General features: G+C 36.0%; 1 protein-coding gene across 1 annotated transcript; it reads right to left on the minus strand.

Moving 5' to 3' along the window:
* Positions 1-40,096: 40,096 nt before the first annotated feature.
* Positions 40,097-117,597, minus strand: LOC124353633 (noggin-2-like). Its single transcript, XM_046803564.1, has 2 exons — positions 117,466-117,597; positions 40,097-44,597 (listed from the first exon to the last, which is right to left on the minus strand). The coding sequence occupies exon 2, from the start codon at positions 44,595-44,597 to the stop codon at positions 43,836-43,838; it is 762 nt and encodes a 253-aa protein (XP_046659520.1). The 5' UTR covers positions 117,466-117,597; the 3' UTR covers positions 40,097-43,835.
* Positions 117,598-144,179: the final 26,582 nt, after the last annotated feature.

Genomic DNA, 144,179 nt, shown 5'->3' on the forward strand with positions numbered 1-144,179 from the left:
TTACCTGAAGAAGGGACCAGATTGCAGGTCTTGGAGCGTAGTGTTACTGATTTTTTTAGTATATCTGAACGATGGCAAATGTCCGGAAAAATTCTGTTTCCTTCAGGAATTAATTTTACTTCAGTTATAAGTATGTAAGATGGGGAGACATCGTAAACTAAATATTTCAGAACAATTCTGCAATATGAAAATAACGTGGGTGAATAGGGCGCCTATTAGTAGTTTGGTGAAATATGTATATGTTTGCTTGTATTCAATACCGCTTGTTATTCGCGTTAAGGACATAATAATTATAATTTGGAAATGAAGAGTTGCGGGTGAATAGATGATGAAGGGACGAATACGAACTCGTTAAAGATAGGACATTTCGCTAAATGGAGAAGGAAATGTGGCCGATTAAATCGTAATTTGCCACCCGGACAGTACTGTACGTTCCGCCACGTACAGCGGCCAGGGGACACGTACACGTGACGTCTGGGGTCTCGGTCGCGCGAGGTGTCGGGATAATTCGGGCCGTGCGGTTGGCAATGGAGGTGTGAGCTGCGGAATGAGAGGGCACGGCGCCGGCGCTTGGGGTCAGAGGTTAACCACGGATTATTCCACATGTAATATGATCGCCGGGAAAAAGAAAAAGGCACCTCGGAAGGCTTGGAATTCCGTTTTGGGCTGTGCGGCGCGCATCGTCGGGCACGACCGGCCCTCCTCGCAGAGCGCAGGAGCGGATGTGATTTCTCGCCCTGGACAATTCATTCATTACGTAATCGTACGCCATTACACACCACATTACTTGTTTCAGTGCAACAGACACAACGATATAGTGTTCCATAATATAATATAAGAGCGGTAGTAGAGGAAAGAGGATCTGCAAAATAAAAGTAATAAAAGTCGCTTAGTTTCCAAGATTTCAGCACTTTGAAAATTCTCAAAACAAATGTTCTTACTAAATATTTAATAAAAACAAAAACATAATTTGTTCAATTTTTTAATACTTTCAAAATACATTTAATTAAAAATATACAAGTACGTAATTACGTTACAGTATAAATATACGTTCACATTGTAAGGGTCCAACTCGTACAATGATTAGAACCTTTGCATAATAACAAATTCAAAACTGCATCAGCACTTTATATGTATTAAAGTTGTTAGGAGTAGAAAAGTGTTAACTAAGTAAAGGAATTGGCTTAAAGCTCAATTTTTTTAGCTTCAGTGACTCAAATTACCATCCCCTCATACTATCGGTGACCCGATACCTTATGTATCACGAGCTAATAAACAATAATTCTCCTCTCCCTGCTGATTTATTAATGATGGCAGGTAAAATGTTATAATGATTTATTAACTTTAATCCTGGAATCTGGAGTCATCTTCGTTTGAGCTGAACTCAAATTCACATTAAAAAATCTGAAAAAAATACCTATATCATAAATTATTATTATTTTCCAATAATTTGTGTTAAACTTGTTCTGTATTCCATGATCAATTTGAAACTATTGAAGGGGCTTGGTATAATTCTTGGCGACTGGTTCATCTCAATATTCACTCTCAGTAAACAATAAAAGTTACTTTTCTACAACTTTTCCTCCCCGTAGAGCCTAGCCACCCTAGCATTTACAGAAGAACGTTTTCGGGCAACCAATGTTTAACCAAAACTGGCAGAGCCATAATCTTCCGCACATAAATCTGAGCGGAAGGGGCAGCGATGTATGTCCAAGCAATATGGCGTCTTTATCACAGTATACCAGTGTATCAACTTAGATATCAATTTATCAGCCACCTTATCAGATCACCAAAATACTGCCAGCTTATGAAGAAGAAATCATTATTATCACTGATTGGTTGAGTTTCAGCCAACCAGTTCCGCTCCCTTCATTGGTTAGTCTATTTATAAGCGGATGTGCACTATTGGTTCTGCCAGTTTTGGCTTAACACTATTGACCGAAGTGTTGACGCTATTAATCTCTCCACCATAAGCTCGAAATAAAAAAAAATTAAAATGTGTTGACTTATGACTTATTAGAAGCATTAATATAATTAATACGGGTTCACACAGTCAAGAATTATTATTTATTGTATTTTGTAATTTATTGTAGCTGTTAATTTATTTCTGTTAGTTCCTTGCACCAAATTTTTTTACTAATCTTGTAGCTGTATGAGAATATTTATAACTGTCTTAACATTGTTGTAACATTTTTTGTTATAAAATAAGTTGAAATGGCACTGGCCGTTGGAATAAATAAATAAGAATTACAAAATGTTCTAATCATGGCGGTAGCTTTTCAGTAATGGCTATACCATGTTGTATTTTCATTCTAGGATAGTAGATTTCTGTGGTTTTCTTCCTAACATATAACGAATAGTAATAATTCTCATGATTAATAAGAATCTGTTGTCCTTCAATACTCATGTTTGACGATTTTTTTAAAAATGTGAACCGAAAAAGGTAAGTACCGAAGAAGTATCTAACATATAATCCTGTTCCAGGAAGTGAAGTCCTTCCGTGCAATTAAGGAAGTGACTTTAGAACTATATATGATTTCAAACCGTCCTTTGAACTTTGAAATGCTCTTTCTTAAATTTCTTCCGCAAGTACTTTATAAATATGTGTTCTCCTCGACGACGAGAAGGTCATTCTGAGCTCATGGTAATCGGTTATTGCCCACTCACAGCGGAAAAAAAAAATCCGATTGAATATGAATATTTGAAACTTTTCAATCTGCAAGCTTCAAATATGGATAAAAAGAAAAATAGAGAACCTCGCGCATGGTAATTTACTATAACGCTCAACTACCATATTTGGAGCGATGCAGCGACCTTCCACCTTTACCAAACTCATTACTATGGAGAGTGTGAAATGGGTCCAGAACCATTAAAACTGCAGGAGTGGTAAAGGTCTTCATTGACGATGATGATGCAAGCGAATGCTGCGATTTGAAGAATCTTATTAGGTCTCTACTATTCTACAAACCCAAGGCAAGGAATCACCTTTTTCCAGAAATAGACATCTGAGGAATTAATGCATCTTCTTCTAAGGTCAAATCAGAAACAACCTTTGACTTCTTAACATTGAAGTCCCTTCTTAACAGGGAACAATACACTGTAAATTGCTGGATAGAAGATAAGTCCATGAGCTGAGATACAAACTACATACTTTGTAGAGTGACAGATCTTAGTTCACGACTTTGCTTAAAATCCACCCAGAGAAAACACCACCTAATTTCAGCTATGGTGATTGGAGATAGGCCAATCATATTCATGTTTCCTTCCTTTCTTTGTCTTTCTCATTACACCAGGACCTCTTGGGTCAGGGGCGCACCGACGGGGGTGGACGAACGGGACTTCCCCCCCCCCAAAGAGCATTTTTTTTTTTCAAAATAATCGATTGCCTAATTGTTTATTTTTCATAAAAATAACATACATGTTGGAACTCAAAATCAATCAATCAAAAATATGAATTTGTAGCTGTTTTCATTTACGAAATACATGGCACAGCACATATACAGTAGTTCAATTTTGTTCAAAACTCTAAATATTTGAATTTAACCGTCACGCAGCAACTACGAAAGTGGCGTCAGTTATAACTATTACCTGTACCCCGTACTTTCAGTAACCGAGTAAAAAATTTACTCTTGCCGATTTATAATCATACGCTACAGATTACTTTTAAAATGGTACAGATGCATGTTCCAGTACTGTTACTGCTAAATGAGTTCGAGTACTTTGTTCCTGGAACGATAGTAAACGTGTAAAATTGATTAAAGTTTCATATTGGTTTGAGAATGCCAAAAACCTGTATTTATTTTACTTGTTATCATTATAAAACTGGAATGTATTGTTAGTAAATAGTTTTGTATGTCGAAACGCCGATATAAGCTAGCTAAACTTTTATAGCATTCCAGTTATTGTAGTCTTATTTGTGGCAAACTTTCAGACTCGTGTATCCATTCTTTTGATCCGAGAGTAACATCAAGATGTAACTTTGGTCTTGACTTGTGATTTAAACTTAACTATTTTATTTAATATCTCGTAAATGTTTTGATTAAATTCTGTTTTAGTTAAATACACAAAATGTAAACTGTATTTCTTGCATAAGATTTTACGTATCCCTATAATTATGCCTTGGAATTAGTGGTAGAGTGGTTTTACTGTAAGCTTAATACATTTTACCACCTAATTTTTCTAATATTCTCCTTTGAAGGCCCACGGGCAACCCTACTGATCTGGAGGGGTTTTCCATACCACCGACTCCCTGGTGTTCTGGACACCTCCTGGAAAAGATTTCTGGAATACCTACTCGCAAGGCAAACTATCCACAGTCATCCCTAACAGCAGCTATAGAAACTGAGAGAAATCACCCCCTCCGTACTTTCCCCAGTCCCGCTATACTGTCTAGGGACCTTGTGATTTGTAAGAGGTTTGTCTTGGGGAATCCTCACTTTACTGTCTAATATTTCCGATCAGCTCTGAACTAAGAAAGTTTCTTTAGGTGAATCTCCTTTCCAAATTTCGTGAAAGCCTTTCGTGAAATATAACTTGCCATTTGCGTATGGTTGGTTGATAAAGTTTAAACCGGGCATAGTATTTTTGGGATTCAATGCATTGCTTATGCCTAATAAATGAAGCTCATACTCAACGTAACCCTATTTACTCCATAAGTATGAGCACTGCTGGAGAAGGCCATGTTGTATTTATTATCTACCTTCAGAAGATTTATTATACAGGGTGTCCCGTAAATATCTGGACAAAGGTATACCACGATATTCATACCACGTTATTGCTCGGCTCAAAACAAACCTATTTCACCAGATGAACTAGTCTCTGATGAACAAGTTCAGAACTAGATGAACAAGTCTCTGATGCTTACTTTCCCATCTGTCTGTCTGTATGTGATTAAAAAAATTAATATCTTAAAAAATAATGAATTATGTTGTACCAAATTTTACTCAAATGTTTATGATAACAAGGCCAGTTACTGAAAAGAATATCAAGAAATTATCTATAGTATTTTCAAAATGGCGGTCATTAAAACTTTTAAACTTCGAATATCTTAAAAACTAGAATTTTTTCAAGAATTACAGTTTTAGAGGGTTATTTTACAAATCTAATGAAACTAAAATTATTTAAAACGAATAATAAATAACTGTTTTAGAGCAAATTTACTGTGACAAGACGTGGCCTACATTGAGGACTGCCGTTTATTCAGTTTTTGTATTGTTGACTATTCGCTGAGAACCTAAATGTGTGCCATGTCTTGTCACAGTAAATCTGCTCTACATCAGTTATTTATTATTCGATTTAAATAATTTTGGTGTCATTAGATTTTTGATGAAGTTCTATAAAAACTGCAATTCTTGAGACAATTCGCTGACTTTAAAGATATTAAAAGTTTTAATGACCGCCATTTTGAAAACACTAAAGATAATTTCATTATACATTTTTAAGTAACTGCCTTGTTATTGTAACAATTTGAGATAAATTTGGCGTAATATAATTTGTTGGTTTTTGAGATATTCATTTTGTAATAAAAAAAAACACATACAGACAGACAGATGGGAAAATAAGCATTGGAGGCCCAAGTTCATCTGGTGAAATTTGTTTTGTCTTAACCTGAGCTATAACGTGGTATACCTTTTTCCAGAGAGTTACGGGACACTCTGTATATACAATCAAATACCTTATAGCTTTGTAGGAGGAAATATTCGGGGGGAATCACCTGGCAGAAAAATTATCCATGGATTCCAAAATCCGATATATGGCCGGATAAATTCATGAGCCACCCAGGCACATGACTCACACAGACCTAGCACAGAAAGTGAAATGTAATTTTGAAGTAATAAACTAATCTTTAATATTAATTTGTGTTTAAGTTTTTTAAGAGTGGCGACCTTATAAAATTATGAACAGTGATAACTATATCTTAGCTACCAAACGCGAGTAAACGCAAAAGTATAATAAATAGCTGTTTTAATTTCAGGAGCAATTTAAAAACATGCTTGTATTTATACGTTTTTTGATATATCACATGGGTTCTTTGTGATAGGCACTCAGTAGTTCATATTATTTAACACCTTCACTGAGACTCAAGTCATTTACCGACTTATACAATAAATGTGTTTGTTTGTCCGTCTGGCAAAAAGTTGTTTAATTTTAAGCATTTGTTTGTCATTGAGCAATAGCGTTTTGTTTGTTTTTGTTTGTTATTTTTATTATGGCTTTGAGTTTATTTGTTTTACGAAATAAAAAACTTCTCTGCCATATGTGTGTATCACATAAACTGTTTTGATACAAAGTGAACTTGTGAGAACAGTTATTCCATAATTCTTTTGGGATGCTTCAAACTTGACATGCTGATTATAATTGTACATGTTTTGGAAAGTTCATAATTCAATCATAACTTTAATACGATGGCTGTGTAGATTTGTAAAATCCAAATTTTCTCGAAATGAGTTTGGCATTACTTTAGTAGAATGACTTATAGAAAAGTTGATACAGCATAATTTAGTAAACATGCAAATCAAACACGAGCGCCTTCAATTGTTTTGACGCAACTGTTGCAAAACTTAACTGTTCTGCACATTGCATAAACACTTATATAACGGCGTTTTGAAAGTATGTTCACTCAAACGAGTATCGTACATTCATGTGAATGTTGAGTTTAACTCTAGTTCACCTTCATCTTAGTGCTGTGTCTGGAATCTGACGCCGTCGCAGACTCGACTCCTGGAATCTGGAGTCATCTTCGTCTGAAGGGATCCAAAATCGTCGGTGAAGAATAAGCTCAAAACGAACCTATTCTTGAATAATCCAACCATTTTAATCGACCGTATTAAATTGAAAGTAAATTTAGATTACCGATCCTGAGCTACCATATTAACTCGAGACTATCGCAATTTTATTCCGCACCTTTTAACAAAGAAGACACTTCTATTACCTAGTGCTCTGGAGCACATTTTCTAACTAGTATAGCGTTAGATACAAATATAAATTTTCGTTATCAACGTACTTAATTCCCAAGATTTCATTAGCCTTAGCTCTAAGGTAATAAAATAAAATTACGAAAGATAAATATATCAATGCATAGAATACGCTCTCAGAGAAAAAGGGCAGTGCAGTACTAGCACAGCTGTATTGGCGGGAGAGTTGACTACAAGCTGGTGGTAAACCAGTGCTACCAACTCGAGGATGTTTTTCATCCTAATACTCAATACTTTCCAGATTGTTTCTAGTATGGAGATAGATATTTGAATATTTATTGGTATAACTCCTTGCAATACGATACTTTTTCTAGTTCAGACCACTAAGATATATTCATATAGCTGTGATTAGTAGTAAGCTAAGTTAGGGCCGTTACTGTGGAACGTTATAATATTAATTTATTTTTTCAACTTATTATTCTAATTGAGTTTAGTTTAATACAGTCTAGTAGGGAGCCTAGCTATCGAACAATTCGGTTAACGCCAACCGCGGCTTTTAGGCTGCCTTCCTTTCTGTGTTTTTATGATAATGAAAAAAACTAATATATGAAAAAAACAGTTGCAGCCTAAATATTGCTTTTAGGAAAACATGAACGATACTGAATTGAAATAAAAGTATAGGTACCTAATTTTCAGATGCTATCGTTCATTTTGGGAAATCTGCTGTAAAAACTATCCAGACCGGGAACGGAATACTCAGCGTCCCTTATCAGGTTAATGACAGAGGCCAAACACTCTGCGCTCGGTGGCCGCCAACCCCCCCTTTTAAACTCCCCCCCCTTGTATTTGCCTTAAAATCAAGCGAACTATTGCTCAAATTCAAACCTTTTATTGCCAGAGCATTACAAAAAATGTATAGCTACAGTCATATTTATCTCTAAAGGTGTGAGCAAGCACTCCATAGAACATAGTATTTTCAGTCACACCACATTCATTCATACCAATTTCCACATTTTCCAACGCCGGTTGTCAGTCTTCCAAGTGTGCGGTCACCCAGTCGAATGACATAAACTCGTCAGTACTATAAAATGCTTGAGATGCTAGAACGCGCTTTCAAAGGGATTTTGAAACTTTAGAGGTTGGAGTATTTTTTATTTAATTTGGCAATTTGTTGAGGAAACGAACTCCTACTTGCAGGGGCAAGTGTTTGTAAACCCCCGTCCTGTAACTTCCACTTCGGTAGATATCTCTGTATCTTGCCTCATACGAATGTATGTTTCGGCCACGTGTCATGACACATTAAGACATAGAAAATAAAACCCCAAAATATCTTGGCAAAGTCAACACTTACAGTTTTTTTTTTAAAGGTTCTTTGCGTGTTTCTCCGAACCTCAACGGTAAGAGACGTGAATCGCTTGCTTCTGCAATTTCTATACTCTTAAGTAGTTTGGACTGGCTTCCCAAAGTATCAAACTGTAGGTGAGGTAGAGCCATTGCTAATAAGAGATTAAAAATTGGCACAGACCACATTTCAATAAAAATTAAGGATTTAAACATTCTATTTTTTTGTTGTGGATAAATTCAATGAAAGTTGATTAGTTGGATACTCTAACGAAATCCTTGCCTAGACACTCTAACACTTTAAAAGGCTTACGCCATATTTTGGTACTAATTTTACATGTTACTTTTGGTCAGTGTAGAAATCTATAAGTATTTTAAATTTGTCTATGCTGCTTTCAAGCCAATTTGAAATAACCTCAAAAATGTTTAACATTTTGTAGATAAAATACAACCAAAAGTGTACTAGTTTTATTTGGTTAGGTTTAATTCAGATTCTGCTAACTCGTCTTTCTCTTCAGATTCTTCTCCAAGTGAACTATGCCATGAGTAAGTCAACTGCTTATCAATCCATTAACAGCTGTTTAGAAATAAGCATCGTCATCGTTGGCAAAGCGTCTCGTTCATAGCCTCTTGGCAAGGAACCTGTGGGCGGCCCAATGTTCGCTTCGTCAATAGGAAGGACGGAGAAATTTGAAGCAAATATTGAGTACCATTGAAAACTTGGACACACTTTTGAATCCATTTGGACTCATGAATTATGACAAGACCGTAGCCAGAAACAAAATTGTGGGGGATGTTAATTCCTTAACACAAACATTATTACTATCATGCACTTCAACACCTTAACCCCCCTTTCTTGTTACGGCCTTGAATAGTGAATTCCTCTTGTGGATCATCCAACGAATCTAAGGAGGCTGCTAAGCATAGCATGTGTTCCGATAATCATACTACTCCCCCTTAAATTTTGAACGGATGAGAATTCTCAGATCGAGTTTCTTAGCCCTAATTTCACCTTGTGAAATAAAGACGCTCTTTGCTTCAAATTTTTTACTTATCTTTAGAAATGGCTTTTAGGGAGAGTGAAAATAAAACATTCTATCAGTAACCCCGTCTTGTAAAATGACGTTTTAAAGATATTCATAAAAGAAGAATTGTAAAAAATGGAGGAAACTAAGCTGATTCCATCCAAAATAGCTTCAAAATAAGTATTTACAATATGTTCAAGCTGTATTTAATCTGGATAGAAATTGGGTATCATAGCGTCGACAATTTTGTCTGATCAGGACCTATATTTTAACTAATTACTCAAATTTCGTACGATAAGAAAATTATTTATTTACCCCCTGTCCATGATTTTTGGTAAATATAGAGATATCAATATATAACTTAATAGAGATATCTTGCGGACAGTCATAAAGCTAGACAGGCGGACAGAAATGAAATTTATCCAGCCTCTTGAGTCCACAGCCCGAAGGAGTGGTGGATTGTGTGAATGCCAGGTCTCACCCTTCCACCTTTATCCTTGCTTGCATCGGCTCGTACACCCCATCAAGTCTTTGAGAGATTTTTTAGTATTGACAAGTAAATCTCACCTTTTGTAGGCGAATGGTCAAAGTTACAATTGTTTCTTAACGCAAAGATTGGACAGAACCTACGTTACTTTCAGTAGGAGGCCAGCCTACTGACTACAAGGAAGGAATGTTGCGCAAGGAACTTACTGATTAACACTTTGGCTCCCGATAGAGTCTAATCTTAATCTGTGGGAGAGTCTTAATTATCAGCTTGTGGGGGCGAATGTGTTAAGCTCTTAGATTCAGTTTTGTAGGTCTTTAAAACATCATGGCGTACTACTAGATTTAACATAAGTTTGTCCAGTGCAAACAGGTTAATATTTAAATCTAAAGTTTCCAAAACAGAGATTACAGCCTTTTCATTTATTTTTAGTTTCTAACTTCAATTTCAAAAACATTCATTTAGTAATCACCAGGAGCTAGATATAAATAAAAATGCTACTTGATTCCAACTTCCAGTTGGTCAATGGCGCAGTGTAGTTGGTACAACAGTTATCGTAAGATAACCGGATAAAGCAACGTCGAGCGTGGCTGCTGCTTGGATAGCTGGTTGATAAAAGATCCTGTCCTTGCAAGCAGCCCGCCTGCCCGGACATTGGTTTCATGCTCTTAGTGTCAGGGAGGGCTTCTTAGCCCTAACTTCACCTGGTAAAAACTACATTCTTTGCCTTTTTTTTATTTACACAGGATGCACTAGGAATAGAGTTGGCCCTAATAGAAAAGTATTTACTGTCTTAATATCAGCCACAGTTTTTGCTTTTCTATGATGAATTGTAAAACTAGCTGTTCAACCGTAAAAATAAAGGCAACTCCCTTATCCTTTGTTCCTAAAACTAGTGGCATTGTCATATAAAAGCGAATCAAACGTACAAAATTGGTGTATATGAAAACTTTCTAATTGTTGGTTCTCCAGGAAAAGAAATTCATTGAAATTATTATTATTTTACTTGTTTATGGCGACTTTAATTACAGTTATCCTCCGACACAATTTCTTTTGAAACTGTTCTATTAATTTGGAGTCAACTCTCTGTGAAAAATTCATACCTTTGCAGCCATTCTTTACATTCAAGGTTATTGTCATGTCATGAATAACACGAACATTTTTCCTATCATTAAACCCACCAATACCAAGGATACTTTTGCAGCTTAAGTACCTCCCATGAAGTTCACAACCATCACAACCTGATGGTTTGGAATAAATTTGGTGACTCCTCTTAACATCCTCCAATTTCCAAATTTGTTGAAAAGGTGTGATTCATTCAGATAATGCTTCTGATCACAGTACTACGTCACTGATTTTGAAAAGTTCTAGTCATCAATTTGGATGATAACAAGCAACGCAATATATTTACGCAGTTCCTCATGAACAATCCATGAATCAGGATCATCCAAATGTTTGGACTCTGATAACTCAGAGGAACTTTCCGTTTGATGTTCCCAGAACGTATCAGGAAAGTTGCTGAAGTTTGCAGTAAGTCTGATGAGTGTAGGTGAAGGCACAGGTGCGGGTCCGATGCTGCAAATATTGAGTTTGCATCATCAGTAAGCCCACAATTAATGTTAGTAGGGGATCAACGAGCTTTTCAGTTGGATATGGCAATGTATCAGAAGAAGTTGACTTAGGTAGGCTATCAAACCAAAATAAAATCGTCTACTTTTCCTAAAAAAACTAGATCCATGATTCCTTGTCTAGTTTTCCATGATTCCTATAATTTTAAACTGTACTTTCCTGATCACTACGCTCCCGAGCCCTTTTCAGATACTGTGAACTTCTTCGCGTTATTTCTTGTCACGCATATTTTAATGGATACATAAAATTAATTAAACAGCAAAATTTTTCACACCCATTGTAGTCTGAGAAACAGTTTGCACTGTATAATCACAACCTGGTTTATTCTATAGAGGATTTCTACAAACGAAGCCAGTTTAAGCCAAATTGCCTATCTGTATGTGATTAGTGGACGTTCATTTAACATTTATTTACACGTCTGGCGGTTAAATTTTAAGTGTGTAAAAGCTAAAAAAAGTAATTTTGGGGGAAATTATAATTTAACATTTTTAACCCTTCCATTTTTGACCTCCACCAAAACAAGTAACTGACGACCAGTTCCTTCTTTAGAGGAAATTCCTCCATCTATTTCATGAAAAACCAGGTTGTGCGTTTATACATTGCAAGTTAACTCACAGATACTAGACTGTTAATACACAGAGATAACACTCAACTGATGTTCTTAACCTCGGTATACAAGGAACGAAGAAAATAAAAAAGCAGGTGTTGCAACAATAATGGCACGCAGGACAAAATTCCCACTCGCCTTTCTTTTCACCGCTTAAAATACTGGAGCCAAAATCACGAAAAAGTCGTTTTTGTGGTCAAGTAGGTTCTTGAAAAAATATCGTACGGTATTTGAAAAGAAAAATAGTTCATTAAAACTGCAAGAACTGCAAGATCTAAAAAATTTCTTTGCAAAAACAAAAAACTTCGTTCTGAATGTCTTTTTACTTCCTTCAGCACCCCTATTGTTACAGTAGCACCTTAGACTTCTTACAACCTAATGATTAATAAGATTCTGAGTACATTACTCAGCTGATTCAAACGCGTTAAATTGACCAAGTACATCCCTTTAATCATTCAAAAAATCTAAGGCTTAAGGGCAACGTTTAGCTATAGTTTATGTTTTGGATGTACGCTTAAGCAGTATTTCTTCATGCACTTAATGCATATAGGTGAAGGTGTACGATACGTTTACTATACGTCAATGTGTTTGCAGCTGACGTCAAGAGCAGGTTTAGGCGCTCTTATATTTCCCGCCATTTCTTAACATAACCTGATAGGCAATTTCTGCAAGTGACACTACAGTTTTTCTAATAAAAATATTATAATAGTACAAACACGATTTTTCAATATTTTTTTTATTTTCCATTGCACGATGAAAATTATCACAATTTTGCAGATCTTTGAGACGTCTTTGGTATTTGGGAGATTTTTCGTTGTGTTCTGTTCGATAAGGTCTGGTAGGTGTTCTTCCTCAACAGAAGTGTCGATGGTAACCACCATACTGTGACAAGTCTCCAGGCTTTGCTGAGAACAGTTATAGTCTTTGGAAGAAATCACTCCATTGTGTTCTTCTGAATTAGATCTGGAACGTGTTGTTCCTCAACAGGATTGCCAATGGTAACTAGTATAATAGGTGCGAAGTATCTAGATTTGTTTGACAACAGTTGTGATCTTTGGAAGAAATCACTCCATTGTGTTCTTCTGAATTAGATCTGGAACGTGTTGTTCCTCAACAGGATTGTCAATGGTAACTAGTATAATAGGTGCGAAGTATCTAGATTTGTTTGACAACAGTTGTGATCTTTGGAAGAAATCACTCCATTGTGTTCTTCTGAATTAGATCTGGAACGTGTTGTTCCTCAACAGGATTGCCAATGGTAACTAGTATAATAGGTGCGAAGTATCTAGATTTGTTTGACAACAGTTGTGATCTTTGGAAGAAATCACTCCATTGTGTTCTTCTGAATTAGATCTGGAACGTGTTGTTCCTCAACAGGATTGTCAATGGTAACTAGTATAATAGGTGCGAAGTATCTAGATTTGTTTGACAACAGTTGTGATCTTTGGAAGAAATCACTCCATTGTGTTCTTCTGAATTAGATCTGGAACGTGTTGTTCCTCAACAGGATTGTCAATGGTAACTAGTATAATAGGTGCGAAGTATCTAGATTTGTTTGACAACAGTTGTGATCTTTGGAAGAAATCACTCCATTGTGTTCTTCTGAATTAGATCTGGAACGTGTTGTTCCTCAACAGGATTGCCAATGGTAACTAGTATAATAGGTGCGAAGTATCTAGATTTGTTTGACAACAGTTGTGATCTTTGGAAGAAATCACTCCATTATGTTCTTCTGAATTAGATCTGGAACGTGTTGTTCCTCAACAGGATTGTCAATGGTAACTAGTATAATAGGTGCGAAGTATCTAGATTTGTTTGACAACAGTTGTGATCTTTGGAAGAAATCACTCCATTATGTTCTTCTGAATTAGATCTGGAACGTGTTGTTCCTCAACAGGATTGTCAATGGTAACTAGTATAATAGGTGCGAAGTATCTAGATTTGTTTGACAACAGTTGTGATCTTTGGAAGAAATCACTCCATTATGTTCTTCTGAATTAGATCTGGAACGTGTTGTTCCTCAACAGGATTGCCAATGGTAACTAGTGTAATAGGTGCGAAGTATCTAGATTTGTTTGACAACAGTTGTGATCTTTGGAAGAAATCACTCCATTGTGTTCTTCTGAATTAGATCTGGAACGTGTTGTTCCTCAACAGGATTGTCAATGGTAACTAGTATAATAGGTGCGAAGTATCTAGATTTGTTCTGACAACAGTTGTGATCTTTGGAAGAAATCACTCCATTCTGTTATATTAGATTAAGTCTGGAAGGTCTTGGCTTTCCAACAGACATTAATGTCTATTTAATGTCCGCTATAATGCATCCTTGTGTTGAAGATACTTAAGTGATGGCATCTGGAAAAAATCACTCCATTTGGTTGGATCAGTCCTGGTAGGTGTAGGAGTTCTTCAACAGAAATGTTGATGTTAACCATTATTCGCCGAGAAGTATCCAAGTTTTGCTGAGGACAATGGTGCTGTTTAGAAGAAATTAATCCTTTTTGTCCTTTTGGATTAGCTCCAGAAGGTCTTGGCTTCCAACAGAGTGTCTATGTTACGCCTTTCAAACTAAAAACCATCCTGGCGTTGCAGAGGGTAGCTATTATGGTGTTCAGAAGGGATCACCGACCACTTCCGCCTTCAGCTACAAGAGAGGCCTTTAAAATTTTAAAGACTCGCTTTTAGGAAAGTATTTAGTAGGACAGTAATAGGAAATTTTATTGGTGACAATCTTTTCGTCGAAAATTTCGGATAGTTTTTTTGGTCTGCAGTACTTAATTGGCTAATAGAGTTTTCTATTTAAGAGCTTTCATTAGTAAGCTTAATGGTAGTTCCAATTTAAAAACGTAAAGTCATGATCGTTACAGCAGACAGTTCCGATGATTTGGCACAACACGTTAGATAAATTCCTTCCAAGAACAGCGGCCTGTTACGATGATGGCACGTCGCGATATATATCACATACATAGCGCCACCGCGGCAGGCGCCACGAGAGGCTAGAGGTCATACGTCCGCCTCCGGGCGGAAAGGAAGGCGGGCGGCGCTGTGGCGGGCGCGGCTACTCAGTAGACACGAGTCCTTGTACGCCTGTAGACAGGAAGAATAAAAAAAACTGCATCCATTGCTCTATCAAGATGCCAGTATTTCGTCTTAGAGTGGACAACTTCTAAACCTTAATTGTTCTTTCGTGAAGATCTCCACAACTTTTCTGCAGTGTGGGCGAAAATCTCAAATTTCTTTTTGAGTATTAGTTATCCAATGATTTAATTGAAACAGTGTTTGTCCCTTTTCATGGTATGCCTCAGTACCGAAGGTACAATTTACTTCCCGCGATCGGATAAAATAGAAATTAAAAGCGTATCGGCTGATTAAAGAAATGATAAATGATATGTTTAGTTGGCGGTAGTTTAGTACAGGCTTTCAAATTGCTCAGTGTGAATTTTGATGTGACATGATTTCTATCGTTTCAGATCGAGGTTAGTGTTCTTGCGGTCTGTAAGAAACCAGGCTAAGATGAATCTGCTCCTGAAATTGAAGGATATTTCACTTGGAAAGACATCAGGTTATCCGATGATATAATTGAAACAGTACTTATTCCTTGAATATATACGACAGAACCAAATTTAAACTTACTTTCCGAGATCGGTTAAAATAGAAATTAAAAACGTGTCAGCTGATTAAAGGAATTGATATCATGTTTAGATGGCGGTAGTTCAGAAAAGCCTTTTTCGTTGCTCAAGGTAAATTTTGACGTGATATGGTTTCCATCGTTTCGGTTAGAACGTTGAATCGTTACAATATGTAATTAACCAGACTAGGATGAATTTGCTCCTGAAAATGAAGAATATCTTTCTTGGACATTTATCAATTGTTTGGAACTCTATCAGGTTTACTGTGAAACTTGTTTCATGGGTGCTTTGCATCTGAAGTTGAAAGGGCCAAAAGAACATCGACTTAGAAACCTGACATAACGTAACCTAAAATAGACTTAACAGCGGGAGCATAGTGATCAGGAAAGTACAGTTTAAAATAAGATTCCTAAACTAGACGATTTTATTTTGGTTTCATTACCTAAGTCTTCTTCTGAAACATTGTCATATCCAACTGAAAAGCTCGTTGATCCTTTACTAACATTAATTGTGGGCTTATTGAGGACGCAAACTCAATATTTGCAGCACAGGTGCGGGCTGTGCCTCCACCTACACTCACCAGACTTACTGCAAACTTCAGTAACTTTCCTGATACGTTCTTGGAACATGAGACGGAAAGTTCCTTGTGGCCATGCTTCGACGTAGTTGATGGAAAGTCAGAGTCAAATCATTTAGATGATCCTGATTCGTGGATTGTTCATGAGGAACTGCATGAATATGTTGCGTTGATCACAATGGGTCTGAACAAGATAAAATGTAGCCTATGTGAGCTTCTGGTATCTTCTCGTTTCTGGTATCTTCTCGTTTCTGGGAGTCTTCTTCACTGGGAGTTGTGTCTCTTGTTTAATACAGTGAGAACACATCACAATGAGAATTATTGCTAGAGGCTGTCTCTTCGATTGGTCCTGAAGTAGCAGAACTGATACTGGAGACGATGGCGGCGCTAAAATTGAGTCATAGAGCAGAATTTTACAAAGTGTGCGCGTGGTGCCCAGGAAAAAGCCCATGAAATTCCTCAATGGCAATGGCCTTCTGCTGTTGCAACTGTTCAAAATCAAAGTACACTACGATTACTTTAACTATAGTAAAATAGTTAATCCAAAATAAAAACAAATTTAGATTTATTTCAATGTTGAAGCTGGATTTGTTGCTGATCGTTAAAGAGGGTACAAGGCCGCTGACAGAGCGAAGAGAACAACAGATTTAGCGGCGAAGCCAACAAAAATAGGACCGAACCCTGCAAGATCCTGCTTCTCCTGAGAACAAGCAGTTTGATAAAGGTGACAAAATTTCTTTCTTTCACTAATTTCTACATAACGTTGGACTGATTGTAGTGGAAGATTAACTAGCGAGTTTGTTAACTTCTCAACCAACTTGCAGTTCACCTCTACAGTACAGTACAGTGGGTAAAAGAAAGTTCAACAAATGCGATAGCAGAGTAGCTTATTGAAACTTCCAAAGAGTCTTAAAGAATCTGAGTCAGGTTCAGATCCGTATTTGCTTAATTAAATTAGATGCAGCGTTTTATGCGATGTTTAAGACACTTTGAACGTTGATAATGTTTGCCGATTCTTAATGTGGTATGGCAACCTCATTATTTACATAGAAAGTAAAGAGCCCCTTGAAATGGGGTGAAACCCCTAGAAAACTATATTTTTGTTTTTCAACTTATTTGTTCTAGGAAGGTGAACTTTTACACAAGTTCCCAATCACATAAACAGAATCACAAGCATTTTCATGAAGATCAACCTAAGGGGTTGAAATGAGGTTGAAACCAATAGAAAACAATATTTCTGTTTTTAAACTTCCGGTGTCCTAAATACATGAAATTTGAGACACATGTGTATGGACTAAATATTAGATTATAATGGCCGGAAGCGTTAGCTTTTTAACAGAAGTGTATCGATTTTTCAGACCAATCTACGTATATACCTTTTTGATCTGGAAAACGTGGCAAAAGGTACTAGGGCACCGGAACTACCATAGACCGGAAGTAGATTACTATGAATGGGAGTAGTCGCTTTTTGACTGTAGAATTTTCATACCTACGTATGCACGCACATACTTTCTTGGTCGAGACAATGAAGCAAACGCTACTATTTCCTCTGAATACCTCATTCCAGAGGTAGATTACTATGAATAAAACAGGGGTGGCTCCAGGATCTTTTTAAGTAGGCACAGTTTATTTATTTATTTATTTTCAATTTTATATGACAGCTACAGGACATGATATAGCACAAACAAAGTACAAAACCTTCAATTATTCCCAAAACAGCTATCCTAACTAAAATTAATGTACTCTTAATATGAACTTTACATAACAATCTAAACTAAACTGCTGGCAGTTACACAAATTAATATTAAAATTTCTTTACACAACATAAATAAATGAACTCTATACAATTTAAAAAAATAACAACTTGCTTCATTGTACACATACACTTCTACAATGAACAATAAATTAAATCAAAATAAAAGGTTGCTGCATATCTTTAAAATATTTTCCAAATTATCATTAAAAATATCTATGTTTGATTGGTTTAAATTAAGAAACCGTAGAGTCTTGTACAAAGGAAAGTTATAATGAGAAACTGTTCTACATGTAGGTAAAGCAAATAAATTAAATTCTCTAAATATATGATGTGGTACATGCAAACCTATGTGACTTAACAAATACGAACTATCAACTGAATTATTAAGTAACTTACATAAAAAACTTATTGAGGCTAGTTCCCTTCTTATGGACAATTTTTTAATCTCAAACATTTCCCTTAAATTAGAAGTGGGCATGTCGTAAGGACATACATAATTATGTTGTTTGTAAAAAATAAAAATTTAAGAAATTTGTTTTGTATTATCTCTAAATTGCTACACTCTAACACATTAATTGAATTCCAGATAACAGAACAATACTCTAATTTACTTCTTATCATAGTTTTATACAAAGTCATAATTGTCTCAGTATTGTGAAAATATCTTGAATTTCTCTTGACAAAGCCCAGAAGTTTGTATGCAATCGACACCAGCATGTGGACATGATTCATTAAAACAGAATGAAGAACTAAAAATTACACCTAAATCTTTAATTTTAGAAACATTTTTTAAAGCTTTATTATTTATGAAGTAAATGTTAAAATCAGGAATCCTCCTCCGTGAGTATGACATGGCAAAACACTTATTTACATTCAATTCCAACTTATTAGTCGAACACCAAATATACAACTGGTCTAAAGAATTTTGTAATAAATTAACATCAAAATCATCTTTTATAGGTGTCATTGCGAGGGGAATTGGAGGGAATATCCCCCCCCCCAGTAAAAGGGGGAATGTTTTAAATTTAAATGCAAAATTGTGAGTTCTAAGGCTTTTTTACTCTCAAGGTAACTAGAAGTAATAAATTAAATTAAATAGTGACTGTTCTCTAATTATCCACAATATTGTCAGCATAAGAGTATTTATTTTTTTTCTTCGGCTGTTTGATTTTAAAATTTGATAGATTTATGTTGATTTATTTTTGTAAATATATTTAATTTTCAAATTCATAAAAACGACATGTAGATATAACATAAAAATTCTATAACTTTTTATTTTTAAATAGTTTCCAGCAACTGCCAAAATTGTTTAGCTGATAGGACTAACATAACATTTCAGTTTTAATATGATTAGAAAAGCCACCTTAGTTTCAAGTAATCACTCAAAACTCGAACGTGAAAATATTGCACTCTTTTAGCAAGGAGTTAACACATAAATTGGGTAAAAATTTAAAAAAAATTGGGTAAGCCCGGGCTGCTTTGACCGAAGAATCCTTTTTTCTATCTTTCTTTAATCAGGGCAACAACACAAACGCTACTACGGCACCAAAAATGCCTTGCACCGGAAGTGAACTACAATTACCGGAAGAAGTCACTTTTTGACCAAATTATACTTTTTAGTTAGACCTACGTATGTATATATTTTATCAATCATGGCAACAAAGCAAACTCTACTAGGGCACCGGGAATAACTTAAGTAGATCGGAAGAAGATGCGTGAATCATGCTTCTCAGACCGAGTATTTACATATTTTATCAATCATGGCAACAAAGCAAACTCTACTATCTCCAGTGAAACATAATTTAATCTATGCTTCTTTACACGCTTAACTTCAAATAAGGTGCAGTGGACAGGTTTTGTAGCTTTTGTTCCACATTGGATACTGAAATAATACAGTTTTATCGTGTATATTAAATTACTAGGTTCAGGTGTGGCTTGGTAATCAACTAGACCCAGAAAATGGGGTTGGAAGGATGTCAATAATGCATTGAAACCAACCCACACGCTTCTTCCACATGCACCAGAAAACCTCCTTAATTCTGTTTTTTTCAACTGCAAAAAGGGGTGTAAACTTAAGATACGGCTGCAAAAAAGTAGGCTTATTATGTTCACTAGCGTGCACCACTTGTCAAGGCCAATCGTGTTCAAAGGTTTCAAAGGTTGAATCTTCAACAGAAGAAGGTTTTTACATGAACCTTCGCTGTTGTACAATTTACGTCTACTCAAGAAGATGAGGAAGAAGAAGAACGTGGAAACGTGTTCATATTATAGACAATACAGCGTAAGAAAATTTTGTAATTGTTTTTTCTCAAAAATGGTTAAGTGTTATGAAAAAAAGCATAAGGAAGCATTTTTGTAGATAATTGCATGATCTACAATTTTTGTCTGACATATTTTTTCATAAAACTAACCGTTTCACTAAAAAATTCAAAAAACCTATTTTTGTGAAATTTGACCTTGAATAACAAATTTTGCAGACATGGGATCGATGGGAAATTTTCACAATTTCATAAAAATTGAGTCCCTAACATCTATGCGAATTTTCAGCTTTCTGGGAATTAATGCAAAGTTACCCCTATTTTTTGACCAAATTGACCGGACTAATAGGGGGGGCCTATCATTTTCATCATAAGTTCTTTCACTAATATTTCTACGACGGACTTAGTACATGCATTATGTCCTTAAATATTTCAAAGTAGTACTGAACTTTAGGGGGTATTGAAATGAAATGTTGCGAAAACATTGTATTTCATTGGTCTCATAAAAACCGATTCATTCCTGAGACTGAAATCCTGAAGGACTACATTATTGCTCTTTGAACTTACTCACCAACTATCCTGAAGTGGATCAGGAGCATTAGAAATATCATCAATTATGTTCAGCCTTGGTCTGTATTACGTCATTTACAACGGACGTGCCTATGACGTACCTTTATTTATTAGGAAATGGCATGCAAAGCCGAGGACGTTTTTATGCTAGTTTTCGTTGAAATCAAAATATGTTTGTTTTAAAAGTTTCTTCTAGTAAGAAAGGTTTGTAAATTTTTTGTGGTTCTTAAAAACTACACTTAGTTGCAACACAAAACAATGAAACATTCTATGATATTTTGATCTAAGAGTTTTCAGCATTTAGAATCATATAAAACATATTCTTCCTCCAAAAATGGTTTTTGTCCATTCATGATTATCAATATACTCGTAATATGCCTGATACAGAATTCATTTGTGATAGCAGCATGAGAACGATTCATCTCTTCGGCCCACATTATGTATAATACACTTTTGTGTGGGATTAATATATTCTAGCGTACATTGAAATCGTAGAATAGTCTCCACATATTCTTGGCTAATCTGATACGTGCAAAAAAACTACCAACGCACGAAAACGTTTTTCTACCTTCTAAAAGGACATTGACATAATCAAATAATTGGTTTTAAAGATTAATCGACCTAGTAAGGAATTTTCGATACTCTCATGCCGCATAATGTTACTCTCCACGTCTTCTGATTATGCTTTACGAGAAGTCGATTGAAACATCTGTAATGAAGTAATCTAAAGTTGCAGTTGTATACAATCAATAAGACGAGTGTATACACTGATACGATTTTTATAATACACCTGAGAGAAAATAAAGTTTAATACAGTTTTATTGTGTTTTACATATTAGCAAAAATTGATAAGTTAAACTTTTTAAACCATTCAACTGGGAGTGTCATGTAATAGGATGGTCTACAAAATCGATGAAAAATTCTTTAATACAATACTAGTTAGGTTTCTAAAAAAGCAATTATAAGTCAGGTGATCAACAATATCTCTTTCCTAAAAAAACATGCAAAATAAAAACTTATTGTATATTCCTTTTAGGGATAACATTATTTTTTAAATACTTTTCTTATATATTCTTTATTTGGTTGGGTTATTTAAAAAATGACAGTCATAGTGATATCAACAAAATTGCCTGTTTCTTATCAAATGCAAAATACTTCTTTAAATTTAGTTTTTTACAATGGAAGAATGTTAAGTAAAACTTTTCTTACATATTTTTATTTTGGGCATTTGCAATACAAAAATCAATAATTGCCTAGGTTTTTTCAAGATCTGCATCTGATCACACTTTTTTAGCATGGATAACTAACTTAACACATAACTACAATACAAAAATCATAAAAACAAATCAAAACCGGAGCGTCGTGACATGCTTTTGTCAGTTATCACAACAACCATGTTGTGTGCCAACCTTAAGCCCACTTAATAAACACAAAACACTAATCATAAAAAACAGACTTTAAGAATACAGGTCACAGTAGGTTTGCACTGAACGACCAATCACTGAGAACTAACCGGCAAAATCCTGTTATCAAACATTCTACAACATTAAACAAATTATATTTTTTTCAGATCTGTATGAATTTAACTTTAGTGTAATTTTTTATTTGAAGCATTAAAATTATACACAATTTGTGTTTCCGTTAAAAAATATCCAGCTACTCTTCATGGTGTGTCCCTTATTAATGGGTGAAAGGTCACCGAATGGTAAGATTTTACTATCTATTCTGATGCACATAGTTTTAATTTTAAGGTGGATCTAGCTTGTGATAAATCAACAACTATTTATGTATTCTGAAGTTTTTGACGATCCTTTTCCTTCCAACGATCTCCAACCAAGGGAATCCAGTTGAATCTGTAACGTCGGCGTATCGCATCCATCTTCTTCTGCCTTGAACTATACACACGATGTTCACTATCCACATAATATTGTTTTTCCGACTGATTCAATTGATCTATTCCTACCTTTGAGATGCGATAAATTTAAAAAATTCAGTCCACCATTTTGTTTCCACAATCTCCTTGCTTTGTTGCGCATACTCAGTGTAATTACGAAAAAGTACCTTTACTTTATTATTTTAAGATAAGTTAGCAAATAAAATGTTTTTCTGTATTGTTTTAAGGAGAAGCCGATCCCCTTTTAAGCCTTATTCTGCCCGTCCTCATGGGCCACTGGCCTGTGCGAGGATCTTATCAAACAGAATAAGGGGAGAGTCGATACAGTGCAAGGTCGATTGTACTGATAAAAACTGTAACGGACACTGACACGAATTGTACCTGTGCTATCTCTTACTCAGACCCCAAGTCCAACGACTTGGACCGCTCGGCCATCGGCACTCCTAAACGGAATCAAATTTTCATAAAAGTAGAGTTGTGTAAGTTCTATAATCGAAGTAAGAGAAGAAAATATAATTTCAACTTTCAAACTGTTCTGTATTTGAACTTTTTATCTTTCTCGTTGACTGCCAGTGAACGTTCCCTGAACAGTTTTACGCGAAGATTGACAATTACACCATTGTTAGTTTAGTGTTACACAACTTTACATATTTGCTTTTAATATTTTTGACATATCTATTGAATTAAAGACACCGAAAACAAATTACGAGTCTGCCCATGATTAAATATTATGTTGAAATTCTAAATTTTCTGTTCATTGTTATATTTGTTTTGTTATGGAAATACTTGTTAGAACTGGGAATCCGGTAAACTCTCCTTTATTAGATGAGTCATCGGTGAAGAGTTTGGATATGGAACGAAAGTGCGGCAAAGGCGGGCGGATGGAGGGTCCTTATAAGGCGAATACACTTGTGCCCATAGCTAAATTAGCTAGAGGAAGAGGAGTGGTCTTGTAGGCCGAGAATCTCCATCTCACTCGCTCCTACGAAGTTGTTTTCCTCCTCTCCCCCCTCTATCTTACTCTCTATCTCTCTCTCGCTCCCCTGTGCTCTCTGTTTACCATTCAAGTAAATATTGACTTCGGTTCCATTCATGAATCAGTCACCAACCGATGTTTCACGCTGGTGTCCCGCAGGGGTCCTTAATTGTTACTCTGTTATTTCTCGCCTCTTCGCTTGTGTTTCCTGCAAATTGTCTTTCGGCTAGTTCGTATTCGTTTTTTACTTTCGGCTGTCTTATTTGTACATGTACCTGTTTGAACTGTTATCAAGAAATAATATATAACCTTTTTAGCAATCATATTCAAGAAAACCATTCACGAGATAGTAAATCGTACTAGCTAACAAGATTAATATTTTTTAACTTCTCCCGCGCATTTGTTCAAAAATTTTTAGCATTATATGTCAAGATAATCAAAGGAACGGATAGTAAAATTTGTTTAAAATGTTACATTTGCATTTTTTGGCATGTTCAGACTGTAATCCAGCTTTTTGGATGTTGGTGATTGAGGGATTGTTTGTGAAGTTAGTCTTTTGTAAATATTTCACTATGCCACTCCGATGGCGTTACTCCTTTTATGGCGAGATCAAAATGTGTTGGTGAAGTGCCAGTGTAAGCATCAGCATCCAACCAACATATCGGAAGGTCGGAATTTCTATGGTTCTGAATCCACATGGAAATGTAGAACTCTCTTGGTCGCATTAACCTTCACCATGGTGCTCCTCCAGAACGCACCTGGGTCTCTTACTCTTCCAGTTATCACGTTTTGTCCATTTCCTCCTAGCATATAACCCAGAAAACTCCATTTTCTCAAGCTGACTAAAAGGAGTCTTCACTGGACCAAAAATCACTTAATTCCTACCACATATCCTTGATTTCATTACAACTCTCAACATTGATACTACATTGAATCCATGAATTCTTCATCATGGAAGCGTTTTTGATCCCTCCTGCAGAAATTACGACAAACTGACACCCAATCATCTGCTAGCCTTTCGGCCGTGAAACTCTTCATCTCTCTTGGTAGTTTCTTCCAGATCGAAAATTAACTACTATGTAACCGCACCATCGAAGTATATATGTGTCCGAGACTTTGAGGAGCTTTCCATGCGCCAAATGCTCCTCCAGTTGCCTTCCGTCCAGAGCCACCCAACCTACAGGCTCCTGTCAGCAGAACTCCTATAGCCTTGTGCCGCATGCTACCCCAAACACGCCAATTGCTACACCTACAAGTACTCGCCTTCTCCAATCTCAAACCTCCACCTGCTACAAGAAGTTACACATCCTCAGTAGTGCCCTTGGATGAAGAGGACTATTGGCACTACACCAGCTGCACAGAGCATTACCCAACCCAAACCCTTGCCCTTCGACTATTAATTAAGGCTAAGAACTTACGTGCTCTTCTGGTTGAATTTAGCCGGATGAATATGTTAAATAAATATCTCAGATATAAACACACAATTGACGCCGCATACCTTTTATTTACAAAACATCTTGAGAATGGTGCTCAATCTTTTGGTTGTTCATCGAATGTATAGTAATGTCCGGGCCTACTCTTACAAGACGTAACTCGTACATGAGAACAAAAGAAACAAAAGGGTAATAGATGAAACAGAAACGTATAGTTTATAGAGAACAAAAGAAACAAAAGGAGCAATAGATTAAACACAAACGTATAGTTGGTTAAATATTCCTTTATTGAAACTTTTTAATTCGTTTAGTTCAGTGCAGGTTGATTTCATTCCCTGTTTAGTGCGCAGCTAATTTAAAATTCCCAAAAATCTCGTAATTAATAAGTCTAACATCTCTCTCTCTATTAATTGGAGTACGTTTTAAAAGTGTGACCTTCACTAACGTGATTTTTTTAATTACAGCAGAGTGAATTGGGTCACATTTCCAATGCTGTGATCGGTTAACTCTTACATCATGCATCCTTTACGTTTGACATGTATAGCTGTAAATATTCTGTAAATAAATTTGTCAAAACACGTTTATTGTGAGCTGAAAGGAATTTCATCAATAGTATATTTTTTTTAAGTGTGAAAGCCTATGTCATGTTTACCTAACATTCTGAGTTCAACAATTAATGCTTTCGAAGGAAATGAAAGGAAAGGAAGGAATTCATATTTTACTACTATTACTGCCAAGGTGGGGAGGGGTAAAAGGGTTACAAAACCTTTGCTTCGCCTATATTCTTGTGGTAGAATTGTTCTTTGTCCGAAAATTGACCTTTGAGCACAGGCAAGTTGCACATGTTCCTTTCCTACTGCCGATGTTGGCTGATTGACCGAAACTGTTAATGGGTGACGAAGAAATCAAGGACAAAGAATGTGAGGCGTCCTGGAGATGAGGTGAAGCAGGATCAAGGACTAAGCAGCGAAGCGACAGGAAGCGGCCCGATGTAGGAAGAGGTGTTGGCGGCCTAGAACCGGATGTAGCTCCACACCGCCAACGCGACGATTTTCCTTCTTGCTTTCGTTTCAGCAGACGTTTTGGTCCTGTACATACCCGGGATGTCCCGAGTTCGGATACTTTCTTATCCTGAGTATCCGGAAGTCCGCAAAGTACAATATGTGGGTTCTAGTACAATCAGTACAGGTATGTTTGTATAATACATTTCCAAGTTGTGTAAAACGGTCCCGTTATACAATCCTTACCTTATAAATAATTAACAATTAACTGAAATCGGTGAGCTGTGTGTGAGGAGTGCAATCTACGACTTATGTACATACATGTACGATAGGAAGCTAATTTCTATTTTACGTGTGAGACTGTTAGCCTATGTGGATCTGACTAAAATATTACCCAACTTTATGAACACTTTTTAAATTCGCCTAATTTTCTTATGGAGAAATGGACATACATAAGTAGGTACCTTAAAATACTGGAAATTTTGAAAAAAGTGAAATTATATACACTATGAATTATATTGGGGTTATTTATATTGAATTGGCGACAGGAATGTAACAAATAGTTGTATGGTAATTTATTTGTTAAAAATACATAAACCATGAGTGACTCTAGTTATAAAAAATTTTAACTAACTTAAAGATGAATATGTGAGAGTGATTTTTTTTTAAATTTGTTATAATGCTTCCAATTTGTAAAATGAAAAAATAAAATTTTTTTCAAACTTTTAGTGTTATAGTAAAGAAAAGTAATATTACCTAAAACACCATTTTGATAGTAACGCTTGTATGTTCTTACCTGTAATCAATAAATATATCGATTGAATCGCAAATCAAAATTAAAGGCAAACATTATCACAACAATCAACACAGAAAATCAGAAACATGACGTTTCGAAGACGTCCATCTACTCCTTTCTTCAGGTGGTCAATGCATGTCAAATACAATGTCTAATCATAAAATCAATACTCACTACATCTCAAATCTAACTGATGAATTAAACTTGCCATCTGAAACTCAATTCTCCAAGATTACTTGGAAATCATAACAATCTCTCAACTGAGACTCTATAAATTTGTTTTAAAAAGTATTTCCAAACTCCAGACTTAGTTTACAAACTTCTGAAAAATCTTTCCTCTTATACAAAGATCATAACAACTCCATTTAATCGACAAATACCTATCAAGAACCTATTACTAGCTAGAGTTATAGAAAAGATGTGTTTTCCATAACTCATAACTAATGTGTCAGACTATATCACCATTATAATTCGTGACCTATATAAAATATTTATATTGTTCACTGTCCAACTATGTTGCATAGGATGACTGCGGTTTGCCATTCAGTGGATGGTATTACACGACAGTAGAGAAACCATTATGTACGAAGAGGACTTCAGCGTTTTGACAATCTGTAAGAACCAAGAGGTCCCACAAGGATCAATACTTAGCCCTGAAATATTTTATTGGAAAAATGGCTTCATTTAGTATCCAGATTGCAAATAAATTCCTTTATGATTTAATATTAAACCATAATTAATGACCGCTTTGGAAATGAAAATTCATTCAGTAAAGTTGCTACGTTTAAAATACTTATTTTATATAAATCTCAAAACAAACGTAAATAATGATTTTATAAACATTCCCCTTCGACATTCAATCAATATTTATGACAGAAGATTATTTATAAAAAAGTATATTTCAGTTGAGATCTGACCTGGACTGATCAATATAACGTTTTTGATTATTTTGAGTATCTCTAGAGTACAGTAACCAGCCAGTTATAATTTTGTTCTTTAAATGATTTTGCCGTGACTGAATTGATAGTAGGATTTTTGACTAATTTGTCCACACCTATTATGGGAATACGTCTATTGGGTTGTTTTGGATGTACAAGAGTTAACTCTTGGAAGAAATCTTTCAGAATCATAACCCCAAGACCCGTCCCCCAAGACCCCTTACTGTAAGTCATTAAGTTATTCGTTTATACAGCCACACACTTCTTCCGGGCTACAGTCGGAAGAAGCTTCCCAAGCGCGTCAATGACTCAGCTGATTGAAATCAATTTAAGCTTGATCAAACGCCCCTTGGCGTCCACAGTGTTTTCCCCTGCAGACGATCTTAAGTCATGCCGAACACTCGCGTAACTTTCGTCATATCTTTTGTACAGTTTTTGTGTCACGAAAACTTATGTTCCACGATGCTCTTCTTTCACATTCAGTTTCATTAAACAAGAAATAGCCAAAATCTTCAAAACTTACCTCAAACAAACTTTGCTTATTTTTGTGTCAGTGACGTTAAGACTGAATCGAAACAACAGCTGTGTTACTGTTGAGTCAGAGAATATACTGCTACCAACTGAATCGATATGCAAAATTTAATTCCCATACTATATAAAGAGTCTTGGAATTTTTTGATCATTACTCGTTTTTATCACAAGAGGAAACAGTATTAAAAAAGGAAAATTATGATTACAAATACTATAAAAAGGATTTAACATATGTATATCATTGTGTTTACATAGGTTACTACTATTTATAATTAATGCTTTTGTAACAATTATTTATCGAATAGTAGCCTCTAACTAAAGATAGGCTGAAGCAATTTTAATGGATTTGATGTCATTTACTTTTTTTCAATGAATACACTAAGGATGTTTTTAAATCTTGACAGGTACCAATGGGATGTGAACATCTCCTGTATATAGCACGAGAGGAAACTGTGAATAAATTACAAATATTTCCTCACTACAGACCAGTGGCGTTCGTAGAAAATTGTTTCGGGGGGCGCTGTCAGATGGGCGCTGGTACTTTCCAAAACAGAGGCTGTAATTTATTCCCGAGGATTTAAAAAAATATGTTTAGCTGACGTTGATTTAACAGTTATTTATGTGATAATAGAAAAATATTTTCGTTCTATAATATTTTAAACTATTTTAATACCTTGCTATACTGAATAAATGAAAAATGCCATTATTAAAGAGGTGGAGTTAGGGTTATTAAGCCCTCTTTACCACTAAACCACATTTTGTACACAGTGAATTTACAATAGTTTAATTACAATTGTGGTAAATTATTAGGTTATTCTTTAAATATAAAAAAACAAAAATGCTTAACCTATACAAAATTAAATTATCTGAAAGTAAAAATCTATATATTTAAACGAATACTTAAAATACAAAACAAAAACTTTATACATTTTATTATAAATACAAGACCACATATATTGACCACTAACTAACGCGGCTGACGACCATTTTCTATTTTAAGGGATATTTTTTATCGATTTCGAGAAAAACTAGCTTATGAGCATATACAACACAAATTTGCTCTCAGATTTTGCACTATAGGGGTTACATGTTATTCTATGTCACATGGTATACTTTATTTGTTTACAAATTTATTTTTTTGCGTTTTCTTGGTTACCCACAAGATTAATGTAAAAATTTTCTCTAATGCTCAGCCAAATCTATACCGCTATGCCTTATCACTTAAATCGGAGTTTCCTATACAAAAATGAAGCTCAATTGAAAATTAAAGTCTGTAGGTGAGTTCAAACTCGAGATTAGTTTTCCAGCCTCTCCAGTGATAGGCTTCGCTAACGCTCATCCAGTAAACGATGTAATTAAAGACTTATGATGGTAAGGACATTCTCCAAAATCTTTAAAAGATTGTCGGACAGTTTAACAATGGCCGCTATGGTATATTCAATTATCCATAGTACATTTGATCGGTTTGAGTGGGCAGACACAAAAAAGTCTCCCCCGAATTCCGACCCCGTGACGACCTCTGATCAACTCCTCCCCCCTCCCACCATCCCAGGGTCAAGAGCACTTGGGTCTAAATTGGACCTTTGTGCTCCCTCCAACCGAGAAAAGACTAAATAACATCTCGGATTCCTTGAGGTCTTAAGGTTCGCTTTATACCAGGAGACGTTAGGTAAACAATTGTTTCTTGCAGCTTCTACAACCAGATGCCAACCAAAATTGTCAAATAACGGCGTGGTTAGGCTGAAAATGTTACTTTTGTTCTTGAGTTTCCAAAAGAAAGGAGTACAAATCTTCAGCATAACGATAGAAATTTGTACAAAGAACAACGCGAGTAACTTCAAATATACAATCTTCAAAAGATCCACTATTTTATCCTTAAACATCGAAGAACCTATAAAAACCCCTCTTTTTAATTCAGTGATAGTGTTACACTTAAGCTACAACTATGGGATATGAAATCACTAATTGGAATTGATAATTTGGAAATGTTAATTTTAATTTATCCTGTAGTCAGTGTCTGAAATTTCCAAACACACGTCTAGGTAGAGGTTATAATAAACCGTTTACTACTACTACTACAATTAATATTTGAATTGGGATGATACAATATTGAAGAATACTGTTATTTATTTAACTAGGCACAAAGTATTTAATGCTTAGTAAATACATTTTTTTATAAAGTATTGTCTTTATTTCGTTTACTCAATCCCTCAAATTAATCGCTGAGTCTTCAAAGTAAACAAATGTATGTAACTTATTGATATTCGTTTTGTAAAATTAAAAGAATAATCCCTGGGAAATATAAATTCCACTGTCCTCTTGTAAATACAAAGGTAATGTTTAATTTACTGTTGAAATAAAAACTTACTACATAAAAAACCTCCTAGATTAAGTTTTCATGCTATTAAAAATCTCAACGATTTAACAGATAATAAAAATAAAATAGGGCAATCATATACGATAAATTTATTTAAACGATTAGTTGGAATGTTCACCGAGACATTTAATGACGAACAACCAAATTTTTCTGTTTTTGTAAATTTATTCTCACCTGTATTAATTTATGTTGGGCTTGAAAGAAACTGAATTGCAAATATTAATAGAAACACATCAGTGGAATAAATTCTTTAAGAAAACAACATGCTTATTGACGGTTACAAATCTGTTTATTATAGTTTATAAGAGAGTGGTACAAATAGCATTAATATAATCGCAGGTTATGAACTCATAAAATATTTCTAGGTTACAATTAGGTACTTGATCTCTTAGTGGACTCGAGCTTAGGCTGAGTAAAATCCCCCTCTCCAAAATTATAAGAGCTTCGTAATATTTTATAAGACGTCCCTGATTTTAAGGTATAAATCAGGGTTTGCGGTTTTGCTAAGAAATGGTCTTATGTCCGTATACCATTTAGCCTGGGAGCCTAGGACCAATTTGAACTGTAAAACACACAACACAGTTTTTCTACAAATTGATAGATGAATTCGGTATATGTGTTCAATGAGTTTCTTTTGAATCTCTTCAGACGAACACGACTCCAGATTCCAGTAGTTAAGTCTGTGACAGCGTCAGATTCCAGACGCTGCACTAAAAAGAAGGTGAACTGGAGATACTCAACATTTACATTGTATCTTCTGTGATCTTATCAGAACCTTTGACACCAGGAAACATGACAGTCTCTTAGGCAAGTTTAAGTTTTACGACAAAAGACAAGTTGCTTTCTAGTAAATTCACTTTTATCTTTCTATTCAGTTGCATTCAGGCATTTCCAGTTAACTATCTGATTATTACTTTTCATGAAATACCTTAAGGGCTCAACTTTCTTGTTTCTTTTGTATGTTAATGAACGCAGTCTTTAGGTAAGCTCTCGAACCGAACGGTATGTGAACGATACCAGTCTGTCCGTGCAAATTCACAAATTATAGATTTATAGGCCTTGTTAGTGAAATACGTACAGTATACATTCGTATTTCGTCCTCATTTGAGTCAACCAATAGATTGAGATGGTTGAATCCAAATGTGTTATGTATTCTACATTGATGTGATTTTTAAATATTTATATAGATCAATTTTTCGGATTCATACATAAATTACCTTGTTTAAACATAAGTTAGTTTAATTTTTGAACTTAAAAAAACTTTTTAACTTGATTAACCAAAGTCATGTTCAATATAGTGTGGGATTTTCTGTGGGAACGATTTCGTGTACCGTACGAACAATCTTTAGATTACAATAGAAAGCTGTCAGGTGGGTCTGTAATTTGGGGTATAAATCCATTTGTCGTGATGCATTTCTTAGGAACGTCTACAATTAATGGTTCCATCTCAGCCTATATTATTGTTTGTTAAAACCCTTTTTGATACACCCATTCTTTCATTTCACTATCGCATTATTAAAATCCTGAGCCCTGCTCGGGCTGATGTTGTGTTTTAGTGGACTTCCAGAAACAGTAGGCTACATTGCAGCCCAAATGTTCACACATACATACAGTAGTAAACATTAAATTGAAATAGGGAGTGCCGATGGCAGAGCGGTCTAAGTCGTTGTACTTTGGATCAGCGTTAGAGATAGCGCAGGTTCAAATACTGTTTGTACCGCAGCACTTTTTATCAGTACCATCGATCTTGTACTGTATCGACAACTCTCCCTCTAATTCTGTTTGATAAGATCCTCGCACAGGCCAGTGGCCAATGAGGACGGGCAGAATAAGGCGTAAAAAGGGGATCGGCCTCTCCTTAAAAATGGTTTATTGAAACAAGGTACTTTGTGACCTATCCTGCGATTGTGTAATTACATACGAAATAAGTATATCCCAATCAATTAAATGCAATAATTATATCGAAAACCGTTCGACATACCAAACATTGTTTATTATAATTTTTTTGTAAATCATACAAGATTCCAGAACATTTTTTGTTTTTTTTTCTCTAGGTTTATCAAACAAATTTGTATTTAAAGATTTTTAATTTCTTTAAAGTTTAAACGACCGCCACACTGAAAAAAATCGCGTAGCAAGCTATCGTTTTCACAAGCCGAGTTACATAGTATAGATATACAGGGTGTCCACAAATTACTCTATAAAAACTTCACGAATTGATTTCTCCGGTCAAAATAAGAAAGAAATGTCTTATATATTATAGTCCTATATTTACCGCCTTTGTATTTTTAGGAAAAAAATGACATATTTGAACTGAATAAACGTATACTTACTTTTCATAAAAAATTAGCCAAACTATGACTGGTTTTAGAAAAAAGTTTAAGAAAAATATTATATCAGGTTTCAAAATGGTGGTTATCAAAATATTCAATCTGTCAGAGCTCAAAACGGCTGATTTTATGAAAAATTGTAAAGAATAGTGATAAGTGTGCTGCTTTCATATGAACATTTTGAAATGAAATCTATTTCGTTACAAGAAATAATAACGGAATAAAAAGGTTTTATTCAGCACCATCTCCCAATATCCGCAGGACGAATCTGACACGGTGTTAGACAACCTAACCTATAAACTAATCGAGTTATTATTGCTGTTTAACTGGTGATTAATGATCAGCTGATTGTTGCAAACTAACAGCTGATTACCTGCTGGCGATGATGTTCGGTGAAGTTATGCAGAAAATTTCGGTAAGTGAGTTGAAATATAGTTATTTTGTATAACAAGTCTACCTCAAACTAATCAAAATTTGTACGTGTGAATGTATCTTAACCAGAGGTCGGCGTACATGCATTAAAGTCAATGATAAAACTGGTTGCATCTCTGGAAATGGGTTGTATTTGGTGAATAACTGTAGCAGGAAGGTTTTAAAGGTTGTAAGTTTGAATATAGCCTCAATGTGATATGAAGGTTTAATTTTATAGACGTAATGTTTGCCATATGATGTCGATTGGTTGAATGTAGAAATAAAATGTTTGATTAGAGTAGAGCTGACGGGGAATACGATGCCAACTATACCGAGTGAGTTGGTGTCTTGTTCGCTGTCACCGAAGATCTATTCTCCTTCAGGATGTCTGATCTGAAACTTTTTTCAGAAAGTGTCTAGACTGAAGCAGGAACTTTTTTGCAACTTACCTTTCCCCTCCAGTTCAACCTAATACCCTCGATACTCGTCTCACATAGTTGTCGGAGATGATACAGTTCATGAATGTTCATGTTCACAAGATTCATGAGCTTTAATGTTCATAGGCTTTGAATGAGATAAGGGCTCTTTTTTCACCTGTTGCTCTTTTTATTTCAGAGCATTTTCACCTATAAGATATATGGATTCTATAAATTTCTTCTGGTTCCAAATAGTTCAGATTGTTCTGGACATCATCTTTACGACCTAATTTAAGTTGACTTCTGCCCTGTGTTTGTTGCACTGGTCTGGAAACAAAGGAGTCTCTCCCTCTTGAGATCTGCTTCCAAGGTTTCAATTTTCTGAAAATACCGTACTTGAAACACTACTACCACCCATCCGGAGATTATTTGGTTTTACGGCCAGCTTTCATTTAATGAATGGACTGATATGCTTCTGACCTCTACATTCGATAAAAACTAAAGCTTGGAACTCCACGATTATTGTGTCTATTAGATACGAGTAGTATAGCCAATAATATGCCCACGAAAAAATGGGTTTCTAGTCAGTTTGATAATTTTTCCTAAGGTAAATTCTTCCACATTGAATAATTACACCTTCCAGAAGACCCTACACTAGGGACAACAAAAAGCCTTTGCGTAGTTATCTGTCCAATCCTGTGGATGTCCAGAAGAGGCATATCAATGACCGCAAATTTCGATGTATTGGGGTTAGTCCATAGGTCTAGTCTATTGTGGAGGATCGCTGTTGAGTGGAGTGTTGTGGGTGGAGCTTCCACTTAAAAGTTATTACTAGAAATGCGGAGCCCCTGTCTGCTTTGACTGGAGAAGCTACAAAACAGCCGTCTTTCCTTTCTTCCAAGGGTACATGACTGATATAGCACTCTATCCCTCCTTACAGGATCTGGACAAAATGTGGTCCACACTACCCTCACCTTACCCATCGAAGACATCCTGTCACACTGGAAGCAAGCGTAAGGTCATTTTAGGTCTAAGTGCATTGACAGATTTTCAACTTCCTGCCCTAAGTGAAAAAAGGAGCTGAAGCGTTCTGCTCGTAGAACCTTTTAACATTTGGCCAGGAGTTGATTACGCAAAGTATTGAGGCTTAAATTGAGTGGCAAAAGTAGAACTGGATTTATTCAGTCTTGGAATTTTGGAAACTACTTAAAGACTGAACTGATAAATTTCTGGGAATATGTTAACCAGTTTTGGGAAGACAATCCCTCATATACAGCCGTCAATATTGATGACAGTGATTTAATTGACAATACTGTACTGTGTTCTAACATCGGAGCGTACTTCGCTTAAACACATCAATCTTTTTATAAAGAACAGTTGCGAGATGGACATAAGATGGTTCACATACTTCATTGAAGCGGTGGCATTCCTTCCATGTTGGATGTTAATGTCCAGTCTTTCTAATAACTTATAAACTCGATTGGTGTCTAGGATTAGCAGTATTCAAGCATTCATTACTAAAGGTATACCTGATATCATTGCTCCTGCATTATTCAGAAATGCATTTATTGATAAGGCACTTTCCTACCATTTGGAAAACTACAGTAGGCGTTGTAGAAACAATATTTTAAACAGTAGCTTAAATAGACAGCTTACTGTGTTATCTCTTAACACTTCATGAGATGTCGTTAGACTGCAATAACTAGTAACTGGTACTGTGGTGAAGCGATGATGACGTTTATACCTTACTACCTTAGCTTCACTTCTAAAAGGAGTTTGACAAGCTCCCGTTGGAGGAAGCTTACTGCTTTAAAAAAAATCTTACTCGCTGGATAAAGTTCTACTTTTTGTAAAGTACGATTTTTAATATGTACTTTATTGTCATTTCAAGAGCGCCTCAAGGCTCAACTTTAGATCCTCTTTTTTCTTCCAGTTCATTAATGACGTAACGTCATTTCTTATCTGTAACGTCCAGCTTTATGCTAATGACATTGATATATTACTACCAATCGTGGCAGTGATTGGCTATTTAGTTATGAGATCTGCCATTACTTCTACTGTAAAACGGCATATAATCAATAAAATTAACCCTGAATCTCAGCGTAACGGTGGTAATTATATTTGCTCGTAAAGAGATGTGAGTAGTCATATGTTTGAACAACAAAGACTCCTGAATGATGCTTTACTGATCCGAGGCCATCTTGGGTTTGCCACTGTTATGTTGTATGGAATAGGAACAATGGTTAAACAGATGTAACAGTAGAGGCTGTGCAGAGAGGACTTCTTTCTTGAATCCTACGGAGACTTCTTGAAATTGTACCAACTGTTCAAATATTTAATTAATCATCTTTGTAAATAGAGTTAGATACGGGGTACCTCAAGGATTAGTTCTTAGCCTTTTAATGTTTTAGATCTATTAGTTACTTTATCGCAGCTGTTCATTATGTGACATCACGATTCTCAATTCCAAAAATTTCAAATAAACCCCAACTACAAACATTCGAATAGGTGACGCCTGAAAACAAGTGCAAATATATAAAATTTTTAAGTTCTGGTGTGAGGATTGACGACAATGTGCTCAATGAAGCCGGTCCATGGAACACTGGAACATACTTGGACCGAAGTTGGACGTGGAACAATCACATGAGCAACATTTGTGCTAATTGAGTGTCCTCAGGTAATTATTACCAGCATATATGAAATTATTCGTCACTGCAATAAATTCGGAATAATTATAAAACTAGGTCACAATAAAAAATTTCGTTGAGTCAAAAGGATAACATTTTGATGTATTTGAAAATATGCCGAAATTTGCCACTTTCCACTCATCCAAGAGTGCTTTTAAAAATATAAACCTTAGCCAATCATAATTTAAATAGTTTTTAGAGCCTTGGGACATAAAATCGCTAAAAAAACAACACGGACACAGATCACATATAAATAAATTATGTGGAAAGAAAATTCTCCAACCAATTTAAATCTTCTCACAGGCCACCTTTAAATTGGTATCTTCAGTGTGAAATCCACAGTTCGATTCCAATAGTAGCAACAAACGTCGATGAAAGAGTTTCCATAACATAACAGGGTTCTTAAAGACTTCACCCCACTCCTTTTACGGAGCACCTATTAATATCGTGCTACTGGCAGTTATGACAGATCGTAACGTCGCCGGTTACATGAGTACTATGTGCCAACATCATTATTATGGAAACTCATAAAATCTACTGACTAAAACCACTCCTGGTCTTGCTAGGTTATGTCACAGTTTACATGAACACTTTTTGGCAACAACGATTATGTATCCCTATAATTACGTTGACCTCAACGACCAATAATATCACCCTTATGGCATATGGCATTCTTTGATCACGGGTTGACCACGACTATAGTGTGTTCGAATTGAGTTGACTGCACTGACGGTGACGTGTCCACGAGAAAGTGTCAAAATTCATTAGCATTAACAGTTAGTTTTAGACAAATTGGGGACGGCCGCCTGTCCCTGTGCCCACCACTACCGCATAATTATTGACGAGAAGAATAAGAAGTTGTAAACATGGCGCCTCACCGACTCCCACTGGTCGGCTCGTTATAATTAGTTAATTAAAATGTACGTTAGGTTATTAGGCTCGTACTGTCTCTGTTTAGGGCCGCTCCCACGTGCGCCCAGGACGGTGGCGGACAGTCGGACATTATCGGCCATCAACGTTCGAAAGTCTGGACAGCTTGTGTTGTCAGGACTTGTCCTGTCTGAAATAGGAACATTGCCCAATCCGAGAATATACTGAGTATTTATTTCTGTTGCCGTTAATTGGAAAATGAAAACTGGTAACTACTGTAATATTTAAGCTTAGTAATGAAACGTAAATATTTTTAATATCATATTCTGTACATGGTAGTTACAAAACATAACCTGCTTTTTGTTTACTCGATAAAAAAAATTCCCTTAAGAAACATATATCGTAATGGTGCTAGCTTTGGTGAAAGTCGAAATGTTGCCAAAAGTCAAAAGTGTTAAAAATATCAAACGGTCTTTTTCACATAAATTTTCTTTAACTTGAAACCCTTAGAACCAACCATTACACTAAGAAATGCTATATAAATCTAATAACCTTGCCCAGGCCGACCTTTTGGCAGAAAGGGTTCACTCAGTCCTAATGGAGGTATGTTTCGTGCTAGTCTCACAACTACATTGGCACTTGGGCCTAGATCTGGTTCTCCCAGTTCATTTCTTAGAAGGGGGTCATTTTCAAGGGTTAGTTGTCGTGTGAATAACTATTGCTGAATTAAAATGTGAGGAAAGATCAGGACGTTTGCTTAAACGATGAAAGTGAACATTCTGCTTACTTGGTCAAAGGGTGTTTTGGCTCAAATGAAAGACGCAAGGAAGGCTGATGGAAATTGGCCCTCCCCTTAAATTCTCTTTTGACATCCGAACATGTCATTAATGTAAAAAAATACAATTTTGATGTATCCTATGAGGAGATTCTTCCACCTACTGATTCTTCCTTAGTTTATTCATATCTTACCGCCTTATTGTCGCTGCAGTTAGTGAGCCAGAGCAGTCTATAGGTTTTTCAACTAAAATTGGTCTTCCGGTTAATGGAGGAATAGCGCATACAGGTGAAGGGTTGATGAGATTCTTAGAAATAAGTTCTTCGAGAGCATCTTCGGTCTTAGTTGGGGGAAGAGACCACTGCTACTGTAAAGTATTCGGTGTCTTAATAGAGGTCTTTTCTGGGGGTGCTCCTGAATGCGATTAGGAATAGCTTTGACGAAGTTTTAGTTCAAAACCTGTCTGTCGCAGTTGTTTTAACCAATGCCACAAAGTAAACGGTTATAGATATCTTGTTTTCTTCGTCATATAATGTTTTCTGAAGTCTTCCTGAAAATCTTCTGAAATCTTCTTCTGAAATATGGATTTGTAATGTAGTAGTCTATAAGGCTCTAGAACATAATTGTATGGTGTTTTAATAACTCAAGTGAGATTTACAATTATAGTACGTAAGTTTAGGCCATCGACATTGTTTTGCCTTGCTATAGATGGACTTAATTTAAGAACTTTGTGATTATTGTATCGACTATTATGATAATTTTGCTTTAGGCAATGATCTTTTCTTATTTATAGAGTCCATTGTATGGCCTTCAGCCAGCTTTGGATTGGAAAACGAGGAGGTTTATCTGTTTATGCTTTAATAATATAAATTAATAAACGATTACTTTAATATATATATTTTTATGTTTTACCTAATACACCTCGAATATATAAAATAAATTATACCTCTCAACTGGCACTTGTTTGGTGCTCCCGGCTTGTGCAAGCGTATCTTTAAAGTGCCTGTGCTCGCTTATGCGTTGACGGATTTCGTTGGAAAAAGTACCGTTGGAATTCTCATAAAAATGTAAAAATAGTTGATATCTTGTAAAATTTGTATAACCTATTTAAAACAGCTGATACATATCAAAAGACAAAATCTTAGTTGCTCCCGGCTTGTGCAAGCATACCTTTAAAGTGATCGTGATCGCTTATGCATTGACGGAAAGAAAATGAAGAAAAGAGTGCCGATGAAATTTGTATAATAATGCCTAAATAGTTGTTTTCTTGTGCAATTTTTATAACTATATCGGTTTTATAGTTATTTGGCTTTAAATACTTTAATCATACGCCATTTTGGAACGGGTAGCAGGATTTTGTTAATATTGTATTTTAAAAAAAGTCTACCAAAGGTTAATAAAATTCTTAAGTTTGTTTAACCTGTTCAAAATATATAATCTTTTATAAAAAGCATACAGACAGATGGAAAACTAAAGGTTTTTTAGGACATACATTAATATGTAGCCTACTTTTTTGCTCATTTTTATGTGTAGAACAAAAGTATTGGAATACATTATTTTAGAACATCCTGTATAATAAACCAAAGCGTTCAATTGGATCCAATACTATAAAAACACAACAACCTTTTTGCAGATATTACCCGAAATGTATGGCTGGACAAGTGCTCACTAGCGCAATGAGATTTAAAAGTGGTCTAACATGAGACACGACGCTAGCGCTATCTCTGGACAGCTCACTAAACCAATACGGGTTAACACGCTTGAATCTCCAGGTGGAGTCTGTCTCAAGGTGGAGTTAAGGCGTGCTCTTGTTCTCAATAATTAGTGACCAATGCTAATGGTGAGAAAGGTTAAATGACGGAGACTGGTAAGATAATAAATAGTTTAATCAATTAATTATGGTGTAGTATACAAGGTAGTGTTTCAATGTGTCAGGATGCATAGCATGAAGTCTGTACAAAATATGTCTACTGTGGTTAGACTAGATACATGATGAATGGAACACACAGGGGTGTCCCTTGGATGTTGGGGAAACAAGAGGGGGGTTCATGGAATGGGATGAAGTAACAGATAAGTCTGTGGAAATTGTGGAAATACAGATAACAAAAAATGGAGGGAACCGGATGAGGGTTGAAGGGATCAGAAATTACGAAACTGGCAAAATGGAACAGAAAATAACTTAAAATATCAATCTCAAGTCTAACACTGGTCTTCTAAGAACAACCATCTGAGACGATTTAATTTTTCTTACAGAGCATAAATAATAAATAGACGATGACACACACTTTCTGACTCTTAATACATTAGCTCACTACACAATTGTTCTTACAATAAGGTTGAACATAATTTTACTATTTATACTTATTTTATTTTTAAATGAATTGGACAACAATGAGCAAAATTGGTGTTGATACGATTTTATTTTATTGAATTAAAACTAATACAAAAGTGAAAAACAGCAATAGCTGAAAAACTGGATGGCTACAGGTATGAGAAATTATTTTACGAGTTAAATACTGTAACTCATTTATTCTGAAAATTCCAGATCGGTTATGTAAACTGGGGTAGAAAGTATTATAAAACAGGAGTCACATTCTTGGCTCCGTGTTTTTTATTTGTACTTCAATTCATTAGATTGTTTCTTAGAAACTGGTTCACAGTAAACAAAGATACGATCGTTATACACGCGTGCATTGAATATAAAAATAATAATTATCTTTTTCAATCAATGCCGATATTAAAATAATATTATTTGTTCTGGCATCAATAATGAATATCAACTAATATCAATTGTTCACATTCTAAAATGTTTCTCCAAAATATGGAACATTTCCCACTCTTTTTAACATGCTGTTTCCATATTTAGTGTTTATGTTCAAGATTTTCCACCTTCTCATGAACACTTTAAGAACTAAGAGTAATTTAGGTGGTAAGATTTTGGTAAGGGTGTTGGACACCCTATGGCACAAATTTCATTTTGCACCAAATTTAGGATTAGCTCATATATATCACTGGTGCAGTCTTATTAAGATCCTTAAAATTTAAAGTCATTTAGACGTTCATCTAAAGTTACGATTAAAACTTTTTCAATCCCTTATTGATGCACAGAGTTCTTAAAACTTGGAGTTGGGTTGTTAAATTAATAACTTGTGGTTAGGTTTGGTAAACTCAAAATCAACCTCCCCACGTTTTTGAAGCGATGTCACTTTGGTAAAATCAATTACATCTGAAAGTCTTACCACAATATCAAGGTAGTATTATCAGTCTATTGTTTGTTTACTGTAAATCAGTTATAAACAAAGACTTTAAGAATATTCTACACAAATGTTACACTGCACTCAATGTCTTAACTCTAGGGACCTACAGAAAATATATAATAGTACTGCAGCACAAGTACTTTTTTATAGTACTAGTTCAGTGTACAAGAGGGCTGTGTTTGTAAACCTTGGGAACTTCCAATAAATTGTGGTGAACCTTTTCACTTCGAATTTTATATTTTTGCATGTTAAGAAAAATAGTCTGATTGTTGCCGAAATGCATACATATCACAAAACATAATTATAGGACACAAATCTGACTTTTACTCACAGAATCTAAGATATTTTACGATTAGTTACAATATCGAAGAGGTTCTGTTTCATTGAAAACAAGGTCCCTTCGATCTAGATGTGCTCCTAAAACGATGCAAAACAGTCAGTCTTTTGACTCATAAGGGGCCGGTGTGAATTAAAATATGTGGTCGGATGACAAAGGAACATTTGTGGTTAAAGGTAGGCTCTATAATCTATTGCTATTAATCATACATACTATAATCTTGAGTAGTTTGTATTACAGTGTTCTTATTATTACATTTGTAAAAAACTTACTGATAGAAAATATTCCTGTACCACACAAAACGGGATTTGCAGAACTGTAATATTATCAAAAAATCAATTACAGAGTTATTTATTTACACAAATAAATAAGAGTAACGTTTGATAATAAAATGTTCTTCAATTACAATTTACTCTGTGAGCAAAACATTTCAATATTTATAACATCCATTAATGATGAAAATATGAAATTATCTTCACTGTGTACCTGAAATTAAACTTATGATAATTATATTCCCAAATTTAATCTTTAAAAAAGGAACATACTTCATTTATATTTTAGGAATTGCATAATTAAAGTTATTGTTACATTGAGATAATATTGAGAAATGATACTGAATATTTAAGTAATTACTATTGAGCAATTTTTAATAACTGTTTTTGACTCAACCCTATGCAATTTGGAACATCTTCGCTTTCTTGTTTAATTATTTACAACTGTTTTCATAAAGCAAACATTTTTCTTAATTGATGTATTTTAATGAATTATTCAAGACTCCCTAAGTAAGCGTATTAGGTAATTAATCAGTGTAGCTTGTACTTTCTTTGAACTATTCAAAGTGTAGACCAGTTTGTAAGTAATCTTAATTGAAGAAAAATATTAATATTAAAAATAAATACTAAATTCTTACAAGAATATTAACACTATTTGTTCAGCCTTATCATTGGTAAATACATAAATAAAGCAATAACTAAAACTGTCAGAGTACTTCTTCCCCTAACTATTACTGAATAGTTTGTTGCTTTTAGTGCTGTAGAAAAGGTGGTTGATATCTAGTTAAATCCCCGTTCACACTAATTAATTGTCAGTCCTAGATTTTTATTTTATTCTAATACTAATGACTGCAGTTATTAAGAAAGTTTATTACATAAAATTGGTGCTATATTTAACTTTCAGTTTATTTTTGGAACAACTTAGTAAGTGTGACAAATTTATATTTAGAAACATTAAAAAATAAAATCTCAAATTGGTTCCTAATAAATTATATCTTTTAAATAACACTTTTTATTTGTAGACTACGATAATACATGAAACAACGGAGCATCTAGGTTTTGTCTTATCACCGTAAGAAATGATATGTAATTCCAATTGTTAATTTTAATAGGAATTTCTTGAAGTTATTATCATATTGTATAACATAAATATAAAATTTGATTGGAATATTTAAAGTGAAATGTACTTTACGTGATGTATTGTTACATATACAAAGTTTGCACGTGAAATGTGCAATTTTTTTATTTGACCATTTAATGCATAATAGTTTATCTTATAATTAAATTCCAGGAACTGAATGATGCATCTAATCACTTGTCTTTCTCAGAACTTGAAGCATGCAAAGGTCTGTGAAAAATGTAGAGAATTTTTGTCTAGTATATGTGACAAATCGTCATGACATTTAACTTTTTACGAAGTTTTATATTTATTTCAGTGACTCAAACATCACGTTTATAACTTTTATTACTATCCTATCATAAAATCAACAAGAGGACACGCTCATTTCCAAAAATTTAGTTAAACAGTCTGCACGGGTGTAAAAGACTATGAAAAATTATTTTATGAGGTAGTATTAGGCTTTAAAAATATTAAATAAATAGATATACAAACTAAACTTCTTTAGCGCATCGATGGATATCCAGTAATAGCTTTCCTTGTGCGAACTCTTACAACGCTTTGATAAACAACCATATAATACATATAGATAATATACAAGGGTAAGGTAAAGTGAGGGAGGCCTCAGGAGTACGACATGTTGGTACCAGGCGACGCGCATGAACACTGAGTCACTATCGGATATTCCACTTTTATCCACTGGCATAACCTCTGTTGAGGCTGGAGGGCGGCGTTGGTGAACACCATTGGGCGGCAGTGCCACCGGAGGATGGTCTTATGGACGGTGGAGGACGGCCGACACTTCATGCCCGGGGGGATGGAGCAGGAGGTCTTCCCAGCGACGCAGTGGCCCTCCTTGAGCCACCGAGGCCAAAACCTCAGCCCCAAGTCTTTCCAGCGGTAAGATACCGGGCAGGACGTGTAGGCCCAGAGGAACTGTTGGAGCTTCTTCTTCAGCTTTGCAGTGACCTTGGTTCGGAGTTTGGAACCGTCCGGAAGGCGGATGAACTTGAAGTCCATGTCCTTCAGGTACCTAGGCATGTCACCCACCGGTACCAGGCGGCCTCTCCGGTTTCTTCTGAAGAGGAACTCGGAGTGGTTGTAGAAGTCCTGAGTCTCCCTGGGCCTCACGATGCTCATGAATGTCGGATCTAAATTGCGACCCAACTTGTACCTCAGGAGAGTCGAATTCAGCTCCGACGGCCGAGGGTCGTGGAACCTGTTGGTGTCCTCGATGAGGTCCGGAGGAGGCGCTTCCTCGTTGGGAGCCGCAGGTCGCAGACCGAGGTCGTGGGGCGAGGCCCGCTGGTCGGCGGACAGACACGAGCTGAGAGTCACCAGGAGGATCACACTTAGGAGCCGTAGCAGGAGAACACCTACATCCATCTGGAACAGAAGAAGGATCTGTCAGTAACCAAAATTCCTTTGGATGTTAAAAATGTCAAAGAATGTCTTAAGAAGCCCTCTCTAACTCTGGGGACTAACTTCCGAATCACCACCAATGGCCAGGCAGGCGGACTTCTTGCAAGGGCAGATTCGCTCAGCGGTTACCCATCCAAGCAGCAGCCACGCTCGAAGTTGCTTGATTGGCAACTTACTTCATTGGCACAGTGGATGTAATTGTTCCATAGTAACGTAATAAAATCACAATAAATGTTAGACGAAACTCCAAATTTAGAATCTTAATCCAAGAGTTATTAACCTAGAAGTTAAAATGTTACTTTAAGAGAAATATACGGAATGTTAATTTTCCTAAACCAGCTTCTATATGGCAGTAATACTGAAAAACCCATGTTTCAAAACAGACCGGCACTATTTCACCCTAAGTACAACGACAAAGTTTCCTTTTTATTATCAATAAATGGAAAGTTATATGACTTTATGTGACCTATAAAAGATTAACACTGCTCATTATACAGTTGGACTGGCACATCTTCCAGTTGCAAGTTGGTACTTTAGTGACGTCAAAGCAACCCTTTGATTTCCTCAAGCTTTGCCACAACCAAATAATATAGGCAATAATGAAAGATTTTTAATGTTTGTGGATAGAAGCAGAGGTTCTTCGGCATTTGGAAGTTTTCAAATGAGAACTTAACTGGAAAGATACTCATCCTGAGTACCCAAATCTATATGTTGATCCTGGAGATATCATAAAATTGACCGATTATCATTCTGGTGTCCAATGATCTGATACTCCTTCTCTTAAGAATTGACTAAATGGTTTAAATATTGATAATAAAAACGAAAAGTATTTTTCGAGTCTAGCTAGACTTTTCCACGAAAAGTCAGCCAATTCCTCCACTTATATCCCCACTATGAGAATAATTTTAATTTTGACAGTTTTGTCTTTTTTCTCAAACAATACAACATTATTTCACTGTATTGAAGTTTGTTCTATTTAAAAAAAACGTGTAAAATTTGACATCTGCAATTTCATTGTTCTCTCCTTATTGGACTTAGACGAATTGATACAAGATCTACCGCCGATGTCAGAGCCAAAGGGCATCGTTTGTTTTGCGAATCAGTTGGCCAATGAACTTAGGTCAACCCAACTCATCACCCATGTGGTCTTTCAACTACACCAAAAAAAGAAAGGGAGAGGAGATACCAATGTTATGGGATTCGGTTCGCTAGCAGAAAACTTTGGTAAACTTCGGATGGGTTATGATATTTGTAGCATGTTTATTCATGACATATGGAGTAATTATTCTATTTTTAGACTTTAAAAGATTTTAAATTTGAATTTGGCTTCCCAGTAAACAAAACTGAGCTTCTCCTCCCTCGGGAGTCTCACAAAACATATTCTAGCTCCTAGCTAATTTTGATCGCAATTTACACCTATTTGTCTGTTCGTATATTGTTGCACACGCCTTCTTTTGGACATTCTTTAGGCCATTAAAAACAATTTTTCATTAAACTTGGCATAAATATCCTTTCCTGAATGATCTTAGATACGTTTTTTAACCACTGAGATACAATCACCGAGAGAAAGTTGTAGGAAATTCAAAAAAGTTACAATCTTTTAGAAACATTTTCTTGAATAAACTTTTTCATTCCTTACATATTAAACGTATTACACATTTTCGAGAGAAATTAAATCTTAAATTTAAACTGGTCAGAAAATAAAAGGCCAATTCGGTGTGATTGTCCTTGACCAATATTGTCTCTTTTAGTGACTTTTGACAGCTGCTTTTGGTGCTCAGTTCAACCAAATAGTAAAGTCCTCTATGACTTATAGACCTTCATTTCAAGAATTTGCACCTATTACTAGTTGTTTAGGAATAATAATTTGAATTTTAAAATGAGAAATGATATTTCACATTAGACCTTATAACTTTAGAATGAATATTCTCCTCTTTCTCTTTGATTATACCGTAATTTGGATCTAATTCGGATGCAAAGTAAGTAGCATGAACTATACCTGGCTGTTAAACAATGAAGGCTAAACTTTAGGTAAAGAAAGCCCTGACCAATAAATAATAGTAATAAGCCATTGAAGATTATCTCTTCAAAATGTAATCTTCTGGCACTGTCATCAGTTTTCGTTCCTCCGAGCAGTGAAATCATCCTGGGGTCTGATCCCTGCACCTTGACTGAACCCAATGGAGGTTTCCCCTCTCCGATGAATGGCCGTGGCATGAATGAACTGAAGATTTAGTACGTCTCGGGACCTCCTAGGCGAGAAAATCCGCAGCCGTAGATTATCTCGGTTGAAAGATCACATCTTCACGAGGATTTAGAGTTCTGTATCGCTCGTTGCCACAAAAGATCCCCGGCCACAAATTTCCTCCCAATCCGCCTGCCGTGACTTTAAGCGCTTTGCGGAGACGCCTCGCCATAAGCTGGGCGCCGGAACCCACCGGTCAATTTGTTATCTGAAAGCCGCTGTAAAAATTTATAAATAACGACTAATCCGGTGAGGAGGTCTCGCATTTCGTGGTTATTCTCAGACTTTCATTGATGCGTTGACCCCCGACTCAGGCTTAATTCTTCAACACGTCTTACTTTAAACTTGACCTATTTGAAAAATGTTCGTTTCTTTTCCAAAAAAGGTTTGGAAAAATCTTCTTTTGGCGATTCTCTCAAAGGAGGATGTTTCTTGAATAGAGGTATCAGTGATCAAATCGAAAATAATAAAAACAAAATGTAAGTACATATTACTGAACGTTCCATTTCCAGCATATTTTTTGGTATACCAAAGAATTAGATTCGTTCCCTGTCCATGAAGATTCTCTTCCATTTACAACTCAACCATGATCTTCGATGTTTTTACTTCAACGATGTGACTTCACAACGATATGAATGTTTCTTGAAAAGGTGCATCCTTATAAAGTTCGTGTCCAGTTATAAAAAAAATTACAGATAATGAACATAAATTTATTTCAAGCGGGCCTAGGGACAATAAAGCTTTAATGAAATATATTTATTGGTTCTAACAATGCAGTGGATTCTAGTGCTTTAAGTAAAACATCTTAAACACAAAGGTGTGAATTTTAATGCGTTGTCCCGTACATGGCGTAAACCTAATTGCCATGTTTAATTGGATTTTTTACTGTCTTTAAGATAACGAGTCTTAATATCTCTTTAACCTTGGTATTCAGTAATCTGTGTATATTTTCTCGTTATGGAACTCTTAAATAAATATACTTTACATTACTAAGGAACATGAAGGAATTCTAAACTTGCATTTAGTGGGATTTAATATTTATTATGATACAAGAAATTCGTTCTTAAATAACGCACTGTTATTTGATGAAAAATCAAATATTTTGCAGGCAACAAAAATAGGGTAGATTCAAAGTATAATGTTATCACAAAATAAACGAAATGGAAATCCTCTTCCTGAGTATCATAGCTTTTTTTGGTAAAAATTTAAATATTGAACTGAGCACTTTTTTATACCAAAACCTCGGAAGAGATGACGTTATTCGGTTGTTTTTATCGAATGGTTCGATGTTTATATCCGAAAGAATAATTCGATATTACAATTTATTTAACTTAGCATATGACTTCAACTAATTAGTTTCAGTAATTTTAATGTCTCCCCTAAGGTTCGTTGCCCCTCCAAGAAGTTTCTCTTCAATTGACAACTCAACCATGATCATCGATGTTTTCACTTCAAAGTTTTGACTGGAAAACGATATGAATGTTTCTTGAAAAGATGCATCAGCCGTTTTATAAACGCAGTCACAGTTTATTTCTCTTCGGAGGCACGAACTCGTTTTGCGGATCCAGAGAATGTAGACAGGCTAGGTTTTCAGGCCTGACAAATGTAAACTGTCTATGACAATTTGCTAACGGGCTGGCACCATATATTACCTGCTAACTTAGTTTTTTACCAGTTTTTCTACCGATGGCGCCAGCCGATCTCTCGCCAATTTACATAGGAATGTAGCGGCGTTGAAGTGTTAAAATGACCGAATTTATGGCTTCTGGAGGAGGAATCGAAAAGGAAGGACGAGGGACGAGGGCGCCCATGATCTGATCTTATCACCTCTGTTTGTCTGTCTACCCACCGAACGACGGCTCATTATGTCACCCCTCCCCTCCCCTCCTGTCCTTCCTAGATTGTTTTTATGTCTTTAATTAGTGATTAAAAAAAGAATCCGTTTGTCCGTTTCTTACACCGCCCCCCTTACCGCAATATTTCTTCAGGGCCCTAAAATTCCCCAGATTCCTTTCGGGCGACTTTTGACAAGTTCCGCTAAAGGATGACACGATCCCGTTTAGGAGCCTACCTCATCTGGGCGACCTAATTTTCAAATTTTATATTTTTCCTTTACTCCGAAGAAGAAAAGAAACACGAAAAGTCACAAATGGAAAATATAAATAGGAACATATTTATATGAAATATTGAATGAGGAATTCTGAAGTGGGTTAAACCTGATCAAGTTGCCGAGTTCCCAAACGTGAGATGGGTGGGCGTCCAATTTGAACATGTGCAGCCCTTGTAGCTCTGCCGGTCATATACTCCACATATTCGTTACTGTCACTATCGGACAAGCCTACTCTTGAGAATTTTCAATCTTCTTTGTGAACATCAAATCATCAGTAGAAATTATAGGTTGATTTCAAATCCACCCCCTTGTCACCAAAATAATGCGTGGGAGGCAACTTGGAAAGTTTAAGTAGGAATACCTTTATCCCAAATTTAACGTGTTGATGATATAAAACTGATTCATCAAGAAAACTAAACTTATGAGCATTTTATCCCAAAATTTGGTTAGAAATATGGAGTTTTGATTTAAATATGACGCTAAGTCTGGTTGAATCAACGTAGAAGATTCTAATTTTCTCCAAACACTGCACTATTTGGGGGTAAATACACATACAAAAAATAGCTTCTTAAGCTTTTTGACTTTTTACGTCTAGGATCTATACTGGATTAATTGTATATAATTCAGTTGTGTAAATAAAGGAAGATAAAGGGGACAAAACCCTTCCTCCCTTACAAAGCGCCAAAAATTAAAAAAATGTTCCCATAACACTGATCAAAGTTTATTTATAAAATTGTAGTTAAATGTGTAATTTGGATTAAGCTTATCTAATTTATTCAGATTAAGATTTATTCCATATCCTCCACAGTGGTGTGCCTTTCAATCTAGAATCATGTCCCTCAGAGCCGGTTTTCACTGATATAACAGATGTGTCGTTATAAATAAATAAATTAGTTAGTAACAAGCAACCATGAACAAAACATATCGACTGAAAAATATCGTTGATTTATTGAGGAACCAAAGACGCGTGAACAATGCTGGACGAATTATAAAAGCAACATTCTTCCCTAGAGAACAATTATTTCGTACATCGAAAAACGCGCAATGCTCTCCGAAATACTCCCAAATTAGACAAATAACATAAAGTTACAGGTCGTATGTTACTAGCTCGTATCAGACACGAGCGCCATCTTGTTCAATGAGACGAAACCACTCGGCAGTGCCAAGATGTGAGTGACAATCCAACTACATCTAATCTTCTCTATATAAGCGAAGTAGGCTATATGGTATTCTTAATGACTACATTACGTTATATATTGAAAAATGAACAATGATAAGATTTACAGTAAGTGCGCCCTTACTTTTCACTTAGGATATACACGGTTTGGCAAAACAGCAGGCTTGTTATCACGTCATCTAAACTATTTGAACTAAATTTTAATAGAAATACATTGATGCAACGGAGTATCGAAAATTTTATCAACGAATCCAGTACAGTAACCAAACTGTTCATTCTGTTTTTACGTTGTCATTATGGTTACTCATAAGAGTAACTATTTTAGAGTTTTACTTTTAATTTTTATCTTATGACTCAAAATCAATAATGTTCATCTGTGGTCCAAGAAGAACCAATGTGCCATGTTTCGAGTCTCTACGATCTTTCTACCAAGAGTTATTGAACAGACTGACAGATAGATAGATAGACAAGAAAGTCTTGTATTTATTGGATACGTAATTGCTTTATAAAACATTTTGTCATTATTCTGCCATTACAATAATGGATTTTGTGTTAATTCTTTCAACAGTTGCGGTCTTGATAAAATTATATTTCAGGTTGGATTTTCGTTTTTATTAGATTGAAGAGGCTAAGAAAACGTTTGTTGCTTTTACGTAACGTTTTGTTACAGAACTGTGATGCGTAGATATGGAGCAATGTTTATCCATTAGGAATGAAAATGTTGTTAGTTAAATTAAGTCAAGCTAACAAAACTCTCTGCAACCTTCTTACGAACTTTTACAATATAAATACTATTTAATCATCCCATAGCCTCTATTCGGTTGAGCTAAGATGATAACACGCTGCAATAATAGTAGAGTAAACTTTTGAAGTTTTCTGATGGTAAATAAGGTAGATAATCTTGTTTTTAGTTATTTTTGTATTACATGGGTGTGAAAGAAATTGGTCGAAAGTTGACACACTGTTTTTGCTGCCAGTTATAGAAATGTAAAAGTCGGATTTTTAGCACTGGTGAATATTGACCATTAAATACAATATGAACGACAATCCTAAAAACTTACAACCTGAAATTTCATTTCGTGGTAGCTGGTGAGTTTTCATCCAGAGAAATGAACTCGCTACCATCTCGACCACTTGCTCAGAGAGTGAGTGAGACGGCAAGTGTTATGATTGCAGCGGTGCGGCTGTGTCGTCCCACAGCCTTCTTGTACTCCGATAATGATCACCATCCAATCACCTTCAATGCAAATGGGCCGAGACTTCTCAGCCTACGGACGCCCACTGTGCTACGCCTCGCTTTTGGACACTTTGGATGAGATAGCCGCGGGCCCCTGGTGCGTTTGGGCGTCTCTTTCTTCCTCACTCGACTTGTTTACTTATTGGCCTGTCTTCGGGCGTTTACAACTCCTTGATTGATTTCCAAAGCAATTGATGATTGATGCTGCCAGCTCAGCTCATTTACATATGAGGATTGTCGTTTCCTTCCCATGGGATACTTCTCTCTGTAGGTCGCTTTAGCCGTCAATCCAACGAGCTTAAATTTGGCACAACAGCAAACATCAAGCCGAAAATTTGGTGTGCGAAAATTGTTAAGAATTTCCACATTGACAAAAATACGTTCAATGTACCAAAATTAAAACAGTATTCTAGATATATTGCGGTATTTTAAAAATTCAATCAAAAGGGTCTTAGAATCAAAAAGAACATTATTTATTTAAGCACAAAGTAGTTTAGTCTCTCAGTTCTATTGGATGTATTGAAAGTGACAGTACACAGTGTAACCACTTTATGCGCATACTACAAGAATTTGTAATAGGTACAATATAAAAGGTATTATAACAAGGTAGTAATAGGTATATTTACATTTTTCCACGTATACTTAACAACATTATAGGCGTAACATAACAAGGTTAATAAATCGCGTTTTATAACATTTACGGGAGAGAAAGTCTTTAAAGAATGTGTAAAAGATTAAGATTCGTAGTTTAAGATTCCAAATCATTTAAAATAATATATTATTGTGCAGTGTATAATAATATAAACCGTAAGTATTAATTTCTGTACCATGAGTACAAAAATTTGGGGTGGAAAATACAAGCCCAGTGAGATGTGAAGATAGTTTCCTAAAGATATCGAATGTGATTACTTGCCAGTTAAATCGATTACATTCAGAAATCAGTTGATATTATTATAAATACCGTTACAATTACCCAAGTTGTATGATCTGTTGGTATTCTAAAGTTCGTCGTTGTGGGGAAGTGTGGAGAAGTACTTACTAGCTGCTCCCGGTCTGCAGGTATCATTCAGGTTCTGCAGATCTTCATACTTTCCTGCATCAGTATGACTACTTTGATTACTGGCTGAGCTTTAGCGAAGCCTTCGTGGGGTTGGAAAAATTTCTGTTTCTATGTCTGTCCGCACGATATTTCGAAAACGAACTAACCTATACATTTTTATGTATGAAGCTTTATTTGCATATTAGGAGTTTGATGATGGTGTATATGACTCCATGAGATTTGGATGAGCGTTAGCGAATACTTTTATATTGGTGTTAAGGGTAACCCATTATGGCAACAAGAAAATAGAAGAATAAATACATTTTTAAACAAACTGAATACAATAATGTGCAATTTTAACATGTAACATAGCAACAAGTGTATTCTAATGAAATAAGCTTGAAGTTTTGCCTATAGCGTACCAGTAGTGTAACAAACTCCTTATTTTTATTAGTAGTTTCACATAACAATACTTTACAGTATGTTGAGCTCTTAACAAATTCGATATGTACGGTTATATTTCCAGCGTTTAAATATAATTAAAGTAATTTTTTAATATAAATTACTTTTACTAAACCCGTAAAACTGTTAAAAAAGCGCTTCGAACATTTTAACATATTAAACCGACTATTTAAGATTTTATTTTTTCCTTTTTTTTAAGGAGAGGCCGATCCCCTTTTAGGCCTTATTCTGTCCGTCCTCATGGGCCACTGGCCTGTGCGAGGATCCTATCAAACAGAATAAAGGGGAGAGTCGATACAGTACAAGGTTGATTGTACCGATAAAAAGTGCAACGGTCATAGACAGGATTTGAACGTGCGCTATCTCTAACTCAGACTCAAAGTCCAACGACTTAGACCGCTCGGCCATCGGCACTCGTTAATTTATTATAATTTTTTTATCCTCAATAGATTTTTTTGCTGTGCATATGCCTGTGTATAAACGTAACATTAAAAATATTCTTCAGAGAAATCTCCTAAAAAGTACGCTTGGTTATTTCATGTGCCATCAATATGAGAATTCTTTTCAAATTGTTCATGAATACCAATTTAAGGCATGACTACTACTCTACAGCTTTATTTGGTTATTTTAGATTTATATACAAACATAAACTTCATTTTTGTCAAATGAAAGATTTTATTATTGACTTATTAACATATTTATCGTGGATTAGGTTGCTCAATTTATTGCACTCGGATATAAACACAAATAAAATACAACAATACAAAATATTTCTGGTTAATATTGTTGAGTTTAGCTTGATAACTTAGACACTTTTTTATTAGAACGAATTTCAAACAAAGAACGATTCCCTTTTAGAAGAATGACCAGATATGTACATTGGTGATAAATTGTTTAATTTCAAAATAATTTAACTGTGTCTGCAATTTATGATTGGAAAAGGTAGAATAACCCAAGCAGACAAAGCTAACAAGAATGACAAAATGTCGTGTTTTATTGAGATCATGGGGTATAAATAGATGCCCAAGTGTACATGGGCGTGTTATCCTGCTCGAGTGGTCACGACGGGACTCCCACTTCCCACTTCCAAAATCCCAACTCGTTCAATCCCAATAGTGCTCATCCTCGATTCAGGAAAACGTTTTACTGAGTGCTTTGGAATATCGAATTGACGTTTTATGGTGGATATTAAGATAGAATGGCTGAGGTAAGAAAGAGTAAGGGGTGAATAGAGGTTTGTTAGTTACATTATTACTAATAGGATACTACATTTTTAGATTTATTCTGTAACGTTGACAGCAACTAATGAAATTAACCCATCCAGCGAAGTATTGAAGCACTCGACAGAATGCATACATATTACCTAAGTACAATCCAACTATAACCTTATTTAGTGACCCACATGTCACTCAATACCTATACGCCGTCAGAACTTTGCTAGCAGTAAAGTTCCTAGCTGTAACTTTGACAGCTATAGATTTTCTAGCTGTAACTTTGCTGCCCTTTGACCTCAACATGAATAGCATGTTTCCTTTGACGCCAGGAAATCCATGAACCAAGTGTTAAGTCTCCAGGACTTTTCTATCGAGTCCTTAATAAGGACAAATACGGATAGAATTAGGAAAAGAATTTATTGGGCCCCCTATTGAAACTCAGACGTGGAAGGATACCGCACAACTCTGGTTGTTATTCATTTCCATTTAATCAAGTTGGTTTCAGCGTCTCAGAGACCACGGTCTTCTAAGCATTTGAAAAGTTTCATCAAACCCCAACCAAAAATGTAGGCTTGAAGAACTAAACCAATTTTGTAGAATATTCAGCACTGTATAATGGCGAAAAGACTTTAGCGTCAACAGGACTTTCGGTACTTATCTTTATACGAACTTCACGACCTTTGCAGCATGCAACCCATCAATAGAGGAACTTCAGCTGCTACAGTTCTTCAATGACACACGTATCGTGTTACCATAAGCTTCCTTTCCCACCAGCTTCAGGTAAAACAGAAGTCATGTGTTTCATTCAGCTTCATGACGATCGGCATAATTCAGATGGCAACTCTGTGCCACGGCAACTACATTCTCTGAAAATGGTAACTATGTGGCAAGAGTTGCTTTTCTCTTTCAGTGAATTCTTTTTGGGAAATTAGATTAGATTCTAACGAACGAAATTATTCCCAACCAGGTATTCCAAGGTTCAAAAACTCTACATGGGCAATAATAGTCCATTGCATTAGATAAGAGTCCAAATAGTTACTTAAGATTCAATTTAAAGACCGGCTAATCCTGGATTGTGGGTACCATTTTTCCTGAAATAAGAAGGATTCTTGCCAGTAGAAATGAGTGCAGTCGTAGTTTGATGCTCGGTGTCGAAGTGTGCTGAATGTATCTTATATTATTTTGACCATTAAAAATATTATTATTACGCCCTTCCGGAAGTGCTAAGTCATAGTGCCTCTGTTGCCAATAGCCTACCCCGACCTATTTTAATAGCCTTCATCCAATCTAATCCTCAACAGCTTGCAATGTTGACGGCCAAATGCATTGTTGACCTTGAATGCTGAAGGAATAGATAGAATGTGCATTCACACTGTACGTACAGTCATTGTGACAATATTGGTTTTGGACAACGTGGCTGTGCAACGCCTGGCTTCTTGGCGTTTTACAAGTTGAGGAAGAAAGGAATAGTACTTCAACTACACATAATCCTATTCATACTTGTTATTCTGATAGACGGAAAACTGTATATGTTGTGTATTATGTTGTGGGAGTGCCGATGGCCGAGTGGTCTAAGACGCTGGACTTTGAGTCTAAGTTAGAGATAGCGCAGGTTCGAATCCTGTCGGTGACCTTTGCACTTTTTATCAGTACCATCGACCTTGTACTGTATCGACTCTCCCTCTTATTCTGTTTGATAAGATCCTCGCACAGGCCAGTGGCCCATGAGGACGGGCAGAATAAGGCAAAAAGGAGATCGGCTTCTCCTTAAAAAAAAAAAAAAACAAAACAAAAATTATATTAAAAATACAACCAGTATTTATGTGCAACCTTTCTTCCTTCTTAAAGAGGATCATACATTCTTTACAAGGAGAAAATCCGACTGCGGTTCAATGCCCATTAAGGATATTCAAAGTTATAGAAAAGACGTAGTTGTAATTAAACAATAAGTCCTATTTTGGTGTTCTATAAAAATCCACACATATTTGGTTAAAAAAAATTAATGTAAAATATGTTGAATCATGGTGAGTAGGGGTACTTGGCATATTTTAATCCTTAGAGACTTTAACGCGTGGAGTAAAGGACTTCATAATGGAGTAATATTTTGTAACACCCATCCTTCACTTATATTCGTTGGACTACTGATAACAATTTAATAGTTCTGTTCTACAAGATTACAAAGTGTGCCAAACTGGATTTTGCCACGTTCCGATCACAAAATGTTCAATAATAATGTTTGTCGTATGATACAACGTTTCTAGAGCCGCCTGTAGTGAAATTACCTTGGATATTAATGTTAAACCTTAAACGTTATTACGCCTTTTTTACTGGTCTTATGATTGTGCAATATTTCTCGTTTTAAAGACATCAACTTGCATTAACATATATTTGTCTTGTAAATTGTATATTTTTGTGTATTTAATCGAAAAAAATAAAAACGTTAGAGTTGTTTCTTAATAACCAATAAAAATATTCAAGTTTCTAACTGCAGGGTTTCCACAAAACCTGGGATTACTAAAATATTATTAAGTTTATAAACGTCAACTAAGCTTGCGACTTGACGCTAGCCATTTTCAACAATTATGGAAGTTATTCCTTCGTTCGGGTCTTTAACATGATAAATCTGTTTTCTGTCACAGTTCTGGTTTTCCATTACCACGTATCATAACTACATAATATCCACTAAATCGTTATTTAACTCACACAACGTTGTACAAATTTATAGTTTTCTATGTTTACAACAGAGCTGTACCGCTCGTGACTGTTGAGCGTCTCCCCCGAGTCCACGACGTGTGAGTGTGCCGGTGCGTGCGGATGTGGAGGTGTTGGCGGGCAGGTGGGGGAGGGGAGGGAGCCATTCATAACATTAAGTAGTACACAAGAACCGGTTCCGCAACATTTTATTTCGTGCCAAAAGCCGCCGATCGTCTTGTACTTGATTGGGAGTTAATTTAATGTTCGATGGCGTTTAATTTCAAAATTGGACGCCTAGTTAGCAGCGCAATTTAGACGTGACTCCGCCACGGGCTCGACTGTTGCCGCATCTCGAACAGTGTCCTTTGGTGCAGAGAATATCGTTGATTCCGAAAATGCAAGTTCGAGGTCTTGTATGTATCCTTTTCTTAGGTGCTCATCGGACTGATGCGTACGCAGATTCAAAGTCAAGAATCAGTGTGCTCATTTCGTTATTATTCTTTAAGGTAGAACTAAAAAGTCGAATAGAAAGAACCATCTAAGTTGACATCAATTGTTATTGACTTTTTTAATAGTAAATAAAAATCTCACGACGGTTTGGAATCTTTGTTCACTCATCATTAGACTTGTAAATTTTGGCACACATATATACTCACTATCTTACGAAATTCAGTACGAGTTCAAAATATGAGTTATTGAAATGACGTACTAAGTAGTGAAGCACCCTCACGCAAGCTTGCGGTACGTTCGTAGAGCCCTTTACTGCCTTTCGGACCTTCACGTTATTTCCTTGAATAAATACTAGATCGTTTTACGTCTAATCAAAACTCTGGTCAATCCTGAAATAGCCACCGATTACGAGATACCCGGAGGGATTTAAGTTACTCTCAGCTCCCACCGATCCTCAGCTCCTACCGATCCTCAGCTCCCACCGATCCTCAGCTCCCATCAATCCTCAGCTCCCATCAATCCTCAGCTCCCATCAATTATTAGCTGCTATCGATCCTTACTTCATATCGATCCTCAGCTCCTACCGATCCTCAGCTCCCACCGATCCTCAGCTCCTACCGATCCTCAGCTCCTACCGATCCTCAGCTCCTACCGATCCTCAGCTCCCACTGATCCTCAGCTCCCATCAATCCTCAGCTCCCATCAATCCTCAGCTCCCATCAATCCTCAGCTCCCATCAATCCTCAGCTCCCATCAATTATTAGCTGCTATCGATCCTTACCTCATATCGATCCTCAGCTGCTACCGATCCTCAGCACCCACCGATCCTCAGCTCCCATCAATTATTAGCTGCTATCGATCCTTAGCTCATACGGATACTCAGCTCCCATCAATTATTAGCTGCTATCGATCCTTAGCTCATACCGATCCTCAGCTGTTATCGGCCCTCATCTCATATCGATCCTCAGCTCCCATTAATTATTAGCTGCTATCGATCCTTAGCTCATATCGATCCTCAGCTGCTATCGACTCTCATCTCATATCTATCCTCAGCTCCCATCAATCCTCAGCTCCTATCAATCCTCAGCTCCTATCGATCTTCCATCCGTTACCTGATGGTCTGTCCTAGTCAATACCAGCCTAATCATCGCGGTCCCCTTGACGAATCCTAACAAACGCCGGATACCGCAAAGGAAGGCCCTTGAATTAGTGTTCGTAAAATGTTAAACAGTACAAAAAAACATTTAATACATCATATGCATATTTTTAATATGTTGGGCTTAAAGACAAACTCCATATTAGGCTTTAAAATACAAACAGATTTAAAAATTATTTCTTTTTTAACTTATATAGTTGTGAATTAACTATGAATCTTTAAGATAATTTTGGGTTTAGAAAATATTGTTTATGTTAAATTCGTAGTTTCATATACTAAAGATTTACAGTATGTACAGAGAAAACATGTTTATTTAAGAAACAATTTCGTTAAGCAAAGAGTAATAAAATTTTGTTGAGTATTATTTAATTATAAAAATATATTTTCTTCAAATAGTAAATTTTAAAAAAACATGTCACTCCTTGGAGAGCTATAACTCATGTACGTACTGTAAACATTTCACATTTTTATCTGCAACAGTTTTTTTTGTCTGATTACGAAATCTTCTACACCGTGTAGTTTGAATGCCTGTAATTTCACGTTTTCTAAAAAAAGCATGTTTATACTTTTTCTTTCTTAAGGGAACTTAATTTTAAAATGGTTACAAATTTAACAGAAATATATTTTCCAAACTGAAAATGTATTGCTATATCCTTAGCAAGAAAGAAAATTAAGGATAAACAGAATATGACATTTCATATACGAGTACTAGAGCAGCCCGTACCAAAAATAGCCCAACTACATTTGAGGCGATGTTGCCATATCGATGATGACCATAAGCTGCTCCCTGATGTTAAAAGGGATAATTAATTTGTCATACACGTAAAACTGGCAACACTGTTGGACTACTTTGGTGCGGGCTGCTCTAGTCGTTTTATTGATTTATTCGACCATTACTCGAATTATAGTCCGTATTTTGAAACATTGTCGTCATCAACATATCGATTAGTATCGAAACAACAATCGATAGACCGTTTATCGAACTCTCCTCGGGGATTTATAACCGGACAGAAGGTCGAGTTGTCCGGTCGCGTTGGCCGAGCGTCGCGACAATCGCGTAATCAAGCTCTCGTGAAGCCAAGAGAGTGGGAGCGGATAGCTATTGCACCTGACTAAAATGTAAGTCGTGTACGGAAAGTCATGTGGATGTGAGGGGGGCGAGATCTTGACCCCTTGGCGCCTCCGCCGCGCCTCTACGCCGTCACAGGCGAGGAGATATAGCTGTCCTGGGACTCAACTGGGCGTAGGTATTTCCAAGTCACGATCTCTGTAATTGATTTTGTTCTCTACACTCTCTGTATCGGTGAATGACGTAATTTATCTACTGAGTACTTGCTTCCTGCTGAAAAGCAAAGAGGAAAAGGATAAAAATAGGACTGAGCGAAAGGAAGGTCGCCAATACCAATAACACGGACCACTTTCAAATTCCCCGATCTTACACGTGATATGTTTTCAATATAGAGAGTAGGCCGATCATATTCTAAGCCTTATTCTGTTGTCACCATGGGCCACTGGCCTGTGCGAGTATTTTATCGAACAGAACAAGAAGGAAAGGCAGTACAGTACAATGTACTGATAAATCAACTACGCTCATAGACAGGATTTGAACCTGCGTTATCTCTAAGTCAGATCAAAAGTCTGACGCCCTTGACCGCTCAGAACCGGGCCTCCCGGGGCATATGTTACTGAATGGTATGACTCCTTGCACCCTGTAAAGCTCTGGTTTTCACTTATTCCACCGAAGGTCACAATAATGCCGAACTGTAATTCCTTAAACAATCAAAACTTCGCACCCAACATTACTAAAACTCCACCCAAATATAAAAATATTTTATTGAAGCAGAAAAGTTGTCTAATTACGAAAATAGTATAAAACCCCATGTAAGTAATTAATGCCTTAAAATTTTATAGTCTCTTTATCTCTCCGATCATTTACATTCTCGCCTCTTTAACAGGCGAATTGACAACGTATGTCCCTCCAAGCTGTGCGGGCCAATCTTGATATGTTTCAATGAGGCGTTGAGTTTAGCTATATACCACCTTCCGCTCAGTGCACTATCTAAAGTCTAACGCTGTTAGAGACTCGAATCCTGAAACCTGAAGCCCACATCTGAAGAGTTTATGAAAAGTCGGCGAAGAAGAAGTTCAAAACTATTTATAAACGTTAGAACGGAAAGAAGTCTGTGTGGTTTACCCAGCAGCTATTCAGTGTAATCCAGATGAAAAGTGGTCTCATCGCCTCATCAGGATCTTCCCAATTGTCTTTTATATACTGTGAAGATTTCACAACCTTATCTTGAACAGTTTGTTAATTAGGCCTAATTTGAAGATGTCCCTAAAATTTTCATGAAGACTGCAATAATTTTTTTGATATTAGACGACTTTCATGATGACGTTAATTTTTTCATGAATAACGACAAAATTTTCTCATGACTCTTCAAATGTGCAATATCCGAAAAAGGTGCAGCGAAACAAACTTCTATCCACGAGTAAACTTTTCCAATCACCGCTAAAAAAGTGCTACAGAGGTGACGGGTATTACACATTTTCCGGTTTCAGACTCGGGTGTGATGATGATGGAATAACTCATTATCCTCACAGCTCAGTTATGGAAATGTTTAGCTTGATCTAAATGCACGGAGTCTTCTAGCTGTGTAGACTTGTGACGTTTGATTCATGGTAGCTCTGAATCATGTCCGTGCCACCGTCAAGAGAATCTCCTGTCGACCTGTCCACGGACCAAACTGGTCTAGAGTCGCTGAGGTTGGTTTAGAGTCGTGAGCCAGCCTCCTGTTTTATGGAACTATAAAATAACGCTTGTTGGCCGCTAGCAAATATATCGCAATGAAGTAATTGTTTTCCTACATTCTTTTGTAACCGTAAGGAAATTCTCAAGTGTCTACATTCTTGTTTCTTAATAATCTGTAATCTTTTCCTAACATGAAAAAAGATTGGAAATTCTAGACAGGGGATTCAATGTACCATTTAGCAGGATATATAAAAATTGAAGGCATTCAACTAAAAATGATTTCAATACAGTAACATAAATTCTAAGTTGGCAGATGGAACAGATTTAATCGTTGTTGTGAAACAAATAAACGCAGAAATAAATTTGGTACTGCCAAAATCTAAATTATTATAAGAAACTTGGTTTTTGAAAAGAATTTGCGTTTAACTTTAATCATGTCCAAACTTCACACCAGAATCTCAAAGCAATTGAATTTTATAACCTGAACAATTTTCTGCACAGTTAAAATGTTGTATAAAACAATATGTTAAAACCTGAAAACACGTTCAAAGTAAGTGTCGCGAAATAGTTTTAAAAGTAAAACAAGCAATTGGAGCCATACACGTCCATACAAGAGAATTCGCACTAATGTCGTTCTTCCCTGACCGTATTAGAATTTACAAATTTTTTCTTGTTCCGGAGTAAAATTATTGCGAAATACTGCATGGAATTAAACTTCAAAAATACTATAATTCAGGTGAATTATCAGTGTTTACCAGTCACAATTCAACCGTTGGCACTTACTTTTTTGCTTTTTTTGTTTTTTTTTTTTTCGTTTTACAGAATACTTTTATAACTTTTAAGGAATGTGCCAAGCCTATAAGAATCCATCTTCAAATTTTACTAGTTGAAAACATGAAAACATGACGCGACAAAAACCTGGGGAATATCTATGAATTCATTTTAGAACACTATTTAATTTACAAAATCTCAAATTTGTCCTTTAAGATAATTTAATTCTATCAATTTTGTATGTCATTTCTAAAAGTTCAGCAATACTTCCTTACGTTGGATTCACGAATATTTCTTGTCAGAGTGAATATCTCCTACCGAACAACCTTCAGAGTGGCTTTAGTCTATGGATGGCCTTTGTTTTTCAGAAAAAGGCTTCCGTACACTGGCTGAGCTAAGAATTTCCTGCCAAGAAGTTGGTAAGGATCCGGTGTGTAAAACAGTCGATGAAGCGTACACAGCAAAAATCAGCACAGAAAGACTTGCTTGGCTGTTGGTCTTCCTCAAAAACAATGGTGTCAGTAGATTTCCATACGAGTTGTAGATAGCGAAGCCGAAGTACAATTTTGACAAAGTTGTACATCTCTCTAGGACATGTAACAAATAAATAATTGAGGTGACTCAGTTCAAGTCTGCGGCTGACAATTTGATGTCGAAGGCAGTAATAACAAAGATCAGTGGCTCAGAAACAATAAAAACCGAAGAGAAGAAACTGTCTGCGGTGAGCGCTGTGGGAACACGGCGGCAGTACGGCGAACTAATAATAATAAAACTCGATCACCACGAAACCTCATGATCCAATTAAAATTCGAAAATAAAGGTGGCGCCTGGATAATGTCTCGGTGGCGCCAGGTCGCGCATTACAAGGCATTTGTCCATGAGCAGCGCGGCACTCGGCGTGTAATGCTACGATTTACGGAGCGCGGGATCACCACAAGGCGCGAACACACTACGCTCACACGCACATGCACATGCAGCAAGTCCTGGCTGCAGCGGAGCCGTCACAGCGAGGACATAAGCCAAACCGGTCATCGGCCATCCTTCGTGTCCTCCAGGTCGCGGGTCATTCAAGTAAGGATGTGCGCGAGGAGACGGTCAGTAACAATTGAGTATAAGTTATGATACATCCTTAAAACAGTGTTGGAAAACTACAGTAACATAGTTATATTACCAAAAATTTTGACTACAAAAATACATGGGTGACATTATACTGCATTCACCAATACAACAGTCCTTATTACTAACAGCAAGGATGTAGCCAGCGGGGAGTTCAAGGGGTCCGGACTCCAGAAAATTTTCAATTTTTGTCAGTCACTTTTTCTAGGAAACCATTATTACTTTTTAAATAATTCAGTATTACTGGCATGTACTGCTGAAAGATCGTTCTCAACATTGAAACGGGTCAAGAACTTTTTTTAGGAACAAAATGACTGCACTCGCTTTACTTTCTGTCCACTACGGGAAAATATCAATTGTCTTGAACCCCCCCACCCCCAATTTTTTTCCGACTACGTTCTTAACTAACAGGGCATCCGAACAAGAAATAGCGATACCCTATAAAGTTGGCATTTCGAAAGTTAGATTATTTCTCGACTACTAAGATTTGTGTGACTTTAGTATTCGAGGTTGGTACATTGAAAAGACTAACCACAAGACTAATTTTTATTTTCCTGATTGTTGCAGAAGTAAATAATGCTTGCATAGGTTTGTTTCGCACAAGGAGCTTAGAATGATATTAAATTGTGTCTACAAATTTTCATACGCTCAATTTTAGTACGGAAATTCATGTTATGAACCGGAAATTCCAATTATGTTCGAAGAGAAACCCCGAGTCTTTGTAGTAGTAACATTTGCAACTGAATCATTGGTGTATAAATATTCTACCATTTAAAGTTTGTAGTACTCTTTAATGGAAACATGGTCATTCTATATGAATCCTCTGTTTTCGGCATAGAAAACTCATATCTTCCAGGGACCATAATGTAACAAGACCTTTTAGGATTTAGTCGGCGAGAGAGGGAGGTAACGGTGTAGCCCGCTTTGTGGGAGGGATCAGAGGCCGAGGTTTGACAGTTGTGACAATATAATCCAAGAGTCACTCTCTTCTACTCCCACGACCGCGACGGCTACCGCCCGTTGTGACACCTCTCACTCCAGAAGAGAAAACACACGGCTGCCACTACCGTCCGCTTAAGAGTCTGAAGTCTTCATACAGAAGTAGGACCTGATTTGAATGTGCCTGTCAATGGAATTGAAATGGACTGCACTAAAAAGGCGTACCCTTGCTATGTTATTCACGGTGTACGCCAAGGATTGGTGATTGGACCGTTTATATTTTAGGGTCGAATTTTGTTTGCGTGATAGAAAAACTATTAAAAGCGTTCTGGATTATCCTGTACAACATCTCTCACGTATATTTTAAAACGAATTTATGAGATCTTAGATTTTGTACTTGTAGATAATTAATCTGTTACATTTCATAGTTAGCCTAAATTTTCAGTTAGTATGAAATCTCTCACTTGCCGGGAAAGAATGCTTCCATTACGCTACAGAACCATTGCTTTTTCTCTACCAACAAAATGTTTTTGGTAAATAAAAAATTACGTTTCTTTAAATGAAAAAGTAATGTTTGGTCAAAAAAGAAATCCCTATCAAGCTACATTCAATATTTAACAGTTTGGTGACAATAACCGTTTAATACAACATTACCAAAACACTCTAGCATTCCTTGAATATAATCTTTAGGATAGTGAAGAATTATAATGCAACTGAGAAATCTACAATATATCGTTTGGAGGTACGCATCATCAAGATGGACAAATTAACCTTATATAAAAGTTCTGGAATGAAATCTTTAATAAATCTGGCGGGCCGTCGGATATTCCCAATCGGATCCAATTCCAATTCCGAAATTTCCATATAAAATTTAAATTCACAACTTTTATGCCATACATTATTTCATCATAACACCTATCTACTCGTATGTTTGTTTACTTTCATATTTTTAGTTATATGTGACAGAAGATACGACAAGTCTAAATATATAAGATCCTAAGACCTCAATTGTAGGTCCTTGTAATCATTTGAAAAGATGAATGGTCCTTATTATCAGATGGAAATCAATCACTTGTTTCTCTGAAATAAATGTATGTATATATGAAATAAATCAAAACACGAGCTTGAAAAAACTTGAAAAAAGTTATTAAATTGATATTGAGACGATTTTCTACGCTGAAGTAGTTGTAGGCACAATCTGTGCAGTAAGGATTCTGAACCATATGTTCCCCAACGTTTTTTGCTGGCAGCGCGCAGAGAAGCGCCGCGGCCGGAGCAAGACCAACATACCACTGTTATCACTGGCCGTTGCAGCACCGCATACTAGATAAACACTGGCGCCCGCCCGTGGATCGGTGCAGTAAACATAAACACTATTTCCATGCATCTGATTTACAGTGAGCATCGACTGTGCTGCCCATTTGTTTGTCGCTGCCTCAATACATTCTGGGTTTGTTGTCTCTGTCGTGTAACCAGCCAGGATTGTCCTGATGTCAAATATCTTGTTGTTTCCGGCACGCGATGTTTGTCTACACTTCATCATTCTGAATGGTTTGTTAGTCGTTGCTTGAGTTTGTTGTTTCTGTCGTGTATACAGCTACGATTGTCCTTGTGTCCTTGTTATCTATGGCACGCGCTATTTAACCTACTTTGTCGATCATTCATGATTTGTTGTCGCTGCCACTACAAATTCTGGGTTGTATCTGCCGTATAAACAGCTAGGACTGTCCTTGTGTCCTTGTTATCTATGGCACGAGCTGCTTGTTCTACTTTGTAAATCATTCATGGTTTGTTGTCACTGCCTCTACAAATTCTGGGTTGTACCTGCCGTATAAACAGCTAGGACTGTCCTTGTGTCCTTGTTGTCTCTGGCACACGCTGTTTGTCCTACTTTGTCGATCATTCATGATTTGTTGTCGCTCCGTCTACAAATTCTGGGTTGTACCTGCCGTATAAACAGCTAGGACTGTCCTTGTGTCCTTGTTGTCTCTGGCACGAGCTGCTTGTTCTACTTTGTCAATCATTCATGGTTTGTTGCCACTGCCTCTACAAATTCTGGGTTGTATCTGCCGTATAAACAGCTAGGACTGTCCTTGTGTCCTTGTTGTCTCTGGCACGAGCTGCTTGTTCTACTTTGTCAATCATTCATGGTTTGTTGTCGCTGCCTCTACAAATTCTGGGTTGTACCTGCCGTATAAACAGCTAGGACTGTCCTTGTGTCCTTGTTGTCTCTGGCACACGCTGTTTGTCCTACTTTGTCGATCATTCATGATTTGTTGTCGCTCCGTCTACAAATTCTGGGTTGTACCTGTCGTATAAACAGCTAGGACTGTCCTTGTGTCCTTGTTGTCTCTGGCACGAGCTGTTTGTTCTACTTTGTCAATCATTCATGGTTTGTTGTCGCTGCCTCTACAAATTCTGGGTTGTACCTGCCGTATATAAACAGCTAGGACTGTCCTTGTGTCCTTGTTGTCTCTGGCACACGCTGTTTGTCCTACTTTGTCGATCATTCATGATTTGTTGTCGCTCCGTCTACAAATTCTGGGTTGTACCTGCCGTATAAACAGCTAGGACTGTCCTTGTGTCCTTGTTGTCTCTGGCACGCGCTGTTTGTTCTACTTTGTCAATCATTCATGGTTTGTTGTCGCTGCCTCTACAAATTCTGGGTTGTACCTGCCGTATAAACAGCTAGGACTGTCCTTGTGTCCTTGTTGTCTCTGGCACGAGCTGCTTGTTCTACTTTGTCAATCATTCATGGTTTGTTGTCGCTGCATCTACAAATTCTGGGTTGTATCTGCCGTATAAACAGCTAGGACTGTCATTGTGTCCTTGTTGTCTCTGGCACGAGCTGCTTGTTCTACTTTGTCGATCATTCATGGTTTGTTGTCGCTGCCTCTACAAATTCTGGGTTGTACCTGCCGTATAAACAGCTAGGACTGTCCTTGTGTCCTTGTTGTCTCTGGCACGAGCTGCTTGTTCTACTTTGTCAATCATTCATGGTTTGTTTTCGCTGCCTCTACAAATTCTGAGTTGTACCTGTCGTATAAACAGCTAGGACTGTCCTTGTGTCCTTGTTGTCTCTGGCACGCGCTGTTTGTTCTACTTTGTCAATCATTCATGGTTTGTTGTCACTGCCTCTACAAATTCTGGGTTGTATCTGCCGTATAAACAGCTAGGATTGTTCTTGAGTCCTCGCTGTCTCTGCCACGCGGTGTTCTATTTTGTCACTCATTCATAGTTTGTTGTCAATGACTTTTCACAATCTGGGTTTGTCATCTCTATCGTACATCTAGAAACGATTCTCATATGTTCTTGTATTTGGCGTGCGCTGTTCGTTCTAATTTATTACTCATTCATGGTTTGTCGTCAATGTCTTTTCACAATCTGGGTTTTTTTTATCTATATCGTACATCTAGCTACCTAATTGTGCACCTGATAAGGTACGAGAATGCCTCTTCGCTTACATTACACTATATTTTTATGTTTTGCAGTATAGATTTATCTAATGTCGAAAAGAGTTCGTTTTGAAATTTTTCATCGCGGACTTTTTGGATTTCTTCAGAGGAACATGATTCCAGATTTCAGGAGTCAAGTCTGTGGCGGCGTCAAATTCCAGACGCTGCACTAAGAGTAAGGTGAACTGGAGCTAAACATTATATTGGATCATCCCTTCATTCCATATCTACGTTAGTTTAAATATCATTAATTGGCCGCTCGACCTTGAACAAGCATTAAATTAGGGGTGGGGGATGGGGCTTTTGCTAAAGATAATTCCTTATATTTTTCAACTAAGATTGCTCTACACTATACTGGTGAGAAGATCACCCAAAATCTAAAGGCGGTTATAGTTAGAGTGCGATCGTTATAATACCAAAGTACCGACATTCTTTATTGTATGTCAACTAATCCAGTGTCCAAGTTTTTGAAGATGTTCTTTGGTACCGACATAGGCCACGAAAGTCTAAGTAAATTTTGTTGTATGCCACAAACGACAGGTGATTGCAAACTCCACTGAAACACTAAAATAAAGAAAATTAATCGACATGTGCAAGAAATCCGAGACCATAACATCTCGGTTCGCTTTGTTTGTAAAGATTCTCGGCGAACGAAGATATTTCAAATGCCGTTAATCCTAAATGTTTGTTTATTCCGGGAAGCTCCTCGATGCCAATTCCGAAGGCATCGTTTCTTTCTGAAAGTGACCCTTGGTAATCTCCTCTGGCCAGACATCAAGATCACACGTCAATGCACCGCCAACTTGTGCGGCGTCAATTGACGCCTCAGTTCCTTATTACGGGGAGGAAGTTCCAATCAATTGCACCCTCGTCTCATCACCTTCATGGCACTGCCAACTCAATTCGATTCAACTGTGATATACTTGATTTTAATTCAATAACCATCGCGTGATACTTTATAACTTAAGTACAGTCATTACATCGTCGCTGATATCTAAAACAGATGGTCCAATAAAGGCTTCATCATTTCATTTGATTTGAAAAGGTTTGTATTTAATTGAGAAAAAGGAGGAAAGGAATGTTAATCTAAATCATATCTTTCACTATGGTTATTTTAATTCGGTGTTTTAAGTTCTGACTATAATATATTAGTTAGCAACGATTCTTGCGTACAATAAAGAATCTTTTCATGTGGAAATCAAACAGAAAATTGAAATCTCTTAAACTATTAATTCCGTCTTGTGGTAAGAAAGACGTTATTATGCCGGAAATCGGTCAATATTACGTACTTCTTTATTTTATAGTAGGCAATTGGATTATTTCTGTGCCATACTTGATTTTTCTTTCGGAATAACACTTCTTGTCGATTGAGTCCGCTATTGGTAAAGCACCTGCATCTAACGAAGTTTTCTTATGAACAACAACACTGCCAGGACAAATTCTGTCATTCATTGCCCATTAGAATAACATTTACCAAGGATAACAATTTGCCCATAATGGATGAAACTATTGATAATACACATTTATATCAGGATATTTTAATCATTATATCCAAATATAAATATCAGCTAAAACGCGAGCACGGAACTTAGCGGTAAGGAATGCACCCATTGAGAATACATATTTAGGGCAGGACATTCCAAACATTTGGATTAGAAGATGAATAGCAGCCACAGCGTGCGAGCACGGAACTTAGCGGTAAGGAATGCACCCATTGAGAATACATATTTAGAGCAGGACATTCCAAACATTTGGATCAAAAGATGAAGAGCAGCCACAGCGTGCGAGCACGGAACTTAGCGGTAAGGAATGCACCCATTGAGAATACATATTTAGAGCAGGACTTTTCAAACATTTGGATCAAAAGATGAATAGCAGCCACAGCGCGAGCACGGAAATTAGCGGTAAGGAATGCACCCATTGAGAATACATATTTAGAGCAGGACATTCCAAACATTTTGGTCAAAAGATGAAGAGCAGCCACAGCGTGCGAGCACGGAACTCAGCGGTAAGGAATGCACCCATTGAGAATACATATTTAGAGCAGGACATTCCAAACATTTGGATCAGAAGATGAATAGCAGCCACAGCGCGAGCACGGAAACTTAGCGGTAAGGAATGCACTCATTGAGAATACATATTTAGAGCAGGACATTCTAAACATTTGATCAAAAGATGAAGAGCAGCCACAGCGTGCGAGCACGGAACTTAGCGGTAAGGAATGCACCCATTTAGAATACATATTTAGGGCAGGACTTTTCAAACATTTGGATCAAAAGGTGAATAGCAGCCACAGCGCGAGCACGGAACTTAGCGGTAAGGAATGCACCCATTGAGAATACATATTTAGGGCAGGACATTCTAAACATTTGGATCAGAAGATGAATAGCAGCCACAGCGCGAGCACGGAACTTAGCGGTAAGGAATGCACCCATTGAGAATACATATTTAGAGCAGGACATTCCAAACATTTGGATCAAAAGATGAATAGCAGCCACAGCGTGCGAGCACGGAAATTAGCGGTAAGGAATGCACCCATTTAGAATACATATTTAGGGCAGGACTTTTCAAACATTTGGATCAAAAGGTGAATAGCAGCCACAGCGCGAGCACGGAAATTAGCGGTAATGAATGCACCCATTTAGAATACATATTTAGGGCAGGACTTTTCAAACATTTGGATCAAAAGGTGAATAGCAGCCACAGCGCGAGCACGGAAATTAGCGGTAAGGAATGCACCCATTTAGAATACATATTTAGGGCAGGACTTTTCAAACATTTGGATCAAAAGGTGAATAGCAGCCTCTGCGCGAGCACGGAGCATTCCGTTAGATCATTGGTCTCATTAATATCCATGTCAACGAAGCCTCAGCCCTAGCTCGGCTGTTTGTACTGATAACAGTGATAAGGATGTCTTGTCACCTGGTCGTGGGCGTGGGAACGTCTTCCTTCCTGTCGTCTGTCTGTCTGTGGCTGCTAGAGCAGGCCCACGCGACGCTCATTCACAACTACCTCCCATTCATTCATGGCAACAGTCGCAACGCAACAATGTACGCATTGTTCCCGCGATGGCGCGCTACTTGAACATTTCTGTGGGCACTGATTTCAATAATCCGATGTCGAAGTTCCAAAAAGTGGCGTAGATCAGGTATTTGGAAGATAGACATTTGAGAGGAGGTGGTTTGATGCAGATATTTTCGCTTGGTGATATTTTGAATTCAGTTTTCCAGATACTGAAAATCCTTGTGTCCATATTTTGGACTCCAGAATATGCTTGACGAAAATTTCCTTCTGCCGATGGAAGTTTAGGGGAAACTCCTTATTTTTTTATTTGCTAACATTGTGTTATAAAACAATTTTATATTATTCTACATATTGTGTATACAGGAGCACTGCAACTTAGGGAATTTAGGAAGAATTTTGTTTTTAGGGTTGTGTGAATGTTGAGTTGACCTCCAGTTCACCTTCCTCTCAGTGCAGCGTCTGGAATCTGACTCTGTTACAGACTTGACTCCTGAAATATGGAGTCAAGCTCGTCTAAAGAGATTAAAATAAGACGAAACTCAAAACGAACTCACTACATTGTTTTGACATCAGAGACACCCGGACCACAAAATGTAGTGTAATCTTGGTGAAGATGTTTCTAATTGTCTTATCAGGTGCACAATTTAGTGCACTACGATGTGATAGACACGATGTACGATACGCAGGTGGATCATCCGAGTTTTCTACATATAATGTAGCTATGGTGGGCATATTAACCCTTCCCAACTTAGCTATCCTTAAGGTTGAGTAATCGCCTTTGGTTTGGAAAATTATTTTTTATTTCAAATTCATAGCTCTCTAAGATAACTTGCTCAAAGATAATAAAGCAGAAATAATTTTTCCATCATCCCACGAGGTATTACAACAATTTAAAGGAGGTAACTTTAAATGCTTGTAAATGTTTATAATGCAGAAAAGAAAAATATGTGAAATTGATTAATGCCATTCCAGGGAATGACAAACTTTTTTATTTGTAATTAGGTTTAGTTGACGAAATTACATGGTTTCAGTAAGTTTTTCTAGTAAACATTAAACTTTGTGCAAAAATTGGTGTCATTTGCTCCAAGAATGTTATATTTACATCATTAAAAGGTAAAATCCTGAACTTAAACAGTTTTTCTTCGGGTCTGATTATAAGACGTCTCTGAATTCTGCTTCAAATTCCTACCACTCTTCTTGGAATGATCAAGGCATGTTTACTACGTTTCTTGTTTTCAGAAATTGTACCTGCAGGCCTTTGAACAAAGTCGTTTAAGGCTCAAAAATTATTCCAACAGAAAACTAATTGCACTAATCTTTAAGTGGGTGCCTCAAATTATATTTGTAAACTAGCAAATCGTGGGATGAGAGGAAAATATGTCAAGGTCTTCTCACCCTGAATCATCGAATATAGAAGAATCATCGTTACCGCTTCGATGAAGTAAAAATAACTTTATCATACTTATTACTGCTATCCACGTGTCTTTCTTTGAGGTGGCTTACGAACTCTTAAATAGATGAAACTCGACAAGCTAAAGGACGATTAAATGGCTTTTCTCATTTGTTTCCATTTTTTTGTTACCAATAAAAATACCAGGACGCTTATATTCCATCACTTACCATATTTTTCTATATCCCTTCAGGATGTCTTTGGTCAGCCCTGAGAACATTTGTAGACATAACAAATATAAAACATAGAAATATTATTGGGGCAAGAGAGTACTGAATAATGCAGACTCTAGAGCAATGGAACATGCTTCAGAAATTTTTAGCATAGCTTCTGTTATACTCCAAAGAAGGAATACTGACATCAGTAAATACAGAGTTTTTGCGCCATTGCGAATCATTCAATGCATCTGAAATCGTTCCAAAACATATTGTGGCATATAAAGCGAAATGTTTATTTGAAAATAACACCTTTTGATTTTTGGATGACAATTTTATAATTTAAAGATCTAAGGTTTGTGTGGAATTAGAGGCAGTGCAGGATGTAAGAGTGTCAAAGAAGAACAGCCAGGGGCGGATCCAGTCCTCATTTTTGGAGGAGGGCACCTTTAGTTTAGTTTACCTGCATTTTGTTACAACAAAAAATAAATTGATTGGAAATAAAGTTAATCGTACTCAAAAATTTAGTTCATAAAGTTAAGTTAATTTATTTTGTATGCTTACATTACAAGAATTATTACAATTCTTCTCATAAAAACGGCCCCTATGGCGCCTCCGCTAGAGCCACCACTGTGAACAGCTGTACTCAGCTTGTCATCAGCAGGAGCTGGCGCCATGGCGTTATCAAACGCTGAGTCTGCCCTCATGATCACTGCCTCCAGCACTTGACACATCTCTACGACACATCTACTTGGATATTTACGATCCAATGGCAGCGGTTATTTCTTCGTAAATTATTGGGACTTCTCAAAATTGTACTTTGACAAATTGGCTCGATTGTTCCTAGGGAAAAACTAAAGTTTTTAGGAATTTTCTAAATATTTAAGGGGATTCGACAATCCAAAACAACTAAAAAATAAATTTGTTGAAAAATGTGTTTTGGCTTAATATTGTTAGTTGTTTAATTCTGAACGAGAGAAGCTTAACTCTTTAGTGCATAGGGATGTGTTTGGGCCTTAAAAAATGTAATTAATTACTCAAAGCTCTGCAAACTTTCACTTCGCAAATTGCTGAGCGTTGCTTCACGCTTAACAATAAGTAAGTCAGTATCTTTTCATATAGAATGTTATTCATTTCTTAGTTTTGTTTAGTGGTCTTTGGAGCGTCTGCTTTCATACTAAACATCATGTGTTGCAGAATCTACTTTTACATCTGTGTTTTTGTGGTAAATTGGTGTTATATAGGAGGCTACTATTTTTGGAAGAGGTTTTCTTACTGAGAAACTAAAAAAACTGTATTATTGAAAAGAATTATTTTACTTACTTGGAAATTTACGTCATTAGGACTATCCATTTTTGCTTTCTAGCTCCCAAAAGGGAAGCGATGTCGGCTAGACCAAACCAAATGCGCAGGCCTCTCTATAGACCATCCTCCATTGGATGTGAAGTCACTAACTGCCTTAAAAACTATTGTTTAAGTCCAGTATTCATCCACAAAGTTTAACTTTCACAACTTGACACAAGACAAGAATATTAAATCATGTAGGATAGCACTTACACTGTAAATGTTTCAAACTTTAAACCAACGAAAGTTTTAAAGAGTAAACCCTCTGAGGTCAAATTTGCGGAATTGTACTCTACTAATAAGGACCTTTAATTTGATGTACTATTCGACCTATGCTCTTATTTAAGATTTCCTTCTGAATCCTTACGAGCCATCCTCCTTAATTACAAAAAAATTGTTAGTTATTTGAAAAAATAGATTCATAGGCGCAGTAATGATGTACCAAGTTTTATTGCTTTATCTGTAATCATTCAGGAACTATCAGGCCCGTGCGGGACTTTTTTAACACCCTGTATATGTTTTAGGATGGCTTGCTAAAATAATTTTACTATTTCCGATATAAAAGTAACTTGGACGGATGTGTTATCTCTATATAGAAAACACATAACAATTAATATTTTAAACTTTTTTATTGTGTATTTCGGCAAATTGTATTTATTGGCATATCGATAGCAATGCTATCTTCGTCAGATTCGTCGCTTTAATTTTCTTCGCTCACGGCAAAAGAGAGAAGGTTTGATGATGTTCTCTGAAATTTTAATTTTGATCGAAATCAATTTTAAACAACATCCTTAAAAATGCTTTATGGTCAGTACCAGCTGTCCCAGACGCAAGGAAATGTCTGGCGCGCCAGGACACAGGATATGACGTAAATCAGTCGTAATGACAATTCGACACACAATGTCTTGGTCACGTTGGTAGATCAATCTTCGGAGATTTGGACATCACTGTTCTTATCCAGCCTGTGCAAGTATTGCAAGAACAAATATTACATTTGTTATGACATACATCGAAACTTCTTTATTACAATAGAAGCAATTCAATTTTTTTTAATATAGAGTAAAATAAATTTCATTATAGCATCTAACGCATATTTGAAATACTTACTTGAATACTGCATCTTTGATCAGACTAGCTGGTTAGATTGCGTTATTGTACTTTTAATTAATAAATGCTATTTAAAATAAAACTCTAAGCAAGATAACAGCGAAATAAATAATCAAGAGTGTAGAATGATTTGGAGAGCAACCATAATTTCATTTTTGCTTCAAACACGTTTCTCCAAACATTGAACAGCCTCAGGGAAATAACTGAATATATTTAATTGCTCATTTTAGCGATTTTTGACGCCTTACGAATCGGAAAAGTTAGATGATTATCATTCCACCGTTTCCTTAAAGGGTTGTAAAAAGAACTTTTGGGCTGACGAACGTGTGTCAGGCAGATATTTTGTTATTCACAAATGAAAATTAAACAGCAACAAGATTAAAAATTAACTATAACCTACATTTAAAAAATACATTACACTGGAGTACCACGAGTGTCACATTTTGTAATATTATAATCACGAAGGGGAATTATTTACACGTTTTAATATTTAAAATACACGTATTCACTAAAGACGGTATAAACAAAACAGTGTGTCATCATGAATAAATATTGTTTTAATATTCCAAAACTAATAACGATTCAAAATATTAAAAAGCTTTAATTAACAATTCAAAAAAATGTTGATTTTGATTTTTTTTGCACTGTCCTTGCTGTTTAAAACAATCCAAAGAGGTGGGACCTTTCAGATGCTGGTATACGGAAACGGAGAGTGCCGCAGATAGGACGACGTAACCGCCCCCGCCATGCCGCCCGTGCCGCCCCCACCAATGCCTTCTTGAGACTCTGACCGGATTGCCACAGGGCTCCTTTTTGGGTCCTGAAAACAATGTGAAAAGTCCAAATGTCGTGAATCCTTCTTTTTAATTGGAGGCTTGTTTGTTCTGTCCTGTTCACTTGTTACGTGGATGGAATTTAAAGTGTTGTATGTTCTTGTAAGGAGTCAGCAAATGTTTCTGTTACATAGAATAAGTCAACCATGAGATATACTTGTTGATCGACTGAATTTTACTCCTAACCTAAACTTCTGCCAAAAAAATTAGGAAAGTAAGAGTCAGCAATAGAACAATTCGCCTCGACACTATTGTTATTAGTTTGGTTATTTACAATCTTACTAAAACTGGGTAGACAATTATTCATATCAAATTGGGTGTGTCTAATTGGTCAGTACAATTGAATGACGAAATTTGAATACTGACTCAAACTTTACGAATGTAAAATATGCTACCTAAAAATAGAAATCGTCTAGGTTGAAACATATTGTGAGTTTTGCTACCTACTTTGGTGTGCAAATGGCCAAGCGGTCTAAGACGTCGTACTTTGGATCTGAGTTAGAGATAGTACCTGTTGGTGACCGCAGGAGTACCATTTACTGCTTTACTGTATCGACTATCCCCCCTAATTCTGTTTGATAACATCCTCGCACAGGCCAGTGGCCTATGAAGACGGCAGAATAAAGCTTATGGGAAAGGCCTCTCGATTTGATGAAGAATTGTACAGAAGAGAGTCGCTACTACGCGTCCTCCAGCCACTGTATCGCGGGATTAACATAATCAGTGCCGGTGAGATGCAGGTGGTGCTTAGAACAAGTGTTTCCTGTCGGTATCTCGGTACAGTGTAATGCTCCACCTGTGCTGTGCTAGTGATTGTACAAGTACAGAGGAGATTCGCCACTACGCGTCCTCCAGCCACTGTATCGCGGGATTAACATAATCAGTGCCGGTGAGATGCAGGTGGTGCTTAGAACAAGTGTTTCCTGTCGGTATCTCGGTACAGTGTAATGCTTCACCTGTGCTGTGCTAGTGATTGTACAAGTACAGAGGAGATTCGCCACTACGCGTCCTCCAGCCACTGTATCGCGGGATTAACATAATCAGTGCCGGTGAGATGCAGGTGGTGCTTAGAACAAGTGTTTCCTGTCGGTATCTCGGTACAGTGTAATGCTCCACCTGTGCTGTGCTAGTGATTGTACAAGTACAGAGGAGATTCGCCACTACGCGTCCTCCAGCCACTGTATCGCGGGATTAACATAATCAGTGCCGGTGAGATGCAGGTGGTGCTTAGAACAAGTGTTTCCTGTCGGTATCTCGGTACAGTGTAATGCTCCACCTGTGCTGTGCTAGTGATTGTACAAGTACAGAGGAGATTCGCCACTACGCGTCCTCCAGCCACTGTATCGCGGGATTAACATAATCAGTGCCGGTGAGATGCAGGTGGTGCTTAGAACAAGTGTTTCCTGTCGGTATCTCGGTACAGTGTAATGCTTCACCTGTGCTGTGCTAGTGATTGTACAAGTACAGAGGAGATTCGCCACTACGCGTCCTCCAGCCACTGTATCGCGGGATTAACATAATCAGTGCCGGTGAGATGCAGGTGGTGCTTAGAACAAGTGTTTCCTGTCGGTATCTCGGTACAGTGTAATGCTTCACCTGTGCTGTGCTAGTGATTGTACAAGTACAGAGGAGATTCGCCACTACGCGTCCTCCAGCCACTGTATCGCGGGATTAACATAATCAGTGCCGGTGAGATGCAGGTGGTGCTTAGAACAAGTGTTTCCTGTCGGTATCTCGGTACAGTGTAATGCTTCACCTGTGCTGTGCTAGTGATTGTACAAGTACAGAGGAGATTCGCCACTACGCGTCCTCCAGCCACTGTATCGCGGGATTAACATAATCAGTGCCGGTGAGATGCAGGTGGTGCTTAGAACAAGTGTTTCCTGTCGGTATCTCGGTACAGTGTAATGCTTCACCTGTGCTGTGCTAGTGATTGTACAAGTACAGAGGAGATTCGCCACTACGCGTCCTCCAGCCACTGTATCGCGGGATTAACATAATCAGTGCCGGTGAGATGCAGGTGGTGCTTAGAACAAGTGTTTCCTGTCGGTATCTCGGTACAGTGTAATGCTTCACCTGTGCTGTGCTAGTGATTGTACAAGTACAGAGGAGATTCGCCACTACGCGTCCTCCAGCCACTGTATCGCGGGATTAACATAATCAGTGCCGGTGAGATGCAGGTGGTGCTTAGAACAAGTGTTTCCTGTCGGTATCTCGGTACAGTGTAATGCTCCACCTGTGCTGTGCTAGTGATTGTACAAGTACAGAGGAGATTCGCCACTACGCGTCCTCCAGCCACTGTATCGCGGGATTAACATAATCAGTGCCGGTGAGATGCAGGTGGTGCTTAGAACAAGTGTTTCCTGTCGGTATCTCGGTACAGTGTAATGCTTCACCTGTGCTGTGCTAGTGATTGTACAAGTACAGAGGAGATTCGCCACTACGCGTCCTCCAGCCACTGTATCGCGGGATTAACATAATCAGTGCCGGTGAGATGCAGGTGGTGCTTAGAACAAGTGTTTCCTGTCGGTATCTCGGTACAGTGTAATGCTCCACCTGTGCTGTGCTAGTGATTGTACAAGTACAGAGGAGATTCGCCACTACGCGTCCTCCAGCCACTGTATCGCGGGATTAACATAATCAGTGCCGGTGAGATGCAGGTGGTGCTTAGAACAAGTGTTTCCTGTCGGTATCTCGGTACAGTGTAATGCTTCACCTGTGCTGTGCTAGTGATTGTACAAGTACAGAGGAGATTCGCCACTACGCGTCCTCCAGCCACTGTATCGCGGGATTAACATAATCAGTGCCGGTGAGATGCAGGTGGTGCTTAGAACAAGTGTTTCCTGTCGGTATCTCGGTACAGTGTAATGCTCCACCTGTGCTGTGCTAGTGATTGTACAAGTACAGAGGAGATTCGCCACTACGCGTCCTCCAGCCACTGTATCGCGGGATTAACATAATCAGTGCCGGTGAGATGCAGGTGGTGCTTAGAACAAGTGTTTCCTGTCGGTATCTCGGTACAGTGTAATGCTCCACCTGTGCTGTGCTAGTGATTGTACAAGTACAGAGGAGATTCGCCACTACGCGTCCTCCAGCCACTGTATCGCGGGATTAACATAATCAGTGCCGGTGAGATGCAGGTGGTGCTTAGAACAAGTGTTTCCTGTCGGTATCTCGGTACAGTGTAATGCTCCACCTGTGCTGTGCTAGTGATTGTACAAGTACCGAGTAGGCTCGGCCATATCCTGTCGGAACACCGCCTCCCGCCTCTTCTCCTTGTTCTGCAAGTTGATCCACTATGAATATTTACTTTTCTAAACATTTTGATTTCCTCTGCCATATATCACTGCAATCGTTGAAAGTGACTCCGTCTCTTTTAGTTCCGAGTCACAAACCTTCGAGATAGCATTTCTCAAGATGCAACAAATACAAGTAAACATTTCTGGTCACTCCACCAAGAATCATTTGCAAATGTAATGCATAAGTAAAAACTGTGTGATTTTTTCGTGACTAATGGTCATCAGGATACTTATGATTTAAGTGCCTTGAAGTCATTAGTAAAAAGCCAAATTACTTTTTTGATAAACTATTAGTTAGGGTTGCATCTTTTATCATTAAAATATATTATTTAACCTTGCCTATTGGATATAAGGTAACATTAAAAATATGAAACTGATCTGTTACGAATAATTTTCGACCTATAAATATTATTCTCCTCAATTAAAAAAGGCTAAAATCCAAACAAATTTCAAAGTAAACTCAACGACTTTCAATGGACTGTGACTGGTAGTGTGATCTATTAGTCCAGCTTTTGGACTCTGATTTTTGGGATCGTTTGAGGCTAAGGCAATGGTGCGAATTCTAGAGTAGAGGAGTTGGGGAAGTCATTTCTCTTCAAAACTTAATGTTTGATATCATGTTTTGTCCCTCTCCAATAAATGTCAAATCCAACTGCTGTATAAGTCATGTTTCGTAGTCCACAGTTTTAATTATGATGTTTACCCTGAAGTACACCATCACTATTACATAAACTAGCTTTTCAGGGTAGTAACTCCTCAAATGAAGTCAAAGGAAGTCACTTACTAATAAATTTCATTAGGTAGAATCCGAGAATCATTATCACTGAGGGAGGAGAGTAGGTTAGTTCTTGCATACATTCATGTAGGATTGGAATGAATTGCAATGCTTGCAGTGTACAAAGTACTTCCGGCACGATTGTCCAGGAATATTACGATTTGGATGTCAATGAAGACCGTTCTTCCCTAAACCTTGACGGATCCTTGGGAGAGTATGAAGTTCAGAGAACTATTTTATCCGCAGCACATCGCGTCGCGTCTGAATTCCTACTTTTGTTTTATTGTGGCCCACGCCATATCCGGAGTAAGGAGGTCGCGATGGCTAAGACAGCCCGAGAACACTGCTGCCATTGATGCTGTGTCGACCGCTGCCAGGCTGCTGCCGACCGAGCTGCTCTGCTCTAATGCCTTGTCCACCCACAGCGTGCCTTTGTGGCTATTATAAAAATCCAGCATTCATCTCTCGTTCGAATGCTTTTCTCCTACTAAATCAGCATTATACGAAAAATATCACGCACAAAAGAAGTATTTCGAAAATAACTGTAGACATTTTGTTTAAAAATTCAACCACATATGAGAATATCTGGCAACCGTATGAACATATTCACATTAGTGACCCCAAACCCCAGAAAATCCCTCTCTGGATAAATGGGGGGGGGGATAAATACTTCTACCTAAAGTAAACCTTAATTAATTACATTTGCCTGTTTTGGGTTCACGCGTAAATTATTCAACCGATTGCGCTGAAATTTTACGTGGACATTCTTGCGGTGCCTGGTATGAATATAGGCCTATTCTTATTCCCCCTGGGTTACGTCCCACTGGTCATTAAAGTAGTGAAAAATCCCATCTTGGTCTCTAAATTTGTGGAATATTATTTAAATAAGCATGTCTAAAGTAATCAACTGTTCTGTGTAAATATAATTTATTTGTTTACATTTATAGTGAGTACATTCTAATATAAGTAATTTCTAATAATTAAATGTAAGTAACTATTATTTATAAAGCCGTTTTACATTTCAGCGATTACGTAAGTACTTATCTACCTTATAAAATGTCCTAAAACATAAGATGGTGAGAATTTGACTCCAAAACTCCCTTTAAAGCAGTTGGAAAGAACTATGCTAGATTAAAGTTCGCTGGAATGTGCTTTTCAACTAATGTACTATTCCTGCTCAAAATGTACAAACATATTTTTCAGTTTATAAAGAAGCAAATGGGTAGTGCCATTGTTAATGCGGACTGTACATTTTTGTAGCATATTAGATGTAAAAGACAATGTTACATACTATCTAACTTTTACTATACATTTAAAGACTGATATAAAACCCATCTAAGTTCACTTTTGACAGAAGTGGACTTCTCTGATCTGTGATAGACTATATATTTTGTTGGTCAGGAAACAAGGCAAAATCAAATATGGAAAAAATCATACTGATAACAAGTAAATTACAAAGTCCATAACTATAATCTTGTTTACGTATTTTCTTGATTGTGGCAACAAGGCAAATTCATCCTTGACGTCGGAAATATAATTCACTCAAACCAGCAGTGGTCATACATGTGCAAAACGGCGGGTAACTGCTAGCAAAGCAGACATAGGAAATAATGTAGACTAACTTTTACTTTGCATCTAAAGACGGTTGAAATCTAAATTAGAATTATAATTAGAAAAATTTAACCTTGTATTGTTAGTATGCCTGTTTTATAGAAGAAATCATGCATTTAAAATTAAAATTTGAGTTCATCGATGGAACAAAAAAACACCTAATCAAATCTCTAGATCATAGACTTTGGTTAAAAATTCTCTAAACACAAGCGGATTATTCAATACATTTTCTAAATATAAAATATTATAAGAATAAAAAACAGTATTAAAAAGAAAGAATGTTTAGATGTAAAGAATTTACACTATGAATGAATTTATGAGTCAGAAAGGAAATCTACCTTTATTCAGCCTGCGCCTGAAGGGATATTTTGCATATGCAAATTAATATGTACATACTCTCCATTATTCAATGAATGAATATTACAATTTATCTTACGTTCACCGGGAGAAATATTTAGAAGGTTATTCCAAGAGGGAGAGGATTGGTGATGGTAAAAAAAATACCTTTTCCGGTATATACATTCGAAATGTACACTTTTGATTTAATTTGGGTATCAGTTACAAAGTTTGTTTCTAAGGATACAAGTGAATATTTTGTAAATTTATCTTCCTTCAATAGTCGATCAACGTTCTAAATAATTATAATTTTTTTTAACCTTCCAAGTGGCGGTCATTTTTTTCCTGTAGTGGCAGCATGTTTTAGAGCCTCGTGCAAGGTTTTTTTTTAAATTTATTAAAATTATAAATTAAAAGTAATATATATATATAGAAGTATATATTTTTGTGTTCAGAATTAAACATTCAATAATATTAGCATTTAAAACTGGCCTTGAAAAAATTTTTTACTAAAAAATTTTTCCATGAAATTCAAAATTATTTACATTTTTTTTTTTAATTTGGGGGGGACCATACCTAGCAAACCAAGTTATAAAAGAAGGACGTAAACGTTATTACATTACACGTCATCCCTAAGAGCACAAAATAGCACATTTTACAACATGTAACAAACCATAATGTCCTATCTGTCAGTAATATCGGTTGGAATCATAATCACAGGATGATAATATTACATCATCAATAAGCTTTCTGGTGGATCAATAAGATTTTTAACAGCAAACATCAACTCCAAGATAGCCTGAAGTTTCTCTTGGTTTTCAACATGATGGATCGAGATAGGTGAGTCTGAAGAAAGCATGATTGTTTAATTTAAAACTGGTGCTCATTAATTTACGATTTCGATGTAATAAAATTGTTTGTTGTTTTTCCCTCCACTTATATCCACTTAGCACAGCTTCTGAAATCTGACAGTCACAGACTTGACTCCTGGAATCTGAAGTCCACGTCCGTCGAAAGACATCCCAAAAAGTCGGACTCGAAGACGTTGAAAACAAACTCTTTAAACGAATCGACATCGGAGACACCTAGACCACAAACGAGGTCAGTCTGGTTTAACCAGCAACCGCCAAGCGTAATCTTCGTAGTGTAATGTTCTCATTGTCTCATCAGGTGCACAATTGTTTAAGCGTGAGCGTGTTAGGTTATTTGTAGATATTTGATATTTTTCATAAATCTCTCAACTTTTGTGATACTATAAATCGACTTTAATGTTTTGTAGGCAAGTCGAGTCCTAGATGTAACTGTACATATCGACTTCAATTATTCATATCTTAGTTTCAAAATACCTTTGCAAACGTTTCATATTTGAGATGCATACTTAAAAGGTGGTAATTAAACTGCATGGTACACAAAAATGTGGTATATTGTTTAAAAACCACAAGAGTCTTTAGGTTTGAAGAAGTCTTCGGTGCAAATTGTGAGTGTAGTGCCCATACGCAAGCGCACAGAACGCGCGCAGACCGCAGTTTACCATTACCGCTTCTCGATGACCTGTACGCACGTCGCCAAATCGCTTCCGGGCAATCTATGCGCGCAGATCGCTCAAGCTCCATAAAAATCAAAGCTACATCATACAGACAAGAGCCCTAAAGATGTTTAGTCTACGATTAGGATACGGGAAGTTCCTCCTTGTTGAAGATATTAGGCTGCTTTTGGAGTTTGACTCTCCCTTGTGGATAGGCATCGTGGACATCGTCTTCCACAAGATGATGAATGGTATAACAGACTTTCCTGACCTTGTAGAGCTTGTTAACTATCCAAGAAAGAACCAAAGAACCAATCTCTTAATACATAATTAACGTTTTATTTAATTCAGAACTGTTGGTTATGTTGAATATGGTTTGTTGAATGATTGTTTGGTTTATTACCAATATTGTCTTTACTAATTATATCGTTGTTTATCCAAGAGTCAGTCTTGGCTGTAATTATATTGTAACATGTTTGTGTTAATCGTTGTTGAATGGATAAGTAAAAACTGTTACCACAGAACCGTTAACACCTGAAGCTCTGTAATCGCACTCAGCAAGTCACTTATGACGCCAAGGGTAGCAGAGCGCCCTTTACTAACACGTGCTCCACGAAGAAATTAAAAGAGAAAAGTAGCGCGGGAGGCAACGTTCGCGTTCGCAAGTCCACATTCCACGTTGGAGCGGGGATTATGTCGGAGTAAGCCTGGGAAGCGCGGTATCTTATCTTATCACGGCGCTAATTTTACGCTCTTCGACTCATTGAGTTTATGGCGGCGCTAACCGCTCGGCTCACAGCCGTCGGCTGACGAAAGCGAGAGCGTGCGAGCGTTAAGAGAGTTGAGCTGTCTTCCATCGGGAGTCGAGGGCGACACGGATCCTCAATCCTAGAGCCAGTTTTAAACGCACAGAAGACGACGTCACATGGTAGCTGAGTGGGTAGCGTCTCAGCCCATCACCCCAGGGGCCCGGGTTCGAATCCCTAACTGGGCACGGGATTTTTGCACGCTATCCTGAAATCATTTGAGTACAGCCTATATAATACGATGAAAAATTCCGGATCGACCACCAAAAAGGTGAGATAAAATAGAGATGAAAAAATGAAATAAAATGCCTTTATTAAAGAGGCGGAGTTAGGGTTATTGAGCCCTCTCTACCACTCAACCTCATATTGTATACAGTAAATTTACAATAGTTTAATACAATTGTGGTAAATTCTCTGGGGACATACGAGGATGTGACGTGTTATCATACTTTCGTTGATGAAGAAACCAACCACAATACTCGACAAAAAACTTTATAATCAAATTTCAAGTTAAGCCATTCGTAGACCAATTCGCGTATGTCTTCTTACAGAAGCAAATACGTTTTGTGAACTCTTAAAAATAGAGCTACATTCAGACTGTATTCTCCGCCTCGAACACAACAGCAGTGTATTTTTGCAGACATGTTTCCGGCATTTGCTGTACGTGCAGGTCTTGAATTGAAATCCAAATTTTAAGATTTTAGACATGGACTGGTTTCGATCAGACAAATTTGGTTGTATTATTTGGAAACTGATTCGACCGCTTTTCCCCTTTCACTACCAAAAATGAATTTACATCTCCTTCGGTGGTCAAACCCTCTCCTTTTGCAAAATCTATAATATACCACTGTTTAAGAAATTCCAATTTCTTGAAAGTCAGCAACTCGCAAGTAAAGTAAGAGCGTCTTTAATTTGCACGACATAAATTAGTGTGACCGGTTTAGGCGTTACCAAACTTGGCCTCTTCCATGAACTGTCAACCTCGCAAAATGCCTGGACTAAGTCCAGAATGTAGATGGAGTACTGGAATTGCCAATCTACATTCAGTAGTTGTTAAAGTCTATTGTGGACAACATTTATGACCTGTTGTCAATACAACTCCTGATCTAGGTGGGGTCCCGTGTAGACTATTTCCGGCGCCAACTTTATAGGTTTCCGGTCTAGAGGTGACCTTCCAAGGCCAATGCAACTGCATGCGGTGCAGCAGTCAGTTGCAGTGAACATTCTGCCATTGTTTCACTAAGGCGTACCTAGAACACTTCCGCTTCCACGTATTATTCCGTCGATTCCAGATGTTTACGTAATCCACATATGACAACAATTGCGCTTCTCTTTGTGGTGCAATCGATTTTGGTTTGGAACACAATTTATTGTTAAATTCGTAGCTCTTAAAAGGCATCTTTCCTGAATATAAAACAAAAATGTTTTGATCACTTCACGTGAAGTTTCAAGCATTGAAGGTGTGAAATTTAAGCATTTTGTAATCAGGCCCAAACAGAAACATTGGAAGATTAAGATGTGATTTTTTCTTACACGGCATGCGTTACGCTTCAGGGAGAGATGTTTTCACTTCTGAAAAATTAATTTTTTAAAGAAAAGTACTTAAAACGTTTAAATTTATTGGGTCAAAAACGAATAAAACCGTGAATAAAAATGGAAATTGCTCCCTACTTTTGAGCTACGACTGTAAGAAAATATTTTCATACTCGAATTCAATTGCATCTTAGTCGTTTACCTGCTTTAAAAATTGTGTAGTATTATTGAACTAAAAATTCACGACTCTCAACAAAATCAATGCCGTTATCGTTTCCCACACAACGGTCCGTACTCCAAAGAAGCTATCTTTATCTGGAAAATAACCGTAAAAATCTCTTTGCGTAAGTATTTAATCCAGATGAATGTTTGCATTTTATAGCCTCGTTGGTCTACATGAAGCATTTCGTTGCTTAGTGTTATATAGTGGTTTATTAGAGCTTAGACCTATTTACAGTCTAAGCTCGTAAGTATATATGGTTTCATGTTGATACTTCCTGTTTTTCTTATACTTTATTGTTGTTCTGGGTATTGATCAAGAGATTTTACATCCAATCCAAAGAAATTTGTAGAAAATGTACCGTATAAATGACAGTGTGTAATGATTTTTTTGTGTTAAACCCCGGAAATATTAAGCAGCATCAGCTCGGGGAGAGGGTCTATAAGTTATTTCTTTTAATAACAATCACATCTTTTCCGTACAGAAACTGGTTTCCAAAAAAAATAATCGACACGAGGACGATTTCGAAATACTTCCCAACGCGATTTCCAAAATGTGAGAAATGAGCGCTGTAGGTAGATACAGACGTAGGGAGATTTTATCCCCGACGATAAACCTGTGATTGATTAATAGCTCGTTAAAGCGTTACAATAACAGTTACCTTTAGTGTCACCGTGACATTTTGACCGGACGTAGGTTTCGGCAAGGCGGCCGAGGGAACGGCGATAATCGCGAGTTCTACCATATTCCATTGTTGTATTACCATACCAGATTGCTGCCAGGGTCCGGCAAGTACATGCTGTGTACTGCCTCAGAACTGTCTTAGAGTAGGAGGAACTCAGGGGCGAATTCTAGGAAAGATTCGGGGACATTATGAGGAAGTTGTGTTTCTATTCACCAGCAGAGACATTTACATATTTTTCAATGGATTTACTTTTCTCTTGTTGATTGATTATTGGTTATCTTGGAGTAGGTGGAACTCGGGCGGATTCTAAGAAAAACTGGGGGCCATTATGAAAGTTTTGTTCCTATTCACCAGCAGGGGAATTTACATATTTCTCAACGGCTTTACTGTTCTCTTGTTGATTGATTGCCTCTTAGTAGGGGGGATACAAAATCAGATTTTAGGAAAAAGTTGAGGACATTATAATGTTTTATTCATATTCACCAGCAGAGACAATTAAATTTTTCTCAATGGATTTACTTTTCTATTGTTGATTGATTGATTCCTTGGAGTAGAATGAACTCATAGATGCGTTCTAAGAAAATTTGGGGGACATTATGAGGAAGTTTTATTCCTATTCACCTACAGAGACATTGACAAATTTCTCAATTAATTCACTGTTCTCTTTTCGATTGATTACCCTGGAATAGGAGGAACTCAGGGGCGGATTCTTAGAAAATGTAGGGGACATTTCGAGGAAGTTTTATTCCTATTCGCTAGCAGAGAAATTTCCAAATTTCTCAATGGATTTACTTTTTTCTTGCTGATTGGTTGCCTTGGAATAAGAGAGACTCAGGGGCGTATTCTAGGAATTTATATGGTCCATTATGAAAGTTTTATTCATATTCACCAGAGTAGAAATTTACAAATTTCTCCAAGGATTTACTGTTCGGAAATACGGAGGAAAAGAAGTTTTACTCACCTGAAAATATGCAAAAGCTATACAAGTTCTTCACTGTGTATATCATGGACTATGTATTTATTAAGTAGTTATATATTTCAGTACCTATGACTAACTCAGAGAAACAAAATTTGAGGATTTGAAGGTTTCCCTCGCCATATATCAAGATTGCCAATCTTTCATTAAGTGTACTTATCAGGTTATGAGCTTTGAGTGAGAGGAATTTAGGAGTATATCCAATTGATATAAAGGAAAACAGGAAGGTCTTGTAGTGTTAGGAACTCAAGAGCTTGTCAAATTTCAGGATGGGGAGCTATGTTATCCAAAGAACCAACGAGGAAGCATTTGATGGTGAGAAGGATTCTATTTTTGTTCTTGTTTCTTGTTCCTGGTCCTAATCAAAACACTAATTTAAAAAGCACGAGTTTGAAAGTGAACTTGTTGCCAATGATGACTGTTGTAACAACTGTAACACCGTTTGAAGCGTTGAACGTACATGTTTTCAGAAAGGTTAGTACATAGTGTACACCATTTAAAAAGGGTAGAAGCTTAAGTAGGCGGAAATTTTACCTTTTGGCGTTTGAATGGAATTTCATATTTCAATTCCTCTCTCTTTCAGTTTCTTCTCCATATTGAGCAAATGTGAGTTTCGTTTTCTTCGCTGTTTCAGAACCAGTTATAGTTCGCAAACGCCTTTTTTTAGCGTCCTTGAAATTGTAAGTCTTGCGTGTTTTATCATATGCAAATACAATTCCTAGCGTTATTGTGAGCCATGTCCGCGCAATTATATAATTGGCAAAGCCTTGGTAGAATGACACAAGTTAATTTAAAGATCATACTTACAACACGCAATTATGATTAACTGAGTCTCCAATTTCCGGCAAGATTGAGAGGTGGAATGTCCATCTGATAGAGTTTTACACGGTTATATAAGTTTTACACGGAATAAATCTAACCTAAACGTCCGTGGAAAAATCAAGTAAATTACAGTTTGTCCACAAAGTCATGTCACACTTTTTATTGAACATAGCTACGTTATATTTAACCGCAGATCTATGAAACAGACATAAATTGAAATAGTTGTTTGTAAAGTTTGTATTACGTGAGTACCCATTGTTCTCATCTGTGGCTAACATGTTTACGAAAACAGCCATTAGGAGATCAAACCATCAGAAAGAAAAAAAATCTGAGCGGCAACGTGGGCGTTAGTTGAATTTCCTTAAGCATGCAGTTCTCAAAGTTTTGGAGAAAAGGCTTCAATTAACGGTTACAAACCTCACACATTGCATGCTTTGAAGCCAGGTAACCAATTAAAGAGGTATAACTTTGATGTTGTTATTGTCTATGAAAATGGACTGGATCAACATTTTGAAAACGAATTGTTTTTAGTGTTGAGGCTACCTTTCACTTGACTGGAAATTACATCGTCATAACGTTCGTATATTGAATACTTAAATCAATGAATCAGAGCTGCGATTGAATCAGTTACACCAGAAGTCCTGATCAAAATTTGGAGATCAAAGTTCGCTTGGACTCTACAGGACAATCATGGTGTTCCTGATGAGTTCAGATAAACTGAAGTAAAACTGTTTAAATTACTCTTTAACTCGTTGTAAATCTTGTTTTTATCCTGTATATACTTTAATAAAAAAAATTATTTAAATACGTGACATGACTTTGTGGATACACTGTATTTATTCCATTTTACGATCTTCATAAATCGTGTTCTCTATCTAAATTTTCATCTTTTAATTGTTTCCGTTGTGTACTTTTACTTGTGCTCGGTAAAGTGCACTAAGAGTATGGCCTTTTGTATCTTGCTTTGCCTGTAGTAGCTGTTACAGTATTGCCAACACAAGTGTGTAAGACAAGGAAAAGAATCTGCCTGAACTACGGTCCAAGAGGTTAATTCGAACTGACAATCCTTCATTATCAGTCCATTACTCAGCGCAAATTTTCACAAAAATGTCACAGAAACTAAAATAACGCTTTGAAAAACATATAGTATACTACAGTAGCATACGTCGGCCAGAAGACGATAGATAGATGACAGATTCAATGCTTTGGCAGCCATACGGTCTGCTTGGCAGTACACACAATGCTTGAAAATCTTCAAATTTCGAATCACCCATTTAAGTAGCAAGGAACGCAAAAAACTGGTTTTTTCCTTGATGGAAAACTATTGGCATTTTGAGCACACAGTCGATCTAAACGTGCCTCGATTCGGCGATGGCAGTTCCCGCTGTGATTGGCATGCAATTGGGCACTCCGCTCGAACATCCACATTTTGACAAGAGACTGACAGGCTGCAGTTGTAATGAAGTTGATTATTTAAGATAAGCTGTGTGGTTTCTATTTTCGTTCTGGCAGACGTATTGGATTAGGTGACGTTACAAAGTACGTAATAGAATCACGCTGGATTAGAGTTTGAATTGATTTTGTTAATCATCTATTACAACGAACCCAGAGCCGAACACTAGATTTCACGCAAGTTGTCTCAAATTAATCACTAGTAAAATAATTAATGGAAAACTTGAAAATAATACGTGATGGAATGGACAATATTTTAACCGTCTAGAGTGTGTAAGATTCAAATTCAAATTCAAAATTTTTTTATTTTTAGAAAAGCATTGATTACATTGCAGTACACATATAACTATATCTAACCCTCTAGCATTGATAATCAAGGGAGAAAATTGTATTAAAAAACGTTTTTTTGATTATATTAAACATACTTAATATGCATAATGTTTTCCATAAATACATCTACGTTAATGTTAATTACATTAATTCAGCAATAAATAATAATTCTTATAATAATGAATAAGTTAAAATAATTTATAGATATAAAATATATTCCTTCTTACAATAAAAAATACATAATTTCTTTTTGTTTAAAAATGAAGAAGCATTGGAGTCGTATATTAATACAAAAAACTCTAGTTATCAAAAACATAATTGAACATTTTATATTTAATAGAGTGGAAATTTGTTCTCAAAACCATTGTGAGTGACCTTTTCCTGCCTGTGTTATATGCTCATAGCTATACGTTTGAATGAAGAGATTTTCAAATATAAGACTTTATTCAGCTCCACATAATTTAAAACTTATCAAATAAAACATTTTTAAAAGTAAAATTTGTGGCCAACAATTTATTCATTTAACGATTGGCTCTTTACAGCAATGTCTCTTTAACAATAAAAATGTAAATCGAAATAACTAAAATATAACAAGCAGTTTTTGCATTTAAAACAAATTTTTAAGCATGTACCTAGTGTTTAAGCTCCAAGAAAAACTAGTGTCAGCCTATTTTTCTGATGTATTTCCTCATGTGAATGGATAAGACTTATCTTTTCTTGGTGTTAAAAATTAACAAGCATGGGAAGAAAGTTAGAGATAAAACATAGAATACACGGATCTAGTCTCGAACTCTTTCTCTTTTTTTCTACTATTTTGAAAACTATTTACATTTTTATGCTTGTCTATAAAAAATTTACTTTAATAAGTAAAATACAGGCGAGTGTACTTCAGGCGTAGTATTATGATTTCACACGATACATCTATATGCTTTAAATTTTATGTTTAAAACCTGGGATGAAAATCAATGTATGGTATTCTTGTATTTTAAGAAGTTTAAAAATAATTTTACCACAAAAAATCCTCATATATGATTTAGTGCTTTTTCAGGCATCAAATATCGCACATGTAATAATAAGAATGACTCTTGTAGGTATGAAAGTCTCATATTGTTCTAAAACATGGACATGTAGGTAGGTAGCAACGCAGTTTATTTATTATCTAAGCTAAATTGACGAAACCCTAGTCCAATTTGAGTGAATACTCTACTACTATAGCTTGGATTTTAAAGCTGTCTATTACGACATTAGAAAGCCATTGCCAAGCAAGAAAACAGAGTGGACATTTTAGAAACGTCCGTTTTTTTTTATATGTAAGAAAGAAGCTTTTTGTGGTCAAATCCACTGCACTGGTGGTCACAATTATATGGGGGCTAATGGGAGCGTGACCTTTGGTGACCTTTATGACTGCACTAATAATCTGTCAATTTATTTTGGAGTGATTGATGTACAATGGCAAACGGACCTTGTTCTTGCTTGATCTAATTAATCCAACAAAATATTACTAGGAACTCGACTAATCTCTGTAATTTTTGTTAGGATGTCTTAATAATAATTAGACCTTTGAAGAATCTGGCGTGGGTGTGTGTTCCAGAAGCTAAGGTGTGACGAATTTTTAGAAATGATTACTAGAATTATCCCTCACCTTCTTCCTAAAAGTCTTTCAGTACTGATCCTGGATCAGTACCTGCCTGTACGGCCACAATATCGCACTTCATGGGTCTCCCAAGATGTAATCCTCCCACAGAGTTCGCCAGGTCCGCCACCGCGCCGACCAGCATCCAAACCACCTCTGTTTTTACAATACACCCACCACTTCTTTCACGAAATATTAATTAACTCCATAACGCGTTTAACAAGTAGCGGGCTGTTTTGTTAGTCGGTGAGTCAGCGGCAGCCGTGCCGCGACTAGCGAGGCCGTTCCTTTCCCTCTCGCTTTGGGAAAGCATGGTCAGTCTGGCGGATGTGGCTCTGGAACATCGTACTTAGTTCCTGTCGTAGAGGTCGTTGAGACTATTTCTTAGAAATACTAATAGTTTTGAGCTCAGAGGGAGTCTAAATGTACCGCCTCAACAGCATGGATGGGCCTTGCTGTTTTTTGGATACTCCTTGAATTTTTACACGAAGTAATGAGGAAGACAAAATTTACGGTGACTGTCGAGCATTTACAACAAAGCTGACATTATGCATTTCGATGCTGTATGCAACATGGGGGGGGGGCGTTGGATTCATGCTGGCTGAACTGCAATAGCAGTGCTGAACATTGAGGAACGCCTGAAATCTGAAACAGCCTCCCAAAGAGACCTGTATGTTATTAACACTTATTTGTGTTCACCGCTGATTGATTTACATTCCCACAAAGGTAAATACCAAGATAACCAGTCAAAGATGTTGGCTCAGCCTGGGCTGAGATCTGTCTGTCCTTCAGTGTGCATGATAATACAGCAGAAATAAATTATGTGCATCAAATAGTCTCAGAGTGTCTAATAAGGTTATGTTTCACGTCTGGATTGCTTAAAAAGATCATATGCAGAGTTCTCCAGGGCAGCTGACAAATATTAGTTCAACCGATTTTTTTTCAAAATAGATTAGAGGGTGTAAGTGTTAATTATAGACCAATTTCATTGACATCTGTTGTTTCAAAAGTATACCAAAAGGAAATTACAAACGGAAATTTTTGGTTCTTTACAAAAACAAAGTTATCAAAATGCTTTTATCAAACAAAATTGTCATGAACTATATGTCTTCAATACATTTTTTGGTTGTGCAAGATGATTTTCAGGAATCCAATAGTTCACTCGTTCCACTTGTAAGAGTTGCATTATGCATACAAATACTCTTCCTATACTCTCCTTTCCTCTCATATTACTACCCATTACCCTCCTATTACCTCTCCTTTCCTCTCCTACTACCCTTCCAATCCAATTCGTGCAAATGTCAAAAACTACTAGGTTATTGGTCACTGTTGGTGTGTTTATTTAGAGCACTGAAGATGTCCAGTGAGAGCGGGTTAGCGGTTGTTAAGTTCACACGTGCATGGCTGCTTATCACATGCATTAGGTAACTATACCCCGAGTTGAAGGAGATCGCGAAATGCTAAAGCAGGACATTAAGAAAGGACTTGTGGAGAAAAAAGGCGGGAAGAGTACAAAAATGCGTCGTGACATACCCACTTCCTTCCTTTAGGAATTTTTGCATCGAATATACTGTAAGTGAAATTGGTCTGTAATTGACACGTAATCCACTCATTAAATCTTAAACGCCTATTTGTTGCCTTTTCTAACGAAAAGAAGCATGTCAACATTTTGATAGCGAGGCAGCAGCATGGTATCAGCTGATTTGATACAATACTAATGTCACGTCAGCTGATCTGAATGGCACTATGACAGCTGAACTGGCGCCTTGTTTCTACCATCCGACACCCGACCCGCCCCACTGTCTGTCTACCATGACAACACTCTAAATATGGCTGGACTAACGAGCGTCACGAATTTTACAGAAGGCTCCTTTTTCAGATCATTGTTTTGTGGTGGTGCGTGCGATTTCTAGGTTTTCTTCCCTTTTTGGGATACAGTCCGGTAAAAGTGTACTAGTGGAAAGATATGAAGTGGCAGTCAGAGTTGGTAATGAAGTTTCAATTTCAGCATTCCAGAATTCCAGCTTCACTCTTAAGCAATTTCAGCATTCCAGAATTCCAGCTTCACTCTTAAGCATAGTAAGTGTTATAGTACCGCCTGAGCCGTACACACAAACTATGGACGTTCTTGCGCAGTTTGGGTTTCACTAAATCTGGTAGGCCCTCCAATCTTAGGGAGGTCAAAACTTAGAACTTATCTCAGACCTGCTTCGTGGAAATTGGATTCTGATGCCTAACGAGCATTATTGGACTATTAACAACGTGATACTGCCTTTAAAAACATTGGGGGACTGACGAAATGAAGGTTAAATTATCAAGTTCCACGACTCTACTATTACAAAAATGACAAACCGTGTAGAATAATTTTTAACAAAATTAAACTCTTGTCATATATCGGCATCAGTGTGAAGAACCGTCTTCAGGTCATAATATGATGTTTCCACTCGTTTTACTGTTCCATAAGAAGTATTATTAAATTCAGATACGTAACTGTCCGTGAAGACTGCAATATTTCTGGGGATGCAAGAAAATGGAATTGGGAATTGCAGAAGGCAATGTACCCATGAGTGTGAATGTGGGCGAAATCCGCATATTTTACTTGTGTTGTTTGGTTAGTGCATATTACCCCGCTGTTATGACTCTCAGAAGTATTGAATGACTTGGCAGTAGGTGATAAAGGGAATGTGTAAAACGTTAGGTAATCTGACATTTTTTATTAATCCAGAAGAAAACAGATTCTATTGTGAATACAGAGTGACAGAAGGGTGAGTAACAGCTTATCATTATCTTATAACACTGTTTCAATAACTGGTATCTATTCTCTTTTCAATTATCAAAACCTGGCACATGGTGAAAAGCTAAATTAAGCTAAGATATGAAAAAACGTTTTTAATATAAGGCCTTTTGTTATGAATACACCTTTGGCTTGTTTTTCACTATGGTTTTTTGATTTGTTAATTTTCTTTAACTTAACGACTATTGTGTTGATACCTGAAGACGGCGATACATTTCATTTGTTTAAGATTCTTTTTCAGTTCTCGCGTTTTAGCATAATGATGGCAAAACTATACGAATCATCCATCAATCATCTCTTCGAATCATCCAAATCAGTAATGAAATCAAATTAATAGGAATGCTCTTAAATAAATGTGCAGTGAACGATTTTCTTTCTTTATATCATAACTCGTTGAATGGAAAATCATGATCTCATGATCTCGGGAAAATGTTTCTCCATTTGGCAAGACCAATGAATCCTAAAGCCAAATTTTATTCTTTTATTATCCAAGCGTCAATTTTTACATATTTATAAGGCTCTATGACATTTTTCAGTCCTTGATAATATCCTAAACTAACGTATGTATATATGGAAATAATTAATTTTTTAATTAGCAAAAATGGATCTGTAATGGCCACCAATACCGAATCACGAAGCACCGGAAACACTGCCCACAGTAGCTGCACGTTGCACCAGTCCCGGTGACCTTGTAGAGTTTTTGTCGACCGGAAGTATATAAAGTAAGCACCGGAAACAATCTTTCAATCGTGGACACCACCTGCCTATTATAGGGCGCCAAAGGAATAGTTATTATTTTTATGTTGTTTTTTAATCTAAAATATTAGTTGATCAGTACTATAAAAGTCAGTCAGAAATCTTTTTCAGGCTTAATTCTTTTTTATCTTCTAAACTATTTAACTAAATAAATTGACAGCCAATATTAGATCAGTACCGTTCGTATATAACTTATCTGTGTACACATAAAAAAGTCTGTTATCTTTATAGAGGCTTTTTTCTAGATTTTGTTTGGTTTATTATTTTTATCTATTTATTCTGATAGTTAACACTAACCAAGTTACTATCATCAAATTACTTTTGATAACAAAAGAGATAACTAAATAATTATTAGAAGTATAACATTATTTAGTAGGTTGTTAAAATATATTAGAATACATATCAACCTCAGGGATAAAGACAATCAGATATTCAGTTGTCAAGAACTTGTATTTGATATTCACACGGAGACCTTTACGTATTTAAAATAAAACACGATATAATCCAGACTTTTAAGGTTTCAGTTTCAGATGGTTTACTACAAATTTCAGATGAAAAAGAGGTGATAAATATTTTCTTTTTCATCAACGTTGGTACACGTCTGAACCCCTTCAACTTATGCCTCAAAAATAATAAAATTGAGTTGAAAATGTTTTTTTTTTATATTTTTCAGTGAATCATGATTTTTTTAACTCACAAATGTTTATTAATACGTCGACATAATCGATTTCTTGATATTTCCCAACACATATGAGCAAGTACGTAAATATTTATAAAATCCAAATCATTGGGGTGTTTTTTTCCATAAATCTTAGAACTAATACACACATCGATGATGTGTCTTCTCTCTCGACAAATATCCAGGATAAGGAGCGCATTTATAGTAAGTGCAGTGCTTAAGAAAATTGGCCCAGTAATAGCGGAAACTCAAAACAATAGCACTTCCGGTCCGCCCATCATTGGCCATCGACGCCATTTTGCGATAAGCTTAACAGCCTTTGATCTGGTCGAAGGTTAGGTGTGCCAACCGGGAAGAGAAGTGGGTATATGAAAGACACTTGAGGAACGCCGAATAAAATTTTGTTTTTATCGCTCCTTGTTAATGATTTCCTTGCGTTTCGTATTTAAATAACCAGAATTTTGAATAAAATATCGTTAATATGAGTAAGATAATTCGTATCTTTTCTGGCATGAAAATGCAAACATTTCCATCGCAATGTAAGATAGTCTTATTTTATCATCTATAAAATTCTTCTACTACATCCTAAATATGTGTAAGAATTAACGCATCTTTTTCTAACCCTAGCAATACTAAATTTCTTTAATTTAAGACCTTTAAGAAGAGTTTCCTTAAAAAAATACATCTTCTGATTATTCAATAGAGTATTTCAGTAAGCCCAAATTTGTAGTACTGATAAGTACACCCTAGATTTCATCTTTTCATCCACAATCTTCCACTGACTTTTATACACGAGGTCTAATCATGAATTATATTTCTGTTTCAAACACCTAGATTTTCAGATACTCGTGACTTTGGTCAAAAACTGTTAAGATAAGAGGGTTCTCCCAAACACAAAGTTGAAACCGCTTTCTATGTATCCCCTCATGATTTAGCAATGAAAAACTCAGATCACAAGCGAAATATCAAAATGGTATGTATTACAGCTAAATTTTGTGAGCAAGGTGTAATTGCATTCCTAGTTCGATAGATTTTCCTAACCAGTGCAGGTTCCTAACCAGTGACTGAATAGACCTCTTCAATCTCTTAAGAGTTAACGTTGAGTTTAAACTCTCTCTGAACTGAAAAGTAGCCATATAACAGAATGATGGGAAATCTAAGTGAGAAGAGGAAGCTGATAAGAAAACCAGCTGTAAAAAGTGTCGAAAGTAACCAGAGTAGATGTTCAAGCAGTAAACAACAGTTGTTCGAGACAGCAGCAATGAACTGGAGTGTAAACTCAGCAACTCATGTTGTATTATTACCCAGAGTATGGTGCTGATGGGTATAGGTGTAAACTCGTTACAACCTCAAACCGAGACAGCATATTGTGCACTGAAATGCAATAGAGTTGCTGTAAGTGATTTCAACGCTATGAAAGTGGCCACGTACGTCTCGTACGCTTAAGTAAATGAACAGTAAGGTTCTAAGAACTACTAATTTATTTTTATTTTATTCCGAAGAAGATGAAAACAAGATCTCGAGGCTACAAGAGCTACCTATCCTTCATTGTATTAAGATGGTACAATCAGTTGTCTTCTGGGGTTATCTTTATTGTAAATTTCTAGTCGAAGCCCTTCAAGAATAAAGAGAAGCAAAAATAAGAAAACTACCATTTTACGATAGTTTCAAAAGACTAACACGTGAAGAGTAAAGTATGGGTTTTGCAGTATGTATTAATAAGTGAATGGAGGGAATGATTTTTTTTATTTTCACTGAAAGATGTTTTATGTGAGTAATATTATGTAATTTCTTAAATTCTTAAATATTTAACTAAAATTAATTTTTCTTATGTAATTGACACTACGTTACTATTTGAAGTTATAACTCGCGTAAATAGTGTAAAAAGTTTAAGTCGTTTTTTTTATAAAATTGCCTAAATGCCCTACTTTAAAAGACTTCCATTCCTCATGGATTTATCACAAAGTTGTTTATTTTTCTGGAATTAGGTAAATTACCTTAAATGGCTATGACTTAAAAAGGTGCCAACAGACTGTACCACCTTAATAAATTTAAAGAGGCCTGCATCGTGAATTCCATTGCACTTCAAAATATATCCCCCCCGTGATTTCACCCCCCCCCCCCCCACCATGTTGTACCCGCTTATGAGCTGGGAATATAAAACCAGTTGAGCTTCACGATACAGAGTAAAACAGCTGTAGAGCCCACAACTGCTCGAGCTCGTATTTTTCTCCTCAATGATTGGCCGTTGGTGTTACGTGAAGATTAACAAGTCGCTCGTGGATCGTACTATTACGTCATGGAAGATAAGGAACGACAATAGCTTCTGACGTCACTAGTTTGTCTTCTGCTAAACAGCAGTTAATTGATGTATTACAACGCGGCTTTTCTTTTGATTCCGCACTCGACTTGTCCTCGTAGCAGTTAATTTGACATTGTATACCAAGTGGTGGAAGCGGTTTTATACTCTCCTACGATAGACTATTATCGTAAATACTCTCGTTACCATCGCGTTATTGCTGTTAAAAAAAACTAAACAGCTGACTTATTTGCATAGCTATAAATGCATCATTAACGAATGATATCAACATAGCAATTAAAGATACAGGACGTTGCATGTATGAACAGATGAGAAAGTTTAAAAGATGGCATGAACTGACGAACTTAGTTGTAAATGTAAAATTTTCAATTAGGATTTTTTTTTAAACAATTTGTTTAAAGCGCACAATAAAAATTCGTCCAAAATCGAAATCAGAATATGATGCAATTTTTTAAAGCTTTTACAAAAATCTTAGAAAACATGTCTATATCTGAACGGTGGTAGTAATGATCTTTGTCGGAATAAAAAATATAGCTACTTTATAAGACGATTTCTCTATCACACTTACGGTACATGTTCTAATAAATCACTAAAATATTTGCAATTATCGAACCATTGCTTCAAACAATCTTGCAGTACACTCCGATTCCAAAACTCCGCTCATTATACCTTAAAAATAGAATCCAATACAATTTCCGAAAATAGTGAATTACAAAAATGTCAAACAGTTTTGTGTGCATTCAGAATTTCTGATTACTAGGCACTTCTCTAATAAATCAAAAGATCAATTGGCAATTATTGACATTTTACAAATTATTGAAACAATTCTAAATTGATCAAAGCCATTCATGTTTATTGTAAGTTCTCTCAAATAAAGAATTCCCCTCCCAACGACTTCATAGCCCCCCCCCCCCACCCACGACTTCATAGCTGCAACACTGGCCTTACAATTTTAGTCATGGAAATTTTGAAGTAGTCTCGAAGATGGAAAATCTTATCTCAGGAATGTTGCTACTTCAAATGATTTGCTTATAAAATTCTTGCTATCCTGAGAAAAATAACAGTGCAAAAACCATGTGAATTAGTAATTTTAGAATATTAATAATCATAACCATACAATAATCTAAATTGAATGCTTATGCTGCTCAATTTGTTCGATTCAGAAATCAAAGGCATGATGTAATTAGTTGATCACGATAATGATCAAAATCTCAAAAACTCATGATTGTGAATTAGGTCACCTCAAAAGAACATTGCACTGGCAGAGGTTGCATGTGGTGTTGCATGGTAAATTACAAATACAATCTAAAAAGCAATTCCAAAGTCCAAAAAGCGAGACGGAAAGCATAAATATGTAAATGACCAGCATGTTTCACGTGCTCAGCTCATCCCTCGCTAAAATTAGGAGGAGAAAGGAACAAATAAACAATGGCGCCGGCCCGGCCACGGCAGGTGTGAGATGGACAATATGCACGGGATCGTAAAATCTGCATAAATCACACGTTTCCGTTCCCATTGGCTAGCCGCCGCGCCGCGCCGCACACAACGCCTGGGCGGCCCGATCTTCCGTGGGCATTCATGTTTTCCGCCACCGAACTTAGCAAGCAAACGGTAACAATAACAGTAGCTAATCCACGAGAAAATCTCCTTTTTAATGGTTGTTCATTGTCTACAGTTGGGGCACCTCTTTTTTGAGGGTCATCTCTGAAAATTTAAACACACCAAATGTAATCCCTAATGAGTTTGTAGCTACATTCCAAGTTATTTATCTGTAATTGTCGAAATAAAGCCAGGTAAAATTTCTGACTTCTCTGGAAAGATAGGGTTGGTGTGCAGGACGTCACCAATAATAAAAACATTAAAATTTTTTTATACTTCACACTAAGATTGAGCTTGGAGAAGAATACCATATAATAGCATCAGTGTGAGTGAAAACAATTACCAATGCAATTCTTAGCTGATTCCAATAAAACCTGGCACGTTTGTATTTATATGCACAGACCAAATTCGTAAGTTACTACAGTTAAAATCCTTCCATGAAAATCTTTTAAACACTATTAAAATTCTGCTATATTAATATCAATTAATTATCGTATTAATTAATATTAATACGATAAAAGTTAAATGTTTCATTTCATTAAACAACTAAATAGTGGTTTTTAACGACCATGTTCGCATTTTAATTTAGGTTAGGCCCCAATGTAAATAAAAAATAAAGTGTTTCACACAGTTCAAATCTTTAGAAACCAATTCTGTGGTAATTTTATTCAGATCTCCTGTAAGGTTTCAAAACAATTTGTATTATAGTATTATATTATAGTATTTGTATTATATATTATAGTATTATTGTATTATAGCCATTATAGTATTTTCATATAAATAACGTTGGATAAAGTCAATATTTTACGAGTACAAAATAAGCATTCAAAAACACGAATGTACCTACAAAACTGATATTCTAAGGCGAAATCCGCACATTAATGAAACTTTCTTCTCGCCGCGGCGGATAAAATGTTTTAATTTTGAGGACTAACGAGCTGTTTCATCCCTACTTCGATAATGCTGTACGACACTTATCTATATTATAATCAATTATTATTTGGTATAGGATATGACTAGAGAATGTAAATAACAAAAAAGTTTAAGGGTTTAGCTATGATTCCACAAATTCCATTAGTACTATGCTGTACAACAATCTTAGCTACATTCGAAGTTTTAACGAATTTGAAGGATAAAATAAGGGATTTTCCATACATCTAATGTTAAAGACAGCGATGGCGTGTTACTAGGAAGCGATACAGATCTAGTAGTTTTCCTGTTGTTAGAGTAACGTGAGAGGATATGTTAATGGATGACATAATCGTACGTATTGGTTTTGCAAGATTGAGGTTAGGCGGAGTGATCTAACTGGCCGTGCGCGATCAGCTGATTTAAATTTCACTCCCGCCACGCCACGTAGTGTGTACTGCCACAGCTGGGCGGGAAGCGGTCGGAATACAAAACGCGTTTCCATTGAGTTTGAACAAGCGATTAAATTCATCTTCCATTTAAATTCATATTTTTTATTTTATTTCGTATCTACTGAAAAACTAAATTAATTACCTCCAAAAGATAATCGAATGAAAAGTCAAATAACATACGAATAAAGTTTTAAAAAACTACTTTTACCACTTTGAGATTTATATAAAGGCTACAAAAAAAATATTTTTCCCTTGTCTTGACGAAATATATTTGCAAGATGAGCATCGATTTTTTTAATCATCAGTTTTATGGTACCTTGCCAAGTTGGAATTTTAGCAGCCTGAGATGAGGAAACCCATATTGATCACATACTGGTCTTTGGTTGGTTAAGCAATATAGCTTAACGTTATAGCTCTGTCTCCTTCGAGTTACCTGTACGAGTATAAGCGGGTGTGTATTAACAGTATCATCCGTTGAATGAATATTCCTCTCCGCGAGGACGAACTATTACAAGACCTTAGTCTAATTGCGAAAGGAAAATTTGAAAGTGACCTATTATGCAACATTAATGATTGTGCAAAATCCCATGGCATTTAGTTTCATAATAAAACCAGACCTATTAAAAATAGACTATACAGTATATGCACTCTGTTGTTGACAAGATTAATTGAATACGTATGACCTTGTATTTACACTCATTCCATTTCTTGGTGATTATATTCGCAATTAATAACATCAACATCTACACGAGAAGACGTATATGTTTAATTCATTAATCGACTTACGTATCTGGAATAGTTTTACTAATCTATGAGGATATTCATCATTGTCTATTATATATGTATTTCCTATGTAAACACATCTTGGTTAATTACCGAATTTCTATTTCAAAGGAAACAGGATTTTCTGGACATTTTCCATCGTTCAGTGAAACAAAACAGTAACACTACGTTTCGAGATCTGCAATCTGATCTCTTCTTCAGATAAATAACTAAACTAACACATAATTACGAACTATATTAAAATAAACAAATCAGTCGTAGGTGGTTGGTCGACGAATGCAGACGTATTGTGACCTCTATTCTGTAGTTCAGTTTTAATAATTAGTGTTGTGTTTTTTAATAAGTACATGTTTTAGAGTCAGTGGAGATGATACACAACATGGTGGTTACATGTTAGGTTAGTTTTACCTGAAGAAGAGACAAGATTGCAGATCTCGAAACCTAGTGTTACTGATTTTTTGTTTCACTAAACGATGACATATGTCCGGAAAAATCCTGTTTCTTCACAATCCTTTCGTCGTCAAAAATAAACTTCAAACAAAGAATCCTATTTCAATCTTCAAATATCATAGTTCGGTTTTTGTGTTATTTCTTATGAGTTCTGCGAATTATTCCATTTGCTCTTACGATTCGAGTACGAAATTTTCACCGGTTTTCCGAGTTTTGATGGGAAGGTTATCCAAATTCAGTCAACATTTTGGTCGATCTTTAGTGGTGACATACAGGCATTGGCTACTATATATTCCAAACAAATAGAATAGGAAAATAGGAACTAATAGGAAACGCAATAATTGCCAACGTCAAGCGAGGCGAGCCCTCCTGCCAGGCGCAGGCGCAGCGGTAGACGAGTGCTTCCGCGCCTGCGCAGTGAACTGACTATCGGCACGCCTGAAATCCATTTTGATTACGTCATAATGAGTGAGTCAGCGCTGGGCGGACTGCCTAACATACTAATTACTACGTGTACGAGGCAAACATCACAATTTCATTCATGAGAATGCGGATTTCAACCCGGACTCGTTCATTTGAATCGGTTCATTAGCATACTGTTCGGATTTATCGTCCTAGGGTTTGATTTAATACAGCTACCGGAGTCCCATTGTTCATTGGTCTACGTCTATTGTTTCCGTCTAAATGAATAACGACTGACGGAGTTTTGTCGTTTTCTACGATTTAAACCAAATGGGACAATACGAATTTTTTTTTTGTTTGAGTATTTATTTTTACAAATTTTTTTATTTAATTAAAATAAAGAAATATTTAAAGAGAACAGTATATTGGTGTAGTAGGTAAAGCATGTTCAAAAGATATTCAAAAACATTTTCCATAAATTAACTTTATCCATTTTAAAACAGTCGTTCCAATAGCTCAAGAAGGACGACGACCCTCTTGCAAACCCATTACTCTAATTACGACTTTTCATGATTTAGTGAAATGTTAAAGTCTTTTTGTACCGAACGGACTTACTGCACCTCATTACGTAACTTTTGCTATATTACTTAACGTTCTCCATAGACAGCACTTTCGATTAAGACAAATTATGGCTAAATTGTGTGCATCAGTTTACACACTGCTGCACAAGTTGGAGACTACGTGTTTGTGATCTGCCATGAAAGTAGTTTTCATCGTATACAGGTGACAAGAGACCATGGTGTACAGTTATGGGAAGAGAACAAGTGCTGTATGGAGTATCTCAGGGATCGATTCTTGGAACCATATTTTTTTATTAAATGCAATAACTTAAAATCGTTAATCTGTAATGCAAATGATGTTTAAGTATACTGACGACACGAATATCTAGCTCAGATATAAGAATGCAATATTTCGGTTATAGAACTAAATTATAGTATCCAATTTGGAATTAAACTTTACCAAATCTCGTTCTTCAAGTCTTCTGCAACATGAAAGGAAATACTGTATACATTTTGATCATGAATTGACCTGGACAAATGATATCGACTAAGTCTGTGTTACAGTTGCTTCACGTATTACTGCTTTATTTAATGCACCAAACAAGATTATAGGTTAAGTGAAAGAGAGGACTGTTTAGTCCTAACTTCGCCTCTATAAACAAAGACATTTTTATTTAATTAATTTAATTTCAAGATTTATTTCTCTGGAGATAACTCCCAATTTGGTATAAGAGTCTGGAACTGATATGTTACACACAAACTGGGTAGAGTATTTAGATTACAGAAGAAATACACTCAAAGTATATCCAAATTAAACCTTAGAAAATTGCGCATGGATATTTTTATAAAAGAAATATGATCTATTTTCTTTATCCTATTTGTGCTTTCACCCTACGATAAAAATTGTTTACTAGGACGAGTAAAAAATTCCAAAATTAAAACAGTGAAAAACAATACAGGCTTCATTGTATGATCATTTAAATGAACACTGGAATCATTTCTCAGGATTAACGCTTGCTATCGAGCATTTAACTTTAGGAATATCCCAAGATCCCCTTCATTCAGTCATTCAATGAAGAATTAATATTCTAAATCCTTCAATTGTTTCTAAAACTATAGAAACTTTATAGACTAATTAAAAGTCAAAAAACATCATTTGAAATGTGCAGCATAAGTTTTATTTATTTCTAGCCGTCCAAGTGAAGTAAGAACTACTATGAGGACATCCAAAAATGTATTAAATTAATTGCTCTATATAAAGACTCGAGAAGCGAAACTCCCCAAATTAAATACAGGAGCGCACTGATTTGGTAAATATTTGCCTCGTCGAACAATGCCGTGATCAACAAACCAAGTAAGCTGTAAGTTAGAGTAAAACAAATTAATTGTTTCGGTTGGTGAGAAGGCGTTGCCCAGGGCGTGACAATGACGGGTAGATCAAGGCTGCGGCTGGAGTCCAGACAGCCGACAGACTAATGGATGTGGATTTGAGAGCGTATGTACGCTTACAAGTAAGCATTGAGGTTGTGCTTACGCTTACAAGTAAGCATTGAGGAGTGCGTACGCTTACAAGTAACATTGAAAGAGTACGTACGCTTACAAGTAAGCATTGAAAGCGTACGTACGCATACATGTAAACATCGAGAGTGTACGTACACTTACAAGTAAGCACTGAGAGCGTACGTGCGCTTACAAGTAAGCAACTGTGTTCAGTATAATAATGTAAGTTGGGATAATCCGTCTTGCTAGAAACAGCACTGGAAATTCGTCCAAATTCTTTGTTTGAAGTTTGTTTTTGACGAGGGAAGGATTCTGACGGAAACAGGATTTTTCCGGACATTTGCTATCGTTCAACGATACAAAAAAATCAGTAACACTACGTTTCGAGATATGCAATCTGATCTCTTCTTCAGGTAAAAAGTCGTAGGTGGTTGGTCAGTCAATACAGACCTATTCTGTAGATCAGTTTGAATAATTAGCGTTGTGTTTTAGTGATGTTGACACACAAAGTGGTGGTTGTGATTCCTGACTCATGCGTGTCACAACGCTCCGGTATAATTTGTTTATTTTAATTTAGTTATTATGTGTTAGGTTAGTTACTTACCTGAAGAAGAGATCAGATTGCAGATCTTAACAAATCTTTAACAAAAAGATCGATTGGTTGAGAGTTTCAATTCTTTTTCTAAGCATGTAATAACACAAATTGAGGATACTGAATTTAAAACTACACCCTCTTTCCCAAAACGAGGTTAGGGGAACTACTCAAAAATCAATAATGCCACTCGAAAACCACGTCTTCCCGATCGATCGGTCTCTTCTTTAAATAAAGAAAATCTGAGCTCTGTAATACAAAGTTTAAATAAATCTTAAATTCTGCTTTGATCAGATGTTATGTTGGATGGAATTAACTTAGAGATCCTTAATTTTACCATTCTTCCTCTTCTGTTGTGGTGTGCCTGAATTGTTTTGTTTCAATGAAACGTGACATTTCTGATGATATACAATGTTGCATAGTCGATATCTTTCTTAGTCGTTAATGATTAGTTCTGGCTAACGAACGGTTTGCTAGGATGAAATATTTTTAAGAGTAAACGTCGGATTGGAATGTTTTAAAATGCAACTCGAAAGTGCCTCAGTAACCATTGCCAATTTTGGAATTCGATTAAGCTGTATAAACCTAGACATTTAATTTAATTTTAGGATTTCTAAATTTGTATTGGTGTTCTAACAATATAATTATGAAAATATATTAAACATGTTAAAACGATCTATTACAGTCAAAAGAGCTGTCAATTAACCATGGGAATTATTTTTATAAATTTAAAGGTATATGTTATTTAGTATTTAATTAAAAATGCATATGGTATAAAGCCCAAGGTACATTAATGGGCTAACTTTTTTTATTTAAGTGTTTCCAATATTTGTTAAGAAGTTATTTAGTATTTAATTAAAAATGCATATGTTATAAAGCCCAAGAAGCATTAATGGGCTAACTTTTTTTTATTTAAGTGTTTCCAATATTTATTAAGAAGTTTATATAAATAAATACGGTTCGGGTAATAAAACTTATGTATTTTTTACAGGATCTGAAAGAAGTACAATAGGTTTTGATCAATTCAAGTGGTTACTACCCAAAAAAGGCATGCGTAGTAAAAATTTAAGTGTAAACAACACTTAAATGGGACCATCATATTAAAGATATTGTCCTGATGAATATTAAACTTTCCTTAATTTTCAAAAGTTGTCTAATATTATTAGGTGAGCTTATAAGAGAATAAAACAATCCACTACACAAATAAACAAAATTGTACTTAAGTCCATGATGATAAACAGTTTAACCAAATTATATGATAGTATCCTTGGTTAGACATGTCAGCTATAAACCCCTATTTGTATATGTGAAATCACCGTTGTATTTTATATGGCCATCTGTGGCTCACCTAGTTTTATGTTGTTTTACGAACTATACGTATATAGTTTCATATTATGCTACGTTTGTTGACTGTAATTTTGATTGAGAGATCCCCTTGTGTGTTTTCTTACATTGCTCTTATCTTATCACCAACTTAACAATTACATGCGAAATTTTACTTCAATAAAAATATCTATAAGAGATCATGCGGAATTACCTCGGAACAACAACCCTTTTCATCAAATTGCATACAGGACACGCGAAGTAGGAAAGATAAAGTTATCACTATACCTAAATGACGTCAGAGACGCTGAAGAAAAACAATGAACCTTGATCAAATGCTGGGCCGGCGCGAACAACAGGTGGTAACATATTACTAATAACATGTACGCGACATTCTGGCGGTAGACGCCACGGGTATGGCGCCAGCTAATCATGATATACCGTTTGTTTGTATTGTGAGATCGGTTTAGCGCTGGTTATTTTACCACATCTTGGTTCACTAGCAGATTAGCATTACTGTGTGGACAATCACGTCTTGTTACCTTTGCTTCTTACACGCGTTCTTTGAAATTCTAAATCGTTGAACCATCTATCGTAACCTATCTTTAACGATTGGCAAGTCAAAATATCTCTTCCATATATGTTTTTTTCCAAGACATTATAAATGCACGAATCTCGTAGGTTTTATTTTCCCTTGAAGGCAACTAAAAGGAACCAAAAAACTAGACTATAAGAAGATAAAGAAGAAAAGTAAAGAGGTCAATCATGAAGCTAAAGAAGAAAGGTTTCTTATTCAATCATAACCATTCCCGTCGGAGATGCAACTCCAGGAGTTTTCTTCTCTTACACGCTATTGCTAACCATCATCAAATTCCAATATAGTCAGTTTTCTAGCTGCAAGGACAATACAAAGAATTACTATTGATTTTCTTTATTTATGGGTATTATATGAATTATCATAGTTGAAATTATGGAGATAATTGACTTTTATTGGCTTTATTTCATTGTTACGGTCTTCCTTTCACTTGGCCGCGGCTTCTTCACTTTTCCATCGAGCAGTCAAGTGAAATCTTCTGGTTTTTCGCTGAAGCTGTCCTGGTATGATGATTTACCATCTTAACTTTCTGTTTCTCTTTCATTCCCATCACATGATCAACCATTCAGATCCAGCGGTTTATCAGTTACTACTGTATCGAATTCTTCGTAGGATTTCAAAATCTCTTAAATTATTCTGGTTTCTTATACACCTCCAAACAATTCTCTTTTGTTTTTTTTTTTATCTATTTTCCTGCTGAGTTCAAATTCAGTAGTAACAAGTCCATACACAATTATTTTTAGTCTCTCATATGATGATTATTATTTCTCTCAACGTATGGTCAGTCTCACAAGTTCGAAAATCAGGCATCATGCAAAAACTATAAATTCTGCGTCATTGTTGGCATAATCTAGGAAAATAGTGCTAAGCGGTGGCACCTTCTTCAATACCACCAAAAAAGATGGGTGAAGGAATTACTGTATTTGATTTTGCATGGTCTTTCCAGGTACGATGATCACCGTATTGCACTTATTGCGGTTGATTCCCGAAGAATACCTTTGTGATTCTCTCCAACTGAAATTTGAAACTAAGACCCTTCTCTCTGGACACCTCAGACCCCAGGCTCTGAAGCACTCTAGACCTCACGTCCTGAGACGCCCCAGATTTTGAACTCTGGACTCCCCAGATCCCGCGCTTTAAACACTCAAGACCCCACGCACGCTCTGAGATGACCAGTTCATACGAAAACCGATAGTACATGAGTCAAGAACGATAATATTTGGAGAAACATCGATAGATCAGTGATCATTGCTCGTGAACGAATCATTGAAGCAAACGACTGATTTCCCGAGGTCTCAAAAGGTCCGTTGAGTTTACTTTCCGTTCAAGTTTTGTATTTCCTTTCTATTTTATAAAAACACAAAATTTATAATTCATGGTGAACGGATCAACCATATTTCTTCAAGTATGGTATTTAAAATTGCTGATTGAGAGTAACGAAAAATTAAATGTGTTAAAGGAGTGGCGATTCACTCACTAAGTCCATGATTTCGTTCAATTGCTCAGTTGTTCAGCGGGATCCGATGGGTGTTGGCCGACCCTTGCCCAATCGCGGGAGGCTCTACGTCTTCAGCCATAACCGAACGGGTCTTTTGAATAAGTAGCGGAAGTGAACGTACCGTGAATCAGGTGATCCGAGCGTCAAATCACCAGATGATAAATGACCGACTGTTCCAAAACTGGAATTTTGCTGCGTGCAAACATTCAACGCTGGAAATCATTTCATTATAAACTATCTGACTGCCAATAAACCAGCAGTCTCCTTCCTTGCAGAGCATGGGAAAATGTGTTGAACAATTCTCACGTCACAGTACAAGGTAAAGAAAACCATTTGCACCAAAATTTCATTGGATCATAAACTAACCCTAATATTATCATGGGAACTTTTTTGAACCGAAGCTGGAGAAATGGGATCCATTAAATGTTTGCTCAAATCACTATTGATAATTTAGAGCTCTGCAAGACACCTTTTACGTGCAGATGACATGGTCAATCAAACCGCTCTTTGCGTTGATTGACTGAATCCACTGGACACGTCAAGTAAGTAAGTAGCTTCATGGAAGGTCCTTCCACTGTCAGGTGGAAGCAAACATTTTGGTTTGAAAATTGGCTTTAAACTTTTTGGCTTTAAAGTGAAATTTCCCTCTAATTTACCGTCTCTGTTTAAACACGCGGTGATCCAATCAATTAAATCCATGAGCTTTGGACAAAAATAGTGATTTTTGGCAAAAGCTCCGCAAGGGCTGAGCGTGTTGGCAATGGTGGCTCGATTCTACCTCAATAGTATCGACCACCCTCCTCCCCCCCATGCTGCAGCTCATCTCCAGTATGTTTCCGCCAGCTAAGGCCCCCACATATCTACATGCAGACGCAGCACACGGAAACACGAACTCTACGTTTTCACGAGAGGTAGTAGGTATAGCTAGAGACGCAGAAGGTTGGCGCCGTCTATGTCTAGGCGGAGCGGGCTGCTGACTCTACATTAATAGTCTTACAAGAGCAGATAGCTGCCACAGACCAGACGGCTCGCTAGCTGCTAGCTGCTGCCGACAGGCTCTTACTCTCTACTCCCACTCATTGCCTAATTCTCTTCCAAAATCAATCGTGCAAATTTTCCTTATGCTCCCATTACTGCACGATACTTTTCGTTATATTATTTATTGTCAATGTTTAAGATTAAGATTAAAGATGTTGAGTCGTTTAAATCTGAACTATTAGAGAGTCAATGCATTCAATCAATGCAAAAATAAAAAAAATACATTGTCATTTTAAATAGTAGTGGTGAATGTAATAAATTGCTATCTAAAATCTCTTCTGCTTCATTTTCCGAGGTTGTTTGTTTGGCTTCTAAGTTGTTAAAAAGCGAAGCTCAAGAACTTATGTTTCTCCACAAATTAATTATTGTCATGCTTACGTGATTTTAGAGGGTTTCATTAACTTTAATAGTTTCTAACATAGCTATACAAACGTTTATTTTAACACTTAGAATTGATTCTCTGACACGTGTTTGGTGGTATGCTGATATCAGAAGACAGATTTTAAATCGAATAGAATAAGAAAGTATACAAATTAAGGATTTGAAAACTGTGTACAAATTATTCCCGGTCATGCCGTTAATTATCCTTACATCCTTTTCCTGCAGCCTAAAATCCGGTTGAATGCTTTCCAAGGGAGTATACATTATACAGCTATAGCATGTTTAATTAAATTTATGGTCACCACAAGTGCCTAGGACATTAAATAAATTGAATTATACAACTGCAACAATCTTGGAAGAAATTTTAGCTTCTGAGGTTTGGGTGGAAGTAGCAATCTCAGGGTTGGGTGGAAGTAGCAATCTCAGGGTTGGGTGGAAACAGCAATCTCGGGGTTGGGTAGAAGTAGCAATCTCAGTGTTGGGTGGAAACAGCAATCTCAGTGTTGGGTGGAAGTAGCAGTCTCAGAGTTGGGTGGAAACAGCAATCTCGGCTTGGGTGGAAATAGCAATCTCAGTGTTGGGTGGAAACAGCAATCTCAGTGTTGGGTGGAAACAGCAATCTCAGGGTTGGGTGGAAGTAGCAATCTCATGGTTGGGTGGAAGTAGCAATCTCAGGGTTGGGTGGAAACAGCAATCTCAGCTTGAGTGGAAGTAGCAATCTCAGTGTTGGGAGAAACAGCAATCTCAGGGTTGGATGGAAGTAGCAATCTCAGGGTTGGGTGGAAACAGCAATCTCAGCTTGGGTGGAAGTAGCAATCTCAGTGTTAGGAGAAACAGCAATCTCAGGGTTGGGTGGAAGTAGCAATCTCAGGGTTGGATGGAAGTAGCAATCTCAGGGTTGGGTGGAAGTAGCAATCTCAGGGTTGGGTGGAAGTAGCAATCTCAGGATTGGGTGGAAGTAACTATCTCAGGGTTGGAAATAGCTAATGAAAATCCATCGCCCAGAAGTAATATTTTGTCACGTTACCGTTTTAAGGTAGGAAATTTACGAAATAAATACCTTGATGGTATAACTAAGATATTAATAAAGTATTACAGGAGGTTACAGTTTCCCAGGTTTGGGAGAACCTGTTGTTGTGTAACACAAAATCTCCCACCGATTCGTGTATTGTTGACCGGTCTATTTTAGTTCCCAGTGCAAGAGTTGTGCAGTGACTATTTGCATAACATTGTGATTCATTGCAGTCAGCTATAAACAATGTTCACCTTCAAACAGTAATTCTCAATTTGAATACACTATAGATAAAACGAAGTATATTTTTCTTCCAGGATTTAATGATCGTGTTTGTTTGGTTAAAACAAACATTTCGGAGGAAACAAGAATATTTCGCTCCCTTTTTGCTAAGGATATTAAGTTTAAGTATAAGTAACCAGTTTAGACAAATTCTCTCCTTTTGTAGACCTGCACAATATTTAACCTTATTACCGGACATTTCCATCAATATCTAAATAGGGAAGTCATCTGAAACACTATCCACGTATGAATTCAATTTTACATATAATAAATAATGATAAAATATGTATACTTCTAATCAAGGTCAAAATTTAATAAAAAAGGCCTTGCAACGTCACGAAGTTTAATTTTAAACATAGTGCTTTTATTATTTTAAACCATTTTAAACTTTGGGAAATGAAGATGTTTTTAAGGTGTCCGTATTTTTCCACATAAAGTGCTATTAAAAATCCGACCATACTATTTTCACGACCGTAATAATTACTGTTATATCTTATCTTAAATTAAAATTCACTTATGAAAAACGTTTCGCAGGGAAAAGTGTAAACTTAATTTAAAAACTAGCAGTTACCCGCGGTTTAGCATGCAATTTTGTAGGATTTGCGGGTGGTATGAGCATTTCTGGTTCGATTTAATTACATTTCAGACGCAAATCTTGATTTTGCCTCGTTTCTCAGATCAAGAATATATATTTACATATGCAGACCTGAGAAGCATACATAATATCTGCTAAAATGTACAGTTGAAGGTGTATTTTTACAAAACTTTTCATTATATTCTCTGGACATTTTCTTACTCATATCGTTTACTGGTAAAAACGCGCATAATATATCCGAAGATTTAATCTTCAACCTGAATTTCAAAATGTTATGAGGAAGATTAAATTACCTAAATACCTCCACGGGTACACCCCTGATCGTCCTAAAAGAAGACCTTGCGCCATTCGGTGATAAATAATTTATTACAATTTAGTGAGAGTGTGAATATATACATGTATATAGCTTTGTATGTAATCTGAGAAACGAAGGGTGAGGGAAAACGTTCTGTTCTTACAGGCGATGTAAGAAAATGAGATGGTTCAAGTTTCATATTAAACTAGATGGACTGTGTATTGTAGGAAATACAAATTACTATTAACTATCCTTATGTAAACTACACTAAAAATTTGATCCTATTTTGCTAAAAAGGAAAAATCTAATTACATAGTTTTTACTAAATACTAAATTTCACTTTTTAGCAGTGGAAATCAAATAACGAATAATAATAATTTCTTAAGTAATTAAAGTTCGTATAAAAACATTGGTGTAATCCTTATATCTAATCCTTGATTGTATTGTCTTAACTGCAACTAAATAGTTGTAAATAACTAAGCAATGACTAAATTGTATAAAGAATGTTTTTATCTGTTTTTTCTGTAAAATATCAGTATTGTCTTTGGGAATTAATTATGAAGACATCTAGACAAAAAAGCAATATAGCAAATAGTGTACGGTTCGTATTATTAATTACATGAGATTAGATTATATACAAATTTAATCTTAATTTCACAAGCATTGGCTCTTATGAGAATTACTTTGAAAATCATGCCCATGGTAGATCACCCCCTTAAGAGAGATCTTAGTTGACTAAATGTCACACATTTCGAAGTAACAATCCCTTAAGAGATTTTCCCTGAAGACAAGGAAGTATTTTTTTTAACTGATTATCTCCGCAAAGTATTATACATAGGAATTTAAATTAGTCTTTTTACAATATTTTACAAGGCTCTAAAAAGTGAGTATATGGTTACTTAAGAGAACTACATGATTTTAATAACACATGATTGGAGATTACTTTGGTTATTAAACGTGACTATAGGAAATTTCAGTTTTTTATAGAATCTATAAAAATTTGTCCCGGTCTAATTCATATACATACTGTAAAATATTAGTATCGGTCCAGTCATTTTGCCATGAGTATAATTTCAAGGTAACATAAAATCATCTATTTCAGGAATAGAAATATATAGATAAAAGTCCATGCCGACATCGGTTCGAAATTTGGTTATCAGGCACTCTTAATATTGTTGTACCCCTAGCGCACCGGAAACGGCGATCCCAATTTTCGTTAACTATCACTTGGCGCCAATTTTAAATTCATCATTATTATACTTGATCTACCGAAAACTTCTAATTTTGGTTCAATAGACAATTCACTACAAATGGCCCTTGTTTTGATTGCAAAACCAATTCATTGCGAGTTCATATAAATAGTATTAGTAGATAAGAAGGCTGCGATAAAAGATAAAAACCACCCCTGTCAAATTGCATGTGCAATTATTAAATACTTTTTATCCGCATATTAATAACCGTTACACAGCTGTGTGTGTGTGTTTTTTTTTTTTTTTTTTTTTTTTTTATTATCAACGTGTCTCGATAATCAATAATTTTTACTTTCTTAGTTAATGATGTAAACGTATTAAATGCAATTTTAAGGTTATGATTAGTTAAGCTGCAAATTCGCGTGTTTGAGTGGTTCATCAGAAAATATAATAACAGATTGAATGCCTTGAACTTAATATTCTGGTCACAACTTTGCAGCATTCGTAAGTAAAAACCACCGATCACTTGATTTTAACTTTCCAATGCTAAAGATTTCGATTTGCAGTCCACGTAAAGATAGCAGTGTCACTAGTACACTGCATATTTAAATTCTTAGAAATGGGCTTCAAAACGGGGCTCAATCGACGGGGATACAGTGAATCGCCAATTTGACATACCTTTAAATAGACTTTTTGGTGTTAAATTTTGTAAATTCATGGAATAAACCAGTTCGATATTGTGAAGTTATTGTTGCAGATCATGAATACCCACATTCATTGTTAAGAAACTATCCTTGCACAGCAATTGCCTTATGAACTGTGGTCATATAATATGAATAATGCAATTTAAAAATAAAAGTTTTCCATTCCTACACAACATTTTGGTACGTTGTGAAATTGCAGTTAATACAATTCCTTTAGTGCAAACGAAATAGATTAAAAGCGAATAATTATATTTCCAGTTTGTTGACAGATTAAAATACAGAACGCTTATTAACCACAGTGAATAGAAAAGAAAGAGCGAATTAAATTAAAATTCATAATTAAGACTTATGACTTATGACTTCATAAACGTTATGACTTATTTGTTCCATTGCCCATTATTTCTTCACAAAGAAATTATATACACAATCGAAAATCACAGAGATGGATGACTTCTTAAGTTTACCAACACCACATGGTTACGGCAGTCTCTGTTTATCTTAGCGTGTTATTTGTCACAACACAATTAACTGATTACTACATTTAATATGATGCATTTAATGTAATTATTTGAGTAAGATAGTGGCTTATCAAACATCATAAAAGGTAAATGAGGCGAATCTGTTTTAGACCCGAGTATATTTTAATTCCCCAAATGTAATTATAAGTTGTTTTCAGGCGCCGAGGCGCCGATCATAAAATTATTTCTTGTGTACTGAATTAAAAATTGTTTTTAACTGTACTACTCAAAACTTTTCTCAACCGTTTAATAAAAAAAAACTGTAATGGTATGTGGTATAAAATGAATTGAATTACAGGCTAATGGATCCGTCATACCGCTGAAGTATAGTTCGATCGATGTGGTAAATATAATCAATTCCAGCTAACTTGACTTTGTTGCCACAACTATAATCTCACTGTCGCTCTGGCAGACTAAATAACTACAAGGGATTGTAGGAATACAGATTAGTAGTAAAGTAATTGTTAATACATAATTTCATGTCTAAGTCTAAACTGATATTTTTCATAACGCAATTTTTCAACGGGTGAGGTGGGAACGAGGTCAAAATATATATAAAACGCAAAAAGAGAAATTTCATTGTTTATACTTTGTTTTTATGACGGAAGTACTATGAAGGAAACAGGATTTTTCCGAAAATTTACCATCGTTCAGCAATAGAAAATGTTCACTGAGAGATAGAAAATCTCAGAAAAAAGTCCAGTCAAATAATTTTCATTATAATAAATACATACGACTGAAAGAAGAATACCTTCCGGAAACTGACAAGTTGTGTTCTTTGTATCTCTAAACTATTATTCCTTTTGTTCTCAAGCATCTGTAAGCCGAAAAATTGCAAATTTATAGTTATAAATTGTCAGGTTAAAATTGAAGTCTCGAACAAATTAAAGATAGTTTGGCAATATTATTGTCATCTTAGAAAATTGTTACCTTTTCTTATTTAAATATTGTACTTAATAAATCAGGTACAATACTCCAGGCACTATAAAGCATTGTCTTTTGCCTTTTTTGGGGGGGGGGGAGTTGATATTAGTAGTGTATACTATGACTGCTCACTTCTAGCCATATTGCAGAATTGCAAATCAACAAATCGACACACAAAAAGGCTAACTTTTAAATAACAAGTCCGCGAAATCAATTTTTATGTGATTAAAAGTTATTACCTTAATTTGAAGAACGGTGTTGGTTTCATTGTAATATCGATGTACAACCCAAAAATCACTTATCGTTTTAATTTCTTTAACTAATGCAGTACATTAATTCAAGGTTATTTCCGTTCAAACATCAGCAAACGCAACAGATATAGAGTGTAATATTTACAAATCGATAAGTTAAGTTAATACGTTAACCTTTAATTTTATTGCCCCGAAGATTATAACTTCCAGACAAGTTGTTCTACCTATTTTTTAGTACGTAAAGATTATTGCAGTAGCGAAGGCGTAGCAAACGTTAAAAAGGACCAGATTATCTCTTGGTAATATTTCATTATACAATTTTAAAACTAATATACAGGGTGTCCCGTAACTCTCTGGACAAAGGTATATCACTTATTGTTTAGGTCAAGAGATAAACGCATTTCACCATATGAACATGGGTCGCCGATGTTTAGTTTCCCATCTGTCTGTATGTTTTTATAACAAAATTAATAACTTAAAAAGTGATAAATTTAATCCAACCAAATTCCGGTAAAATGTCCGGTAAGGTATTGTGGACGTTTGTTGGCTATTCGCTGAGAACCTCAATGCGGGTAACGTCTTGTCATAGTACATTTGTAAATCAGTTCTTTATCATGATTAAAATTGTTTCCATTATATTTGTGATAAAATTAATTACAAAAACTATTTTTGTGATTATTTTGCCGGTTTTTTATATATTCCAAGTAAAAACGTTTTAATCCTCTAAAAAAGAATTGTCCAATATATTGTAGGATTTAATTTATTAGTTTTTACGATAGCTAAATAAGCCGTAAAGAGAGTTCATTAAATATAACGTAGATTCTTGTATTTACCGAGGTCTGTATATGGTATATGAAAACATATACCCCTCCTTAAATAACATGATATAGATTAATACATTGTAATATTGTTTTCAATTCCCTAAGAAATAAGGTACCTAATGGAGTGCGTTTGTGTTACCAATGTTTCCTTTAATAAATATTTTGTTATATACGTCCACATGCGTCCAATATGTTTTTATCCCCAATTACGCCTATAAAATTATGTTAAAGATAAAATAATTTGCAATATTGTCATAGTTGACAATGCTGTTCATTAAAGGCATAAATGTAGCTATGAGAAATTCGCTAAGTGGATTTTTGAAAACGTTGGTTTCTTTCGTAAATTGTATATTGTTTAAAGTAAATGTCATGATTAAATGTAAAATAAGTACAGAAAAACATTTTTTTTATCATATGCTAAAAGCAATACTAAAACCTTGAAAATGCTTTAGCTTTGAGTTAATAAATAAAGAATAAAAAACTTTGTATTAAATAAGAAGCTGTAACTAATAACATGAATAGTAAATTCGAATTAAATCTACTTATAATCAAATCCTTTTGCATTATTCGAAAATGGATTTACGTTAAATGGATGGCTTCACTATTATTAACTTTAGTACAACATTTTAGTATCAGTATTTTACTGATACGATCTTTGAAACAATCAGTAGTTATTTTGTTTATTTCTACACGTACGTAATGTAGTGTGGTCAGTTATACATACTAATCACTGGGTATTACTTTATATTATAATTTCAAAAATCTAGTCAATTTCAAGTTCTTTTGCTTTAGTATTATTTTTTACAGACCTATCGTTAACAATTTATTTATACGAAATAAAAAAAAAAACAAAATATGAATAAATGCGCTTGTACTCACTTTTATGAGAAATGGTCTTGTCGGTTGTTCGAGAACAATTCCATGATTTGTCGGCGATTTTCACTTGGCGCGACACATTTCCACAGAGACGACACAAGGCAGAGACGACACAAGGCTGGCACGGCACGAGCAAGAGCACGGGCACACGCGACCGGGGCTCTGGGGCTGGCGTCTGGCGGCCTGGCGTATACTGATCGGGAGTGTTCGGCGGAGTTCGGCCTGCCGAGGTGGCGCCCCTCGCAGACACTGGGAGATGGATGTCACACACGGAGATGTGCCTTATGGACTGGACCAGACTGGGACAGGGACCGGCGGACTCGGACCGCTACGGGACTCGGGAACATTTCGGCCCATCGCCCCTCATCCAGAATGAAATGGGTTAACATTATATGTGAAAACAGCGAAGTATGTGAAAATGACTTCTTATGGCAGTTATGCATTTTGTTGCATATAGTACTACCAAAAAAGTATTGCCTTAATTCAGCATAAGTCTTGTTTTATCGTTTTTGTAATCTGAAAGATGTTCTTTAATTTCCGTCAGAAATTCCGTTACCAAATAATACATTGAGAATAGTCAATTCCGTACTCTTTTACAACAAGGCCATGTAAAAATTGTGCTTTAACAATGAAAAAGAGAAATCTGTAGTAGTTTAACCAGAAGTAGATGCATTTTATTGTTGACCATTTGCTCAGTTACAGTCTTCGCGAATTTCTGGCCTATAGCAATTTTATTTTCGAGATGTCCTGCGAAAAATGTAGATAGACAATCCGAAAAAGTAAATCTTTCCAGCCTACTAAGTGGTAAGCTTCAATGACGCTCATGCCTAAGTTCGTTCTCCAGATATCCCATGGATATCCTTTACGGTAGCGCTCCACCAAATCCCATAGAGGGGCATGCATTATCAATAAAACTCGATATAGAAATGAAGCTTCATGCAAAATTTCAAGTCCACGGAAACAAGACAGACAGAATAGAAATGGTGCTTACAAATAACAGTGAAAACAAAATTTAAAGTCTAATAATTTAAAGCTCAAGTAATTCTCAAAATATCCTACTGAAAGGTTTCTTTGTTTACGCTCACCAAAATCCCATGGAGGAACATACAACACTATAGATCTCAACAGTGCCTGTATAAAACTAAGCTTCATTCAAATTTTTAAGGATATAGGTCAATTCATTCTAAAGATACCGTGCGGAGGCAGACAAATAGACAGACAAAAGAGAAAGTTCGCCAGCACTCTAAGTGATAGGCTACGCTGATGCTCAGGTAATGGTTTATTCTTATGATAAATAAATAATTAAATTGTCTTAAAGTGTTTAAAATAATTTTTGTACCCTATAAACCTTCTGTCATGCACCACTTATTTGGTATATGAATACAAAACAACGTGTGATATGATATCAATTTAGCCTTGGTCGATATTATTTTCAAAACCACAATCGATATATCGCATATCAATTATATCAACTACAGTCACTAATATACTAAAATTTTTCGGTCATTCAAATACAGGAAGAATACAGGTATGTACCTAGTTAAAAATACTAAGAAAAGAATACTTGTATTCTTTACGGCAGTACAATCGATTTTGTGTTAACTATTATTTTTACATTTCAGAGGTAAACCTCTTCAAAATAACAACCCTGAAGATAATAATAATAAATGAATAGATAACAATAAATTACGAATAACATTTAATGTCTTATACAAATTAGTTTTACTGTCTAGAAAAATCATTTAAAATAAAAATTTAACTGGACATGTGTTTTTCGTGGTAACTTCTTTTAGATTATTGGGGACATTTACAATAACGTTAATAAATTTATTTCGATTGTTTTTTTGTTATAACGGAAATTTATTGTAATGGTAAATTTGCTACCATTATTGCTGCAACGATAAGTATGTGATAGTGGTAATTTTTCGACTGAAAATTCTTTGTAACAATATGTTACGGTGGTAAATTTGACGTGACAGTAAAATTAATACATTTTTTATTACATAAAACTATGTTGTACTCATACTTTTATTGTGTTGGTACGTTTGTGTATTGTGAATTCTATTTCAAATTGTAGAGTGAATTTACTGCACAAAAATGCTGAATAATTAGCACTCATATCTCACCAATTTGCTATTTTACTCCCTAATAAGATGTATAATTATAATGGGGAATGTGGTAGCTCATTCTATGGCAAAGACCCTTATCGTCCTGTTACCCCAACTCTGACATATATTTGTCCAGCAATAGCTAATGAATAATAGCCAACAATCAACAGTTCGAGTTGTTGTAGGTGGTGGGTAAAACATAACATTCCGGACTTACTATAGAATGCCAAACTCCATTCCTCCATGTAATTCAAGGAATAGTACAGGCCGAGAGATTCTATGTGGTCTCCTAGATGCGAGAGAGGGGAAACGCGGCTGGCAGGGAAGGGGAAGCGCTGTGGAGGGGAAGCGGTTCACAAGCTGAGCTCGCGACTTCCCCCTCCACTCCACATGAGCAGTAGGCCACTGCGCATCGTCGGGCCGAGGACCATACTGAATCTCTCGGTCTGTACACTTTTTGTTAGTACACGTCAATCTAGAACCACAAAATATAGTAGCTACACTGCAACAAACCCTCACTAGTTTCAGTCTAACACCTGTGTTATGTCTTACTTTTCTGACAGTTCCTAGACATGGACCACAGATCAAAGAACGAAAAGGCTCGGAACAGGTGAACTGCGATTGGAGCCAGGACAGAACGGTGCACCAATGAGGAGTGGGCAGGAAATGTGCTATTGAGGGCCGACCCTCAATATTTCGCAAAAGCTAATAAATTATTACAGTTGTATATATTTTTAAATCTATTCTGTACTAACTCGTTATTTAAATCTAAAAGCAATACATTATAAGTAGTATTGTAGTAGTAAAGTAGTACTATTTCATCTCCAACGGGTTTTTAGGGTAGTGGTATTTATTTAAATAATCCATTACTATAGTTATCAAATTAGCATTTACAGATTTTATCTTAATTGACAAGTGTAAGTAAGGAAATAATTTACTACAGAAGACTTAACGGGTTAGTTTGATAACAATTTAATAGACGTAAAATTGATAGATCGCGGCTGTGAGATTGAATCACGTAGCCCACTGCCGACCTCATTTGAATAATTATTTATGTCTCTTCCGACAATTTTTACATTGAAAAAATCGCCTCATCGAATAAAAAAAACTTTTCCACAGAAGGAGATTAATGCTTTGTAGTTGAAAATTTAAGGTGTTTGTAATCTATTCTACTCAAAATAACCAAACTAGACTTTCTAACGTGAATGTACAAAAGTAAGAAATTTTATAATAATATTACGACTGTAACTATCTTTACGGCAGTGTTAATGCAATTAGACAAATAAACACTGTGGACCAGTTTTGGAGTCCAATTTTATCAACAATAAAGGGTCGTGGTTTGGCTTCAACTTCTGTAATCGCCCTTACTGACAGAGCGTTAGTGAAGTCTATTACCAAGAGGCTGGAAAAATTTCTTTTCTGTCTGTCTGTACGATATTTCTAAAACGATCTAACCTATAGACTTTAAATTACGCACCAAATTTCATTTCTACATAACCATCAATTGTGTTGATGATGTTCATGTCACTCCATGGGATTTGGCTTACGGGCAATCGTGGTGGCAATGAGAAAATATATTAATAATAAATTTGTAAAACAAACTGAGGGTAATCATGTGAGATTTTAACAAGTGACTGCAAGTGACAAATGGAGCTTATTCATACATTAAGAAGAAAAATTTTCAAATAGTAAAATAAATTTAAAAAGTCGGGGACAATATTTGATTTCAGCGCATTCACCCCTCTAGGACTTTCACTATTCAAAAACAGCTACTAAAAATAACCCAAAGAACAAAAATATAAATGTATATGAGGTAAGGTACCTTGAGAAACATTTTATGTGTAGACTTTGAGATTTCTACGAAACATCAAGTTTCCATATAGACAAGAGTATATTCTATGATGGTCCAACCATGGAATTTGGCTGAGCGTCATCGAAGTTTATCTCTCAGATGCTGACCCAATTCCCCTTTTGTATGCCGGAGGGATAAAAGTATCTTTTCTGCATGATATCTGTCTATCTGTCCGAATGATATCTTAAGAATGAAATAGCTATATACCTACCTATAGATATACTTGAAATTCCGCATTCAACCTGAGCAAAACCTGTACAGCGGAACGTGCTGTAGCTGTAGTGTATTCCTACCTTGTATGACAATGGCAAATCAATTTCTTTCTTTGGTTTGTGACATGGACCACGTTTTCCGCCCAGAGACCTGTTCACCGGCCTCCTCCATTTCGTCCTTCAACGGTACGTAGGGTCTGGGACGTGCAGTACTCAATAGAACGCCGGGCAGCGCGACACCGCGGTGGCCGCACACACAAACATGCTGCTACGTCTCACTCGCTCGGGATTCCCCTAGAGTCGGCCTAGACCTGGTCTTCTTCGAAACGTGGAAAGTTGATTGGAGTCATCAGTCCGAGAAGAGACCGAGGAACATGTGATCTAGGACATGTGTGTTAATTTACGGTCGAACTGTGGCTACCACAGTAAACCGTTCTTCAGGTTACAGTTCTCAGTTGGCGATATTGTTTATAAAGCGTGAGGTTATTATTACAAAAAAATCTAAAAAAAATTTAAAAATTCATTATTTTACTAAAAAACGGAAACTTCTTAATGTATTAACAAAAAATAGCCTTGTCTTATAATTATTTGTTACAATTTTGTTATTGATGATTTCAAAAGGATGATTAGGGTTTATAACATTCTATAATCATGAGAAATGTCCACAATCATATAAAATTTTTATAAATTATCCGCCATTTTTATCAGCTTACTTGAATGAAAGTGGTATTAACTTTTGTTTTAAAGTTCTTTCGTAAGGCCGTTCCAAAAGTCCTAATTAACAGTGTACATTTTCAGAAAAAGGGCCAAAAATACTCCGCTAGTTTTGTAGTCTATGAACTGAAGTATTGGCGCCTAACTTCATTTAGACCAACCACTACAACGATATTATGTTTTACTTTTAGTTTTTTGTTATAAAAAACACTTCAAAAATTGTTGTATTTTATTAGTACACATGCGAGAAAATTACAAAACACATTTTTCTACTTTTTTTGTATTTTATGTGTAGAATTTACGAGAATAACTGAAAACTATTCTGCATGCGGATTAATATTATCATTAAAATACACATATCCCACAATAATTCTACGGCCAAAAAGAAGTAAGTAATAGTGTTTGGATTTTATCATTGTTCATATGGGATGAAAACTCAAGGTGAAACACTGCAGTGGGGTCGTCACGGAATTTCGTAGTCAAATGCATAACGCAATCTTTAAGCTACAGTTAAAAATTATTAATTTAATTTTTTCGTTACAAAATAAAGTGTTATTAATTTCAAATTCAACAAATATAGTAACGCTGGAAAATCTTTCTGTACCTTCAGTTCGTTTTATTCATGTAATCAGCTCCAGTATTTGTGTCGAACTTCGTAACTGAGGAAAGCTATGAACATTTCAAAAACACGAATCTCTAAATTAATCACAAAACAGGACATACGTAGAGTAACCCCTTCCCCAGTACTTACCACTATACTTATCAAACGTAAAATCTCAAATGTTGGTGAAGTTAAAACATGAATTTTCATTTCTGAGAAGAAGATGTTTTAAGAATTTAGTTGGATTTCGTGTTTTATGTTTTTTTTTTTTTTTAGTGAGTCGGAAGTTGCTTTTTGAAAATTGTAATTAATATCCATCCAAAAATTGATAGAAAGGGGGATGAACTTAAAGTTATATCAACTTAAATATTGTATTGAATATTCAAAACGCGTTACATATTATTTCCCAAATGAAAAGAAGATATAAGTATGGATAATCGTTATTCTTCACTCTAATAAACAAAATAAATCTGGGTTGACATATATTATATATTTACAGATATAGGACATAAATAGAATAGTTTTTTCAAACTATATAGAGTGTATCTTATCTGATTTTATGGTCGGAAACCTGTAATAGATTTTAAAACAGATTAGCATTAATAAACAGTCTAAAGATCTGTATGTTATATTCAAATAAATATAGAAAGAATGAGATAAAATGTTTTTAATCTGACAATAATAATGTATGTACTGATTAGTGATATTTTCTTTCAAAAAATTTACTAAAAGTTTTCTGTTCCCTTGGATTATAATTTTCTTTTAGCATTTGTTATAACATTTACATGAATATTAATCATATCTTTGAAATGATACATCAACCACAATTTTTTAAGACCAAAATTAGTGGCGTAAAAGTATTTGAAATTTAACATTGATCTTACTTGGGTGGCTACGCTACAATCCAATCTTAAAAACAGAGTTTGCTAGCCAGCTACAGTTTTTTTTATAGATAAACTTGTATTTTTTTATTAACAGTTAATAATTAGTTATTTCGGATATAGTTTAGCTTACGTATTGCAATGATTTTAGTTGAGACCCGTAAGTAATAAAATAGACAGTCAAGGGTTGAAGAGACTTTAACTCAGGTAACTCCGAGTGTCTAAACGTCCAAAGTGCCTTGCATCCTTGATAGTCCTGGAGGCAAGAGCCAGTTTTTCATACATATAAAAAACCATGTTCTAGTATTTCGTGGAATTTACGAAGAAATATCAAAGAAATTAGTCGTCAACCAGCTTTGTGGGGGTTAAAATGGGAGGTACCAAAAGGGGGTTAGAATTATTAGATTTTGTTTCTCCTCAGAACTTTTTTTTTTTTTTAATTAAAATAATTTTAAAAACGTCCGTCAGGCACGTCATATTAATTTTTGCTAGCCGGTATTATAACAAACATCAATGTCTTCTGGTTGGCACTGTATCGAACATTACTCTCACGATTAACTTCGGCCTCGCTGTGTAGAACAATTCAGTCAACAGATTACTCTCAGGGTATGTGGACCGGAAGACTACAGCAGCCTGCACTAAAGTTGTCCGATTACAATTGAGGCGCTGCTGACCATCAGCTGTTCCTCGATGTTAATACGGATCAGTAAGCTCCATACACGTAAAACTGGCAACAGTGATAGACGCGGGTTGTAGTGGGGGGAATAAAACGCAAAAACCACTATTTTAGTGCGTTCTGTCCAAGTAATAAATCTATATCACAGTCAGCCAAAGAGATAAAGAGACCTTTGGGCAAATACTGTCATTACATGGTTATATTTTTAACCTTTCTGATACCCTCCTATTTCGAACCCCACCAAACCCGAAATGGCTGACGATCAATTTCTTTCTATCGATTTCAAGTAAAACTATGTTGTTTATTTATACAAAACAGATTGGCTCTTATTAAAACTCCTTAGTCAAAACAGTCAAATGGTGCATTAAAAGTTTCCAAAGCTCTTTATATATCTATCTTTAATCCCATGTTAATTACATGCTCGTGGTGTATTTGCACTTGTAAATAAGTGTATTTAAAAGTGTGTCGTCATGACTTTGCAGACATACTGTATACCCTTCTATATTGACAACGTTTTAATTTACATTTACAATCGTGATTTTCCCATTAGTATAAGCTCCGTCTACAAGTAATCGTTTTATTAAAAAAAAAGAACATGTCAGTACACTGTTAATAGTTTTGGAACTCTTTAAAACAGAGTGAGAGATCGGGTCGCAGCGGTGATAAAGTTTGAGCAATTAATTTTTCAGCGATCAAATCAATCAAACACGAATTCCCTCTAGTGACAATCCAGAAAAAAACAGACGTCCAACAGACAAGCTCTCCCTTAATCGGCCTTAAACGGTTCCCGATTCTGCCCCCCCCGTCGAGAATCCACCCCCAATCCTCCTTTGTGCCACCCCTATTGAGTATTGAGTGTAGGGTGGCGATAAGGCAATTACAGACAGACAGACTGGGCAGATGGCCCAGTCGGTGGCGCCTCTTCGGCGTTGCACCTGGCAACTGCCCAGCTGACAGCACAGCCCCTTCCTCAGCCACCGACGTTCCCAGGGCAAACCGCATTGTCGTAAGTGTCAGGGGTGTTAGGATTCCATATTTTGTTTAGCCTACAGATATAGATTGAGGTTCTGCACAGAATCAGAACCATACCTTGGTGGTTCAAAACCCACATTGTAGCAGGAAACAGGATTATCCGGACATTTGCCATCATTCAGTGAAACAACAAAATCAGTAACACTACTATTTGTGACGTTCTCAGTGAAATAGGTTGCTACCAAATCATTTTAACTTGTCCATTTTGATTAAAGGACGTCTATCGGACCTTACATGACCTTGAGAATGGCTTTATCAATCAGCAAGTACAATCAGAACTGTACCTTGGTGGTTCAGAGTCATCATTGTAGATCTTGATCATTAACTGGTCACCGGCTGTAAATTAATTGTATATCAATTAATCCAAGGATCATTTAACTTAACTACTCAGTGTACCATCATTTAATTTATCTCAGGTTTACCATATATCTAACCGCTGTACGATAACCTAAAAAGTAGACGGACATTTGCATCTCTTGCTCCAAGGATTCAAGCAGAAACCCATTTCGAGGTCAAAGTTCAAAGGGCAGTCTTTCTGTCTGCTTGTCTGTCCGTCTACCCGTCTCTACAATAACTCTCGATATAAAGGTCCTAGAGATATGAAACCTGACATCTCTTGCTCCAAGGATTCAAGCAGAAACCCATTTTAGGTCAAAGGGCAAAGAGCAGTCTTTCTGTCTGCTTGTCTGTCCGTCTACCCGTCTCTGCAATAACTCTCCATAGAAAGATCCTAGAGACTTGAAACGTCTGTCTGATTGCCTTCTCAGCAACAACTCTTGATAGAAATGTCAAAAGATTTGAAACTTGGTTCATAGATTTCTCTTGAGCCTCTGAGGCAAAAGTTCAAAGGGCAGTCTTGTCCTCCTGTCCGATATCTCTTGATGAAAAGGTTCTAGAGACTATGGTCTTAGTATATAGGTTCTCTTGGTCGAAGGAAGAACACTGTAACACTACGTATCGAGATCTGCAATCTGATCCCTTTTCAGGTGGATAAGTAACCTAACAGATAAGTAACCATGAACTAGAGCAAATCATACCGATATTTTTTGATTCGTAGAAAGCAGAAATCACAACAAACATGCCACATAAGAATCGTAAACGCCATATTTTGCATCATTGTTAGACATTTTTGTGACAATCGGGAAAAAACTCGTCAGATAGTTGTTGAAATACCAAATGAAATGACCCACAAGCATCGATACCATAATTACTAAATTAAATTATGTCCGTAAAAAAACTATTTATGCAGTATGCTTAATCCCCTTCATATCTAGCAGTGATTCCAGCGTGCGTGGGATATGCGATTGCATAATGAGACCATTAGTGCACAGGAAGTTCGTTAATGGGCATATACGATCTCGCATACACTATATCACCCACGAATACTCGACTGAAAGAATATAATCCACAGGATGTTTGATGAAAGGAAATTCTTGTAATCATGAACTAGCTGTTGCCCGCCACGTCGCTCCTGTGTCCGTGTTACGCAATGAGTTGGCTCGTACTCCAACATTTATATATATATATATATATATATATATATATATATATATCGGGTGTCTTAAGCGCCCCCCTAGTAACTTTTTTATGAATATAGATGGAGCGATTTACTTTAGGGATTATTTATATAGCCAACTGAGGAGTTTTTGACGTCTGAATATCTTTTACTCCCCCCTCCCCCCAAATGGGGCATTTTGGGGGCAAGTCAAAATTTTCAAATTTGGAACCCCAATGAAATGATAAATCATTTTAAAGGTATTATAACAAGAAGAATAATGGTGCAAACTAGATGTCTCTAATGATACTCTATCAAATTTCGTGGCCAATCGATGTTTTATTTGTTATAAAACCCCGACAGTTTAAACTACATTTAAACTTATTGTGAGGCAGATAAAATATTCACTCACTAGTTATTTAGAGAACTTAAGACACTAAGTTTTTACATAAACAACAAACCTCAACAACTATGATTAACATTGCATTTATTAGGTTTGGTTTTGTCTGACCGAAGTCCATTAGGAAGTCCTGGGAATACCAATAGCTGGTTTTGCCATGTCATCTCTTATTGTTTACCAGTTAGTATGTGAGACAAATTTAGTCCAGTTACTGTGTCAAAGTAATAATTTTATCCTGTAAGTTTATTTTGACAGATAAAGTAATAATAGACGCAGGCCTGCAATTTCCTACTGTACGTCTTTTACCGAAATTAGTAAATACATACAGCTAAATGTTTGTAGACCATTTTACTCCGAAAATTAAATTCTAAACATAATTTTATATCAAACACTTAGTTACATCCTCAATCACTAAGTTGAAACTCCTAGCACTTTTTAGCCCTAGAGTACTTTTCTCTTCGACGATCTGACAAGGGATGGTAAATATTTTACAGCTAACGCAGTGGCACACACACACACACACACACACACACACACACACACACACACACACACACACACACACACACACACACACACACACACACACACACACACACACATATACAATTATATCTGAGGGGGCTGACACACTTTCGGAGGTATAAAATACCCCTAAAAACAAGGGTCTCGGGGATCTTATGACAATAAATTATTGTGCTTTAAAACCTTATAAATGTGTTTTAACTTAAAAACAAAATACTGGGTGAAATTTTATGTTTGTTTTTCAAAATGTTGAGTAGGAGGGCTCCCTAGCCTATCCCCCCAAATTATAATATTATGCCCAAATAATTTAATATTATTATTGGTATAGTGACAAAAAAAACACTCTCACTGATTTAGAATTATATTTCAAATATATGCTTATGCTTGTGATTAGCGTAAAGATTTCAAAATCGTAATAGTATTGTGAAACGTGGTTTTTCTCACATTTTTATATCATCTTAGGCTCGTCATCTCATACGGTTCCTTCCAATGTTGTCTACAAAATAGCAATCAGACGCTATTCGCAAACATCCCAGGTACCGCTTGGAACAAACATATTGCAGTAGTTCTACCTATTCTTTTACCTAAACGGTCACCTACCTAGACTTTTTAGCCTAATCGGGTTACATCTGCTATATGTATTAGGTTTGGTGTTATAATAAAGACTAGACTTAGTAATCGAAACAGGATTAGGTAGTGTAATATAAACATTTTATTTGTGGTAAACAAGACCTCCTTATTTTACCACTTCAAATTTTAAAACTAGTCGAAAAATGTGATATGTTAGAATTTCGTGTTAAAGATAAAGTTAGTACTTTTGAGAAGTCTTATAATAAATTATCGTAGTGACGTCACAACATTGCAGTTAAGTTTATATGGGCAGCAGAAATACTTAAGGGGAGATCTTTAGTAATCCTATACCGTTCCCGATCCTACTCTGCAGAATGGTTCTCCAACGTACAACGGTAGGATTTAACACAAAACGTAAGTAATTAATTCCCTGTGACTGTTGAGTTAGCTCTATTTTACATTCTTCTTGGATTTTACACAATTTTGGCTCCTGGAATCTGGAGTTATGTTCGTCTGAAGAGATCCAAAAAAATAGGCGGCGACGAATGAGTTCAAAATGAACTGTTTACATTGTTTCGCCATCAGAGATACTACAAAGTATAGTGTAATTTACGTGAAGAGGTGCTCTCATTTTATGTGACAGCGTCAAATTTCACACGCTGCACTAAGATGCAGCATTCTGTTTAATATATTGGAATACGGATTTTGAGCAAAAAATCTATTAATCCGTTGGAGTGACTCATTTATTCCAGGAAAACTAATAATAATAAATTACGCAGGTTTAATACTTGACTTATTGATTAAAACTCTGCTAGCCGTAAAAACGTGTAATTATTGAAGGTGTAAACAGCCTGTTACGTGGTCGTAAACTGTTTTAATGGACTCGTTAATTTGATAACAATATAGTAAGCTTGTAAACTTTATTCTAATCTACGATAAAGACTTCCTAGAAAAAAAGGCCTGATGGCCTGATTTTATCACAAGATAACTTTTTAATATGATGTACTGTAAAACTGTTTTGACAAATTTATAGCGTGATCTTTTACGTCAAAAAGTATTTTACGCGCATAGAGTTCCTGCACAAGATTCCCTATTAGCCTATTATGGAGTCGGTTATAATGTAATACGATTTACTTACGAGCTGATTATGTCAAGTGGATTAATGGATTCAGTGAAAGGATTTTGTACGAACTTCTAATAATATTAATAATAGTAATAACGATTTCTCCAACCATGGATTGGTCAACTTGGTACTACTGCACATCATTGTTATATTTTATTGGTTTTAATTTTAAGGGTTTTGTGCTAAAACATTATAGTACTTACGTAATTATGCTATTAGTCCAAAATTTTCCATTGAAGGAAGATAGCGAAGTGAAAAACATGGTAGAAAACTATAGTAAGCAGCAGTTTACTGATTGAAACGTATAATACTAATTTCTAATTCTATTGTGGGTAATTAATTGTGATCTAATTAGATTGTATAATCGCCTTAACATTTGTGACACGTATAATACAATTCCTAATTTTAATGTATCTAATTAATTGGTAACCAATTAAATTGTATAGTTGCTTTACCGTTTTAAAACCCCTTAGTGTCAATACAATACAATACCATTTCAATTCAGACACAGAATGTTGTTGCCTCCTATGTTTGCACTGTAGGAAAAGTCTCAAGAGCCTAGAGCCAGCATATTTGGCTGAGTGGTAGCGAAGCCTATTATTCGAGGGGCTGGAAAATTTCGTTTCTGTCAGCTCATCTGACCGAGTAAAATCTCGAGAACGATAGACTTGCAATTTTGCATGAAATTTTATTTCTTAGCAGACAAAATCGAGTTTGATGACGATGCAGTCCCTCCAGCTCCGTGGGACTAGGCATAATGTCACACCTTAGCGAAGTTCATCATAACTCAAGAGCCTGGAAATTTATCCTGTGTCTGTTTTTTTATCTATTCATCTCTCTGATCACAGGTTGGCTCCTGGACGAATGAAGCCATTTAATTAAATTTGGCATAGAGTTTTGTTATGCTGTACCGTGTCTATATTGGACATATCATTATTTCTAATAGCTGTCCATACAATTTTACTGTTCACACTCAAAGACCACTTTATAATTATTAGGCTTTGTATAGTTTTTCTTTTTCTCGCTGATTACTGTCTTTAGGGAGTTTTTACTACAAACACTTTGCCTATTAGAAAAATATAAACTTGTTTACATTACATTGATATCGATCGAAATTACTCAAAATTCGGTGTCCACACTGTTTGAGGGATGAGTTTGAAATTGTTCAAACTCACTCGCAAATCAAGATAGCTACTTGAGGGAAGATAGCAGGTGTATCTCCTGATACGGTGCGTTCTATGTATAATTTTCAAATAATATAAACAAGTAAGACTGATTTCCAATCGCACGCTGTTGGCATCATTAAGAAAATAGTGGAAAGTCCAAAGGGGCAAGCAACTATAAAACAGATATCATGTGTACGTGTGTGCATTCCTAGACATCTACGATCGTATAAAGTATGATAGACTCCGCTTTATTGGCTGTACTATCGTTACGTATGGAAATAAGAAATGTATCCTGGCACGAGTCAAGGTTCCCTACGGCACGACTGGAATACATCTGATAAGGAAACGTGCTTTTGAATGTCACAAAATACAATTGACACGTAGGCAGAAGGAATTCATTGAAAGTATATAAAAACTGCGTAAAAGTTGGCACGTTGCAACTTTAGTAATCAAGCAAATACCAAGTATATGTGTACCAAGCTTTTGGTATTGTTATTATTGCTACACAATATGTATTGTATTAGTTTTTTGGTAATTTAAGTTTGTTTAATCAGTCCTCATGCTCTTGCAATCATTGTGGCAAAAGATCTTTAAGAATAATTGGGTTGGTAAACCTTTTTTGGAAAGAGAGAACCAATTAGTACTTTATAAGAAAAAATCTAAATTTACGTTAAATGTAGGGAAATTTTCCTGAGAACAAAAATTGAGTCTGAAAGAAATTGAACTTGGTGGGGGTTGAAGTAGGAGGGTTGGCAAAAGGGTTTCCTCAAAGTGCGAAAAATATTGATGATGTATTTATTTTTTACTTTTCAAAAATAATTTAATTTGTGGTAGTGACACATATTTATTTATAAATTAAAAACACAATGATTTACCTTATAAAATAAGTGATACCGTACATGGCGGTGATTATTATGCATGCAAGATGATACAATAAATACAAACAATAACTAAGACAGTATTTATGATAAATTCTGCATACATTACGGCATTCTTAGTAGCAGACAATGTTAGTCGATGATTAATAGTGACACAACCTGCGGTGATCCCAGCAATAATGTTGATAGTGACAAGTAGTATTACATAATTAAGTAGCAATAAAATAAACATTGTTAATAATACGGATGTAAATAAATACTTCAAAGAGTATATTATAATAATTTTCTGATTAATAAGCAGCAATAAAAATAAATTTACAACAATGTATTTGTCATAAAATGCTGTGCTTATTTGGTACTTTACTTGGTCTTGAAACGTATGTAAAATATCAACATCCTTCAAAGGCTTCATGAATGTCACTTTTAAATGAGTAGGCGGCATCAATACCCCACCTTCAATTTAAGCCGCACGATCTAAGGCACTGGACTTTGTATCCGACTTGGGATGGCAGCATTAGGGTTTAAAGTACCAGGTGATACTTAAAAAAAATTTAAAAATCTTTTTAGTGTCGATTTTCCGGGTCGTCTAAGACGTTGGACTTTGGGTCTGAGTTAGATATAGGACAGATTAAAATCCTGTTGGTGACCGATGCACTTTTTATCAGGACCATCGACCCTGTACTGTATCGACTCTCCTCCTTATCTTGTTTGATAAGATCCTCGCAGAGGCCTAGCAGTGGCTCATGAGGACGGGCGAAAAAAGACTAAAATGGGGTTCTTTTCTTTAAAAATGGATTTTAATGAAGATTCCAGGTGGGATAAACGAACAAATAGTTTACCTGGGGCACTAAAGAGCTCAAAGAGTTTTAAAACATACTAAGCTCATTTGAACCAGCATTGGATCATTATTTTAACTCATTGGCGAGTTCATGGATGATCGTACAGAGTCTTAACATTTTTAGGAACTCATGCCTGAGCACTGTGTACCTAGGGGATCTAGGGGAAAAAGGTTAAAATACTAAATGGGAGGGAGTTTGTTTATATGACATATCTTTTACATAGATGTTATTGACGACCAACCTTCAGACACATAACGATCTAAACTGCTAAAGAGTTGAAATTTATGTTTAACTGTTATTAAGATGTCTGATAGTAATTAGTCAAACTAAAAGTTTTGATTTCTAAAATATGTATTTTTTATTCTAAAAAAGGAGAGGCCAACCCCCTTGTAGGCCTCATTCTACCCGTCCTCATGGGCCACTAGTCTGTGCGAGGATCTTATCAAATAGAATAAGAGGAAGAGTCGGTACCGTACAAGGTCGAAGGTACTAATAAAAGCGCATCGGTCACATACAAGATTTTAATCTGTGCTATCTCTAACTCAGATCCAAAGTCCACTGTCTTAAACAACCAGGAAATCGACACTCAAAAAAACATTTTTTTTACTTTTTAAAAAGTATCATCTGGTTCTTTGGACCTTTGGCTACCCCCCTCCCCCCATTTCTACTAACACCAAACCTACCACTGTTAATGATCGAATTCTTTCTTCTGAAAATACCTCTATCGGGTTCATGAAAACCCATATTTTGTGCTTATACAACGGTAATTGACTCTCAGCTCTTAGCCTATTAGATCCATCATGTTTATACCGACTTCATGGATTTGGTTGGATGAATATTTGTTTCTTTGTTTAAAGTTTGCTATTGACGATGGAAGGTTTGAGAGGATAACAGGATTTCGGACATTTGCCATCGTTATAAGTTATAAAAGGTATAACACAACGTTTCGAGGATTGGAATCTATCCTCTTCGTCAGGTGGGGGAGGTGTTAATACATACAAATATAACGAACAGGAAGAAGTAAAGAAAGGAAAGTAAAGGGTTCAAACTTATCCAAAAGGTGCTTGGAGTCCAGTCCAGGCATTGTCACTGCACAGGATGCAAGTCCCAAGCACAAATCACAAGTACGATGATCACGATCACACTATTCACAATCACAAGTACAGTGTAATGTTTTGTTTAATTTTTGACAGACATTTTAATTTAGTTTCCCCTTTGAAAGAAATCTAAAACCAAAATTTCCTTATGGGACCATTATTTTTGTCCGACATCGAGTTAAGAGAGTTTCATTCATATTAATTATGCTTTTGGAGTTTATTTAAAACTATACTATAATTAATTTGTGAATGAGTTTATTACATAACAGTTCTGGTTTAAAAGACAGATTAACTAAAAGGCTCGTTTACAAAATTCTCATCACATGAGACAAAGTTTTGTTTAGAAACGTACAACGGCAATTATCGAACATCCAGGCCAAAATAATTGGATTTTAAAAGAAAGATGTCTTGGGGAGGGGGTCAAAGTCCCTCATTATTCAGTTCAATTACAGGTAAAATATATTTATTACATTATTGCCCCTATAATTATACATTTCATTTTACCAAGTGGATAATTTATGACGAAGTATGTAAAGATTATTGCTTCGTGGTTAATACATACATCCTCGTCGTCCAGGTCGATCTGTCTTAGAAAAACTACGATCCCTCCCTCCCACAAGCAGGCTTGCCAAAGTGCGTACATTTTTTGCAATATCCAAAATATGATTTTTTTTATGTAAAAGACTTTTTTATTGAATGTTTTTACTTTTTGCCAGTTGGTTTTAGAATAGTCTTGAATCAGTCAGCAACAGATTTGAAACTGAAACAATCTCTATTACACTTTCTCAAGACAAGAGAACATTTAGATTCGACATTTACTCTACTCTGGTGAGTAAGATACTCCACGAAGTGAGATGCACACACGTGTTTCTGAGAGCTTGGTCGTGATTCTCTTGACCAATCGAGATGTTGGATCGCCACACGTACAAAATGGGTTCGTGATCTTTCCCCTATTTCTAATTAGTTCTGTATTATTCCCTGCCAGAATAATTGCAGTCCGACCAAAAAACAATTTGAATCTACTCTTTTAATATTCCTTGAGATAAGATTTCCATTTTAAAGTCATATTCTGTCTTTTGGCTTGAAAAGTTCCGAACTGCATGTTTATCAAAAGAAAAGTTTGTAAAGTACATCAGTTTTGATTTGGAACTTGTCAAAATATATTAAAAGTAATAATTAGAATAAAAAATCAACCATTCAACTTTTAGTGAGATGAGACTGTAGAATGAGTATGTAGAACAGAATTGGTCTTAAAACTAAACCTTGAGTTTACCCAATATCGAATTTGTATTCTGCTTGACAGAAGTTCTTAAATTTGAAATTATTTTGACATTTTAAAATTACTTACTTTTAGGAATGGTATTTTACTAATAGTATAATTTATATATAATTTCGAACCACCTAAGAACAATGAGTGTATGTATATATATAGTAATAGTTAACAAAAAAAAAAAAGTTTAACTGAAAGACAAACATCCCTCAAACTAAGGCTGTTCTGGCATATATTTTCCAGTCATTTTTTTTTAATCGTAAAACTGTTATATTTCTCTGAAAATTCAACCAATAAGCCTATATGCCAAGTATATGTCATACATTTTCAAAACCTAACTTCAGTAAATATTTTAAAAATTGTTATTATATTACTTAAGTATCTAACTAAGTTCAGTACGTGAAAAGTTTGTTAAGAAGTCCTCTAAATTATTCATAGCTTTGCTACCCACTCATATACGTTAGAAATTTTAATAAAAATATGAAAAGATACAACAGATGAAGAATCATGAAATCATAAAAAGTAAATAAAAAAGTTATTGCAACAACTTGCATACGGTAACTTTGTTTACTAAGTTTTTTCTTAAGTACATAATATTTGCTCTAACTATAGTGCATTACTAAAACTTCTAATAGTATTAAGACTTATTGTACTGATTTATAAGGTTTTACAATAAGGAATACATAACATTGGGTCAGGTGTAATAATGCATTGTTCGAATTGGTTGCTATACTAGTTTTAAATAATTATTTGTGACCTTCTAAAATGATTGATGAGCTTTTCTTATTTGTTCTACGTATGTTTACCACATTATCAGGAAGTTGCTAAAGGTTTGTATAAATCCATAACAAAAAACTAATTATATCGGTTAAATCTGAATAATACGTGCAAATATAAAAAACATAAAGGAAGCAGATGTAAAGAATGTGGCAGTCACCTTGTCACTATTAGCGGAAATATATTGTCCTTGACCACATGACGAGAAAAAGGTTAACAGCACAAAAAAGAGAACGCGCAGACTTCCACAGGAGCATTATTCTGAATGCGATGTGCCGCACTGACCTATGAATCACTTGTCATTGGCAAGACAAATGTATCACTAGTGGCTCTAGTTGTTACCCTCAGTGAGACGCTAGGGATTTGGATTTGGATTTGGATTATCAGGTAGCAACTTATGTTCGTGTTGAAAGCAAAACACCTTAAATATAACCGATTTCCTAAACAGCCGCTTATCGACGTATAAGGTGCATTGTTACAGTGGTGTATACAGAAAATTATTTCTGGGGGCTGTCATGCTGGGTGGTTTAGGAGGAATAAAATACCCTAGAAAATGGAAGCTCTGGAATATTTCCCGGGAAATTGTTGAGTACTTAAACCTCAGAAATATGGTCTAGCTACTAAAAAACAAGGTGCAATTGAAATGTTTGTGTTTCAAAATTTCGAGGGGCTTGACCTCCCAGAAGCCCCACTCCCCTTTATATAAGTCGCTGGGTTGTTAGGATAGATTTATCATCATCGTTTGCGAATGCCAGTTAAAGAGAGTAACCCATACCAGCCTTCTTACTTCATAGGCAATTCTTGAACTTTTAAACACTCCCCTAATTATCGTTTGTATGTACTATTCTTCTAGATTGAAATTTATTTTAGATTCAGTTCTTAAAACTCTTAAAACAGTTAGTTTTCTAGTAGTAAAAAAACATTGTTTACTCTAAAATAATAAATAGTTTCATAATCTAACCCGTACGTTTGTCACATTTTTTGAGTCAAGGACACCACTCAGATTAATCAAAATAGGCATGTGTGTTTAAGGTTTGAAAAATGAATTTGCCTATACGTTTTGTAATTAATTATTAATATTATGAAAACGAAAAGGCCTCTTTTAGCCTACACTCGACATTATAAAGTTTTATATACGAAACCATCACACTGTAATTGTTATTATTGAGGTTTTATATTCTATGGATGCATAGTTCACCTTGTTTTACAAGTAAATTTCCAGGGGCCAGTTAACTTTCCTATCTTATCTTATCTTACCTTACCTTATCCAATAATACCTCCGGTGACGCAAGAAAACATCCCCCGAGTTAGTGCCTATCAGGTAACAGAACACAATTCTAGAGCGTCTGATAACAACTTCTGATAACGCAATCAAATATTATATTGTATACACAACTTGTAAACAAGTTTGAGTGGCTATTATACAAAGTAAGACTTGAATGAGATAACGCTCATCAATTTTAGACCTGAAACAGAAATTTTTTAAGTGAACGTGAGGGTTGGATAAAATTTTAAATATAAGTATATTTATATACTTAAATATCGATTTAAAGGTCCTGATGAAACCTGAACAATGATGCGTAAGAACAATTTTTGAATATGAGGTACTAAATTCACATTAGCAATTTTATTAACGAGATCGATCAATAAATAAACTACTAAAATATAATACGAAAGACTATCCTGCAAACATTTATAGCTCCGAAAGTGAGTTTATCCTATGAAGCCAACCCATTAAAATTTTTACGAACCATTTTGGGGCAGTTTTTACACATGTGTATTGTGTTCCAAAACTTTTCATATGCATATCTCTGATTTTATGTATGTACATAAATTATAATCAAAAAATAACATTTATAAATATGTAAAAATATAATAAACTCAACGATTAAATGGTAATTAAACTATCTGGAATGAGACAGGGTATTAAAATTGTTCTGCATAAGTGTACATGGAATTCGATATTTAGGCTACTATACTATTTCATACAATAAGTGTTATAGGTATGTTTTAGATAATAAAACGCGTGGAATAGAATATGCAGTTTGTAAAGTCCTCTTTTGAACCAATGTAAAATTATTTGTTTTGAGATATCTCTGTAATACGGAAGCAAATGTCTGAAATTTATATAGCATTACTCATTATTTCGTTTGCCATTAACAAAGAGCCAATAGGCCTGCATAAAAAGTGTCATAAGACAATGAATACAATCAGAAGTAAGAAACAAAGTACAAGTAAGAATACGTTGCATGCAAGGCTTAAAGATTTCATACCATGTTTGTTTACTAATTAATCATTAAAGAAATCTTATACACTGCCATTAGAAAATAAGAAACTTCTAATTATTTTACAAAAAATATGAACATTTTTCCAGCATCTGATTTTTAAAGAAATTTCATTGAATTGATAAGGTGCTAAGCAATTATACAACTTTTTAAAAGCAGTGCTTATTGGTCTACATTACGCTACATTGGTACATTAACGCTTTCGGCATTTCTTAGTTAAGATTTATATCCATTACTGTAATTGCAGCCCTGACTTCTTAAGAAATCCAAGAAGAAGCTGAGGATTACATTGTTCTGTTCGGGGTTTTGACAGTAAGTCATAGGAGATATAGTAAGCAGTCGTCTCTCAGCTTAAATAACATTTAGCTGACATTAAATGACAAGTAATGACATTTTTTAAATGGCATTTGTTTTATCATAGCTCAACTTTTGGGATTACAGAGGAAAGTAGATTCTCCAACGTGCAAGATTTGCAATACAAGATGTAGTAGTGTAACTATATTTTAAGAGGACATTCACTAAGAGAAACTTGAACAACTCAAAATTCACATTAAATCAGCCTTTCCTACTATAGCTACGTTATGTGTAGAAAACTCGGTTACTCCACCGTGTTTTAGAGCTCGCGTCTAAACCATCGTAGTGCACTCAATTGTACATCTGCTGAGACAATGAGGCTACCTCATCAACTAGATTACACTACAGTTTGTGTATCTGATCTTGAAACGACGTAATGAGGTAATTTTGAGCTTTTCGTTGTCGACTTTTTTGGATCTCTTCAGACAAACATGAGTCAGGGCTGTGACAGCGTCAGATCCAGACGCTGCACTAAGAGGAAGGTGAAATGGAGATAAACTCATCAATATATTATTGTTACGTTAATCTATTGGGATGATTAGATAGTGTGCTAGAAGGTTCCTTCATTTCATTATTCTTTAATTTGATAGTAGATGTATTTATTTTAGACTGTGGTGACCTTTGCTTTTGACTAAATGGGGATATTTGTAAGTACATATCTTGTAAAGGCAAGAAGAATAGGTAATAAATACATGTGATTAAATATTAGAGTAAGTTAAAAGTTCAATCCTTCCTACAGAACATACATCCCGGCTTCAATGCAATTATAGCTTTTGAATTTTCAAAAGTATTTTTAAATATTATATGTTATGTGTTAGCTTGATAATTATTGCTAACGATGAATGACTTAGTCAGGTGGTTATGTGGTTACGTAGATTGTAGATCGGAGGAACTTCTTCATTGGGAATAAATGTTGGATTATTAGGTATAATTATTTTTGTTAAAGACTGACCAATATTAGATTTTACTAATCTATTTTCAAACCTTTTGTGTAATATTTAGGGCTTTATTAAACATTTTGGATTTAATGAGGGAATTTTTGTTTGTTTAAAAACTCATAGAGTTACTGAACTCTTTGATGGAATGGGACGTAGCCATGCAGAGTAACTCTTGACGTTACCTTTAGGGTAAACGCAATAACGCAAAAAATGTAATTATTCCCTTTCTAAAATAACACATTACTTTTCAATACTCAGTAAATTATTCCACTTTTTACAAATCCTTTGCTTTCCTTTGCTTTGAACAACTCCGACGTAAATTAATTTAACCTCTGTGAGATATCTTGCAAGTGCGAGGCAATGAAAGAGTAAAGCATGGTCATCACTTAAAGTATCGCAATCGATATTTATAGCGAGATTGATCTATCACGCAATTTCCACAATCACTTACGATAATATTGCATCAATTTCACACGTTTTACAAACTGTTGCCAAGTCGGCTGATAGATTCTTCCTTCAGAACTTAATTAAGTTTCAAATCAAACCTTATTAATTCAAATCCCTGCTCATCGTTCTGTTAAAGGCCAGATGGACTGGGAGACTTGGCGGGATTATGTTAAAGAGACAGACGGCATCTAGGCATCAAGGCCACAAGTTATAGGCAGAGCCGAGCAGTCGGGCGCCGGGCGCCTCGACTTCACAATAACAATCTGTCTGTACGAGCGGTAAACAGACGTTACTACAAGACGAGTTGACAGCAATGATCGTGCCAGGGTTAACTTGACAAGACAGGAGACGTCGTGTCTAGGCGAGGTCGGTCGGTGGAGAATGCTGTGGAGATTCTAACTCTTCTAGGACCAAGATGTATCTTCACAATAACAATCTGTCTGTACGAGCGGTAAACAGACGTTACTACAAGACGAGTTGACAGCAATTACGAGTATCGTGCCAGGGTTAACTTGACAAGACAGGAGACGTCGTGTCTAGGCGAGGTCGGTCGGTGGAGAATGCTGTGGAGATTCTAACTCTTCTAGGACCAAGATGTATCGTCACAATAACAATCTGTCTGTACGAGCGGTAAACAGACGTTACTAAAGACGAGTTAACAGCAATGATCGTGCCAGGGTTAACTTGACAAGACAGGAGACGTCGTGTCTAGGCGAGGTCGGTCGGTGGAGAATGCTGTGGAGATTCTAACTCTTCTAGGACCAAGATGTATCTCCACAATATAATCTGTCTGTATGAGTGGTAAACAGACGTTACTACAAGACGAGTTGGCAGCAATTACGAGTATTTTGCCAGGGTTAACTTGACAAGACAAGAGACGTCGTGTCTAGGCGAGGTCGGTCGGTGGAGAATGCTGTGGAGATTCTAACTCTTCTAGGACCAAGATGTATCTCCACAATACAATCTGTCTGTATGAGTGGTAAACAGACGTTACTACAAGACGAGTTGGCAGCAATTACGAGTATTTTGCCAGGGTGAACTTGAAAAGACAGTAGACGTCACTGCGAATTTAGTATCTCTAGTATTGTCTACTGATATAACTTTGCTTGGTTTTGGATTACTCCATAGTGTCCTGTTACACTCGATATTGAAGGCCCGTTCAACAACAATTCCTCGTTTATATTAAACGACATTATCATTTAATCTATGCTGGCAAAGTCACACGTCCTCAATCCAACAGAGCTACCTTCTCCCCACGTCCGCTCAGTTACCAGTGCCCTTTACCATTACCTGTTTGTGCGCAGATACGGAGGTTATTAGAAAAACCGTCCCAGGAATTATTCAGTTGAATAGGATATCCTTGAGAAGCTGCCTATGTAAGTGACGTTCTTTGAACTTCAAAACTGTATAATAACATTAGTTACCACTTTACAATAAGACTATATATACTCTGTAATTACAACACACATTTTACTTCAATGCTCACGTGATTTACATGTTTTTCGAACTAAAACTACATTTGCACTGTAAGATTTCTTTTCAAAGCACGATTTATTTAATCAGAAGACTGATTATGCCAAATTTCTTAAAATTAAATACTTTTCCCTTTTATGAGAAAACTGTGAATGTTTCCGCCTATTTTCGTTTGCACCAAATTTTCTATTATTGGGACTTAATTCAAAGTATTTTTTTTAAATATTACTGGTTGTGTAGAAGTAGTACGTGAAAAATATATTATTCCAGAGTATTAGTTTTTGTGATTTTCAAACAAGTTTCGATATTTCGGAAACTAAACAGCTTTTACAAATATCAAGTTTAATTGGCTGACCTATTACTATTTGGATTATCATCGTTGACTTAGCTTACAGGATACCCTGTATATTTAAACACGAACTTTCGTCTAAAAATTGCAATTTTTTATGTTCCTGAAATCTTTTATTTAACATGTACAGAAGACAAACAGTTTTACATTCTAAGTTGTATATGGAAAAAGGCTGGACACCATTGTAATGAAATGTATTTTTCGCTACTCTTCTGGAGTGAAAAAGAATTCAGGAATGGTGAGCGTGGGGAGGATGCTGTCGAAAGACCAGTACCCATTGGATTGGATTGGATTGTGGCGTAGTCTGGGCCTCAGCCTATGCAACTTGATGAAAAAAAGAGAATCTACCAGGCAGAGCAGGCAGAAGAAAGTGCTCTAGGTGCATAAGCTCTAGTAGTGCTAATCCCTTTGTCCACTGTCGAGCATCCACTCAACTCACCCTCCTGCATACCATCTGCAGACCAATCAAACGAGCTGTTTCTTTTTCGTGCTATCTTGATATTTGTGATAGGCCTCTTCTGGCCATCCGTTGGGTTGGCACGATGTAAATGTTTTTGCTGCATCCTGTCTAGGATGTGGTGCAAAGTATAAAACAACTTTTCTGTGGAAAGATGAACGTGAATTCTACGCATACAGTAGGTATGGTAGGAAGTGTTTCTTCAACCTCGGTTGCTCCACCGTGGTTAGATATCGTGTCTAAAACATCGTAGTGCACCCAATTGTGCACCTGATGAAACAATGAGAATTTCTATTCACCTGAATTGCACTAGATTTTGTAGTATAGGTGCCTCTGATGTCGAAATTATGTAAGTAGTTCATTTTGTGTTTCTTCGTCGCTGAATGTTTTTGGGTCTCTTCAGAGAAATATGACTCCAGATTCAAGGAGACACTGCGCTAAGACGATGAACAGGAGCTACCTGAATCATTCAACTGTCAACATTCATCTCAAAGATAAAGAATTATGAATTTTGAAGATATAAAACTTTGAGGATTCAACTGTTTATTTCTTCAAAGAATCCATCAGTATACTTTGATTGCCAGTATATTGTAAATATGAGTACTGTTTTAATTTTGGAAAATATAGCTCTTGACTGTAGACCTACTGCTGTAAAATTAAGGCGTTATTCACAAGAGGATTCAATGTTCATAAAAGATGTTGAACGTCTACTAAAAGAGAGTATAATCGAGCCAAGCTCCTCACCTTCGAGAGCCCAAGCACTAGTGATTAAAGGGGAAATAAAGAAGAAGCGGATGTGCATAGATTATTCTCAGACAATCAATACATTCACGCTTGATGCATACCCGCTGCCTAGGGTTGAAGATGTTGTTAACAAGGTTTCCCAGTATAAAATGTTTAGTAATAATAATAATAATAATAAACTATTTATTGCGTAGAACATAAAAACAATGTTATAGCAATCGTCACGTATATCGAGCTAAATTTTCCTCTCGTTCTACCATCGAAGTCCCTTCCATACATACAATTTTTGCGTTCACTCTCTCTCACTCATTCGAATTGATCCACCACTTCCCCGGTCAGTCAGCCAATTGAGAGGTCTCCCAATTGTGTGCCATAAACTCGTCTATACTGTAGAACGCATGTGTAATCAATGTTGTTTTTAGACGAGCTTTGAATGCCTTCAGCATGGGGACACATTTAATCGAGTTCGGCAAGTTGTTGACAATTCGAACTCCTGCCTGAGAAGGCAAACGCTCGTGAGCTACCGTCCTGTGTCTTCCAGTTCGGTAGTCATCCCTGCCTCTAGTTGAATAAGAGTGTAAATCACTACCTCTTGTGTGTTCGCATTTGGATTTGAAAAAAAGACACGTTTCCAAGACGTAGAGGAAAGGTACTGTCAACAATTTTAGATTTTTGAATCTATTAGTACTACAGACATAAGAAGAAGCATAACACCAAATAACAATTGACGTAGGTACTTTTGCTGCTTTTGAAACTTGTGGGAAGAATATTTTGCAGAATACCTTTTGGAGTTACAAATTATGTCCTCTGTTTCCAAAGAAAAATGTATTCTATAATGCAGGAAGAAGGACTTGAGTGCACTATAGCATAGTATGCCACACCTCACATAACGCTACGATTTCAAATAAGTGAATAAAATTGGACCAAGTTTTATTTTGTCCACATGGCGAAAGATCAAGGTCGTTTCATACATCCGGCTCTAAAATTTATATAATGACAATAATCAATGATTCGATTGTCGTGGTGGCCGCTTATTATACTGTAGCCTAAAGAGGTTATATCGATCGCTGATTGGTTCATCGTCAACCAATCATGAAATAGCTCCGCTCCCACGAGCGCTGCACGAGAGCATTAAAATGCACTTTCTCAGTTATTTATTACAAAATGTTTCTCTGTTTGCGATAATGTTTATGGTTTCTAAGTGTTAGTGTTTGTTTTTAGATTGATTCTGAGAAATTTCGAAAGAAAGTAGTGAAAATATATAATGTCTTTAGTAAGTTAATATAAAAAAATTGTTTCTAAGAAAATTTCTTCTTCACATACACCATTTAGGAGTAACATATATACCAATATGAAAAAATGAATAGTTGGAAAACTTGCAAGATTGGATCATACGTCATGCGATATTCTGACCAGACAAATCCGACGAGGTCTGAGTAATTTATGGACACCCT

The sequence above is a fragment of the Homalodisca vitripennis genome, chromosome 2, assembly GCF_021130785.1.
Source record: "Homalodisca vitripennis isolate AUS2020 chromosome 2, UT_GWSS_2.1, whole genome shotgun sequence".
Lineage (NCBI taxonomy): Eukaryota > Metazoa > Arthropoda > Insecta > Hemiptera > Cicadellidae > Homalodisca > Homalodisca vitripennis.

Excerpts from the sequence above, each read along its gene's own strand:
- LOC124353633 (XM_046803564.1), bottom strand. The coding sequence starts at position 44,597 with ATGGATGTAGGTGTTCTCCTGCTACGGCTCCTAAGTGTGATCCTCCTG.